Source organism: Arachis stenosperma, chromosome 6 (assembly GCF_014773155.1).
Source record: "Arachis stenosperma cultivar V10309 chromosome 6, arast.V10309.gnm1.PFL2, whole genome shotgun sequence".
NCBI classification, from domain to species: domain Eukaryota; kingdom Viridiplantae; phylum Streptophyta; class Magnoliopsida; order Fabales; family Fabaceae; genus Arachis; species Arachis stenosperma.
The window spans coordinates 6794703-6915862 of NC_080382.1; the positions used below are offsets into that span (position 1 = coordinate 6794703).

At 33.2% G+C, this 121160-nt stretch overlaps 15 protein-coding genes and 3 non-coding genes across 21 annotated transcripts; 15 read left to right on the forward strand and 3 right to left on the reverse strand.

Annotated features, from left to right (window-relative positions):
- Positions 1-1701: 1701 nt before the first annotated feature.
- LOC130935044 (respiratory burst oxidase homolog protein B) lies at positions 1702-8038 on the forward strand. The gene is made up of 9 exons (XM_057864591.1): positions 1702-2364; positions 2467-2626; positions 4389-4437; positions 4532-5074; positions 5490-5876; positions 5969-6064; positions 6146-6261; positions 6350-7041; positions 7631-8038. The coding sequence occupies exons 1-9, from the start codon at positions 1869-1871 to the stop codon at positions 7738-7740; spliced, it is 2649 nt and encodes an 882-aa protein (XP_057720574.1). The 5' UTR covers positions 1702-1868; the 3' UTR covers positions 7741-8038.
- A 1718-nt stretch (positions 8039-9756) lies between these two features.
- On the forward strand, positions 9757-11318 carry LOC130936222 (heavy metal-associated isoprenylated plant protein 35). The gene is made up of 3 exons (XM_057866259.1): positions 9757-9989; positions 10089-10164; positions 10282-11318. The coding sequence occupies exons 1-3, from the start codon at positions 9879-9881 to the stop codon at positions 11127-11129; spliced, it is 1035 nt and encodes a 344-aa protein (XP_057722242.1). The 5' UTR covers positions 9757-9878; the 3' UTR covers positions 11130-11318.
- Positions 11319-38945: 27627 nt separating this feature from the next.
- LOC130932539 (rapid alkalinization factor) lies at positions 38946-39617 on the forward strand. Its single transcript, XM_057861877.1, has one exon. The coding sequence runs from the start codon at positions 39049-39051 to the stop codon at positions 39439-39441; it is 393 nt and encodes a 130-aa protein (XP_057717860.1). The 5' UTR covers positions 38946-39048; the 3' UTR covers positions 39442-39617.
- Positions 39618-55231: 15614 nt separating this feature from the next.
- LOC130933558 (uncharacterized) lies at positions 55232-55708 on the reverse strand. The gene has a single exon (XM_057863189.1). It carries the CDS (start codon positions 55706-55708, stop codon positions 55232-55234), a length of 477 nt encoding a protein of 158 aa, XP_057719172.1.
- Positions 55709-57899: 2191 nt separating this feature from the next.
- On the forward strand, positions 57900-62385 carry LOC130935280 (ATP-dependent Clp protease proteolytic subunit-related protein 3, chloroplastic). The gene is made up of 10 exons (XM_057864966.1): positions 57900-58323; positions 58527-58628; positions 59139-59261; positions 59390-59449; positions 59868-59964; positions 60050-60123; positions 61230-61283; positions 61377-61460; positions 61555-61676; positions 62093-62385. The coding sequence occupies exons 1-9, from the start codon at positions 58015-58017 to the stop codon at positions 61648-61650; spliced, it is 999 nt and encodes a 332-aa protein (XP_057720949.1). The 5' UTR covers positions 57900-58014; the 3' UTR covers positions 61651-61676; positions 62093-62385.
- Positions 62386-62599: 214 nt separating this feature from the next.
- Positions 62600-65325, forward strand: LOC130935281 (uncharacterized). Its single transcript, XM_057864967.1, has 7 exons — positions 62600-63143; positions 63237-63314; positions 63415-63557; positions 63666-63736; positions 64067-64162; positions 64745-64837; positions 64954-65325. Exons 1-7 carry the CDS (start codon positions 62739-62741, stop codon positions 65034-65036), a joined length of 969 nt encoding a protein of 322 aa, XP_057720950.1. The 5' UTR covers positions 62600-62738; the 3' UTR covers positions 65037-65325.
- A 2191-nt stretch (positions 65326-67516) lies between these two features.
- On the forward strand, positions 67517-71394 carry LOC130935757 (uncharacterized). The gene is made up of 6 exons (XM_057865639.1): positions 67517-67958; positions 68067-68185; positions 68279-68542; positions 69044-69162; positions 70137-70242; positions 70592-71394. Exons 1-6 carry the CDS (start codon positions 67730-67732, stop codon positions 71144-71146), a joined length of 1392 nt encoding a protein of 463 aa, XP_057721622.1. The 5' UTR covers positions 67517-67729; the 3' UTR covers positions 71147-71394.
- Positions 71395-71719: 325 nt separating this feature from the next.
- Positions 71720-75059, forward strand: LOC130935759 (F-actin-capping protein subunit alpha). Its single transcript, XM_057865643.1, has 10 exons — positions 71720-72086; positions 72173-72288; positions 72405-72494; positions 72675-72739; positions 73284-73445; positions 73593-73671; positions 73755-73832; positions 74007-74081; positions 74209-74244; positions 74636-75059. Exons 1-10 carry the CDS (start codon positions 71978-71980, stop codon positions 74738-74740), a joined length of 915 nt encoding a protein of 304 aa, XP_057721626.1. The 5' UTR covers positions 71720-71977; the 3' UTR covers positions 74741-75059.
- Positions 75060-77057: 1998 nt separating this feature from the next.
- TRNAE-UUC (transfer RNA glutamic acid (anticodon UUC)) lies at positions 77058-77129 on the reverse strand. Its single transcript has one exon. It is a non-coding gene; the product is annotated as a tRNA-Glu (tRNA).
- A 56-nt stretch (positions 77130-77185) lies between these two features.
- On the forward strand, positions 77186-81423 carry LOC130935758 (uncharacterized). 2 transcript variants are annotated; one of them, XM_057865641.1, is made up of 12 exons: positions 77186-77353; positions 77734-77886; positions 77984-78103; positions 78176-78284; positions 78747-78998; positions 79077-79189; positions 79333-79397; positions 79768-80018; positions 80087-80243; positions 80675-80715; positions 80802-80981; positions 81078-81423. In XM_057865641.1, the coding sequence occupies exons 2-11, from the start codon at positions 77782-77784 to the stop codon at positions 80951-80953; spliced, it is 1365 nt and encodes a 454-aa protein (XP_057721624.1). In that variant the 5' UTR covers positions 77186-77353; positions 77734-77781; the 3' UTR covers positions 80954-80981; positions 81078-81423. The 2 variants fall into 2 exon arrangements, with proteins under 2 accessions (XP_057721624.1, XP_057721625.1); XM_057865642.1 differs by having other exon boundaries at positions 80802-80975.
- LOC130938697 (small nucleolar RNA snoR127) lies at positions 77518-77641 on the forward strand. Its single transcript, XR_009069852.1, has one exon. It is a non-coding gene; the product is annotated as a small nucleolar RNA snoR127 (small nucleolar RNA).
- A 187-nt stretch (positions 81424-81610) lies between the features above and the next one.
- TRNAE-UUC (transfer RNA glutamic acid (anticodon UUC)) lies at positions 81611-81682 on the reverse strand. The gene has a single exon. It is a non-coding gene; the product is annotated as a tRNA-Glu (tRNA).
- Positions 81683-90290: 8608 nt separating this feature from the next.
- Positions 90291-94057, forward strand: LOC130935658 (uncharacterized). 2 transcript variants are annotated; one of them, XM_057865505.1, is made up of 13 exons: positions 90291-90573; positions 90680-90817; positions 91748-91829; positions 92057-92133; positions 92219-92340; positions 92418-92535; positions 92621-92737; positions 92853-92944; positions 93019-93085; positions 93187-93268; positions 93356-93447; positions 93536-93679; positions 93760-94057. In XM_057865505.1, the coding sequence occupies exons 1-13, from the start codon at positions 90445-90447 to the stop codon at positions 93904-93906; spliced, it is 1407 nt and encodes a 468-aa protein (XP_057721488.1). In that variant the 5' UTR covers positions 90291-90444; the 3' UTR covers positions 93907-94057. The 2 variants fall into 2 exon arrangements, with proteins under 2 accessions (XP_057721488.1, XP_057721489.1); XM_057865506.1 differs by having other exon boundaries at positions 90293-90573; positions 90672-90817.
- A 761-nt stretch (positions 94058-94818) lies between these two features.
- LOC130932412 (26S proteasome regulatory subunit 6A homolog) lies at positions 94819-98509 on the forward strand. The gene is made up of 10 exons (XM_057861736.1): positions 94819-95087; positions 95168-95284; positions 95401-95508; positions 95673-95864; positions 95941-96132; positions 96350-96468; positions 96572-96659; positions 97136-97255; positions 97596-97736; positions 97921-98509. Exons 1-10 carry the CDS (start codon positions 94971-94973, stop codon positions 97996-97998), a joined length of 1272 nt encoding a protein of 423 aa, XP_057717719.1. The 5' UTR covers positions 94819-94970; the 3' UTR covers positions 97999-98509.
- A 1104-nt stretch (positions 98510-99613) lies between these two features.
- LOC130935412 (E3 ubiquitin-protein ligase RFI2-like) lies at positions 99614-104101 on the forward strand. 2 transcript variants are annotated; one of them, XM_057865150.1, is made up of 7 exons: positions 99896-100065; positions 100348-100512; positions 101166-101329; positions 101922-101980; positions 102476-102501; positions 102591-102975; positions 103154-104101. In XM_057865150.1, exons 3-7 carry the CDS (start codon positions 101201-101203, stop codon positions 103623-103625), a joined length of 1071 nt encoding a protein of 356 aa, XP_057721133.1. In that variant the 5' UTR covers positions 99896-100065; positions 100348-100512; positions 101166-101200; the 3' UTR covers positions 103626-104101. The 2 variants fall into 2 exon arrangements, with proteins under 2 accessions (XP_057721132.1, XP_057721133.1); XM_057865149.1 differs by lacking the exon at positions 100348-100512 and having other exon boundaries at positions 99614-100065.
- A 683-nt stretch (positions 104102-104784) lies between these two features.
- On the forward strand, positions 104785-109417 carry LOC130935350 (E3 ubiquitin-protein ligase RFI2-like). Its single transcript, XM_057865053.1, has 6 exons — positions 104785-105315; positions 106425-106588; positions 107422-107477; positions 107987-108012; positions 108098-108482; positions 108653-109417. The coding sequence occupies exons 1-6, from the start codon at positions 105162-105164 to the stop codon at positions 109122-109124; spliced, it is 1257 nt and encodes a 418-aa protein (XP_057721036.1). The 5' UTR covers positions 104785-105161; the 3' UTR covers positions 109125-109417.
- Positions 109418-111577: 2160 nt separating this feature from the next.
- LOC130933098 (60S ribosomal protein L22-2) lies at positions 111578-112988 on the forward strand. Its single transcript, XM_057862609.1, has 3 exons — positions 111578-111751; positions 111982-112236; positions 112686-112988. The coding sequence occupies exons 2-3, from the start codon at positions 112007-112009 to the stop codon at positions 112828-112830; spliced, it is 375 nt and encodes a 124-aa protein (XP_057718592.1). The 5' UTR covers positions 111578-111751; positions 111982-112006; the 3' UTR covers positions 112831-112988.
- Positions 112989-116533: 3545 nt separating this feature from the next.
- LOC130933559 (protein MAIN-LIKE 2-like) lies at positions 116534-117541 on the forward strand. Its single transcript, XM_057863190.1, has 4 exons — positions 116534-116605; positions 116671-116728; positions 116849-116862; positions 116945-117541. The coding sequence occupies exons 1-4, from the start codon at positions 116534-116536 to the stop codon at positions 117539-117541; spliced, it is 741 nt and encodes a 246-aa protein (XP_057719173.1).
- The last annotated feature ends 3619 nt before the right edge of the window (positions 117542-121160 follow it).

The following is a 121160-nucleotide window of genomic DNA, read 5'->3' on the forward strand; positions in this document are numbered from 1 at the left end:
TTTTTATGTAACATGTACCTTATCATGCTTAGCATATTAACAATTAGCAACAATACATTTAAAATTAACTTAAAGTAGTTAGTATTAATTAATTATAATTATTCGTCAAATATATATAACGATATTCCTTAGATATATAGTATGAACCCATACTCTCGTATTTTTCTTTTTCGGTGTCTAACTCACTCTCGTATGATCACAAGCAATTATTATTTTTCCATCATATAGTCATATTTGTGGAAGCACACCAATCACATGTAAGTTACATAAAAAACGGATATTCATGTAATAATGTAATGAGTACGTACAATTTTAATATTTCAATCATAAAACCAACTATGATCAGATAATATATATGAAGCCGGATATTTTGTTGAATTATCGTGTTTATATATTAGACATATTTTAGACACGATATTTACTGATATTTATTTAATATGTGTGTCTGTTGTGTCTAATAATCGTGTTTTAATAAAAAAATTTCTCCAGACACGCCTAAACATATCTAAATATCATTACGTGTTAGTGTGTTCAATCTTATTTTTAACATATATTTTTAAAATAAATTTAGATATAGTATATATTATTATTTATTAAAACAAAAAATATTTTAAATACTTAATATAATTAAAATAAGATATTAAAAATAATATAAAAATTCAATTTATATTTTAATATTAATAAAATATCAAAATATCATTACGATTTATCTAAAATATAATTTATATTTTATATATATGCGTGTTCCCGTATCATGTAAGATTTTAAAATTCGCGTGTTGGTATGTTACGTGTCGTGTCGTATCGTATCATGTGTCCGTGTCAATATTCATGCATCATAAAATATCATCCGACTTTTAAATCTTTTTTTAAATTTTAAATTATAAACTTTAAATCATGAATTCTAAATTCTAAATTATAATCTCAAACTCTCAATTTAAAAAAAACATATTAAAAGAATAATTTTATAACAAAAAAGATTGACTAATATTAATAAACAAAAAATACTAATATTAATAAACAAAAAATACTATATACATATAAAAAATCAATCTATATAAATAAATACATATATTAATATTTATATTATTTTTAATATGTATTTTATATTTTAATTTATATTTTTATGAGTGATTAATTTAATAGTTATTTTTTAATACACATACCATAACTGATTAGTTAGTTAAAAAATAGTTCTCTATACCTATCCAATTAGTTAATAAAGTTGTGGATAAATAAAAATAAAAAATTAGTTCTCATTTTTTTTTCGTTCTCTCTCCTCTTAAAATAAAATCAAGATAAGAAAAAGATGGTTTTATTCCCTTTGAGTTTTGCATGTGAACACAGAGGAGAGAGCAAAGGCAACTTCTTAGGGTGTTTCGTAACATGCCTAAGAAATAATAGAATGGTGCGATTGTTCTTAGAACGTGTGAGATATACACACACATAATAGAAGATGGATACTAGAAGGTTTTAATTTGAATCCCCTCTCAAGTCTCAACAACTCTGGCATATTGCCTATTGCCCTATTGCGTCAACGTACGCGCCATTAGCCGCAACATGGTCACATGCCTCTCTTTGAATGTAGTTACCCACTCACCCTCCCATTTTTGACTTCTCCACATACGTACATACAATCATACATACCTCCACCCACCACTCCCCTCCCTTATTTTCATTCTTTTTATATATACTCACAATTCCTAACACTACTACTACAAACCCCTCATCAACACTTCATTTCACTCTCTATATAATTACCCTTATCTTGCATTCCTTTTCTAAACGCTCCCAAAATATATTCTGACATAACCATCGTCCAAGTGTTTTTTACAAGTATTCATTCAGTCTTTTTAGAGACAAGAATCAATGGAGATTCAGCAAGAGGAACACGAGTCGTGGTCGGAGACGGAGAGCACGGGGAGCCGGAGCACACGTGTGGGCTTCAGTGGGCCGCTGAGCGGCCCATTGGTGTCCAACAACAGGAAGAAGTTGAGCGCCAGGTTCAAGGACGACGATGATGACTTGGTCGAGATCACCTTGGACGTTCGTGACGACACCGTTTCCGTCCAGAACATTCGAGGCGGAGACCCAGAGACGGCACTCCTCGCTAGCCGCCTCGAGAAGCGGCCGTCCTCGCTGGGTGTCCGCCTCAGACAGGTGTCACAGGAACTGAAACGCATGACTTCCTCTCAGAAGTTCGACAAAGTTGACAGGAGCAAGTCCGGTGCCGCACGTGCACTCAAAGGACTCAAGTTTATGACCAAAAATGTCGGAACTGATGGTTGGTCTAAGGTTGAGACCCGCTTCCTTGAGTTGGCCGTCGATGGAAAGCTCCCCAAAACCCGGTTTAGCCAGTGCATAGGTACCTCTTAATTTTTTAGTAACTGATTAATTATTAGTGGATCAATGTTACTGTTGTTGGTGAAGTAATTAATTAGCTAATGACGAAAACTAATTAAACTAGGTATGAACGACTCGAGGGAGTTTGCTGGAGAGTTATTTGATGCATTAGCTCGTCGTCGAGGCATAACATCGGCTTCCATTACCAAGGATGAGTTGCGTGAATTCTGGGAACAAATTACTGATCAGAGCTTTGATTCAAGGCTGCAGACCTTCTTTGACATGTAAGATAATTATTATGATAGCTTCATTAATTAGGACATGCATGCTATCAATCATCAAAGATAGTATGTATAATTATATTGCATGCACATTAAAAAAAATACATATTAAAATATAAAATATATTTTTAAAATGAATTAAATAAATATGTTCTTGTGACCAATTTGATGAGTAACACCTAACATCTTTTATAATCAAATGTGGTAGCTATAAGACCTCGGTGTTAATGGAGACTAATTAAGGTGCTCATTAATTTTTTAAAGACCATACAGATTAATTACAGATTATAGACAATAGAGAGATCGTCAGAGATCGTTTGACTTTGCTTTCTAGCTAATTATTTGTATTTATCTATCAGTGGTGGAAAAACTAACGCCGCACTTGATGCAACTTTCATGTGAAGAAATGATGATTGAGTTTATATAATATTATATATTATTGTCACCCACCCATAAGATACTAAGGAATTATTGTTCACAAATTTGTGGAGTTATGAAAGTTGTCATTAGGCAAATTAGAATATTAACAACCATCAATTAATAAATGATAATTCTAAAACAATCTTGTTACATATATATTTTCTTATATAGTGGATATCATTTTATGACATCAGGATTTTTAATAATTTATACATATTTTCTTATTTTATTAATTAAAAATAATTTAATTATACAATTAATTAATAATAATTATATTTTTATTCTGGTGTTATGAGTGTTTTAGTATACCAATATAGTATTATCAAATTTGAAATAGCTAGTTATTATTCCAAGTATAAGATTATGAAAGTATTCTCAATGTTTCTAGGTTTATGTAGTAGAACTAACCGAAGGGTACTTATCATTTTTGAAACCTAACTTAACTAAATCACGCAATCATAATAAGCTTATAATTTAATAATTTTTAAAACCTACATATTGTAACCTGTCAAATGGCACCCAATTAGTAGTTAAAAGATCAGATCACTATCTTTTGGTTGAATTGCTCTATACGAATTATTTTTCTATAAAAAATTGCGTAAAAAGATTTTGAAGAATTATTTTTCGATCTCCTGTGTACAACTATACATGACGCGGGATTTTAATCCATCATTCAAACCTTAGAAAATTTGTTGCAAGATTATTATTGTTATTATTATTAAGATAGTGGAACGGTCTAGGGGTTAAGCTGGAAAGTGAACCAAAAAGATAAATTGAACTTAAATAGGAAATTAATGGTTGGTCCCATTGAAGAGAAGAAAAAAAAGAATGAATCAGCGTTTGCTGCACCAAACCCAAAGGGCTTTAGGAACAAGATCCAGTCAACGCTGTGTTGGGTTGATAACTGAACAAAAAAAATATACATACACGGAATTTGTCTCTCTATTGACTATTGAGTATCATTTGGAAAACAACATATGTACGCATGAATGTCACATAAAGATATAATTATTTATAAGCTCTCTTCTTATCAGTTTACATTATTAAAATAAATAATATTTTAATATAATTTTAAAATTTTATATTCAAAAATCTTGAATCCAACTTTTAATAAATTTTAAAATTAAAAAAATAATAATATTAGATAAATAAAATATATAAAAAAAACAAAAATTCAAAAGAGTACTGTTGAAAATGAGTCCTATGATGACAATGTCATAGTCAAAATATGAAAACATATATATATATTATTGAGAATCAAATGTCAACGCTATATCTTAGATTAGATGATTTAGGTCCACACCGACATTTTTGCTGACTATTGATAAAATTGAATTCATGCCAGGGTGGACAAAAATGCTGACGGACGAATTACCGAAGAAGAAGTTAAAGAGGTAAGCAATAATATACAACTATACACACCGAAATTAATTTTTGTATGTGGAGATATGAACGTCGTTAAACTGTTGCATGATTATTGTTTTACAGATTATCGCTTTGAGCGCTTCCGCTAATAAGCTTTCAAAATTACAAGAGCGCGCGGAGGAATATGCAGCTCTTATCATGGAAGAGTTGGATCCAGACAACCTTGGATTCGTCGAGGTTTACAACTTGGAAATGCTGCTTCTGCAAGCACCAGCGCAATCAACACACATGAACACAGATAGCAGGGTGCTGAGCCAAATGCTGAGCCAGAAACTAGTCCCAACAAAAGAACACAACCCAATCAAGCGTGGGTTGCGGTCACTGTCCTACTTCATCGAGGACAATTGGAAGCGTCTCTGGATTATAGCACTCTGGCTCTGCATTTGCGCAGGCCTCTTCACTTGGAAGTTCATCCAGTACAAGAACCGCGCAGTCTTCCACGTCATGGGCTACTGTGTCACCACGGCCAAGGGCGCCGCCGAGACTCTCAAGTTCAACATGGCCTTAATCCTCTTACCTGTATGCAGAAACACCATCACCTGGCTCAGGAGCAGGACCAAGCTAGGCATGGCCGTTCCCTTTGATGACAACATCAACTTTCACAAGGTATCTATGTCCTTATTTTATTGTATTGTATAGATCTTAGAAAAAATAAAAATATAAAAATTAATGTTTTTATATTTTATTTAATAATAAATTAAAATAAATTATAAAAATTTAATTTATTTTTTTATTTAAAAAAAATTAAAAAAATATAATAATAAAAACTATAAAAATTAACAAAAAATAATTAGAAAAATAAAATATAAGTTATGTTTTTTTGTTAATATTTCTGTATCATTTTTATAAGATAAACACAAAATATATTAATTTAATATTTTTGAATACAACATCTTTATATATATTTTATAGTTAAATACAATTTTATATCTTTATATCTCAATATCCCATGCATGCAAAAAAAAAAACAGCCTTAATATCTTATTCATAACATAACTATAAGTGTGGTATCTTTGTTCAGGTGATTGCTTTTGGGGTTGCGATTGGGGTTGGGTTGCATGCAATTTCGCATCTAACGTGCGATTTCCCAAGGCTGTTACACGCGACGGACGCGGAATATGAGCCAATGAAGCCATTTTTTGGGCAGCAAAGGCCAAACAATTATTGGTGGTTTGTGAAGGGGACAGAGGGTTGGACAGGGATAGTGATTGTGGTGCTTATGGCAATAGCATACACATTGGCACAACCTTGGTTCCGAAGAAGCAGGTTGAATCTTCCTAAACCTCTCAAGAAACTCACTGGCTTCAACGCCTTTTGGTACTCTCATCACCTCTTCGTCATTGTCTATGCTCTTTTAATCGTTCATGGATACTTCCTTTACCTCTCCAAGCATTGGTATAAGAAAACGGTATGCATCAATTTATTACATGCATTCACATTATTTTCCTTTCCTTATTCATTCTTTTCTTCTTTTCTAAACTTATTGAACTATTGGCACAGACTTGGATGTATCTTGCTATTCCCATGCTCATATACGCATGTGAGCGCCTACTTCGTGCTTTTAGATCTGGCTACAAAAGTGTCAAGATTTTGAAGGTACATTGCCTTGTATGTCTACTACTGCTTTTGTTTAAGATAAATAATGCACTAAACTATATAAACTTGTCAATGTTCCAGGTTGCAGTATACCCAGGAAATGTCTTGGCCTTGCACATGTCAAAACCACAAGGGTTTAAGTACTATAGCGGACAGTATATTTTCGTTAACTGTTCAGATGTCTCCCCATTTCAATGGTAAAATTCATCTTCTTATTTATTAACGAGAAATGTATTGCTATTAGTTAGTTATAACTAACTGACATCTATATATGTATATGTATAGGCATCCTTTCTCGATTACATCAGCTCCGGGAGATGATTACGTAAGCGTCCATATTCGGACTTTGGGTGACTGGACATCACAGCTTAAGGCAGTTTTCGCGAAGGCGTGTCAACCGGCAAGTGGGGACCAAAGTGGTCTTCTAAGAGCAGATATGTTACAGGGCAACAACATACCAAGGATGCCGAAGCTCTTGATTGATGGGGCCTATGGAGCTCCAGCACAAGACTACAAGAACTACGAAGTGATCCTTCTCGTGGGGCTAGGAATTGGTGCAACACCATTGATTAGTATACTGAAAGATGTGTTAAACAACATAAAGCAACAGAAAGACATAGAAGAAGGGATGGTGGAAAGTGGTGTTAAGAACAACAAGAGAAAACCATTCGCCACAAACAGGGCTTATTTCTACTGGGTGACACGTGAGCAGGGGTCGTTCGAGTGGTTCAGGGGTGTGATGGATGAGGTTGCAGAGAATGACAAGGACGGAGTGATTGAGCTTCATAACTATTGTACAAGTGTGTATGAAGAAGGAGATGCTAGATCGGCTTTGATCACAATGCTTCAGTCCCTCCAACATGCTAAGAGTGGTGTGGATATTGTTTCAGGGACAAGGGTCAAGACCCACTTTGCTAGGCCTAATTGGCGTAAGGTCTTTAAGCAAGCTGCTCTCAAACACCCCAACAAAACAGTTGGTAAGTTCATTTTCTTAATATCTCTACTTATATGGAATTTAAATTATACTTTGTTAGGAAATATAAAAAAATGAGTTATGTTACGTGAATACTAGAATCAACTATCAAATTCAGCCACCAGTATAAAATATATGTTAGAATATAAATACACATTAAAAATAAATTAAATCACATATATATTTATACATAAATACATTAGCTGATTTTAATAATTGATTTTGGTTTACAAATAGTATTTTTTTTCAAAAATACTATATATACATAAAAAAATAGTTTTAATTAATTGTCATGTTTATTTAATTTATTTTATATATATAAAGGATGTTAGAAGATTATTAGAATATATTATTTTTAATTATAAATTAAGCATCAATATTTAAAAATATAAAATAAAATATGTTGTTAGATTATTAAATTAAAAAATTTTATTAAAAAAATTAAATTTATAATTAAATAATAATTAAAATTATTAAAGTTTGATAATTTTTAATATTTTTTTATAATTAATTTTTAATATACACTTAATAGTATTGAATATATGAGTCAATATGACTATTATGTTTACATTCTCTATTTACTCCTTTTTTAGGTGTATTTTACTGTGGAGCTCATGCATTGGTTGGAGAATTAAAGAGGCTTTCTCTGGACTTTTCTAGGAAAACCAACACTAAGTTCGATTTTCATAAAGAGAATTTTTAGATTCTTTTATCTCTTAGCTCTTCATTTTTAATTTATTTTATATTTTTCTCAACTGTAATATATATAAATAGTCAGGGCAGGGCCGGGGGAGACTAATTAGTAGTATAAAAGGTTGCTGCATGCACTTTTTGTTGCAGAAATAGATGAGCAGCTAAGCTAGCAGTGCATTAATTTGTGATTCGTATACATGTATAAAAAAATTGTATTCTCGTTGATGGGAATTAAATTATGACATTGTTGGTTTCACTTTTTCATATAATCAAATTAAATAAAAATTTACCAAATTTTATTTATTCAACATACGTGTAATGAACGTCTTAACTTACCGTACTTACGATTAACAACACATAATTCACACAAAAGTAAAATGATTATGAAGACACTTAAAGGAGTTATGGTAGTGCGGCGCATTTTATCTAATATATATATATGGTGTATTTCTTTGGTATATGAAAACAACAAAACAGTAGAACATTTTGTGTTACCATGTCTATTTACTATTTGTATTGATAAAGTTAATCTCGGGAATCTATTTTCATCCCTACTAAACATAGCACAAAGGTGATGATAGGAAAAAGGGAGAGAAAAATCTTATTATGTAATATATTCTATTCCCCCCCCCCCCCTACTTTGCCTTTATTCTCATTTTATTATCATGATGTAATATAACAAACATAATTATGCTAAACATAGATTACAACTAATAGTTAAAATCAGTTATTAATATAACATATATATTAAAATAAATTAAATATTTATATATGTATATAAATATATAATAATTAATTTTAATACTCACTTAACATTTTTGTTACCCATAATACTTTAATACTCATCAGAAATATATGATTCCAAAAAATTATGTACAAAGATGTATATTAAATTTGATACTTCACATATATAACTCTTAAAATTAAAGATAAAGAAAATAGAGATAAATAAGCATGGGTGCAAAATCAACTTATCAAAAACAATTTTTGAAGTGTATATCGTTTATTTAAAAAAAGATTATATACTTTAAAAATTATTTTTTCATCTTTTTCAATAATTAAATATATAAATGGTTACATTAAATAGAAAAAAAATGGTTACACCAAAAAAAATTCGGTGTTCTAAAGGAATCCGACACTGATTGTGATGGGCAAAAGATAAAAGGGTGAAGAGGCATCAAATGCTAAATTTGTTTTTTAAAATGCGAGAATTATTTAAAATTTTTCGCCATGTTTAAATCATTTTTTACAAAAATAATTTTATAAAAATAAATTACTAAATATCACTACTAACTTATTTAATCGGATAAAATATATTATACTAAACAAAAAAAATAAATACTAATATTTTTATTATGATATACTTTATTTGATCAAATCAGTTAGTAGACGTTTATATTTTAAGTCTTGAGTGTGTAAATAGAATCAACAAAAATAATATAAACTCGAAAAATAAACACTAAAATTTTGATTGTAAGCATTTTTTTTTACCATTATTTGAAGTAATTTTATAATTTTTAAAAATATTTATTATATTTATTTATTTTGTAATGAGTACAACTAAAATAATATATAACACTAAAATTTGTATAACTATTATAATTAAATATTTTATAAAGGTTAAAATTTTTATTGTAAATACTTTTTATAATTATTGTAAATATTTTTATAAGATTTTAAAATTCGTTACAAAAAGTTATGAGTACCATAAAAATTTGTAAAGTACTCTTATGATTTTCTTACATAATTAATTATTTTTACATATATTATTTAAAATTAATTATATTTTTTCTTTTTATTATGTATTTCATCTAAACCAAAAGAATGTATACATGTTTTGTTTATATGTCTTATTTACATTATAAATAAAATATATAATATGAATTTATAACTTCTAGTTTTTATTGTGAATAATAGAATGAACAGTGTAATTAATTCGCAAAACATATATATATGACAATAATTATTTTATTTATTTATTTAAAAAAAATCCATCAAACGTAGAATCTTACAAGTCAATGTTTTGTTTGCATGAAAAAAAATTAAGGAAGGCATTGTGGTTCATATTTGGACTAGCTCATTTTGTTATGCTTTTATAGACATCCCAGCATTTTATAGTCTTCTCTCTGGAAAACTCTAACACCTACAATGACTGCACCACCTCCAACAGAAATAGTAAAACCCGAAATTAATAAAGAACCACCACCATCGTCACCACAAGAAGAACCACAACCGGGTTTCGAATCTCTCATATGCAAGGTAAACATTTATATATATCAAAACAATTTCTTTGGATTCCTTTATATTAGCAATTTTGTTCAATAATCCTTTGTTACGTTTCTATGTGTTTATCATCAGACTGTTGTATTGAAAGTCTCAATTCACTGTCAAGGTTGTGCAAGAAAAGTTAAGAAAGTTCTACAGAACATAGATGGTAATAATTAACAACTTTTTTTTTAATTCTATTTCTACTCCTCTTCACATAATTTGTACACTCTGCTACTTGTAATATAGCCCATGGTTTTGTTGTTTATTGGTAAATATACCTCAGGTATTTATAACATAGACATCGATTTGAGGCAACAAAAGGTCACAGTAAAGGGGATAGTGGACAGCGAGATTATGATCAAACAATTGAACAAGACAGGAAAGCATGCAGAGTTGTGGCCAGATACTGTAGAACCGAAAAAGAAGAAGAAAAAGAAAAAGAAGAAAAAGAAGAAGGATCCTAATAGTTCTTCACAGCAGAACAAAGAGAAACACAGTGACCAAGAAAGCGGGGACGAAAGCAACCAGAGCGGCGAGGAAAATGATCAAAAAGAAACTGTTAAGCTCATTGTTCAAGACACAGCAAAAAATAACGTCCTCGAAGGTGGCGCCACCAACGGTAAAATCGGTGCGCATTATCCAGAACCAAAGCCGGAGATGAGGCAGACGGTGATGTTCCCAGCCGGTTATCCCCCACCGCCAATGACAGAGAAAAAGGTTACTATCGCCGTCCATGGAAATGACGAAAATGAGATTGGCGGTGGAGACAGAAAGTTGAGAATGAAAGGTGTAACAGTTCTTGATGATTCGAACCACCACCACCACATGGCACCCAACGAAAGTCCACGTCATCATCACACCTGTTATCAGCATCCACCACCACATTACTATGCACCCACACCTTCGATGTATAACGTGAGCTATCATACAGCATATCCTAATGCCAAGAGGCACGGTGCAGCTACTGCTTATTATACCTCCACACAACCGCATTCAGACGGTCACGTAACAGAGATGGATCCTTCACCATACGATTTAGAACCATATTATTATACTTATACATCCTTACCGTCATATAATTCCTTCGAGTTCTTAAGTGATGAAAATCCAAACGGATGTAACATCGTATGATTCATGTATGTACGAGTATGGAGTAATTTTTATATAGATCCGTATGTTAGTCTACTTTCCCATCTCTCACTTTAATTTAGTGGCAATAACGTATGTTGTTAGATTGCTAGATAGATGCTTATGGCATCTATGAAGAATAGATAAATTATTCGTTACAATTGGTTGAAAGTGGACCAAGGGGAACAAAACAGAACTACGTGTCTATATATGTGACTACGAAAAGTGTTTTTATTTTTGTGGATCAAACTTTTTTTCAAATATTTTTCATAAAGAGTTAGATTATATTTTCGAATGATTGCTCATTTATATTTGATTATTGATTCTATCGTCAAGTTGAAGTCTTGTTTTCATAATTTCCATATATATTATTTTATTCTAGCCAATCAAACTTTAATACTCCAGTACTCTGTACATATTTATTCTTATTCTTTGGTGAGAGGAGAATATAAGCGGTAATATTTGGGGAGAAAAGAACATTTATTCCTTGCTTAAGCATGCTTGCAAGTTGCAGCAACCCTTCTTTAGGAATAACCGAATAAATTTTCACTTGCACAGCAGAAATCCAAAAGATTAATTGAATTGAATATATAGTGTTCTCGTTTACCTCAACTTACTATATGTAACTCTATTGTACTAATTAGACACATCACTTATTTAATAACATTACTTAACAATTTAATTACTGCATATATGTTTTGTGATTTGTGTTTTCCGCTGATTGTATTCTAATAATATAATTTTATTGTGTGGGAAATAATAATTATATGTGACTTAAAATATGATAGGAAAAGAAAGAATAAATTTTTTGTAAAGATATTAAATTTAAAAAATGAAAATCCAAAAGTATACTTTAGGTTTAGAAAGTTGAGTGTATTGTTTACATGAAAACTAAATTGATAAAGATAGATTAATTAAATTTAAAGTGTAAAAAAATCTTTTAAATGGTATAATTTTCCGATACTCAAGGTTCGAGTCTCTCTATTTTTTATAAAAAAAAATAAGATGTATAAAAAAAAGTCATCTAAACTAAGAATGAAGCAAATTAAATTTCTCTTCAACTAATATTACATGTTATAAGTATTCGTTTTTTCTTTTACACTCTTTCAAAAGAATAGTCAAGCAATGTTAGAACTGTTACTTTAACGCGTGGAGATTAATTTCTCTTCTTTCACCACATTTGCTAAAAAAATTTAAAATAGAGAATACTCAAAAAGTTAATCTTCTTTGTGTTCAATTAGAATATCACTCTACTTAAATTTCTTTCAATTTAAAACATTTATCCATCATTTTGTCACATTAATAAATGTTTTAACACTTTTTATCCATCATCTCTTATATTTCTCCTTAAATTTTAAAATAATTTTATTTTATAGCAATATGAATGAGATTAATCCATTATACAACGCGGGATTTTTTTTAAACATATGTAATTACATTGCTTTGTAAAAAAAAAAATACACTGTTTATTCTAGAAACAGACAAAAAAAAGGATTTCCCATTTTAGTAAATACCAAATACTAGCAAAAGAAAAATTAATAGAAGATATTGGGAATTCACAAATAACAGTACTCTATAACTTGAGTCATTTTTTGTTGGAGTTTTCTTGCTATTTCCACAATTACTGCTCCCGCCAGCTTCTTACCTTCAAAAACCTCCAAATTTTCTCACTTTCCACAACGCTCAACACAGAGATATAAGAAGGGCGATAGAAGATTGTCCTCTTCCAATGTCTCTATTTATCGTTTGTCACCAGACTGTAAACTCCATGGTTCCATTTTACACTATAGCATTCACAAAAGGAGAGAAAGACTAAATCTCAAGAGTAGGACTACGTTACACCAAGGCGTGAAGGATTGCTTCGTTTCTATTTCTGCATTTTGGGCACATTGCTGAAGTATCTGAATATTTCTGGTTAATCAAATTGAGTACATGTAATTTTTTATGGGCTGATCTCCATAGAAATTTTTTTACTTTGGATGGTAATTTTAACTCCAAATTGATTTCCAAAGCATTGAATTCGTTATCACCGTTAGAAGGTGCTCAACTGGCACATGAAAAAAATTATAAGCCACCCAGTACCTCGAGACCACATCGTACTGCTTCCTCTTGTTCCAGGCCCATTCAAGCTTGTCCTCACCATCGTCGCTCAATAGCAGGGAGAGAATTCGCAAACTGAGCTCAGGAGAAAAAACTGCTTCAACTAACTCTTTATTCCATCTTCCATCCAATTAATGTTTGTTACTAGATTGTTGTTGTTACTAGATTGTTGTTGTTACTGAATCTAAAGTGGTAGGGTGGGGTAACCATGGGTCCTTTCATATACGAATATTTGTGTCAGATTCTATACTCCATCTCAAACCCTTTTCAACCACTTTCTTTTCCTCCAGTAGACTTTGCCAACCTCAGGAAGGTTGGTTTCTTTTATCTGCCAAAAGGGGGTTGGTGTATCTATAGTATTTTCCTTTGAGCATACGTGCAAGTAGCAGATTGGACTTAGTAGTAACTCGCCAAAACGGTTTACCCAACAAAGCTAGGTTCTAGGTTCTGAGATCTTTGAATCCCAATCCGCCTTTCTTTTTGGGTCTGGTCATACAATCCCAACTAACCCAGGCCATCTTTTTCTCTATTCCTTTCGAAACTCACTAAAACTGTCTTAGAATCCTGTGTATTTCTTCCACTAGAGAATTTGGAAGCTTGAAACATGAAAGCGTATATATTGGAAGAGCTTCTCCGACAACTCTGATTAAAACATATCTGTCACCTGTTGATAACAGATTCCTCTTCCAAGCCTAAACTCTTTTCTAAACGTTATCCTTTATTGCATAGAATGATGCCTTTTAGATCTCTGAATAATGGATGGAAGGCATTGACATTTATCTTGGGCTCTCACATGGTTTATGTTAAGTAACTCTGCTAGCTGAGTAGCTGTTGTCTTCTAGCAAGTGGGGTGTTTTGACTAAAAAAACTGCTGATTTGTGGAGGTTAACTTTTTGCCCACCAAGCATCTCATATTCGTTGAGTAGAAATAGGATATTGTTGCATGATTCCTTATTAGCCTTCCCAAAGAAGATAGAGTCATCAGTAAAGAGAAGATGATTGGCTGTTGGAGACCTTCTATGAATCTGAATTCCCTGAATGGATCTGTTTTACTCTGCCTTGTATAAGAGATAGGATAATTCTTCCACACAGAATAGAAATAGATAAGATGACAAGGGATCTCCTTGCCAGATACCCTTTGTTGGCTTAAAAAATCCAAAAAGTTGACCTTCTACAAGAACAAAGTAAAAAACAGTAGTGACTAGTTCTCTGATCCAAAAAATCTATCTGGTTCCAAAACTCATTTTCTCCATGATGAACCATAAAAAATTCTACTCAACTCTATCATATGCCTTACTCATATCCAATTTAATAATCTTTTCACATTCCAATCTGCACCTCTTAGTTTTGAGGTAGTGCATACATTCATGAGCTATTAGAATATTGTCAGAAATTAATCTACCCTTTAAAAATACACTTTGGTTTGAAATTATTAAATTATTCATAAACTCCTGAAATCTATGTACCAGAATTTTAGAAATAATCTTATAGAATGCTGAGGATAAACTAAAAAGTCTGACCTATGACATGTCTCTAGCATTCGGAATCTTAGGGATCAAATAAATCTGTGTATGGTTAAACGCCTTAAGTATTTTACCTTCACCAAAGAAGCTATGAACCGCCTTAAAAACATCACCACCCACAATGTCTCAATAAAATTGAAAAAATTGTGCTGTGAAGCCATCCTCACCTGGAGCACTTTTACCTCCACATGATCTTTTCATGTTAGAGTCATTCATTCTCCTGATGTTCCATTCGGGTCTACTAATGTGAAACTTTGATATCCACATGATCTGACTTTACGTTCCTCCATTCGAGATCGGTTTTTAGTTTCACAAAGAAAAACTACCTCGAGAGAGTGGGATTGACATATTCCTTCAAGATTATAGACTATTAGGGGTCTCCCCAAACCCCGATAATTCCACATTAGGACTCTTGATCCATATCTCCAATAACTCCTCCAGTTGATGATTCTAAAATTATCTCCACTTCATCTTCCGCCTTTCTTTTAGTCCCGGGCGGCATCTCCATCCATCCGTGGTTTGATCTACCCATCTGTTTCAACCTTTTATATTTGACGAAATATTCAGCAACAGGAGTACTTGGCATGTGGTTTTCAATTAGGACCCATGTGTCAGCATGCTTCATTTGGAAACTTCTTGTTCCTCCCAACTAAATCTAATTCGAGCTTATAACCATAGCATCTTTTATACTCCTATCATTCTCCTTTTCCTCATCACATCTTTCGTTCCTGGCAGGACTCTTGACTCCTTGATTATACTTTTTTTTGGCTTTGACTTTCAAGTTTAAAAACCCATTTATCAGGCAATTTGGGAGCGGTTTCTTTCTGCGAAGGGGTTAACCCGCTTGAAAGTTCTTTTCTTCCTTTCTCCCTTCATCCTCCTTAGTCTCCACCCTTATACCAATTTGTTCAGTTCTTATCCATTCTCCTATCTTATCCTTCCATAACTTATTTTTCTTTATATTCTCCAAAAATACAACACATGTTTTGTGATCATGGCCTATAGTTGGACAGTACGTATACACTGTTCCTATCATTTAATAATAAACCGCCAGTCAAATTGGAGATTTGTCAGGACCAGCGACCTCAAGAGAGTCTTTTACAACCCGATTTCTAACCACCCTAGCTTTGGTGATACGTGTTTCTCTCCCATTAACATCAAACAGTTCTACGTCCATCACCTTAACGTGACCTTCACCAAGCTTTTGAGCAACTTCTAGCGTCTTAAAGGTTTTAGGAACCCCGAAAATTAGGCCCACATTGGTATCTCATTGATTAGTTGTTCTCCAATGCATACCTCTTCTTTCCAACGTTGGACTTGGGAGCATAGTCCTTGAAAAGCCATGGGGAACCTCTCTCAATTCTCATAACATCCCACTCGTTATCGAAGAAGAATTGGAATTGATTGTGATAAATCTCCTTTACTCGAAACCCTACTAGTCTCTCCCAAATTATTTTAAGCGCCCCATCTATGGTTCTAGTTGAAAACGATTTATCAACAAAAAGTTTTTCAATCAGACTATTAATTCACTTGTGAATTGCCTCTTTTATATCCTCTTTTGACAATTGTAGTACGTCATCCCTCTCTTCATTACTCAAAGGAACAGAGCCAATTAAATTTCCTCCACTTTCTGTCATGATTCAGAGAGATAATGTCAAGAAAAAGGATAGAGAAGAACCTGCATATTGTATGATGGCTCTGAATTAGGAATAAAATTGTGAAATGTGTAGAAAGCGTTGACTTTGACAGCACAAAAACTCTGTTAAATTAAAAATTCTAGTAAAGCATAATGACCCTTGACGATACTTTAATTATAATGATTTTATACTTACTTGCTTATTTACATATGCATAATGCTACCACAATATTTCACATTGGGTAATTTATATAAATAAGAGTTAAATACGACATTAGTTACAGAATTGCAAAATATCATTTTACAGAAAATTGGTATATAAAAAAAGTAACTTAGTTATTGTAAAGAATTCTAATCGCAATAGAACAATGATTTGTAAGGTTTGATTATTTTGAATTATAGAATCACAATTAAATGCGAATATTATTTTATTATCGTGATAATTTTTTTAAAATTTGTACAACAAAATTGTATGCCAAATTTAAAGATATGGCGTTAGTCTTGGAGGATCTGCTCCTAATCCTCATTCTACAGAAAACTTTAAAAAACTGTATCGATAAAAGTATTATAATATATGCTCAATTATAAATCTTCATAATATCTTCATTTGCGTATGCAGTGACGGATCTAGAAAATTTTGATAGTGGGGCAAAATATATAATATAATAATAATTTTTATAATAAAAATATTATATGTACATAAAAATCAGCTGTTAAAATATTCATTAATCATTATATGTATTGTTTAATTTATTTTTAATGTATATTTTTTAGTTCAATATTATATAAGTGGTTATTTTTTATGTACATATAACATGATTAGTCTTTAAAATATCTAATTTACAAATTAAAACACTAAATAATAATTTAAATAATAACAAATAATTTAGAATTTTATTATTTGTTTTATATTTTTAAAAAATTAAGTAATCTTTTTCTTAACAATATAATCGAAATATCTCTTTTTATATAGAATAATGCTATACATTTAAGGTTTTTTTGTTAAATAAGCCCAACTAAATTCATCTAAAATAACAGAAATCAGTTATGACTAGCATTATTCTAAGCCTTATTATTTAACTTGGTTAGACTTAGTTCATAAAAAGACTTGAATGTGTAGTATTACTCTTATATATATATATATATATATATATATATATATATATATATAAGTAAATACTTATTTAAAAATTTATTTTTCATACAATTAGAAGTCAACTCTTATTGAGATTTATAGTTGAGAAAGTTCTTTCAATTAATGTAGTTGTTACGAAAAAAATTAAAACTAATAACAAAAAAAGATAAATAATACTCTTTCAAGTCGATTTCTAAAAAAAAACACAAATTTTATTTAAATTGAGAATTGATTATTCTAATGACATCTAATATAAAATTTTTAAATTGATTATAAAGTACCAAAAATTGAATAAAAAATTATTGTGGGGTCAAATTTAATAATTTAGTGGGGGCGAATAAATATTATTATCATATATTACTCAAAAAAATTTCAAATTGTAGTGGGGGCGCTTGCCCCCACAACTATGTATGTACATCCGTCCCTGTGCGTATGGTAGGAGCTTCGTTAGATTTTTTTAAAATTTAGAAATGAGTATTAGTGTACGTATTGATATCAAGGTTTTGAAAACCGGATCGGATCGGCCAGTTTGACTGAATTAACCGAGAATCGATCATCTAACTGGTTCGATTGATGTCTAAAATCGGCCTGTAAAAAATTAATAAAAACTGGTGATTAACCGATAAACCGAATGAATTGGGAGTACCAGAGCAAACACCCACTAGAAGTCCTAGCCACCACCTTCTCTATCATTGATCTCCTCTCCTTGGCCGCCGGTGGGACAGACCGTGGGTGTCGTCTTCAACTGCTATCTCTCTCTTTGTCTTTGTCCAAGCTCAAGGTCCCTCTTCGAGCTCTCGCGCTGTCGCTGCTTCTTCGCTCCTTGCTGTGGGTCGTCGTTGCTCCACTCCTCGCCGTGGGTCGTTGCTGCTCCTTCCTTGCCGTTTTGACTGTCGCCCCTTCTCTTCTCCTCTGATTATAGGTAACTTTGTCTCACACTCTTTGAGCTTATTCTATCTTCGCCATTCATCTTTTTTCCAACTAATTTTGAAGATTCTGAGCTGAGTCTCTATTCCGAGTTTGAAATTGGATTATTTATTTGATTTGTTGAATGTTAAATCAAACCTGCTAGAATTATTGAAGACAAGCTATTTGCGCTCTGTCACAGTAAACTATACTTATAATTCAATGGAATAGGGCTTATGGAATGCCAGCAATTTGGTGGAGTCAATGGAATTTGTTTCCGAAATTCCGTCCAAATCCGCCGCAACAGTGACACTACAGAAGGGATGGCATTTTCTTGTATATGGTTCTCACTCTTACCCTAAATTGATAACAATTATTTCGCAAATATTATTTCCTCAATCACTTACTTGAATGTTGAATTGATTCTGAATTTAATTTTAGGTAACTCTATGTCACACTCTCCAAACTCATTTTGTCATCGTCGTTCATCTTTTTTCCTACATTTGAAGTTTCTGAGTTGATTCTGTATTCTGAATTTGAAATTGGATTATTTAATTTGTTGAATGTTGATGTGATTCTGAGTATGAATTCTGAATTCAATTTGCTGAATGTTGAATTGATTCTAAATTTAATCTTAGGTAATTCTGTCTCACACTTTTCGAGTTCATTTAATTACTTTTGTTGTTGATGTGTTTTTAGATTAGTTTGGATTCTGAAATGAGAACATGTTGATTAAATTAATTGATTAGAATTCCAAAAAAATATGATTATATACTTTGGCGGTCTTATATTCGACGAATTTAGGAATTTGTAATTGAATTGAATTTTGTTGTGTTACGATTATATTTGAAATTTTGTCTTATATTTTGTAACTGAATAGAATTGAATTTTGGCTTATATTTAAAATTTGTAATTGAATTAAAATTAGTTTAAAAATATTGAATTTAAATATTTAATAATTTTAATATATATTTAATTAAATTGATTTGGCTCCGGTCCGACTCCAATTAGACCATTGAACTATTGAACCAGTCACTTGGCCGATTCATTGATCGGTTCGATTCTCGCAACCTTAGTTGATATACCTATCAAGAGGAAGCTCATCAAATAACTTCTGAAACTAAATTTTTGCTGGCTCTTCCAAGCATCAATCTAAAAGAAAGCGATTTCCAACCTCACTATTTTTTAGAATACTAAATTAGTGACTGTGCACTTTTTTAAACGACATGTGAAAAGTATGATCTCTAGAGGCCACCATTCAATGTAGCCATAAGAGTCTATTAAACTTGAACCAATACTCGTGAAGTCTAACGATATGGTATAATCTAGTCATGGAGCTTTTTTCGGTGGGGAAAGTATTTTCAAGACCTTTACATGGTCCAAGATTCTCTATAAATTATGGCCATTGAATTTTTTAATCAACGGCTCAGATTTAAAACTTTTATTAATGATATAATAATTATATATATGTTTAAATATTTTTATAAATACTTCTAATTTAAAATTACATTTTTGTCCTTTCTTTTTATCTTTTTTCCATCACTCCCTCTTCCCGATGACATCGCTGAAAGGAGAAGCACGACCGCCACGAAGAGCCGCCGTCGTCATCTTCTCAGACTGTCTCTACGTGCGCCATCCTCACCGTTGTTCATCCGCGTCTTGCCATTTATTGCAGGCATCATCGGTCGGGATCCGAACACCGATTCGAATTTGGATTTGTTACCACTATCCATCTAATCTGTGATATGTGATCTCTCTGATCTCTGATCTATTTTGTGATCTGTTTTCCATTACTTGATCTCTGTGTTGCTCTTGTTACTATTATGATTCTTATTATCCGCCAATAGGTACGTTCCTTCTTCATCTTTGATTCAAAGGCGAAGATCGATCGGTTTCTGTTCGGTTCTCGAATCTGTTAATTATCTTTGTTCTTACTCAGATCTTATGTGAATTCTCGTGGTTGTGTTCAGGTTATCAATGATTGCGAAACTGAGAGATCCAAAGGTTTCAGATTTGTGACCTTTGCTTCTGAGCAAGCCATGAGGGATGTGATTGATGGCATGAACGGCTCCAACCTTGATAGCCGTAACATCACTATCAACGAAGTTCAATCCCGTGGAGGTGGCGGAGGCGGCGGTGGATATGGTGGTGGCGGATTTAGTCGCGGCGGCGATGGTGGTAGATACGGAGGCGAGGCCGTCATGGAGGTGGATACAACAGAAATGATGGTGGCGGCAGTGATTACGAAGAAAAAAATGTGAGAAGAAGAAGAAGATGGAAAAAGAAGAAGAAGATGAAGATATTTTTGTAATTTACTATTTTATTTTATAATTTTTTTTAAGACCACCAAGAACTTGAATATACTTTTTCCACCTAAAATAAAGCCTCTAGGCATTTTTTTTTCCAAAGATAATAGGTTATATTTCATTAATTATCAAAAAATGAAATACAAAGATGTCCAAAAGCAGGACAGCATAATAAAAGGTGGGGATTTCCCAAAAACACTACACTGAAGGTATTCATCCAACGGTGCGTGGTCGAAAAACGAAGAAAAATCTTAAAGAAGAAATAATGATAAATCAAATTGAATGCACCTAAGAGCTTGTCTCATGGAGATGACGACCTAAACTGGGAGTTCTTTGGATTTCATGGAGCAACTTGACAGAGCTTGCTAGAATGGCAGACGGCATAGAAGTAGAACCTTCAAAAATCAACTGGTTGCGAGCTTTCCAGCAGTTCCAGCAAATGATGGTAAGCAATTGAGGATTACGATCAGCATTCTTCAACGGGTTAAGTATCTCTATTGATGCAGTCCACCATGTCCAAAAGTCGTTAGAACTCTGAGGGGGAAGACAGTCACGAAGATAACTCTGAGACCATACGTCTTTAATTCTAGAGCAATCGATCAAACAATGAGTGACTGTTTCCGTTGCTTCATGACAGCAAGGGCATATTGGTGATATAGATGGGATGCGGTGATGAATCTGATCAAGCACCGGAAGTCAGCCATGGAGAGCTTTCCAGATAAATAGCTTAATTTTGTGAGGCAAGTTCAACTTCCATAGATCAATCCACGGCTTTTTCTGTTGCATATAATTAGGGCAAAGCTCCAGAGGCGGATGGTAAAATAAATAGCCAATTTTGTAACCTGAAGCTGTATCATATTGCTTGGATTTGTTCAAATCCCATTGCAATTTGTCCCTACTCTACTGAATTTTAACTAACAAAATCATGTTTGCAACGTCTTGGGGAAATAGTTCTTGAATGAGATTCTGATTCCAATTTCTATCTTCAGTAATTAGATCTTTAACTCTTGGAAACAACTCAGAAATAGCCTGTCTATTTGGCATGTCAGAAATCATTAAAGGATACGGAGGAGGCAGCCAAGGATCCTCAAAGGTTCGGATATCCTCACCAGTACCCACAGCCCAATTAAGACCTTTTTCAATAATCTTTCAGCCTTCCAGTATGCTCCTCCATCCCCAAGAAGGTAAGACTCCAATTTCTGCCGTTATAGCATTACCATTGCTAAAGTATTTACCTCTTAAGATTTTAGATAATAAGGAAGTAGGCTGTGTTACAAGTCGCCAAAACTGTTTGCCTAAAAGCGCCAGATTTTGGATTCTGACATCTTTAAATCCAAGGCCTCCTTCTTTTCGTGGGCGAGTCATAGTGTCCCAGCTAATCCAAGCCATCCTCCTTTCAAAACCTTTTTGTCCCCACCAGAATTGAGAAAGTAGAGAGTGAATTTCCGAAATTAAACCATCAGGCAATTTGAAGCAAGACAATGTATAAATAGGAATAGCTTCTCCCACTGCCTTAAGCAATACGTGTCTACCACCTGACGAAAGAAGATTGCGCTTCCACCCTTGGATTCTTTTCCGAACCTTTTCTTTGATCATACTAAAAGAAGCCTTTTTCGATTTAGAGACTGTAGAAGGTAAACCAACGTATTTATCCTGAGCCCCAATATGATTAATATTCATAGAGTTAGCCAGTAGTGTACGAGTAGTGGATGGAGTGTTGTGGCTAAAGAATACAGCTGATTTATTAAGATTTACCCTCTGGCCACTGATGCTTTCATAAGAATTCAATAAATGCAAGATATTTGAACATGCTTCAGGATTAGCCTTACAGAATAAAATGGAATCATCAGCAAACAGGAGGTGGTTGACCTTGGGACATCGCCTATGTATCTGAAGACCCTGAATTAGTCTGTTTTGTTCTGCCTTGTGTAGCAAGAAGGAGAGACCTTCTGCACAAAAAAGAAAAAGATAGGGGGATAGAGGATCTCCTTGTCGAATACCTCTATTTGGTTTGAAGAAACCATAAGGTTGTCCTTCCACAATAACAGAATAAGAAACAGTTGTCACTAATTCTCGAATCCACATGATCCATCGAGAGTCAAAACCAAACTTCTCCAATATAAACCAAAGAAAGTGTCATTACACCCTATCATATGCCTTACTCATATCTAATTTTAGCGCCATTTCATTTTCGAGACCCCTTTTTTTGTTCTTCAAGTAATGCATACACTCGTGAGCAATTAGGATATTATCAGAGATTAATCTGCCTTTAATAAAAGTACTCTGCGTAGGGCTAATTAGTCTATTCATCATACTCTGAAGCCTATGTACAAATACTTTGGAGATAATCTTGTAAAAGACTGAAGATAAGCTTATTGGTCTTACCTGAGTCATATCTTTAGCATCAGAAATATTGGGAATAAGACAAATCTGAGTGTGGTTAAAACCCTTCAAGATTCTGCCCCCAGAAAAGAAGCTCTCAACTGCTCGAAACACATCACCACTAAGTATGTTCCAGAAGCTTTGAAAAAATTTTGCTGTCATACCATCATCTCCTGGAGCACTTTGAGGATGAATGCTAAATGTTGCGTGTTTCACTTCCTCCATAGTCACTGGTCTTTGAAGCCTACGGTTCATGTGAGCTGTAACCTTAGGTTCAAAATCAGTAAACAGAGGTTCAGGGTTCTCATGACAAGTGGAGGAAAAGATGTCCTTGAAATAAGATTCAGCCACAGAAGCAATACCAGCATTTGAAGTAGCCACTTCACCATCATTGCCAGTTAGTTGCCAAATTCTATTCCTTCGGGTTCGATTTCTAAATTTCTGATGGAAGAAAACTGTATTCTGATCACCAGATTTGAACCATTTGACTCTAGACTTATCTTTCTAATAAGATTCCTCATTTTGCAATGCTTTTTCAAGTTTGTCCTCTATTTCTGAAATGATGTCGCCTCCATGAATTCCTGATAAACGAAGTTCCTCTAATTCCGACTGTAGTTAATCAATCTCCACCTTCGAATTAGATCTGTGTTCTTGCTGCCATTTGACAATCTTATGCCGACAACGCTTTATTTTTTGAGCTAGGATATACATGGTTGAACCATCAATCTGTTCATGCCAAACCTCTCTAACAATCTGCCGTATTTCATCATTGGAACACCATCTTTCTTGGAATTTGAATCGGCGTTTAGATCTCTCAGTTCTCGGATTAGAGTCTAGGAGAAGAGGGGCATGATCCGAGCCTGATTCTGACAGTCTAAGAACCGTTGCATTGGGATAGAGTTGCTGCCAATCAACTCCTACCAGGAATCGGTCCAGTCTTTCCTGTATCAACTCATCACCCCTCCGTCTATTTGACCAAGTGAATGGTCTTCCGACCATACCAATATCAATCAGGGAATTATCATCAATAAAACTATTAAAGGTTTCAATAGAAGAAGGTGATTTAGCACCCCCACCTTCTTTCTCCAATTGATTAGAAATGGCATTAAAATCCCCCATTAACACAATCTTACCATCGAACTGTTGGGTGACTGAAGTTAATTCAGCAAATTGAGTCATTCTATGTTGATCATTTGAACTGAGATAAACACCTAGAACACCATAAGGATCATTAGAACCAGCTGTCAGAACTGATGCCGCAATGAAAAATCTACCATGCTGTAAAATCTGAACAGTGCAACCATCCCTCCATGCCATTGCCAAACCCCCTGATAATCCATCTGGATCTACAATAAACCATTTCTTGAAACAACAAGATCTTAGTTTTCCTTCAACTTGTCGAGATTGATTTTTTGTTTCACAGATAAAACCAACCTCGGGAGAGTATGATTTGCAAATCCCTTTAAGATTGTGGATTGTCAGGGATCTCCCCAAACCCCGACAATTCCACGAGAGCAGTTTCATATTTTTTTGGGTGCCACTTGAAGGCTGGCACCCTCCACCGTCATAGTAATTATATGAGGGTTCTGAGTCTCTGATTTGTTGCTCATGGTGTAGAGAAAATCAAAATTGGTATTAAATGATTCCAAAGAGACATACTCCCACTAATGTGTCCACCCTCTTGGCATTTATGAAATATATGAAATGAGTACGTACTCCCACTAATGTGTCCACCCTCTTGGCATTTAAAGGTATGGAATAATGCAACTATATAAAGGAATCTTTTACTAATTTCTCACTCCAGTGATACAACAAGTCAGCTAAAAAAAATATATTCACATTTACAATATGTACATCTATAAAATATTTAAATATTTTATTCAAATATTTTATAAAAAAAAATATACAACATTATTACAAAGCTAAGATATAATCTCAACCAATCATATATATTTTAATAAATATCTAATATAATATTCTTTCAGTATAAGTTATTATTAACATATTATAATCTAATAAAAATGATAAAAATAAAAATCACTTGATTAACTTGTTATTTATGAATCCAGTTACATGAGTAATATCATTTAACCAATACAACTAATTCACATAATTCATTATGCATGTCTTTTTAACAAAACTACACCAAATCGCACATTAAATCACCATAATTACGTATTTTCTTTTGTATCAGAGAAGATGTATATATAAGAAAGAAGGCGAGCTTGATGAATATGTATATAAATACTTAAATAGTATGTTAATTTTTTTTTTTTGGTATTTATTCTAAGTAGGCTTCTCATGGGTTTTTTGTTTGGGCTCAAGGATTTGATTTCTTCCCACTCTCATCAAACACCCCCAAAATTATTGCATAATGTCATAATGGCTGATGCATGTCAAATTTTTTTAGATCCTTTAAAAAATTAGTAAACAATAAAAAAAATTCAGTCATCATCAAATTTATAATTTTTATAATATATAAACTTCACCGCTTTTTCATATTCATTTAAAGATTTGCGAATTTTCTGATCATTCTAACCAAACGTTAATTTTTTTTTTGGTGATGCTATTTGTTTAGCTTCCTACCTAGCAGGTAGCAATATCTAATTAAAACAAAAATCAGATATAAAAATTTAATTAAAAGAAAATTCAAAACTTTTATCATAAACAATATCTCTATTGAGATAATATTCCAAATCAGTAGACAGTACACATAATTATAATTAAAAAATGCCAGTTAGAACTCTAGGTCTTATTCAGACAAGTAATAAGCTGAATAAATAAAATACTTTATAATTGATTACCACTGCATAACATGGTGGGGATGAAGCTATAAGACAAGCTCATGAATGTAAAATCTAGGAAAACAAAACGAAGAAACTAAGACAACAGAAAAAGTTGGCTTCAGTTTACTCAAATAATTCAAAAACAAAAGCTCGAACCCACTATCCAAACAACTCTTTAATTAGCAATTAATAACTTAATTAGCAAATTTTTCTAAAAATTTTGAACTCAAATATCATTATTTAAAACTATAATTTAATTTTAAAAATTATACTAAATATTAATATTATTATTTTTTATAAATCAAAAAGCTCGACAAAATTACTTTTTAAACTTCCCAAACGACCTTTTAACACTGTGACTTTGCCTATTTTTTGCACATCCAATGATGTTTCAAAAACAAGTCTTATCTCAATGGGTGATTGGCCGAAGTTCAATGCCGTGATGCGTATCCTTCTTATTATGGGATTATATTTTTGTTAATATATTGGAATTATAGATATGATTTATTTGCCAACTCTATCTCTGACCTCTGTGCTTCTCCATTTGCCAGCTAGATTGGTTGACCGTGTAGAGAGGAGAGGGGTTGGACCACTCAACTTAACCACCAAACTCGTCCACACTTAAGGATAAGGAAAGAAATGTAGTTATTTTTTAGTTTGTATTTATCTTTAAATTTTTTGCTAAATAATTTTCTTTTTCTAAATACTTACAAGAATATTCTCTCCATTTCAAACTACAGAAACATTTTGGAGAACAAAAGAAGAGAGTCTAAAATTACTACTTTTTATCTTTTTTAATTAAATTTTAATACAATTAAATGGACAATTAATTCTTGCTCACATGCGCTGCATCTTAAAATAATATAGAGATTAACGCTTTTTTAATTAACTTACCTTCAACGGTTTTTAATTCTTTTATTATAATTATAATTATAATACTAAACATTATGTTTCATATCGAAATAATAGTAACTCACCCATTAATAATTTGAATTGGTTTTAGTTTTATTTATCCTCAGATATCTTACTTTATTTTTAGTATTGTTTGGTTATATACTTAGTATTTTTATTTTTTTATTTATCCGTATTGAATTTGTTATTTATTGTTCTTTAATTTCTATTTATTTTTTAGATCACATGATTTTCTTGGAATATGTCCAATTTATAATATTGTATTATTTGATCATCTAAAATTGATGTTATATATTTAAATTTATAGATATTTTCTGTATGATATTATATACAATTATGAATATATATGTATAAAACTGTAGATGTTATATGAAATTAAAAATGTATATATTTATCAATGTTATATATATGTATGAAATTATGAATGTTAAATTATATATATATATATATATATATATATATATATATATAATTATGGATATTATATTTAATTAAATAAATAAGTAATTATAGATGTTATATATATAAAATTATATATGTTCAATTAAGATGTCATATGTACATAAAATTATAGATATTAAATTAAAAATATTTTAACTACTTCCATTATATTAAACAAGAAATGAAAAAACAAAAAAATTAAAAAAAATTATATGCATATTATTAGGATGGAACTTTCACATGAAAAATAATAAAAAATATCTCAAATCTAGTGAAATTACTATTAGTAAATAATATTTTCACCATAGTAATTAATAACATAATTTATATATTATTAATATGTTTTCTGTTATTACTATCCAAGGGATTAATGCATATCCTAATTCATTATTACTATCGAAATAATAAATGTTTGGGATGCAAATTAAAAAGATAATATTAGTGTGAGTGCACATTCTTAAAATGAGAGTAAAATATTATAGTAATTTGGTCATTAACTAAACTGATATATATGCTTTTATTTTTGCTAAATTAACACAGTTATATTAACTTTTTAATGAAGTGGGAAAGTAAATGGGACAATTAATTTGAAGCACTAATTAATGAAACCTTTAGTTTTAGATGTATGTTGGTGGGAAGAAGAGAAACAAATGCTAGATTAGTTATGAGGAGTTGGACTGAATGGTTCACACTTACTACACCAAATTCTAGAAGATTCAAGATTTGACGAAATAACGTGTTAGAAGGTTTTCAATAATTTACTTTAATGTTTATTTTACTACTAATACACCAACTTACGCAATACGCATAAACTAATACTTAAATGACATTGGTTGGATGATAGAGAAGCATTTTGATTTGGTCAGATGGCAGCTGGTGGGGGAAGTGGAAGGTGGCTTTGGTACGCGGAAACGCCGTCGTTTAGCGAGGAGAAGATGTATCTACTTTGAAAGTGGGTCCCTCTCATATTACTTTGTCTATTGCCACTTGGCACACTCCCCATGCTCATTATTTTTTAAAATAGATTCTCTCCATTTTTTTTATCGATAAGAATAAGATATGATCTCTATTTTTAATTCTATAAATAAGATAAAAAAATAAATAAAAAAAATAATAATAAATAGTTATATTAAACACTTAAAATTATCCAAATTTTTTTTCTACTTGCAAAAATCCACTCCCATCATTTTTCTCTGAGATATCATTATTGGATCTAAATATATAGTAACAAAACAAAACTCATGACGCCTCAATGGATGATTATATTAACATTTGAATCAAACATTTTTATGTGCGACAAGAATTAATGGTGTTTGGAGTGAGTTTCATATTCATAGGATTTAACAATCCACAAAGTGAACTTGAATAATTAAGAGAATATGGTAAAGAATAATACAAGTGTGGAACATTTTAGTGGGGGATTACCTTGTAGCTTTAGATGAAGCTGCATAATAGGACTAAATTTTCATTTTGTTTCTTGATATTCATGCCGTTACTTATTTTAATTTTTGAAATTTAAAATTATCTATACTAATCTTTTAGATTTAAGTTTGGACACCAATGTAATCTTTCAACTCTTTTTGACGATGACTAAACAAATAGAATGCTAAGATGACACTCTCCCGACCATGCTAGATGATGAGTACACGACGTCGATCATCTTTTAGCACTCAAACAAGTTAGAAATATCGTTGTTTTGTATATGAAGGGAAAAGAAATGATGAAGACCTAAAATAAAGTATTTTTCTTCTTCTCTACCTCCACTATTCTTTATTTTTGACTTGTTTGGGCGCCAAAAGTAAATGACGTCGTTTTCTCATCATCCAGTGTGGCAGAAAGGGTACTATCTCAACATTCCGTTTGCCTAGTCATCATTCAAAAGAGTCGAGAGACCATATTAATGCCCAAACTTGAATTTAGAGGATTAGTATAGATAATTTTAAATTTTGGAAACCAAATTGAATAATCGCGTGAATTTCAGAGACCAAAATGGAGATTTAGTCTACATAATAGACCTGCCAAAGATTTATTTAAATCTTTGCCCCGGATGATTATTTATGATTTTTTTTTATATAAAAAAATATTAGTGTTACTGTTGTTGGAAAAATAACTTTTGACTATTTATCTTCAAATGCTAAAATCTTTAATTTCATTTTTATTTTTTTAATATTTTATTTTAATTAAGTAGGCTTATCAAAATAATATAATGCGTCTTGTTTTTATTTGTGATAAAGACACTTTTAAAACTTAAAAGAATCAATTTTATGGCGTTGTTATTAGACAATACTAAATATGTATGAATAGGATAAACAATGATAATATAAGAGAAAAAATTGGATTAATATCTATTATTTTATAGAATTTCATCTTAAATAATATAAATATATGGGGTAAAAATGTTCAAAGTATTTAATTAAAATGACAATTCAAATGAAAGATAAGTAAGTAATAAAAAATAAAAAAATAAAAAACCTAAATGAATCATACAAAAAATAATAAAAAAAATTATATATAATATTATAAACAAATTTATTGTAAACATAATATATGATAAAATACAATAATGTTATCCAATTTATTTAACCGATCATATTTAATGGAATACAATTTTATTAATCGTTGTTGTTGTTGTTGTTCTCTTTTAATTATAATTAAGGTGCTATTTTCCAACTGATAGAGCTCTTCAAACAAAATATGGGTAAGAATGTTACTTGAACTATATAAGGGCTATAAATATTAAACTACTCTTCTATATTAGCCCATGACAATAATAAAGAAGTCTTGTGGCCCACAAATTCAGCCCAACAGAATACATAAATTTAGTTCTAATTTTAGTCTTTATTAGTTTATCTTATCTTAATGTTATCTTCTCTTCTTATCTTATCTTTACTTTTATCTTTTATAGGACAATGCTCTATATATATTTAGTTTTACCCTCATAGTTTACAACACATGTTCAATTCAATCAATCAATAATCAATAATCAATAAAAATTATTTCATTGCTTTCCCTATTCTTTCATAATTTTATCATGGTATCAGAGCCTTGGTATCCTCCTTGAAAAGGATACATAAGCTATCATCTTTCGGTGAGAAATCACTCTACATCTTTTTCAACCTCCTCTCACAATGAATAATCAATCTTCTAATTCAGTTCAAGATCCAACCAATCTTTGTTAAAGGCATCCAAGTGAAAATTCTACCCCAATTTTGGTTACCCTGGTTCTTTACCAGCAATTCCGTCTGCGCCTCCTTTCTTCCGACAATTTCGTCTGCATTCTGTTTCAGCAGTCATATCTGCATTTTGCTTCAGCAGTTTAATCTGCATATGTTTTAGCAGTTTCATCTGCACTCTTATTGCGCTCCACGCGCCCTCTTTTTTTTTATCGCGCTCTATGCGCCATTTGAAGTTATTGCGTCATACGTACGCATTTTTTTTTGAAGATCGCTGCTCAAGCACAGCATCTCCTTTTATATTTTTGCCGCCGGCAGCTCAAGCTCCGCTGCGCGCATTTTTTGAAGATCGCTGCTCAAGTACAGCATCTCCTTTTATATTTTTGCCGCCGGCAGCTCAAGCTCCGCTGCGCGCATTTTTTGAAGATCACTGCTCAAGTACAGCATCTCATTTTATATTTTTGCCGCCGGCAGTTCAAGCTCCGCCGCACGCATCTTCCTCCGCGTCACTACGTCAGACGCGTCTTCCTCAACAATTTCATTGAAACTTATCCAAGCTGTGGATTATTGACATCTTTCATCCACCAGCTTGCGGGGGTGTATTAAACTACTCTTCTATATTAGCCCATGACAACAATAAAGAAGTCTTGTGGCCCACAAATTCAGCCCAACAGAATACATAAATTCAGTTCTAATTTTAGTCTTTATTAGTTTATCTTATCTTAATGTTATCTTCTCTTCTTATCTTATCTTTACTTTTATCTTTTATAGGACAATGCTCTATATATATTTAGTTTTACCCTCATAGTTTACAACACATGTTCAATTCAATCAATCAATAATCAATAATCAATAAAAATTATTTCATTGCTTTCCCTATTCTTTCATAATTTTATCAATAAACAAAGGCAAAGTTCTTCACGCCAAGGAGAAACTATTGTAAGCTATGGTATTATAGTAAATGCACAAATCAGTTATGGTACATGTTTCTTAGAACAGGGCATTGTATTATACCTATAATATAATGAAGTTTCAGTTGCTATAGTACAAGCAGAGAGGAAAAAATTCAATAAAAATGTGTAGGCCATGGTTGCTTCTAATGCAAAAGACAGTTATGATGTCATTTTTCTGTTGATTTTTCTGATTAAAAGATTGTGTGTAACAACCACACTCTTTTTCTGGTGCATCCATCAACACTGATACCTAAAACAGCATCTTAAACTACCATGCACCTTCGCTCTTTTGACTCTTCTTCTACCTAATAAACGTATTCAACCGTGTCCAAGTTGTATTTTTAAATCAAAGAATAATAATTTGGTAAATACTTTTCAAACTTGACTATTTTGCACCCCGAGTAAAATTTATGTAACATCTCAAAATTCTTTAATTGAGATTAACAACTTCAAATAAAGTGGTGACTATTAAGCATTTCGTAATTCTTTTAACTTAATGAAAAGCAAAAAAAAAAGGAGGAAATTTCAATTAGGGTCCATTTAGAAAACTTTAAAAGTAATTTGTTTGAGCTTTTGACTTATGAAAAATAGTAGTATTAATGTTTGGTGTAATTTTTAAAATTAAATTGCAGCTTTTTAAGAAGCTATTTAGGAGTTTATAGAGAAGTTAAAAAAATGACTTCTATCATAATGCTACTATTTTTTATCACATTTTTATACAATAAATCTTTTAAAACTAAAAATTCAAATACAAAATAACTTATTTATAAATTATTTTTAATATAATTATTTCTTGTTTAAACTATTTTTTAAAAAATAACTTAATTAAGTTGTACCGTTTTGTTAAAATTGGCAATATTCAAGATTTATGGAAAGTGGGAACTCTTGCCTACCGGCCTACAAAAACGAATAGCATATAATGAACCGGAATCTGGATCATTTTTCTCCGACTAGGAATTCCTCAAAAACAAGCAAAAGACAATGACAAATATAAAGATATAATTAAAGTTATACATTAACTAATATAAATACAAAAGTAAAAGTTTGATGTGGTCCAAATTTTATTTTAATTGAATATAAAGTTGGCGCCGAAGAAGAAAGGAAAGAAAAAAAAGGCTTAATACCATTATATATTAAATAAAGAATCGACAATGTATATATATGTGAACTAACGGTTGCAACTTTGTTAAAAGTGGAGGAAGACAGCCTAACAGTGCAACTATGATTAACCGTATACATCATAATTTGATTTTAATATTCTATAAAATTTTGAAGAAAATGATCTAACAAGTACTACTTTAGTTAAGAATACTATATTTTTGAGGACAAGTTACTAAAATAAAATGTTTAGAAGTTAATATTATTGAAGTATAATTTTTAAACATTACACACATAAATATAACTTTTATAGATTTATGAAAATTACGAAAAGAGTATAGCGGTTTACGCATGTTAGTAAGACTGCTACACTCTGTAGCGATTTCTGAGAAAAGACAACAAAAAAAAATTCACGACACTCCGATTTCTTTACAAATGTCACACCTAAAAAATCGGGTGAGGTTACAGTGGTTTCTGTTTGGTTACAAATGTTTATAAATACTAAGCAGTAGAAAGTGGTGTAGTAGTAGATTGTCATTTTTACAAATTCACAAAAAGATAGTGAGGAGGGTTTTTTTATTCTAGTCCATTGTCATGAAAAAATTAAAAAGAAAAAAAAAAGTAAAAAGCACGGCGTTAAGTTAACTGATACAGAACTAATGAGCGTTTTTATCCGGTCAAAAAATACGTTGTCAGAGTTGAAAACAAATATATTGCAAAAGGCGGGGTTGCGTGGGACAAAGTAGGTGAATAAATTGTTCTACAAGATTTTAATTGCGGTTGTGTCAACTAGTGTGAAGTATGAAACATTTATGATAGGATCGGATGAAGATAAGCATGTTTTATTGTTGAAAGATGGCGTCGACATTTTTGGGGCATTGGCGCCCAATCCTCAATCAACTATCGTGGTGGGTGCTTCTATCTCGATGCTTGTCGTTACACTTGGTTGTCTGTTGGCTGATCCTCCATTTGTTGCAGTTAGAATAGTTAGGTCACCACGTATGATTTCGGGTATTTTAGGTAACGGTGAACCGGATCCGGTTAAAACTGCGATGCGAGAAGATGATTCGAACGCTCACATCGTGGGGGACAGTGATGAGGATCCGGATACTCTGAAGAACTCACCTTCACATCAGGGGCCATCTAGTTTCGGGACACAGCAATATTTCTATAGATCTATGAAAATTGCATTTGCGTCTACAATATTTAAAAATTATATTTCGATAATATTGATTTCTAAACATTTTATTTCAATATCTTATCCTATTTTTTATGCATTTAATACATTTTATTTTAGTTAAGAATTTAATACATTTTAAATTCTTAATAAATGCCTACCAAACCCAATTTTAAATAAAAATGACTGTGTATATTAAAATAGTTATTATTATTTTGAGCAAGTTACTAAAATAAATTATTTGCATATCAATATTATCGAATTACAACTTTTAAACATTATATACAAAAATATAATTTTTATAGATCTATAAGAACTACAAAAACAATACAGTAAATTAAGTATTACAGATAAATTGTTAGAGGATATAACAGTTTACGTTAAAACACACAAAATAAAAAACTACAACATCCCTCCTTTCTTCACGAACGCCAAACCGCATAAACCGAGAGGACTATAACGGTTTATACTTCTTAGAAATGCCTATAATACCTGCAAAATAAATTAAAGGCGGTTAGACCAAGACGAAGATGAAGATTATTTCTTTTTGTTACTTTGCGTTGATGATGATGGTGGGGTTTTTGTGCATTTCTTGTAAATTTTAATAAAGGATATTTTTTTACTAATTTTGCTATTTAATTTTATTTTTACTAAAAAATATTAAAAAATAATCATCAGAGTTTTTGAATTTTTTTTATAACTATAGTTTACAAATAAATATTTTTTTTAATATTATTGTTAGTATTCTTTGTTAAATTTTTATTTTTTTATTTATTTTTCTGGTTAATAGTATGGATTTTTTTTAGAGTTTTTTTATGTTCATTGATATATATCATTGTATGTTTTTAATAGAATTTTTAATATTCATTGTTCATATAAATTTTTTAATTATTTTTATTAATATATATTTTTTTATAGAATTTTTGTATTTTATACATTTTTTACTTATATTCTTAAATTAGTATATATTTTATTTATTATTGTTAATTTTTATAATATAAATTATATTAGAAAGATATAATTAAATACAAAAAGAGTACTAAAAAAATTATAACTAAAAGAGTATTAAATTTTAATACATAAATTTAAATTTTTTTAAAAGAAATTATAGTTAAAGAATATTAAAATAATATAATTTAAAATTATATAAATTTGTGTCTTTTTTAATATTTTTTGTCTAAATATATTTTTAAATAATATAATTTAAATAATATTTATTTTTTTATAATTCATTTTAAAACGTTTATCTTATTATTCTTCTTGCTCTATTCTATAATCACATAGATGCTATCTTCTTCAATGTTTATATCAACTATCTAGCTTCTTTATACTATAGTAGCATGTATCACGAGTTTTGTTGATTAATTAATATATAAATGTATCCAAATTTTGTTGAAGGAACTTGTAGATTAATTCATAGCGAAAAGACAAACAAATAATCATGAAAAATCATACCTTACGGAATTACTGCAACTGTATAATTGAACAAAAGTATGGCTTATATTCAGGACTATACCAAAATTGTATTTATAGGCAGACATTTTTAGACCATTATAAACTGCTGTACTCTTCTCGCAGTCGGAGTTTATGCGGTTTTGGCGTTCATGAAAAAACTACTAGAGTATTATGATTTCGTGTAATACTTAGTCTGCTCTACTCTTTTAACAATTTCTATAAATCTATATCAATTGTATTTTTGTATGTAATATTTAAAAGTTATAATTTAGTAATATTGGTTTGTAAATAATTTATTTTAGTAATTTATCTATTTATCTATGTATAAATATATATTGTTTAATTTATTTTTAATTTATATTTTATTTTAATATATATATATATATATATTTTATATTAGAGCAATGCTAGGGTGTCAGCAATTTTGGTATTTTATAACCATCAATTAGCCATTAATAGCATTTTTAATGGTGTGAGATTATATCCAATGGTGAGAAATCACTCACTTTCCCTTTATATTAATAGATGATTTTAGTAACTTCTCCGAATTAACGTTTCTAGATACGATATTCATTCGACACTTGTCCGACACACATATTTTGCGTGTCCAACATGGTTTAATAAAAAATAAATAAATAAATACTTTATTAAATATGTTTGAATATATCGAAATACTATCACATATCAGTATATATTAGTATGTCTAATCTTATTCTTAATTTATATTTTTAAAATAATATATATTATTATTTATTAAAATTAGAAATTATTTTAAATATTTTATATAACTAAAAAGATATTAAAAATTGTTAAAAAATTAATTTATTAAAATTAGTGTGTTTTTAAGTTATGTATGATGTATCCAGACTTTATAAGTGTACATGGAACGTAGTTGTTTTAACTTTTAAATTAGTTCCTTAATTTATAACAACGCACAAAAGTCAATCATTAATTACTTTTAATAAGTATTTAGAGGAAAGAAACGAAAACTACACACACAATAAAAGGCTTACATGGTTACATAAGATATTGGAAAAGACAACTAATAAATTGTAGGGCCATCAACTACTACTATAATTATGTACAATTCTATTATTAAATAAGAAATGTTATATATACATATTTTTATATATCTTTTATTTTTATATTAAAAGTAATTAATAAAAGATAGAAACAAAAAGTTTATTTTTCTATCATAAAAATACAAAAAAATGTGTATAAAAATTAATAAAACTATACAAGCATAATTTTTCTTATTTAATATACTATAAAAAATAATAATAGAAAACAAATCTCATAAAAATATGAGAAAGACACGTAAAGAAATCAAACACATACTAATATTGCATGAAAATTCTAAAATAAATAATGTTTTATATATATATATATATATATATATATATATATATATATATATATATCTATTTATATATAAATCAAATTTATAATATTTGATTTAGGTCTAATCAATATAATTCGAATTAATATTATTTGATTTAGTAGGTAAAATGTTAAATCGACTTATATAGCTTTGATCTACTTAGTTAGAAACGCTGTTTTAATTAGCATATGATAATTCGAATCAATGAACTTTGAATTGAAACCACAGTAGATCGAAACAAGTGGTTTCGATTTATGTTCCTACTAAATCGAATGTGATGGCTTCGATTTATAGTCGTAAATAAAATTGCTTATGTAAGCATCTATGAAAAGAAATTTAACGAAAAACATTGAAGAAAAAATTAAACTAAACAATCAGAAACCGCGCCGCGCACGAATCCAAAAGAATAGCGAGATAATGGAAAATAGAAGAGACAAGTTATATACATAGATAAAGAATTCCAACAAGATTTCATAACAAATTCTAGTCTGCGAAACAAAGGCCGGCTATATATATATATATATATACTTCGAAAAGCGGGCAACGACAATAGAACAGAACTTGCAAATTTTTGTTACTATCTATGACGAACGAATCATACTTCCTAATATCACGTAACACAAAAATCGAAATTCTATAAAATAACTTCTCTACCCGTTCTACGTCATGCAGTTCTAGTTTTTCGATTATAGTATTATGAAACTCGCTTAAACTTGTAGAAGATTTGAGAAAAACGCTCAATGGATTCTTATAAGTAAAATTTATTCCAGATCACTTTTTTTTTAATTGATCCTCTATAGTGGCCCATAACTAAAAAATTATCATCACTAGCCATTATGAGTCCCACTGAATTTACGTTATACTTCTATTTATATACCTTAGTATCCCAAAAAATCGAATTAGTTCAGGCCAATTTATACACATGGACATAACTACACATTAAATAAAATCTAATGGATTTGGTTTGTTACTAGGAACCATTACTTATAAATCGAATTCGTTATATTCGATTTACTAGTTGATTGTAAATCAAAATGATTCTATTCGATTTTTTAGGATTCATTGCAAATCGATATAAGTTAATTTGATTTAATACCGTATATAATGGCTAATTTGAATTTAATTATTTTGATTTATATAAATTTATGAAATATTACTAATTTGTATTATTTTTAATTTGATTTAATACTACAAAATTTGATTTGAATCTAATAAATTTAATTTATATATATATATATATATATATATATATATAATATTTTTTATTCTGATACTTTTATATAATACTGATATGTGTTTGATTTATGCAATATTGCAAGTACTTTACCCTCAATACATATAGTAAAACACGTTTTTTTTTCATTTGGACAAAAATTGAAATAAAAATACTAGTATAATCTATAACATAGCAGGTTGGATATTGAAGGTGTGTTTGGCAAATACGTTGGAAGAGAAGAAATATGTTTAGATATTTTAAAAGTTTCAATTTTTAGTTTGGCAAATTTTTTATTCATGAAAGCAGAAGTGATTTACATTCAAAATCACATTTACAAGAAGCAACAATTTTAAGCTTCTACATTTCACCAACAGAATTTTAGCCATCAATATTTAATCTTTATTTACCTTTTACCAGCTTTATCTTTTATGCATGCATGTTATTGAATTATGTATGAAATTCTTATCATTTGTATTCATATGAACTCTCTTTTTCTATTATTTATTATTTTTATTTTTTGTTAATTATTTGTTTGACATTATATATTTTTATAGTTATAATTTTTTTGTACTATTTTTTTATTATCTTTTTATAATATAATTTATTAATTCTATTAGGTAAAATAAATTAAACAAAATAATAATCGTAAATAATAATAATAGTAAAATATCATAGCATACTAAAAAAGAGTATTAAGAGAACTAAAAATATACTATATAAAAAATATCATAAAAAATTTTTTGATTTATTTCAATTACTACCAAAGTAAATATTTAATTTTTTTTATTATTCTTAGTACTCACTAAAATTTATATTTTGTTAATTTTAATTAAAAATATATTTTGTCAATTTTTATATGTTATTTTTATTTTAGTATATAAATATTAATTTTATTATAAAATTAATTAATAAATTCTATTTAAATATTTAAATTAAAATAATAAGATATACAAAAATTATTTAAATTGATGTCTATTTTAGTAATTTTATTTTTAAAATTAATTTTGAGTAATATAATCCAAACAATATTTATTTTACTATAATCTATTTTAATATAAAAATTGTCAAACATAAATCATTTTAACATAAACTTACTTTTAATTAAAATCAAATTTACAAAATCAATTTGATGAAAAATCAATACACACAGAGTATTTTAGTGTACGCGTTAGTGTGTGGCATATTGGTAATTTCAAGTTGTTAGAGTGTCGTTCTTTTATCCCATAATATAAGGTCTTTTTCATCTATAAACTTGTCCCTCGTTCTCCCTCTGCCTCTGCCTCCTCTCTCTCTCTCCCATTCAGCCACCGCCGCCAACAACAACATCATCACAGCAAGTTCAATGGCGAGATTCAATTTGTGTGTGGTCCTCGTGATTTGTGCGAGCATCTTGGTGGTGATGGCTTCGTCGCCGACAACAACGACAGCGGATGCAGGGGACCACTTCAACCCCATGGGAATGGTTGGAGGATGGGTAGCTTCCAAGAAAGGTTCAGGCTCCTCCTGCAAGGGCTCCATAGCAGAGTGCATGGAAGCAGGTGAAGAAGAGTTTGACTTGGACTCTGAGATCAACCGGCGCATCTTAGCCACAACCAAGTACATCAGCTACGGTGCGCTCCAGAGGAACACTATTCCCTGCTCTCGCCGTGGCGCTTCCTACTACAATTGTCGCCCTGGTGCTCAGGCCAACCCTTACAATCGTGGCTGCAGCGCCATCACAAGGTGCAGGAGCTAAATTAAAATTATTTAATTTCTCCATTTCATTTCATATATATAAAACTACATATATTTCATTGTTATATTTGGAGAGTTCAGAGATTTTATGTTAATTAATCAGATTTGCGAGCCACATCTGTGACACTTGATGAATATACTGTGTTCATTATTATTATATTAATATTACATTGTTTATTTGGTCGTGGTGATGTTGCGAGGATTTGGATGTTGATTTTTTGAGTTTTTGAACCTTTATGTAAAAAAATAAAATAAAATAAAAAAGAATAGTTTTGTTGTTGTGGAATTATCCTTTTAGAATTGAGACGTTGCGTTTCACCTTGGTTCTCTTATGGCCAGCTACGTGCTAGCCTGTCCGTTTATGTGTTGGAATGGTGACAAATAATTGAATGTCAGCTCTTTCACCATTTCAATATTCAATAATTTCTTTATTATCCTTTTATTTTTCTATATTGTTTTTGCGGTTCTATATCTCGAATGTTGCAAAATGGGAAATTCAAATAATTTTTGGTAACCTTTGGTTTGTGGTTAATGCTTTGCTGTACGCGCCTACTCGGTGGTATCACAGACCCCAGAGAGAGAGGAGAATGCTGAATGCTTTGCTTTCCTTGTGCTAATCTCTTATTCTTGGGAATTGAATTTTGCCAATGCCTGTGTTTTTCTGAGATTTTTGTTCGGTGTGGCCAATTGTTCAAAATTGAACGTTACTAAACGAATAAACGTTACCTAACTTGGGCTAAAAAATTTAGAAATGAAAGTAGGATGAGTGATATATTTTAATATGATAATTTTTTTGTGTTTTTTAAAATTATGAGAGGTACATAATTAAAAAATTTTAAAAATTTGGGGTATATAAATTGGACTCTTCGATTTGTATTTAAAAAATTAAAAAAATTTAGAGTACATAAATTGGATCGTCTGATTTATGTATTCTAAAATTTGTTTGATTTTTTAAATCTGATTTGTACTCTATAAATTAAATTATTCTATATTTTTAAAAAATAGTATAGTAGATCACAATTCAAAAAAAATCTATTGTTAGTTCAATATTAAAAATAAAAATTTGACCTAACTCGTATCTAGGGGATGAGTAGACAAAGGTAAGAACAAACTAAACGAGCTTAAAGTTTTTGGGAATTTTTAGTTCGATTTTTCTTTGGTGACTTTGGTTAAAATGGAATTTTTAAAGTGTTACTTTTTCCGGTATTCAGATAGAATTTAATAAAAAATTAAAATTTAAATGTACTGTTACAATAGATTTCAAATAGGGTTTAAAATGGAAGAATGAATGACTAGAGAGATGAATTCACGGGGTGAACAAGTTGACGGCAGAAGGATTTATTTATTTTATTTTCCCCTTCAAATTAATTAATAATTCCCCTCATCTTTTATCTTATGTTTTAGTGGTTGTGGTTGTTAACGATGGTCCCCCACCCAAGTAATAGTTTTACACATAATGGCCCCACAAATTAATCGGAATCTTTTTTCTAGAATTCGAAGCAGATGTTATGAATTAAGACCTAGATTGCCTTTCAACGCAGTTGCTTGTAAATAATTTCACAAAATGATGTGATTTTTATTGGGGGTTCTAATGTTCACCTAAAACCCTGAAATTCCCTAGTTTGGAAGGTCGATGATTTTAATTTGGTAGTAATATTCATTACTGACCCTTACTTACAACTTACCAACCATGTACAGTAATTCGTATAACCTAACACGGTTTGGAATCAAAGAGAATCTTTGTCATTTAGCAAACTCCACCGACAAGAACATTATCATTCTAGAGACACACGTTAACTTTTCGTGGATGCAAATCCATCAGCTTGAGGGCTCAAAATTGGACAAATTATCAAATTTATTTCTCAAAGATCACCTAATTTTTATTTTGGTTTTCTTTAAAAAAAATTAATCAAAATTATTCGTGAAAGATTTTAAATTAATCGTATTAATATTTTATTAATTCTGGATTTTATCAATTCTGAGTGTGTTTGATAAACATGTTGGAAGCACAAAAAATGCATTTAATCTTTTTGAACTGTTTTGTTAATTTTTTTCTTCTGAACGCGAACATGATTCTGGGTTTGAACTCGTATTCAGTAGAAGCAACAAATTGTACCAATTTTTTGTTTAGCTTCTGCTTTCATTTCATAAATTAAAAAATTAATTGACATTCTACCAATTTTGTCATTTAATCTCATCTATAATAAAAAATACTAAAAATAATCATCAGAGTTCTTGAATTTTTTTTCATAACTATACTTTACAAACAATATTTTTTAATATTATTATTAGTACTCTTTGTTAAATTTTAATTTTTATCAATTATTTTTTTATTTTTTTATTAATAGTATGAATTTTTTGTTCAGAATTTTTGTATGTTCACTTATATACATCATTGTATTTTTTTAATAGAATTTTTAGTATTCATTGTTCATGATTTTTTTTAATTATTTTTATTAATACGTATTTTTTATAGAACTTTATTTTTTATTTGACTTTATATATTTTTTACTATATATTCTTAAATTAGTATATATTTTATTTATTTATTATTAATTTTTATAATATAAATTTTATTAAAAAAATATAATTATATACAAAAAGAGTACTAAAGAAGAATATTAACAAATTATAACAAAAGAGTACTAATTTTTAATACATAAATTTAAATTTTTTTCGAAAGTAATTATAGTAAAAAGTGTTAAAATAATATAGATTTAAATGATATAAATTCATGTTCGAGAAGTGATGCGCATCTTTCCTATCTTTTCTTAGTGAATTTACATTCAAATTTGTGAATTTAATCAAGATTTAAATACTTATTAGCCACTATAAATGCTACTTTGAGTTTTGTACAATTCTATTTATTTCAGGTAACATTCGTATAGATTTGACGGAGTTTTATAGAAAAAGAGGAAGAAAGTGGATGATGCTGTCAATCCTGACCTCCTTGCGCTCAAACCGGAATAACTTAATAGAGATCCAACAATTAGAAAGCTAACTTACAGAACTTTTCAACAATATATAATAGTATATACTTCCTCTCCAAACTATACGGTCATATTAGCGCCTAACTTGGACAGAAGAAAGCTTACACTTACAAAAGCATGCCACGCCGAACTCCATGATTTCAAAGTTAGGCATCAATTCATTAATAAGGAATGGTATCCATTCATCCATCAAGCAGGGCATGAGTATTTATTATTTATTTTGATTAAATTTTTATTTTATTTATAAATAGGAAAAGCTATTATTTAATTTTAGAAAATATATTTTACATTAGTTAGGATTAGATATAAAAGAGAAAAGAATCAACTCTTCGGGCTAGAAGAAAATATCTTCTCTCTCTACTACTTCATTATGTAAATTACAGTGTTACCTTAATCCTAGTTTTTCTCTTTGAATTATGAGCAACTAAACCTCCATTGTTAAGGTTAGGAGCTCTGTCTATTGTATGGATTGATACTATTATTTTTCTATTTTAATTCATGTACTGATTTATATTTCAAGAATTGTTTTCGTTCTTTATTTTATGAATTTGAGTGGAACAGAAGTATGACCATTTTTCTAATTGAGTTCTTATATAACTTGGAAAAGCTATTTACTTGAACAATAACTTGAAAACAATTTCTCCTAAATTTTAATTATCTGGACTTAACGGGATGCATAACATATAATCCTCTTGTATTTGGGTAATTAGGATTTTTGTAACATATAAACTATAAGGTAGCGTTTGTTTTCAGGTACTGACAGACTGAGACTTAGTATTGTGTTTGTTAGTTGAGAGACTGGTACTAAAATTTCTGTTTCTGTCTCCAAAATTTCAGTATTTCAGTACCTCCAAAAAGTAGGGACACAGGAGACTGAAATTTTTAGAGATGAAGACCGAAACTTTAATAATATTTTATACCTAAAATACTTTCATTTCAATTAATTAATTTCAATTTTACCCTTTGTGCATATTAAATTAGAGTTTCATTCTTATTTCAATTCCTGTCACCCATTTTGCACCAAACAGAATACTGACATTTGTTTCAATCCCTGTCTCTTAGTCTCTGTCTCTCAGTCTCAGTCTTTCTGTCTCTGTCTCTCCACCAAACGCTACCTAATTGAACTTCACCCTCTAATTGGAATTAAGTGACCAAGGAATTGGCGGTTGATGAATTTTAGAGGAGACTAAAAAGGTCTAAGAAAGTAGGGTTTAGTCACATATAATTTGCCATGAATTAAATCTTGCATGATTAAAATAGTTAAGTAAGAAAAGTCAATTCGAATTTACTGTTTGATGCATTTAATTTACTGTTTGATACATATATTATTCACATTAATTTACTGTTTGCTTTCTGATATTTTGAATTTACTGTTTGATGCATTTAAACTCTTAACACTCTTTTGCTTGTCAAACTAAGTAAATTAATCAACCATTATTGCTTAATCCATCAATCGTCGTGGGATCGACCCTCATTCACTTGAGGTACTACTTGGTACGATCCGGTGCACTTGCCGGTTAGTTTGTGGTTGTAAATTCTGCACCAGGAAGCACTACTGTAAAGATTTTTTTGTACAGATTAAGTGTTTGTGGTTAAAAATAACTACACATGTATATCACCAGTAACATTAACATTATTAAATAATAATTTGTATGGCTTAAAATGAATATCTGTAAGTCTCTGTATGAATTTACATCTGTATGCTATAATTGACCTTCATGTCCTTTTTAGTAATTTTTGTCCAAACGTAATTTTGAATAATGTAATCCAAACAACATTCATTTTATTATAATCCATTTTAATATAAAATTACCAAACATAAATCACGTTAACACCAACTCACTTTTTATCAAAATCAAGTTTGTAAAATCAATTTTATACAAAATTTCGTTTGCAAACTCTAATCCAAACACACACTCTATCGTTAACGCTGGAAGCTGACCTGGAATGTTAGGGGTACACCTTAGCATATTAAACGACGGCGTTTTAAGTGTTTGAGAGTTGAAATGGTGGAAAAAGTCTAGACGATCTGCCAAGGGCTGTAGCCTGGCCTGTATTTGGCCTAACCTAGCCTGTTATAAAATAGGCATAAGCTCAAACTTTTATGAAAGCCTTATTATGTTAATAGGCTAGGCCCAAGTTCACTAATTAGCCTTATTGGCCTGTCAGGCCTGCCTGAGCCTGTTAATACATAATTACATATATAAATAATTTTTTTAATATTAACAAAATTACGAGATATTTTAAATTTATTATATTTAGTTATAAATAATTTTGTATATTTTAAATACTTTAACATTTAAATTTTTTTATAAATATTAAATATGACATATTAAATATAAATATGTTTATTAAAAAATAATTTATTTAAATAATATTTTTATTTTTGTAAAAAAAAAAATTATCAAGCCTTTTAACAGACTTCAGGCCAGGCCAGACTTAGTATTTTAAAAAAAAATCTATAGCAGACTACAAGACAGGCTCAAGCCAATTAACTACATGACAGGTCTGTTAAAAACAAAGTCTGGACTGACTTGGCTTGTTTTCGCCCACTAATTCTTAGTAAAAAAAAAAAAAACTGTTCTTTGGCTCTTTGAACACAGCAACAAGGCTCCGTGGAAAACGACCGAGGTTGGAATCAGACGTGCGATTATACGGCGGGTGTTGCGTGCGTCTTCTCCGGTGAAAATAGGTTCACAGTTCGCAGACAATATAGAAAGGAAGGCAACCTTTTTTACGTTATTTGAAGGTAAAAAAACTTTTTTCTTTTTTGTGTGTGTAATCTATATCTTATCATTAATTGCAAGAGAGAATGAGATTTTGATGATTGTTTTAAGTTAAACGGAATATTGTTCAATTTTGTTCCAGTGTTATTTGTGCCTTAGTGTTTCGGTTAGCAAAGTAGCATGTATCTCTGTTATATATATATATATAGTAATGTGTTTATTGTGGTGAGTGAACTCTTTTGAATATGTTCAGGGTCGATTTTGTAGGTGAATTATGGTTTATGCTTGTTATTTTTTGAATTTGGTTAAGATTTATGTACGGTCGTCGGTGGAGTTAAGCATGTATTAAGCTTAGGTTTTTAAAACATAGTTGTTTGTTTTTGCATTCTTCTCAAAGAATTTTGATGGAATGTATTGTTTTCCATCATCTCTTCATCCATTGACTATTTTTCTATTGTTCATATGCTTACTAGCTTTGCAAGATAGCATGATATGTCCCTGCATGACTCCATACTATCTTCTAAAAGCATAATAATAGTTTTTAATTTTTCTATAATCAATAACTAACATTTATTATTATTTATTAATAACACATAAATGCTAATATTTTTATTTTTTTATTTTATAGATGGAAGGATCTCTAATGATATTTGTGTTTCACTATGGTAAAAAGTTTAAAACTAATAAAAAAGAAAGAATGACTTATGAGCCAGATCACACAGAGATGTTAATGAATGTTGAAGCAGATACAATAGATGTTTTTTTTAAAGGAGTATTATAAGGAATTAGAGTATGCTAAGGTAAACAATTGTGTCTGGAAGATTCCATGGTTGTCTCTCAAGTTTGGGTTGAAGAAGTTAGATATTGATGCTAATTTGATTAAAATGATCAAGTCTTGAGGAAGAATCACAATGTTATTAATATATATTTCGAGCATGGGTTCAGAATCACAATTGGTGGAAGGTGTGTAAAGACATAGTTGTAGTTTCAAATAATGAAGGAAAGAGTGTCTCAAACACAAAAAAAATTCTCTCAACCCACAAAATCCAGAAATGAGTTAACACTTTTACTTTTACAACCCAGTCTAAGCTCATTTTGGCCCACAACAATATCACAATCCAAAAAACCTAACATGGAACCCCAAAAATTCATTTTACATCCCATTCCACAGTCCACTTCCAATTCAAAAAATAATTCCTCTCAATTCAAACTAAAACCTACTTTTCGGCCTATGCCAAAGCCTTGCAAAGATGTCCTAAAGCCCTCCAACATCCCAACTTGTGGAAAAAACAAAAAGAAGGTCAAGAAAAGCACTACAACAAGATCTGAAAAATATGTTAATGCAACCATGCTAGATATTGATAATGACTCTTATGACTCATATAAGAATGCTAAAGACAGTCTATACCAGTCTGAAAAAAGTATGGGAGACCAAGACAGTGACAGTGACAGTAGTGTAAAAATTGGCAAGCCTTCAAAGTCCAAATAGGATAATTTCACAGGAAAACAAAGATCTACTTCGTTGGGAGATCGGGATAAAGAAATTGACACCAATAACTCTAACTATGAGGACCTTAAATTTGATGAGAGCACTGATTCGAGTAAAGACTCCTGTTAACATTTGATGATTTGTTGTTTTTTAATATTATGAATTTGTTTAATAGTAGCACATATTTGTTAATTATAATGGTAGTTAATTATAATTAGTTCGCTTTACTGAATCTAAGTTTGTGTTGTTATTATACTTTGTTAATTTATTATACCTTGTTTAATTGTCAGAAGGTGAATATAAAGAGGACCATCAAGGTGGATCTAATGCTAACTCGTGGCACTCGAAAGAATCGGACAAGATGTTAGATTTTGACAACGAGAAGCCACGTGTGTTTCAAAGATACAATGACAAAACAAGATTTGGAGATTTGAAATTTAAGGTTAGTATGATTTTCAAGAGCAAACATAACTTTATGGCTACCATTAGGGACTATACAATACAATAGGGTAGGAGCATAGTTATCAGAACCGGACCGGACCGGCCGGTTCGACCGAAAAACTGGTAGTCTGGCCGGTTCGGTTGAAAGATTAGACCGCATCAGCATTCGAACCGGTCAACGGGGGTCAAACCCGTTGAAAACCGGCCGGTTCGCGTCTCAGATTACACTAAACCCGCCGCGGGTCCATGGTGCACACGCGGGCCGCAGAAGCATCGTAGGAGCTCCCTCCACTGCAACTCCAAAAATGCTGAGCGTGGGGTTCGAACTCATGATTGCGTGAGTGTGTAGCTTCTCCTTGCCACTGAGCCAAGCTTATTCTTCACTAATACTAATGATAAACAATATATATAACAAAAGGTGAATGATTTTTTATTTTTTTTATTCTTTTAAACATGGATTGACATGAATACCAAACAAGTTGTCACATAATATATAAATATATTGATATATTGATATTGATTGTATTATCTTTTATTTTTTCTTATTCATTTAAATTGACAAAATATTTTGTACTATTGATTAATGTATTATCTTTTTTGCAGTATAAATTATATCTAAGAATTAATATTTAATTGTTATTAATATATTTTTAAAAATATGTATTTAACTTTTAATTTTTTTATATTTTTATTTAATTATGACCGGATCAACCGGGTAAATCAGTGACTCACCGGTTGAACCAGTAACCCAGTGACCCAGTCATATAACCGGGTCAATTACCGGTTCGGTTCTGATAACTATGGGTAGGAGTATAATATTCATTAAGAATGACAAAGCTAGATGTATGGCCGTTTGTAAGAGTGAGGACTATTCTTGGTTAGTATATTATGCGGTCAACAAACAGGACAGATCATGGCAGATTAAGACTCTTGTTGACAACCATACATGTGGAAGAAAGCAAAAAAATAGGACTGTCACTTAAAAGTAGACTTTGAATAAGCTGTATCCTAAGCTTAGAATGCATCCTACAATGAAACATAGGGATGTGTAAGCTTGGTATGTTAAAAAGTGCAACATTAGACTGAACAATACATGTACCACAAGGGCTTTGAAAACAACTAAAAAAATTGTGCAGGGTGATGAGATAGCACAATATGAAAGAATTTGGGATTATGCACATGAGTTGCTCACAGCTAATCTTGGCTCTAGTGATAAGGTTGGTGTCATTTCTATGCCTGAGGACCCCACAGTTTAAGCGACTTTATGTTTGCCTCGATGCAAAAAGGGTTTAGGGCGGAATATAGACCACTAGTAGACTTAGGTGGTGCCTTTCTAAAGACTTTGCATGGAGGACAGATTCTCACTACATGTGGCCAAGATGTCAACAATCACATATTTGTGATTGCACATGCTATCATAGATGTGGAGAATAAAAACAACTAAAAATGCTTCTAGAAACATTTGCAATATAATTTTGGAGACTACTAAGAGTATAAATGGAATTTTATTTTGGACATACAAAAAGGTAAAGACCAATTTGATTATTGAAAAGTTTTTTAAGGAATTTTTTATTATTTGTGTTATCATTTGAGGACTGTTGTTTATTTTTGTAACTGAAATTGTTGCTAAATATTGAATAAAATTATTGCTAAGATTATGTAGGAAAGTGTTGAAAGGCCCCAAAAACTGAAAGTTATGAAGGGAAGAGCCAGAGAAAATGGCTCCCTCAAAGTTGTTGCAGCATCAACAGCTCCATTTCTGCTAAAATCATTAGGGGAACTAGCTCTGCCACGGTAAAAAAATTGTTGACTTTATAAGTTTTGTTCCTACTCCAGAATTCAAGCATCCTAGGAAGAAAGATAAAGTTACTTGATGTTGATTTTTGAACATTATATAATTAGGACTAGTAACATTTTTTTGTAAAGGACTCTTTTATTGTCGTTAAAAACATTGTGGTTGGTTTTATTATTAAGACTATTTTCTTGGTTTAGCCCTTTAATTAAGATATTGATAGTAATATACAGTGGCAGAGCCACGTTATAGAAAAGGGGGGCATTCCCCCCTCCTCCCAAAATAAATAATATGTATGTATAAGTCTCAATTTTTTAGTTTAGTTCCTTTTTAATTTTTAATTTTCTTTTCTTCTTAACTTATATTTTTCATGGTGGCCTCTCCCAAAAATTTTTTTAGCTCCGCCCCTGGTAATATAGACCAATATGGTTAACATTTTGGATATGGATCAAACAATTATGATCAAACAATGTTGTTGTTTCAATTTTACTATATGAAAATATGTAATTTATCTATTTATCATAGGAATCTTGTGCAATTTATTAGAGTTGTGTAATGTGTTAACTGATTTCATGCAGTGTTAATTTTAACACCTATTTTTAAGTTCAATTATGCAGCTTATAATATTTAAAGGATAATCTTACTAAAAGTAAATTTAATAAATGTTCGTTACCTGACGAACTCGGATACTCGTTGGGTCAGGTGGTGATGAAAAGGTGAATGGGTGAGACCCTGAGCTGACGTGGAGTGAAGACCAAGGCGTGAGTTGGAGACGTCGGAGGTGGTGTGACGCGGGGGGTGGCCACCTGCAAGGACACTCCGACGATCAAGTCAGTGTTCGTACGAATTGGCAGCTAAATTAAGTAAGATGATGTGTACCTTAGGAGGAGTGTTGACCTCTGCTTTTATATACTGTGCTGGATGGGCCCAAAGATGACCTAGCCAACTGGCCAGGGTGCTTGTGAGCTGCCCCCGTCCACGTGGGAGGATCAGGTCGTCTCGGACATCGGGTCGGGACTTCGGGCGTTGCCCTGAGGAGGCCGACCCGACCGGTTTGCTAGGCATGGCGCGTTGGGTTGGGTAGGTGGCGAAAGTCGGATGTCAACCGGGTCGGGTGCTAGGAACCGACCCGGATTTCCCTTGTGGGGGATTGTTTGGGGGCCTGGATCAGGGGTAGTGTCCCGACCCACCGGCTAGATGGGCTGGACTTGTGATGGTCTGTACCAATAAACAAGTTGCTTAATTCATTGCTAAATTGAATAGAATCAGACATATCTATTCGTTCTTGTACATAGCACATTACATACCTAATTAAAGTTAAATCTTTTATAGCATTATTACTTGAAAATACAAAATATACAAATTAATCCACAACTAAAATCACAATTATCAACCTCATGAACATAAAGGTTATTAGCATTCTTGTAAACTTGACTTCTATTTCCAAACTACCTGTTCTCCATACAATGTTCACTTTTCACTCATTATGATTGCTCTCAACTTTTGCATCAGTTTTTGCATCTCCATTTTCTCCATCATATACATCTTCATTAACCCGCTTCAGGAAGTTACAATGGTTGTCCTTCTGCAGAAATTTAAGGACTATTATAATTGAAAACCCCCCACAACTAGTAAGAATATTGAAGATGAAGGAATTCATAAAAACAACTCACTCGGTATCTTTGATGTGCATGAAAATTTATCTAGGTTCTCTAAAGTCATAGATTTCTTAATCAATGTCTTCTTCTTTCTTTCCATAAACGAGCTGAACCCATAATTACCAAGTGAGTGAGAAGACGCCCCACAACGACAACTTCCGTTTCCACCACCCATCATACCGGCAACCTCTAATATTAATATCTGAACCTCTGTAACTTCACTCCAACGTAAGGGGGTATATGTGCATTATGATGGGATTATGATTTATTAGATAGAGATTAGGGTTTATTAGATAGGGATTAATTTGACGAAATTTCATAAAGTTATCGTGTTGGCAGACAATTGGGATATATGAGGGTGTGTTGACATAGATCTTAATGTTCCACATCAGCTTCTGTTAACGGGTTAGCGATGGAATTGACGGAAGGACTAATGTGACTAGTTTAAAATCTTTCAGGAATGATTTTTATTCAAAAAAAAATTTGGGGAGCAAAATAGAGATCACGTGATCTTTCACAGACCAATTTGATTGTTTACTCCACGAAATTAATGGATGTAATTTTATTGAATTTAATACTTACCTCACAATTATAATTTGGAATTACTCTGTTGCAATTGCTACATCATGCAAAGAGCATTGTACATGTATATAGGTAAGCGTTCTAAGGTATTATCTGAAATCTGGAATGGTAGTTTTTTTGAATAGACAGTGGGAGTATCTGCAAGAAATTCTAATGACTAAGTCAGCAAAGTTTAAACAGGTTTAAAGTGAGAATGAATTGAAAAAAAAAATCTAAATGTTAGAATATTTTGTAAAGTAACAGTAAATTTTAATCATTTTTTAAAGACGACTTATGAAATCATGGGTGATTATTCCTTTAGTGGTGATAACCACAGTACTAAGGTTGCATTAATGTGTTCTCCAAGTTTGGTTGATATGGATTTGAGGACATGTATCTAAGTCAGTTCTTTTTTTTTTTTTTTGGGTCGGTGGATTGGACAATCCCCAATTCTAGGTACACAATACACACCCACACATTCCTCATATACTTACCAATTTTTTCTTCTCGATTGCAGCTGGTAGGACTCGAACCCGAGACCTTTGAGATGAGGAAGGGGCGGAATGCCGTGTGAGCTACGGCTCATTGGCATCTAAGTCAGTTCGACTTTGTGGATGAGGGCATGTAGGCTAGTTTTGTCATTGTTGGGCCGATTTTACATGGTCCATTTTTGAATATAACTTGTCCGCTAATAAAAATGCAGAGTGAATTTATATTCGATAAGTCTAGATATGAACAATAAACTATTAAAAAATGAAAAAAATAGACAAAAAAATTATTTTATATTTCAATGATATTTAAGATTAGAGACGGTACAATCTATTTTGACAAAAAAATTCGTTTTTTCCACATTTTAAAATTTCTGATAGAATGAAGTGGAACTTCATATTCATTTTATTGTATTTTTGTTTTTCTCACACTTTGACATATTAGAAATAATGCTTCGTCTTTTCAATTCTAAATAAAATAAGCAGAAAGAAGGAACTGATGACTAAATAAAATAAAGCAAATTATTTAGTGTTTATAAATTTGGTGTCGAATTTACCAAACTTACTTTTTATGATAAATTTTAAATATTTAAAAATTATTTATTTTTATATTTTTAAATTGATTATTAATATTTATTATTTTTTAATAAATTAAATAACTATATATAAGTACCATAACGAGCACCTTACAATAATTAGAGAAATTATTTTACTTTTGCACTGTTGTTTTTAATAATGACTTTTACACGGTTTATTCCAGATGTTTTTTTGTTTTTTTTGGTCAGGGGTTTGTTCCAGTTCATCTCATTTTTTTTTTATGTTCATGGCTTTTCCCTTTGGACTACGAATCAAATAGAAAGAAAGGTTTCTTTAGTTTTAGGGTCATGATACTGCCAGAGGCCTTACCCTCCTGCATTAATGGACATGCTGAAATGACTAACAAAAGCTTCTGTGGCCTATAGATATAGTCCGAAATAATGGGGTTTACATTTGCTCCTGCTGTGCTTTCTTATAAATTAAGGTCCCTTCCTGACCAAAAAAGAAAGAAAAAGAAAAGGTCCCTTTTAGTCCAAAAGAAAAAGAAAAAAAGAATAATCCCCCTACAATCGTGACTGGCTTACAATATCTAGTTGTTTCAGGTTTAAGTATTTGTCGACCAAAAAAAAGAAAGGTTTAAGTATTTAGAATGTTGAAAAAAAGGGGGAAAAAAATGTAAGTGTTGTTTATTTTGGATAGATTTTTAAGATAATTATGTTCATATTTATAATTTTTAAAAATTATTTTCGAGCAGTAATGTCTTAATGGTATAATAGCTGTTATTTAAAAGCTCTGCTATCAAGAGTTTTTGCACTCCTTATTATTAAATAAATTTTGGTCATATATTTATTAAGAATGATTTATTATTCTAATCGACAAAATGTTTATATAATATAATATTTATGATGATAAAAATTTAAATAATTTTGTTTATTAAAATTTAATATATAATTTAATATAAAAAATACAAAAAAATATATTAGAAGTATTATAATTTCCATTTTTTCAAAACTCATGCTATATTAGAGGAAGTAATAAATATAGATTTTTTTTAAATGAATTTATTCATAACAGTATTTTTTAAAAAGTATTTTTTTTTAAATGAAGGTGGATAGTTGCCCATTAGTCCAGCAAGATAGCATGGCAAAATCCTTAAAGTAAGGAGTGGTACTTATAAAAACATTTTAATATTCGAGTCAAAGAGTTAGAGAGATAACCGATAAGTGTATAGAGTAGAGTAGGTCATACCTGAAAAAGTGATGGGATACTCTCTTTTATAAACTCTGCTGGTTATCTTATTTTTGTGAGAGGGAGTCCCACTTTATATAATTTTGGAAGATAGTTAGGAGATAAAGATGGTCCCGAGCCATTAGGATGGTGGGAATGATTTTGGGCTAGTTGTATTGGGCCATAAGAATCTGAACGCCATGTTTAGAACGATTGTCCATGAAGTGTAAGGATAAGCTTGCTTAGTCTTCACACTAATTGAGTTTGATTTTCCGTGGTTCAGGAGATTGTGAATCTCGCATTGGAAAGCGAAACGTTATTTTTTGGCCTCTTAGTGGGCCGTTTTGATATTTTAGTTTTGTTAACTTTAGATATTCGTTTTATTGGCCTCGATGGTGATTAGTCTCCGGAGTAGCCGTTTTGTCGAGTTTTATTTAACGTTTTGGATTTACTCATAAAAAAATGAAAATTTTACTTAAATGAAAAAAAATGTTTACAAGGTGAGGGCCTTGTTAAAACCTCCCACTGCTTTGGGTAGAAAAGAGTGCCCTTTAAAAGTGTGAAAGGAAATCAAAGTATAAAAAAAGAAAAAAAATGCTAAAAGATACGTTACCAATTCCTGTTGATGTAAGTGACTTCCTCTCTGTATTGCCCTATTTGCATCTTCTCTAAGTCTCCCTTCGGTTCTAGTCTCGGCAGGTCATTTCGCCGTGCGTCTAGCTCGGCGAGAAAGATTCCTGCCGCATTGCGAAACCGTTTTTAGAGTGCTAGGCTTGTGTTGTTGTATTCGATTGCGACCTTTCTATCGTTGTGGATGGTTCCAATTGTTCTGTCGTTTGCTTGGAATTTCATGTCTAAGAACTTGGTAAATATGGCCATAGAGAGATCATTGATTGTCTTACTACCAAGGATAATATTGTAGGTTATGGAGTATTTGAGTACCACAAACTCAGAAAGCACGATCTTTTTCTGGTTGCTAGCCCAGATTGTGATTGCTAACATGACAGAACCGTCGGACTTGATGAAGTTATCTCCGATCTCGGTTACTCCATTGTGGTGATTCTGTAGGTCCTCGTTTCAAAAACCCAATTTGTCGAAGGATCCTCTAAAGAGGATGTTGGAATCGGCTCTTGTATCTATTAGTATGCATTTCACCATTCTGGTACCGACCCTGGCTGACATGATGAACTCGGGGTCTTCCTCCAACATGCCGTTTTGGCAATCTTCATAGGATAAGGTGATGTTCGGCATCTCAGGAGGGTTCTTCCTCATGGGGCCAACGACCAATATCCAGAGGTCCTTTTTCAGTGCAGATTTGAATTTTTCGTTAACGTTTTTACCCGTGATGACGTTCAGGACTATGGTCAGGTCGGCATCTAGGTTTTCGCAAAAGATGGTTTTTATTCCTCTGGGGTTTTGTCCCTTCTATTCAAGCGACCTATCTCTTTTTGTTCTTTTAGGTTCTCAAATGATTTTGGCAAACTTAGAGAGTTTGCCGTCTCGGATGTCTTTATTGAGGGCGTCCTTGAGATTGAAGCAATCTTGGGTTCTATGTCTGTACCCTCGTGATAGTCGCAGTATAAGATTTTGTTGCCCTCCGTGCGCTCCTTTAGCTGTCTAGGTTTTGGGAGAACGACTTTTTCTGCAATTTGTTGGTATACCTCAGTGATCAGGGTTGGTAGGGGGTATGGTTTGTACATTTTCCCACCTGTAGGGGTCAATTTTGAGTGTTTGGCTTAAATTGTTCCTCGTTCGTGTCTTTGGGTAGGGGGTTGTTTCGAGGTGTTGTATTGTCGTCGTGCCATTTATTGGCGGCCACGACCTGGCTCACTTCTTCGTCATTTATGTATTCCCTCGCTATGCTCTGAATCTCATGCATCGATCAAACAAGCTTCGTTGTGAGGTGCTTCCGAAAGTCCTCATTTATCAGGCCATTAGTTAGGCACAGGCTAGCCACCGAACTGGTTAGTCTGTTTAGGCATTCGTCGTTGAATCTATCAAGATATTTTTTTGTAGACTCATCCGGGTGTTGAGTGATGCCTAGGAGGCTGATCGGGTACTTTGCTTTGGCTATTCGGGTGGTGAATTGTGCCAGAAATTTCTTAGAGATATCGTCAAAGCAAGAAATCGAGCCGTTCGAAAGCATGTTGAACCACTTGATGGCCGTGCCAGCTGGAGTTATCGAGAAAGCCTGGCATCGGACAACGTTGACGATGCCTTCCAAGTTCATCGTTGCCTCAAAAGTCATTATGTGTTCCTGGGGGTTCTCAATGCTATTGTACTTCATGTCGGTTGATTTATCGAATCCTTTTGGTAACCTGAATCGCAAGACCTTTTTGGTGAATGGGGTGGCTCCCATTACCACATATTTGTGCCTCCTTCGCTTGGGGTCCCTTTGGCATTGTTCTCCGTGATCATTTCGGTAAGGATCGGATTCTCGGGAGCGGCTATGGTTCCTGCGCCTTCCGTGATGAAGATCTGGAGTCCTTGCTCTGTGTTCCTTCCGGGAGGCAATCTGAGAGATCACCTCACTAGTGTGCTCAGGTTGATAACGTTCATTGGTGGTGACTCTCCCTTCCAGGCTTTACACTCGATGGCAAAGTTCCTGAATTATACGATTTGTGTCTTCACCTAGACTGCCAAATGACCTGCTTCTATTAGACCGACAGTCTTCTTCTCGCGATTGTTGTCTCGGTTGATTGCGTATTACGTGGTTGTGCACCATATTGGTCACTTTTCCATAGGTTGGGTAGCCATGGTCTTGGGGCTCAGATTGTTCTAGCTAGTGGTGGTGATTGGATTTTGGGTGGTCAAGAGGTTGCTACTCAGGAACATCTGCCATGTCGCCAGAATCTCACGGTTCCCACAGATGGCGCCGATGCTCAGGACGGTACTTGAAGGTTCAAAGAGTGTTTTTGAGGGAGTTAAGTCTCAAAGTGGTCCATGAAATTGCACTCGAGTCTGAAAGTGGTCCTTGAAGATAATAGTTACCTAATTTCATCATCGAACTTGCACTCAAGGACTCATACTAGTCCCTAAGAAATTTTTCGTCCATCGGAACACTGAAACGACGTCGTTTTGTATTTATAAAAAAAAGAAAGCCAGAGGCTCCCTTTCCCCTTCCCCAACCTGAGCCCCTTCCTCTTTCCATTCCTCTCTGTCGTCGCTTTTTTCCGGCCTCCGTCACAGCGCTACACCTCACGCCCCCCTTCCCCAACCTCCCTCTCTCTCTCTCTCTCTCTCTCTCTCTCTCTCTCTCTCTCTCTCTCTCTCTCTCTCTCTCTCTCTCTCTCTCTCTCTCTCTCTCTCTCTCTCTCTCTCTCTCTCTCTCTCTCCAAAATTAATTCCTCCAATACTTTATTTTGGTTTTTTTCATACACAACCAATCATCACTTTTTACAGACACATTAAGTAAACAATCCCAGTACTCATTTTTAATAAACTCAATACACACATTTTTAATAAACTCAACTCAAAGTCATCTTCCATCTAAATTACAAAATTCATTTATTGAGTTCAAAATTTTATGCAACCAGTGACAAAACAAACTCTATTGCAGTTAAAAAAATCGAAAAAAACCTAAAGCGAAGCGAACTGACCTTGGTGCCAACTTTGGTATCAAAATCATACTTTTTCAAGGGCCCAGTGAAACACTTTTCATGGGAGCAGCGCGACACTTCTCATAGGCTTGCTCGAATATCTCTTTCAACTTACACAAGAAATGCAGTGACGAATTAATTTTGAGATTAAGGAATATAAAAGGGATCTGGGAGGTAGAGGGAGACAGAGAGGAGACAAGAGTACGAGAGACTATGTTGGGAAGGAAGGCGAGCGGCGTGGCGCCATGATGGAAGACGGCGAGAGGAGACGACAGAGGCCTCGAGTTGGGGAAGGAAAAGGGCCTCGGGTTGGGGAAGGGGAAGGGAAGGCTCATGTTTTCTTTTCGTTCTTCCTTTTTTTTATAAATACAAAACGACGTCGTTTTAGTATTCCGATGGATGAAAAATGCTTTAGGAACTAGTATGAGTCTCCGAGTGCAAGTTCGAAGATAAAAATTTGTAATTATTAAGTATTAACTTCAAGGACCACTTTGAGACTTGAGTGTAACTTCACGGACTACTTTGAGACTTAACTCGTTTTTTGAGGTGTAGGTGGATCGGGTGTCCATCGGTTTGGCAAGATGGCAAGGCAGAATCCTCAAAGCGAAAATGGTACCTGCAAAGATATTCCGTATCTAAGTCAAAAAATAGGGGATAAATGTATAGGTTTGTGGGAAAGATCCCACTTCATATAATTTTGGAAGGTGGTTAAAAAGTAAAGATAGTTTCAGCTCGAGCCATTAAAATAGCGTGATACTTTTAGGCTCGTTGTATCAGACCTATTAAAAATTCAGATTTTCAGTTCGGAACAGAATTTCACTAAGAATAAATATTATAATTAAAATTAAAAAAGCTCATAATACCTTTATTTTTTATTTATTATAAAAAATAATCGTCGTTATTTATTAAAAAAAAGTGGTTATCATTTATTAATATTGATTATTGAAAAACATTTGAATGCAGCAAACACTGTTGAGATTGGCTCAGCCGTTCGGTTGCACACTTGCGTGTTTCGCTGAGTTGCTAGTGTTGAGGTGAGGCTGAGGGAGAATTGTAGCCGGAAAAAATGATGGCTACGTGTTTGCGTGTACCCATGGTTTCTTCCATTCCCACTTCGTCTTCGTCGTCGTCTTCTTCTTCTTCCTTACAGCCCCAACAATCTCTTCGCCGGAGATGCTGCTCTCTTTCGGTGAACGCCACAAGCAAATCCAAAATTCCAATACCCCCTTTCAACCCTAATGACCCCTTTCTCTCCAAGCTTGCTTCCGTAGCTGCCACTTCCCCTGAAACCTTGCTCAACCGTCCTCTCAACTCCGATACCCCTCCTTACTTGGACGTCTTCGACTCCCCCAATCTCATGGCCACTCCCGCCCAAGTAACTTCTCTTTTTCATTTTCCTTTATTTTCATGCTAGCGTAAACATGCTATCTGCTATTGGAAATTCAGAATTTGAAAATTATATTTCCGCTGTGAAAGGGATTGGGAGATATATGGATTTGTGTTAAATTTTGTTAATTTGGATGAAAAATTTACTTGATGCTTTGCTAGATATTAGTTTTGTGTTTCTGCTTGGATTAGGTGGAAAGGTCTGTTTCGTACAATGAACACCGGCCGAGAAGGCCGCCGCCTGACTTGCCTTCGCTGCTTCTCCATGGCAGAATTATTTACATTGGCATGCCTGTAAGTTTTCAGTTATGCGTTGGTCTTTGTATTCTCTCACTTGTCCAATTGTGCTGCTTGTAACACTGTTTATTGATAAGAACAATGCCTCCCAGCTAGAATGGTTGTGTTGCCTGAATGCTACTTCCAGAGTCTGGAATTATGTGGTATGATGGTGGGGAAATGGATCCTTTCCAGTTTTTTTAACACTTGAGGAAATGAAGTGTGATCTCTCATCATTAATTTTATAAGTGTGGCCAAAAATAAATATGAGAGAGAGAGCAATGAAGGGTGAGAGATCACAATTGACACCATCTAGTTTTTTCTTCGCTGGAGAGGATCCATTCCCTAAATGTGGGGGAGAAGTGTCATGTATTTTATCCCATTTTGACGCATCATTTTCACGACTATGCTGTCTGTGTGGCATTGTTGAGGCCGAGATGTTGCGAGTAGTGCATCCTATTGATTCTGTTGGTTTTTATACTTTATAGTAGCAATTTGTGTGACCTGTTCTGAATGCTTCTGTCTCAGTTGGTGCCAGCTGTCACAGAGCTTATTGTTGCAGAGTTGATGTACCTGCAATGGATGGATCCTAAAGAACCAATATTCATTTACATAAACTCCACTGGTACTACACGAGATGATGGTGAGACGGTAAGCTTTAGATTGTCTTCCAGCTTGCAGTTTAATGGATATGAACATGTTCCATTTCTCTTTCTGATTTCTGTAGTTTTGGTATTGAGTACTTCTCTATCTCATGCATTTTGAGTTGTTGCATTCAGGTAGGGATGGAGACAGAAGGTTTTGCCATTTATGATGCAATGATGCAGTTACAAAACGAGGTCTGTTTCTTTTCATCATGAATACACTTGCATGGTGATTTACTTGTATACTCTCGTATTTTATCATATTGGTGGTTCATACTTGCCAATAACATGTTGAAACAAGATTCTGAGATTCTTTAGATTTTGCAAAATGTGAAGAGTGATGTAATTATGTAATGGAGAGTGTCAACTGTTGGATATTTGTATTGATGATCCATGCTACTGGTAGCTTGGTTAGAGAACCTTGTGTGCTCTATTATAATGCACACATATTATGTACAACAGTTCATATTATAGTTACATATTACTTACATATTATTGTTGATTTATTTGTCAAATAATGTTTAAATTTTTCACCCTTTGGGCTGTGGATTTTTCACTTCACTAAGATTTGAATTTATCTTTCACCTTGTTTTGGCTTTTGTGTCATGATCAGATTCACACCGTGGCTGTTGGAGCTGCTATAGGTCAAGCCTGTCTGCTACTTTCTGCAGGGTCTCCTGGTAAACGCTTCATGATGCCACATGCCAAAGGTATGTTGTGGATCATGTTGTTTTTAAGTTTGTGGCTGCCATTCATCAATTCTTCACAGGTTTAAATTTGTTCTATTGATTACAGCCATGATTCAGCAACCTCGTATTCCATCATCTGGTTTGATGCCTGCTAGTGATGTTCTTATACGAGCTAAGGAGGTTAGTCCATTTTGTTTGTTTGCTGCATTGATTTTTTTTTCATCATAAGTGAGTACAAACTTAGTGCTGCCATATATATTTTCCATTGCTATTGGAATTTAATACTGCCACACAATACAGCTGATTCTCTGGGATTGATTTTCTTGTTCAAAAAGAGTTTTTTGCACACACACTGCTCATGTTGAGGCTTATAGTCATTTCAATTGGAGCTCAAGAGATTGAATGTCTTTTAAATTATATAATTGATACGCGCTTCAAATGTTCGTAATATGAAGAATTCAAGTATTATTTAGAAGTTGAGTTTATATTTTTAGAATGTTCAATTTAATTTGATGTATTTTGATTTTGTTTATTCATTTATTAAATTTGGCTTTATGTTTATGGGATTAAGAATTTCTTTATTTTTAACCTAATAAGAGGTTATAAATACCTCCTAAACTATTGTAGTTGTCATATAGAGCGATCAGAGGAGTGCCAAAGCACTTTTTGGTTTCATAATAAAACCATGGTGTGATTAAGTGAGGTTAAATGAGTCCCTCTCTTGTTGTATCGGGAAATTGGTATAGAAGGTTGAGTGATTACCTACGATTCAATTCTCAAACTATGGTTTAGGCAAGTTAGGTTGAGGAGTCATTTTCTTGTTGCATCAAGAAATTGGATAAAAAAGTTGAGTGATTCTCGTTGTATTCAATTTCAAGCTATTCTTTTGTTTTCTATTTTCTATTTTCAATTTCAATTCTTATCTTCTTGTTTATCATTAGTTCTTTTTCTTTATCAATAATTTAAAATGTAATCTCTTTATGGAATTCTCTTGTTGCATATTTTCCCCAACATTTGGGAAAAATTTTCATTTTTGGTTTTTCTAATTAGATTTTAAGTGTGAATTTGAGTACCTTTCCACTTTGATAGTTTCTAGTTAATTGTCACTCACCTGTGTAAATGCGAACTCTTGGTGCAATTCCTTATCCCAGATTTCCCCAAATATGTGGCAGCAATTATTCCATTCATTTTTCTTGTTCTTGTATACTATACATAGCTGCTAAATGTGAAACTTATGTGAACCCTAAATTATGTTTTGAAAACTGTTTCTGCAACCTTTTCTACAGGTCATAGTAAACAGGGACACTCTGATTAAACTACTGGCCAAACACACTGGAAATGTGAGTACCATGCATGGGTGCTGTTGTTGAATTTATTCAGTGTTTAGGCTGAATCTAATGTTTCTGTCATTTTCTCATTTTCTAAATTACTAGTCAGAGGAAACAGTTGCTAATGTGATGAAGAGACCATATTATATGGATGCAACAAAGGCTAAGGAATTTGGGGTCATTGACAGAGTAAGTGCTTTACTTGCATTGGTTTGTTGTCTTACTGCGTCTATGCTCTTGAGCATGTGTTGCTGACAAAACCAATGTTGGATACTGTATCCAGATTCTTTGGCGTGGCCAGGAGAAGATTATGTCCGATGTATCTGCTCCAGAGGATTGGGACAAGGGAGCTGGTATTAAAATTGTAGATGGGTTTTAGTTCCCCTTTTGTGACTGTATTACCATGTAAGTGAATTCATTTCTGGTTCACCTTTTATTGATTTCAAATTTCTTCACTTATTTGCATGGTTAAGAGTTACTGACAGAAAGCAATTGTTTTAATTACTGAAAAAAAATGTTCTGAAGTTTATCTTTGGGTAAAAAGAGGGGGATAAGGTGCTAAAAAAAGGGGCAATAATTTGTTTTTAATTATTTAAAGACAGCCGTGCTATTTTTGGCGCGTTTTTGTTATAAATGTCTACGCAAAATTAAAAAGTATACCCCGTTTTAAGAGCTGTAGACTGAACAATTTGACTGTAATTCTTCTTGAATTTCAAAGCCATAGCTTGGTGTCCTTTTCTACTTGGCAAATGATTCTCTTTAATTTAGTTCATTTATCTGATGTAGGATCTGATCCGAAGTTTTATGATGCTCCCTTGCAGGTTTCACAATAGATAGTTGTCTATGGGTCCTTTGTCAAGGAAATGTTCTACAGCTATTCACAGAGAACCAATTATGATGGAGATATCATTCAGAATGTCCCAAAAAACAAAGGAAAAGACAAAAAAAAGACTCAGATTGTTCATCTCTATAGGCCATAGTGATTGGTTCTGAGCGGATATTATTGATTGCCTACCCTCAGTTGTGCACTGTTACATAGGGATTGACACTCTTTAGTAAACAATGTAATACATGCAAATTTTGTAATGTTTGTTTTCATAAATCGTTTCAGATATGAACTGGTGAGATTATCCCTATAAATCATGTGCTGCTTCACTTCCATTTCAATTGAATAGTGATATTTGCACACTAGTTGTGTCGCATACTTTTTGCTAATAGTAAAACTGGCAAAGACGTTTTTTCAACACTTGTTTAATTTGTTTCATGTGTCAAAAAACAGTTTAAAAATAACGTGTGTAATGCTACTACCAATTCCGTATACTATACTCCATAGACTAAACACTATGTTGTCCATACAGTAATGAAAAGAGGTAATGTCCGAAACATTAGTTGAAGCCTTGAAGGGGAGTATGAGCTGTTACTTACTGTTGGTGTTGGCGATTCAAATTGTTCGTTGGGAGGACGAACATGAATAATCCCTCCCTCGCGTTGCGATTTACACTCTTCGTCTCCTTCTCACTAACGGCTTCTTCCTTCCCACAATTACCATTCTTTTCTAAGCCTGCTTCCACCCCCAAAGCCAAACCCTCTGACTTATTGTCTCTTCTTTCTTCCAAATCTCAATCCTTAACAGTCGATCCTCTCGTTGCACGTGACCTCAATTCATGCTTCAAATTCCTCGTTCCTTTCTCCCCGGAGCCTCGTCACCGAAAGCTCGCCTCCGCCACTCTCATCGGTTCCAACCGCAGAGAGAAAGATGACCGCCTCATCTGGTGGCCGCCGCAGCCCGTCTTGGACCTCGCACGCCTTGCCGTTGATTCCGGCGGTGACCCCTCAGCCATTCATCGCCTCCTCGATCCAAGCGCCATTCTAGTCAGTTTTCTTTCGTTTAGCAACGGTTTCATTTCACACTGTCACGGTTGTTTATTTCAAATTAATTAATGACTGGTTTTTGCTATAGCATAGGTTCCTGACGTTGAAGGATCAAATCAAGATCGCTGTCAGCTCACTAGAACTCCCTATGGCAGGGTTTTCATTAATGAGGTTTGCTCAACACAATGATTATACTTATATTACGTATATAGACAAGAGAATTACCAGAATAGTATTATCATTCATGTTCAGTTTCTATAATAAATTGTAGGAATTGAATATGTACATGAAGTTCTTGTTCGAGCTCATTGCTGCTCGAGCTCCATCTATTGGCTTAGATGTTGCTTTGAACCGCTTTGATCTCTTCCATGGTCACATGTTTCTGGCCCTTGACTCTGGTAGACTTGGTATCTTGTATGTTAATACCTTTCTCTCATATTGTCCTCTTTTATATTCTTTGTTTGTGTTGGATATGATTTATGTTTTCCCGAGTTAACGATGCAGCAATTTCATATTTTGCAGATTCCATGCGAGGGAATACCCTGCTTATGATAAACTAGACTTTCCTTACAATTTAGGTTACTGTCAGAGAGGTACATACTAGTTACTACATACTTCCCCCACATGTATAATTTGTTGTGACTTGTGAGTGTTGCTCAAGTTACATTTTTCCCTGTTAATCTTATCTTCAAATTTGTTGTATGCCTACATTATGTTTTTAAGTTCTTGTGTTATATTTTCTGGTTCTGGGGGAGTGCTTTGTTATTTTTGTGCTCACTTGTGTGCGAGGGAGAGGACATGATTTGGGTAGAGTGGTCTGTGTACCTTTTTGTTGCTCACTGTGAAATGAGTGACATATATTTTAGATGGCCAATTGTCTTACTCTTTTCTTTATTGTTAATACTGTGATCCTTTTGTTTCAGGGTCCAATGTGACATATGGTGATTCAATGAACATGAGGAATATTCTTTGGCTGGCTCCTTTACCCGGCAATTCTCCGAAGTCTTGGGCAGCACCAGGTAAAGTTATCATATCCACACAATTCACATTTTTTTATTTGTTTCCTAGCTCCCTTTTGGTCTTGGAATTTATTAGACGTTATTGGCACTATATAGCTTACTGTGTTAAATTGAACAAATTGTTGGCCTATGTAGCCTAAATTTTAAGGGTTTTGCTAACTTGTGCCCTAAGAACATAGGTTAAAAACACCATAAAGAGAAATGTTTTATAAAAGTTATTGGAAATATATATATATATTTTTTACATTTCTAATGCAATGAATACTTCAAAAACTCTAAAAAATTTCTGTTAATTGTATATTTAAAATATGTCTTTATGGCACAAGTTAGCTAAATCCAAATTTTAAAGGGAAAAGTGAAATGGAATACAGGTCATTCACTCATTACCACATTAGACAGTCTTCTGTACCTTTCTGTTGTTACTTGAAGATATTCCTCTTTTAAGTTTTACTGCATTGCACAAATGAAGTTATGAGACCCCTACATTGAGTAATTGTGATTTACTGATTTACTCAGAATCCCCATGCTTTATATCCTTTCTAGGATAATTAATAATTTATAGCCTCAACTTCATTTGAACAGGTGTACTGGTAGTGTTGGATGCTCGTCCAGATGGAATCATATACAGAGATCTAATACCAGATTATGTAAAATTCGCAAGGACTATATATGAAGGTTTTTGTTCCATTTCATTTGGATGCTGCTGATTTTCTAAGAGTGAAATTTGTTAGCTCAAAATTTTGTTAAGGATGAATTACTAATTATGTTATGTCCATTTTCTTCCTTTCTAGATGATCTCGGGGAAGTTGCTGTGGATGTGAACTACTTGAATGTAGGGTCTGAATCTCCAAACTATCAAATATTCATATGTTGAAGATGATGTATTGGGGATAACTATGACATAGAACTGACTTCACAACGTACACCATCCTCGATATAAATGAAGATTGCCAAAGCTTACACGTAGAATTGAAGTGCATTACGAACCAATTTGATGGGTCAATTGATTTTATAGCTTTGTTCAAAACTTCAAATACTACTTTTTATGCGCAGCAATTTGTTTTCCCTTGGCATCCAAGTCTCTGCTCTTCAAAACGCTATTATTATACTACAAATGTTACATGAGTTCTACTCGAATTCTTCCCCTATAATTGATTTTGCGTCGTAGTTCTCTTGTTTTTTGGACGGGGTAGTTCTCTTCTTTTTTTTTTTTTTTTTGGTCATTTGGTAGTTCTCTTCAATTCTCAGTAATTTAGGCTAAGATTAGGTGAAAAGTGAGATCCCTACATAACTACGGGCCATATTAAACGAATGGACTAAGTATGTGTACAAAAGATTCAAAAGCCCAAAACGAGTCTAGGCGTAGCTAGTTTAGTAAAGTTTTTACTTTTTAAAATAATTTATAAAATCTAATTTTTAAAAGATGATTTTTTAAAAGTTATAATATTTATATTTACTAAATCAAATTAAAAATAATTTTCAATAAACACAAGTAAATAACAAGCAATAATAATTATGATTGGTAAAATAGTTTTTAAAATTTAAAAGTATTATAATAGACATAAATACAAGTATTAAATTTAAAAATTAGTTAACATATGAGGTTATGTTAAATTTTTAAATTTTAAAAAGCACAAATTAATTTTAAAAAACTTTATCTTAGGTATTTTCAAAAGTACCACAATCTTTTAAAAATTACAAGCACAAATATATGATTTTTTTGATTTACCAAACACAAAATAAGAAGTTTAAGCTTTTAAAAAGCATAAGCATAAGTATCTTTTTAAAAATTTTTACCAAACCAAACCTAAATTGCTAACTTCTTCTAAGCATCCGTTGAGTCTTCAGTTCAATTGTAGTTGGAGGCTTGGTTGAGTGGCATATCATATACTTCTTTAACAACCATACCTAGATTTAAGTTCCACAGAAAGAAAAATAAACCTAAAAATGAACCAATATAATGTATGTGAGTTTGTTGTGTGGATGTGTTGTGCATGAGTAATGCCTATGATTAGAGATTGTCTAATTCACCTGACAAAAAAAAGATTTTAGTTCAATTGATAAATCTTATTTTTCTCACTTTTAGTCTTGGTTTGGTAAATTTTTTTGAAGAGGTGCTTGTGCTTTTTAAAATTTAAAAGTCTAATATAATTTCTTAGGCTTTTTTAAAAGTACAAGCTCCTCATTTGTGTTTGGTAAATCATAAAGATAATGTGCTTGTACTTGTAGCTTTTAAAAGATTGAAATACTTTTGAAAGTAACTAAGGTCTTTTTTTTTAAAGTTGATTTGTACTTTTCAAAATTTAAAAATCTAATATAATTTTATATATTAATTAATTTTTAAATTTAATGCTTAAATTGATGTCTTTTATAGTATTTTAAATTTTAATTTTTTTTATCAAACATAATTATTATTTCTTGTATTTATTAAAAATTATTTTAATTTGATTTACTAAACAAAAATATTATATTTTTAAAAAATGATCTTTTAAAAATTAATTTTTATAAATTATTTTTAAAAAATAAAAATTTTATCAAACGAAATCTTAATATACTGCATTTAGATTCGAATCTTGTCAAATGTTAAGTAGTGAATATAAACCCTTAATTAAGTATTATATTGGTGTGTATATCAATTGTGATGTTGTGGTGTTATAATATTTAAATTTAAAATTCAAAGTCGTCTAATTTATCTAACAAAATAACAACAAAGAAAACTACTTCAAAGCAGAGTAGAGATTCTTCTAGAATTTACAAGCTAATTAGATTCTTGTTTCTTGATGACAATTAAGGAAGATATCGCAATGGCTGACGAAATACAATCATAAATATTTTAATATCTCTCGTTTCAGGTCCCACCCCTAAATGGGAGATTAAGATGTGCGACGTGTCATGTTTTTGTTGGAGAGGGTTATCCTATCCACATGGATCATTTCATTATCCAAAGACTTTAAAAAAGCGGGCTCCATCCATGTAAGAAGTACACATGGCAGGCACAGTAACAGAAAAATAATTATTTATATATTAAAATTAATTATTAAAATCAAATTTTTTTATCAAAATTAAAATCAGTTATTATATAATTTAATTTATTTTTAATATATATTTTATATTTTAATATATAAATTTAATTTTAATATATTAACAATATAAAATATTTTATACAATTATATAATTATATTTATTTTTAAATAATTATTTAATATAAAAAATAATTATTCAATACATAATTAAATATACTTATAAAATTATTTTATACATTGTCATTAAAATTATATTTTTTAATATATATTGGAATACGGAAAACTTAAAATAGTAAACAAATATTGAACGCCAGCGGCTTAACGGCGTACCCTAATTAAAAAGGAGCAGTGGTGGAACTCGCTGCAGTTTGATCAAAACCCCCTTCGTTCTACACTCGCGCTTTCGCTACTAGTGCCTCTGCAACTGCTCGCACGATTCCTAACCACTTCTTGATTCTTTTTAATTTTTTTTTTTTTAATTTTGTTCTCTTCGCTCTGAGATTTTCTGTATCTCTCTCTCTCTTGCTCCGTCACCGACTTACCGATGCACCGTCTCGATCGCGGTGATGTTTGGAAAGGCAAGGCCCGTTCCCTACAGCTGCAGCTAAGGGACCGCTTCCGAGTCGCCGTCGATCGCCATTGGCGCCGCCGCCATGCCTTCATCCCCCACGCCCAGGGTTACTTCTCCTCCACCTTTCAGCGTTGGCTCAACCGATTTCGCGATTTCCGCAGGGACTCCTTGCCTTCTTCCTCTTCTTTCTACCGCAAACGAGGTCTGTCTTCAATTACCATTCTGCTCTCTCCCGTTCAATTATTGTGTAGGAATTGGCTCGATTTTTGACACTGAAAGGGTGAATGATTCGTTTCTTATTATTGTACAGTGAGTAAGGATTTCCTTTCTGAAGAAGAATCCACTCTTGTTCGTATGATGCAAGCTGTTGCTGTTCCTGTTGTTGGAAATGTCTGTCATGTCTTCATGAATGGATTGAACCGTGTTCAGGTATGCCTTGCCAGCTTCTGTTCTGTGGCATTGAAAATTTTCGCGTGCTTTTTGGTGCTTTGATCTGACTTAATTGTGGTTGTGGAAGAACAGGTTTATGGCTTAGAGAAACTCCATGATGCTTTGCTGCATAGACCTAAGGGTAAACCTCTTCTCACGGTCAGCAACCACGTTGCTTCCATGGACGACCCGCTTGTTATTGCTTCGCTGCTTCCTCCTAGTGTTCTATTGGACGCTAAGAACGTCAGATGGACACTCTGTGCAACTGATAGATGTTTCAAAAACCCTGTAACTTCGGCATTCTTTCGATCTGTAAAAGTATTGCCAGTTTCTCGTGGTGATGGTATTTATCAGAAGGTATACCCAACACATGATAATATCTTTTAACATTATTTGTTGAGTGGTTCTATAGAATGGATAATTCTATGATGTAGAGGTGTTTGTGTGAAGAGAATGAAGAGTAGTGTGTATAATTTATTTTAAAAAATTAATAAAAATAAAATGGCACATTCTCCTAAAAAGGTCTCTAACTATCTATGGAGGTGAATCTTCATCTCTTCACCATTTTCCCTCTTCACCGTAGCATGCATCCTATAGTATTATGTCTTTGATTTGATGTTTTGAGTATCATAGGGAACTTATGCTAAAATGTGCGGATGTGTTAGTTAAAATCTCATTGTTGTTTTCATCTGTAGTGAATTTTTGTCTTCTTATTTTGTCCTGAAAACTGAAAACTAATTTATTGATTTTGAAGTGTAATTGACAAAGCATCATACTCTCTGTCATTTATAGTTTGTCCTTTTGCGGTCTTTTTATTTTGGCTCTCCAGTCTGAACTTGAAGTTCTTATCCTATGTAGGGAATGGACATGGCCATTTCAAAGTTGAACCATGGTGGTTGGGTTCACATATTCCCTGAAGGAAGCCGCTCCCGGGATGGTGGAAAAACCTTGGGATCTTCAAAAAGAGGTGTTGGGAGGTAACAATCTTCCATATTATTATGCAGTAGAATACTAACTTAAAAGTTGCTAATACTGGTTCCTACTTTGTTTGTTTCTTGACTACATTACTTTCTTTATATGGTATATAGTATCATGGTTGAAATTATTGATGGAGCTAATAATTTGTGTGGGAGAGAATATTGAAATTGTTTGTTGGTAGGAGAATGACAAAGTGAGAAATATTGCACTTAGATTTTGATTTGAATGCCAGCCTTGGTCTTCTATTCTGATTTAGAGACTTGAAGTATCTATAAGAGTTTTTAAAATTGTCTGTCTGATTTATTTTGTTATCCATTGCCTACCTATATTCAAATGGGAGCATATCTTCTTAATGTTTAAGTATGTTGTGAATACGTTGTTCTTTTCTGTTGTGTTATTTACTTGAGATTGGCAATAAATTTAAGGGTGAAGATCATTAGAACTGGACCTGTTCCAGTGTTTAGGTCTGTTATTGTGTATTGACAACTCATAAGTATATTTAAGGATCAATATTTATAGTTTTTCTCCTTTAAGATTTTAATATTGGTTTGCGGAAATATGATTTATTTTATATGCACGATCATTATAATTTGGAGTTTTCTATATCCTTCAAGAATACATCCGTGTGTTCATATATCATATTTTAAAGAAACATGTTTAAATCAATGTTTATATATTGGATTGGATAAATATATATTTGTCTTTTTGGGTGCTAGCTTGCTTAAATGTGGAAGTAATTTACAGATAGTTGATCACGTATTATGTAGTAATATATATGAATAAATGGTTCTTCTATCTTACTTTTGTCATTCATTACCTCTGGGCTTCAGGACTTGTATTTCTGTTCATCTTCTAGAAGTTTGTTGTTTCCAAACTACGGGTTCAACATTGAATGTTTGTTTTGTATTCATTGCTTTACTATGCCTGTGTGTCTACTTTAAACATGTATCATGACATAAACTTTGTCCATCAGGTTGGTCCTGGATGGAGATAGCCTGCCTATTGTTGTCCCATTTGTACATACAGGGATGCAAGATATCATGCCAATAGGTGCTAACTTTCCCAAAATTGGCAAAATGGTATGCACTATTGCAGTCTTTTTTTTTATATCTGAAATTTTGCCATGCAGATTGTGAATGGAATTTATCTTTATACCCGAAAAAGAGGTACGAAGATTTGATTAATTTTTAAAAATTGAAAAAGGCCAAATTGCTCTCTGCTGCCTGCTACTAATGCACTCATTGTCACCTAGGCTTTGGCTGTGTTTCTCACCACAGAAAAATGATCAAGATATTAAACTACAAAAAGTTTCTTCATGGCATGCCAATTCATTCTTTATTGTTGAAGTGTTTACTTCGAAAGTGTTTATATTTTATATATTCAGTAGAAAACCTCCCAACATAGTCTTGGCATGTTTTTTTTCTGTAGGTTACAGTTCTAATTGGTGATCCAATCAATTTCAATGATATACTAAACGCGGAAAAAGTTTCTGACATGCCACGAAAAGAATTATATGATGCAGTAGCATCAAGAATTGGTGACCAATTACACAAACTGAAGGTCCAAGTTGACACACTAGCAGTGGAGCAAGAAATGCAGTTCCAAGCTCGCTCTTCACACAGCTCTATGCGTGCATCTGGAATCTTGCAGCAGGTTGATTGGGAATTATTTGGAATGGGTAACTTCATGTCTGCAGACGACGATGATTCTAAACAGAGAGAAGAAACCATTATTGGCCCAAATAAAAGTGTCCCTCAACCTCAGGAATCTCATAGTGATCAGCGTTGGGGAGTAGGTTTTTCAAACAGGATGCGAGGTTACATGGATCAGATGGAGCTAATGTCTTTCGCTGCTAGAGGCATATTTATGACTAATGAAACCAAAAACTCTACCGGTCGTAATAGAGAGATAGGACCCTTGAAGGCATGGAAACAGTATTTGGAAGCTAACCTGTTACGGCCGTGGAATTACGTTCACTGCTAAAATATTTATAGATGTAACTTGGAATGTAATGTTATGGATTAAAATTAATTTTGTGTAGCCTAATATAGTTGCGGATAAATTGTAACTTAGCCAATTTGTGCCTTTGGCTGATCGGTTACTATCAGCTTATCGCAGGGTGTATTCAAATGGTGACTCGGTCATAATGAGGTGAACTTAGTTTTTCCAAAGATGAAAAGAAAGCAAACTAATAAAAAATTAGTGTCTCGCAAGAGGTCTTGTGCCTAGTATCATCGTGTGTAGGATTTAACATTTGACTGCGTAACCTTTTTGTTTTTATTAGTAATTAAAAATGTAGGTAATAGCATCTTATTTTAATTGATTGATTAAAGACATTAAACAAGGAAATATTTTCGAGAAATGATTGTATTTTTGAGAGTTAGCAAGTTGTGTAACACTGTAACATTTGGAAGTTCAAGTTTGATTGTGGCGTGAGCGAGGTCAAAGGTAATTATTGACCTGTATGAGTGAAAGATGGTAGGTTGAGCGTGATTGTCGAGCAAAATGCAACATCATTTCAAGTTTCAGGCTGCCATGGCAGTCAGATAGACTTTCCAGATCACATAGACTAACACTACACAACGATTTGTTAAGTAAAACTATTCCTATGAGGAGGGGCCCACTTGTGCAACTGCAAGGGTCATGATTAGGATGGTGGAGCCCGCCTCGTGGACGGTCCTGAATGTCGTGGAAGCATTTTTCGATTTTAATATCTGAACAGCCTCCCTCGAACTCGATCCATCTTCCCTCAAACTCGCATTTGGGATTTTCGAATTCGTTTCTTGCCTTGTGTGTTACTGTGTGAGAGATACAATGGCGGATGAAGAAGAAGAATCAGAGCTTAGTGACAAGCAGAAGGTGGAAATAGCCAAATGGTTCCTTCTCAATTCTCCCCCTGGTGAAATCCAATACGTCGCTAAAGGTTCTTTCTCTTCTTCCTCCCTCCCTCCCTCTCTCTCTCTCTCTCTCTAATATGCAATTATGTTCATTCTTAAATGGCTTGCGCAGATGTGAAATCGATTCTAAACGACGACGTTTTGTTCGATGAGGCGGCGTCAGAGGCATTCCCCGTTTACAACAAATCCCACTTGATTTGCCTCGCATTGCCCAACCGAAGTGGTGACGTAAGTCCAATCCTAATCTTAGGGTTTTCCTTTTTTCTTTTATTATTATGAATCTTCTTTCACTGTGAATCTATTGATCATTTAACCCTCACTTGAGAGTTGAGAGGTGCATGCAGGTACTTGTTACTTCCTTCAGTGAGCTTGAAGGGAATGCGTTTCTTGATCCCAGGACTACTCAAGTGGCTACTGTCGATCACGTTAAACAAGTAAGCATCTTCTCTGTCTTAGAGTGACTGTGTCTGGAGCTGTATACACCAAATGTGGGAGAAAACTTCGTTGCAAGTTAGGGTGTAGAGCAAATAGTGAGAATTTGTTATTGCATGAGTTTCATTTGTTCTGTAATTTGTATAATGTGTTTTCTCATGATAGCCTGTTGAATGTCTCAGGTTTGTACAGGCGTGAGGCCTGCAGCGGATGAAGAACTTCCATCTCCATACATTGAAGAATATCGGTAATGCTCCGCAATTTCCATGGTTGAGACATTTTATGCTGATCATAAAAAATTCCTGAACTATGGGGATAAATAATGTTGAATGAGACACCGTCCCTGTTAGGTTTTAATGAATTTGTTCATTTGTCAAAGGTCTGAATAGTTCTATGTTCCTTTTGTAATGTTTTATTCTCTTAGCTCTGTCAACTCAGAAAGTGTTAATTGTTTGCTGTAGATTGACTCTGGAAGTTTCTTCTTCATTTTTGATTTATAATCCTTTTAATTGTTGTGCTTACTACTGGTTGTGATAAAGATTCATGGTGACATGCAACTGTTCTATGGAGATTTTGCATAGTATTATTAAGGAGCCCGCCGAAAGGGATAGATCATAATTATCTGGCTATTTGTTCTGCTTTTCAATTAATAATATGTTGATCAGCATTTGGAGACAGGAGGTTGGAACGGACCATCCAACCTCTTGAATAAAACAAATTGAGTATATAACTTCTGAATCTTATACTTTCCTTTCTCTTTTTGCACAACACAATGTTGTTTGGTAGTGCAGGTGCAGTCTGGATGCTGAAATACTTAAATATGTTGAAGAAGCTTATCCAAAAGGTGTTTGCTCTGTCTATTGTGCAAATGGGAAAGATGTAGAGGGCCCAGGTGCTGATTTTGAGCTTGCTGTGGTGATTTCTGCTGCTAGGCATAGCCCACAAAATTTCTGGTGGGTGAAATTAGTTGAATGGAATCCAAACTCTGCTTTTCAATTTCGATGATTGATCTCTACATTACTAGTAAAAAAAAAAGGAAGAGAATTCTGTAGACTTAATGATTTTGATACATTTTATATTTCATTTTTTCTTGTGTATAGCAATGGAAGTTGGTGTTCAATATGGAATGTTGAGTTCAAAGATGAACAACAAACAGTGGAAATTAAGGGTAAAATACAGGTATGTGCTGATATTTGATGTATTGGGTTGAATGAGATGGTACACTTGTTGCAATACATGATTATCTTTGTCCTATTTTTCAGGTGGGTGCACACTATTTTGAGGAAGGAAATGTGCAGCTAGATGCGAAACATGAATGCAAAGATGCAACTCTTTTTCAGGTTACCATAAATGAAATTGCTTCCTTTTTACTAGTTGTGAGTTATAACTTCATGTCATACATATGTATATTTTCAATCCCCAGGGTACTTGTATCATGATTCATGGCCATTGGCCTGGTTTCTTTGTGTATTCATATTTGTGCCAGGTTCATCTGTTTATATTTTTTTTTTCAGGCCTCTGACGATTGTGCAGTTGCCATATCAGGCATTATTCGTCACCATGAAACGGAGTATATGGCTTCTCTCGAGGTTCTGATTTTGTTTTATTGTAGTTGGGGTCTCTCTTTATTTTTATCTTTTTATATAAAAATATTTTTAATTTTTGTATTTTAATTTGAATCTAGAGATGATGTACTAAATTACTTTAACTTGCCAGGCATCATATCTAAGCCTGCCTGATTCTACTTTCAAGGTACTCTTTGTGGCTTCCTAGATAATTTGTTTTTTAATCTTAGTCTCAGATGGGGCTCTTTCTGCCAAATCTATGATAATTATTGTTGTTTCCAATTAAAGCAATCCCATGTAGGAGACCTTTTCTTTGCATTCTATTACCGTCTGCATGTTTACCGAACTTTAACTGAACTTTGTTACAAAAACACTCTACATTCTTGCTACCCTTCCTTCCAATTTGATTGCCCTGGTTAGTTTCTGGTCTGGTGGGTCCTCTTTATTAGTCAATTGTACCAATTCATTTTGATCTACAATGTTGGGTGACATTCATGGTCTCACTTTAAATTTCCAACTGTTGCAACAATGTGTCAATCACTCAATCTTTAAACTCTTTCAATTACAATAATTTGCAGGATCTTCGGAGGAAGCTACCAGTCACCCGCACCTTATTTCCGTGGCATAATACTTTGCAATTCAGTTTGACGAGAGAGGTCTCAAAGGAACTTGGCATTAAGTAAATATTGCTCAACAAATGAAAGTTGTGTTTACTCGAAGTCAGTGGTGACAAGTTTCTTATGTATTCACTCACTTTAATGTAATTTGGTAAGGTCAATCATTCTTCGGGTTGGCTTTCTTTACTTTACCACAATTGCCGCACCCTGCTACTGTCGTAGTCTATTCCCTAGGTGTATTGTACTGTAATTCCTTTTTTGATAGCATTTGTATAGCAGTAAAAAAGATTTGACGCTTGATTCCAGCTATTAATTGTTCCCCACAATCAGATGTAAGAACTTTCCGTCACCGACAATTCGAAATTACAAGAAGCTGGCTATATAACCTTCTGCAGTTCTGCTATTTTAGAGAGTTATGGTACAATCTCTGGTTATGTGATCCTGCGATAAAGAGAAAAAAAATTCCTAATAATGAATTAAGTTCTGAAAAAAGTAAGATATACTAGAGCTTCAGCTTTTAGTGTTTTTCTTAAGCAGAACATTGAAGAATTTAATTACGACTATTTGGAGCATAAAGACTAAATATTTAAAGGGTTTAGTTAACACTTGTTCTAGGAGTATATGATAAGTTTACCATTAATTGAAAGCTTTAAATATTTTTATTTAATGGATGCAAAATAAATATATTGAAATTTTAAATTTTTTATATTTTTAATGAAAATTTTTTTTATTTGTAAATTTAATATGTGCCCTAGATAGAAAAATCCATATTTAAATTAGTCTCAATTAATATTTGATTAAATGGTATTATGGATTTTGGTTGTATTATTTGCAACTCGGATGGGAATTGGTTGAAAGTTTGTGCGGAGAAAGTTAGAGAAAGTCAATGTTCTGCATGCGGGGCTTCATGCTATTTGGAAGGGATTATGGTTTTCGTGAGGTACTCTGTAGAACGGATTATTTGGAGATTTCTTCAATGGTGCATAGAAGACAAAGTGATAATACTATTATAGAAAGTGGCTCATGCATCTAAATCAAGAACTATGAATTGGAATCGGAAAGCAAACATTAGTTTGATTGGCAAACTATGTTGCTGATCATATGGCTAGAATAGCTACCTCGAAGACAGTGCAAATTATATGAGTTTTTTTTTTTTGGTTTTCCACGGTATCTCCCAACCTGACAGGTCAAGGACTAATCCGTCGCGATACTGAGTTCCATTTAAGGGTTTGCCACTGGCCAATGAGTTGCTGCATGGACAAGACACAAAATTTAAAAAACTTGGTGTTATACGAAGTTATTGGCTTATTGTGTGTTATCTTGGGGTGTGAAATTTAAAAAACGGTCCGAAACAAATCAGACTAATCTGATTTAGGGAAGACACAAAATTGACCCACCTAATTGGGTTTTTTAATTTTTTTTTATTTTTTAAAACCTTAAAACGGACTCACCGATTTTTTAACCTTCAAAAAAAAAAAAAAAAAAAAAAAAACTTCAAATCGGATGCTCCTATTTGCAACCCTCCAAATTTAAATTTGTCACTCTATAAATCGAAACTTCGGTTTTTCATACCTTCCAAAACCTGTCTCCCATTTATATTTTTAAATTAAAAAAAATCATTTCCATATTATTTAAAAACACTCCATCATCCATATTTATGCATAACACGTTCTCTAAAACAATAAAAAAAAATGAGCCATATTATCTTATTAGTTTAGAGTTTAGACACGTCTGACACGAAATCAATCAATTAATTTGTTTTTTTTCTTTTCTTTTTTGTTTCTTTTTTTCATTTTCAGTCACCAAAAAATATTAATCTTAATAATATTTTAGATTTGATCTTTTAATTTCTAATAATTTTTATTATTTTAAAATTTTTGAGAATTATTTTTTTAAATAGATTAATTTTGTTATTTTTAATAAATTTTATTATCAGATAATTAAATTTTAAATTTGATAAATTATTTTTTTAATAGAATATCAGTTCTTTATAAAGATTTCTAGAATAATAAAAAAGTTGTTAAAGGCAAAAGTGAAGTATAAATGTATTTGCATATTTTTATTTAATATAGTAATATTTTGGAGGAGATTTTAATTAAATAAATTTTTTTTATTTATCAGTTTAAATCGGAATACAGAAATTTATCAATTTGTGTATTTAGTTTTATTTTCGCGGTGAAAGTTTGTAAAAATCATATTTTTATGGTTTTGGTGATTGTGCTAGAAAATATAAAAAGATTTAATTTTTTATTTTCGCATATACTGTTAGCGAAAATGGGCCTTCAAATGAGCTTCATTATGTTATTAGTTTAGACATGAAATCAGTCAATTAACTTTTCATTTTTAATTACTTTTGTTGTTTTCAATAAATTTTATTAAAAATTTCCGTTGCCGGGAATCGAACCCGGGTCTCCTGGGTGAAAGCCAGATATCCTAACCGCTGGACGACAACGGATTTACTGACATTATATTGTGGTTTTATTAACTTATGCGTGTATGAAATCGCGTTCAGTCCATTCCAGGGTTTACTGGTGGTCTAGGGTTTATAGTACCACTTTCGCTGTTACTCGTAGTCGTTTCATCTGGCTTTGTTTGGGATGAAGGCATGTTTGCTGGTTGCTTTGCCTAGTCAATGTTGAATGTCATATCTACATAGTCAACGCTGGTTATGTTCCACAAGTAAGCAAACATTCATGTCTATTTATCTGTTGCAGTATCCTTTCATTTTTGCTTTCCTACCTGAATTTTCGGTAATCAGTAACCGTATTGATTATTGAATTTAAGTCTGAAATTAATAGAAAAATGCTGAGCGTTGTCTCGTCTGGTGTGGTGTGTGGTGGTTACTGGAATGATGCGAATTAGCCAAATCAGACGTTGATGTGCTCCATAATTCTGTTTTATGTTGAAGCGCATAATCAATGTGTGATGATCATCAACGGAGATTGGTGTATCTGTTTCCTGACTAGAACCACCACACCACAGTATCGAAGGTTTTGAATTTGATTTCTTCTTTATTATCAATCCAACGCATACATAATTTGTTATTATCACTGTTATAGATTCCCAGCGTTCCTCCCTCATTCTGCTTTGTGAGATCAAAGACGAAAATGGAGTTCACTTTGGGCGATAACAGTCTCAAAACCTTTTCGCGATGCATCACTTGTCTCTCTCGGATTGGAAATGAGCTCGCAATTCAAGCCTCTTCCTCTCAGGTAACACAACCTTTACCAAAGCTCCCTGTATTTTAGTCTTTTAGGGCTTTCCAGCCACATTTGGTACTCAGATTTCGCTGCTAATTTGTTGTTGCAGCTTCTTTTCCACACTATTAATTCATCGCGTTCTGCGTATCAATCCATCACGTTCAGACCTGGCTTCTTTGACGTCTATACGGTTTCTAGTAACCCCGTGCAATGTAGTGTGCTTTTGAAGGTGAGGATTCATTTTTGGTTGTTTTGAATGGGCTTTGCAAACAGAGAATCATCACTCACATAGTTTGATTAGGCTGTTTGTTCTGTGCTTAGGACACCTATTTCGAATATTGATCGTTTGACCGTGAAACTACCTGATCCGGATGCTCCCAAGGTGCAATGGATATTGGATTGCTACAGTGGTAAACTTGCTCGATTAATATTGCGCCATATTTGGATTTCAGCCACTGATTGCTATAGAATTTAGTTTGGGTTATCACGGGAGACTAGTCATTTACTTGTCTTTTGTAAAAAGCTTGATACTGTAGTCTTAGGTCTCTAAATTGATGTTGCCCACAGTTTCCAGTTGATATTTTAATTGTTATGGAATTGACTCTCTGCTTTAAGATAATTTTTCTGTGGCTTATTTAATATATCAACAAAATCAAATAATAATATGGCATTTTAAAAAATTTAAAATTGTATAGCAGCAACTTCTTTGAAAACAATGAACTCAAGGGCGTCCTATTATATATGTCCTTCTATGGAATCGAGTGATAACCATTTGGGGTACTGTACATTCTGATAGGTATATCCATCTCTCATTCAACAAGTCACATATATTTGACCCTTTGAACATTTTTAAAGTTATCTATAAACTGCAGGTATGAGGAAAACCTATTGGATTACTTGCAATGTTGAACCTGACATACAGCACTTATCCCTTGATCGGCAAAAGTTTCCAAGCAACTTTATCGTGAGACCACGAGATCTGAACAGGTTACTAGGTAATTTTCAATCATCTCTTCAAGAGATCACCATCATAGCAACAGAACCTGCTTCTCTACCTCCAGATGCTGCAAATGAAATTGGAGGGAAGGCTGTTGAATTGCGAAGTTATAATGACCCTACAAAAGGTAACGAAGATTTACATTTTGTAATTTCTAGCTAGCTTTTAAAAACCTATATGTTTATTTATGACGATTTTGTGGCAGACAATGACGCGTCGCTCCATACCCAACTGTGGATAGATCCTAAGGAGGAATTTGTGCAGTATTTTCATACTGGAGACCCAATTGATGTAACTTTCAGTGTAAAAGAACTGAAGGTTAGCAAGTTACCTGCAATCTGGATTGTTGTCCTGTAATGACAGAGGACCCCCCCCCCCCCTTTTTTCTTTCTCTTCTAAGGGCTGATTTTAGTACTTTTTTTCCCTTTTAATGCATTGTGTTGCTCCTCGTCACACTGCAGGCATTTCTTTCATTTTGCGAGGGTTGTGAACTTGACATCCACTTACATTTTGAGAAAGCTGGCGAGTAAGATGTTTTAGTATATGACACAAGTTATCCTTGTCATTTTCTTCACATAAGGAATAAGTTGTCTGATTTGTGCCAAAAACGTTCCTAAGAATGAGATGGAATGCCTCTTCATTCAAAGTTATGTGTATTGCTTCGTAGTCATTATTCATGCCAGTCTGTTATTGGGCTGCAAATACATGCACGTTGGTAAATGCACAGAAACAAACTTCTCTAGATCTTTAAATAGGAGTAACATGTTAGTGGTTTTGATGTAAAAACGGGACAAAAAAATATTCTTCTTGCTTTCCATATTTTGTTCAAGGACTAATTAGTTATGGTTATGGTGTGTTATTAATCTCTGTTCTCGAATGGTAATGTCTTTGAGCAGGCCTATTCTTATGGCACCATACTTTGGTTTGGAAGATGGGTCCCACTCAAATTTTGATGGTACCCTTGTACTGGCAACAATGTTAACATCCCAGCTTCATGAAGGTGCTGCCGCAGAACCTCCACAAGTGGCCACCAGAACAAATGCTCAAAATGAAGAAAGAAATGAATCTCACATGCAGCAAGAGAACTGCAGATCAAATGCGTCTGAGCTTCCATCTGACCACACCCGTATATGGTCCGACCTCTCAGGTAACCTAAATACTGAGATGGATTGTATGTGTTTGATATAAATTCTCATTGGCATGTCCATTTTTCAGGAAGCGCCATGAAGAACATAGGTGCTTCGGAGGAAAGGCAAGCACAGGCAGAAACAGTTTTGAATGATAACGAACAAAGAGAAATTCAAAGAATCAGTAGAATGCAAATTTCAAGAGAACCATTACCTGCTGGAAATAATCCCATTGAATCTAATTCGTATCCTTGATGTTGATACTTTTCTAAATATATTAGCATCACAATTTATTGTCTTTGCATTTTTTTTGTCACTGATGTTAAAAGTGCCGCATTTCATACCATCTGCTATCTGGTAGGATCTATTATACGGAAGTTACAAGTTTTGGACTGAACCAGAAAGTGAATGAAGTTTTCTGTTTTCTTTTGTTTCTTTTTCTTGGTTTACCGTCTGGTGAAGCTTTTATTTTTATAATTGTTTAGTTGCATGTCGAGTACTTTCACTTTGTGTTTGAGTTGTGGTTTTGGAGAAGGGTTTGAATCCATTTTACTATTTCAATACTTTCATCTCTTCAAAGCCTCAACTCAACCACTCACTGAAGCGCTTGTAGCGGTTATGTGTAGTGTACTTATCAGTTATCACTTGTCGGTCTTTACCCTGACTGATGAATTAGCTGCCTACCAACTAAAATGGATCATGCACACGGGCCACAAGGTTGGTTCATTGGAGTGGCTAATAACAAAAACTAATAAAATTATTGTCCTCCAGTAACTAAGATATTAATTAATACATTTATCCAGATGTGGCACAGAATAATGATCGAGGGTTTTCACAGCATCACCAAAGTAATTGGGTAGGGGCTGAAGAGGATGATGAAGATGATGGGGATGGGGATGGGGATGAGAATGAGCAGTACATCCAAGCAACACCACCATATTATGAAGAAGTTTAGAATAGTAACCTCTCAGATAAGAGTAAAGGTCCACCATTATCTTGGTTATTGCTCATGCTTTATTTTGTAACATGCTTTATCTCTTGAAGTTTTTCAATTTGAGCCAGTTACACTTCATTTGCAGGATCTTTGGTGGAAGCTTCCACTCAGCCGAACGCCAGAACCTTATTTTCGTGACATGATACTTTAAAGTTCATCTTGGCGAGAGAAGTATCAAAAGAACTAGGATTTGGGAAGTAAATATACTCACAAGTCAGTGTTGACAGCGACATGTTCCTTTTGTATCGAATGATTCTTAGGGTTGGTTTTCTTTACCATGCTGCACCCTGCTTCTCTGAGTATCTTAGGAGGGTTGTATTTTATTTTATTTTTGACATTATTTGTGTATAGCAGCAAAGAGTTAACGTTTGTTTGTAGCTATTACTCCCAAAAAACTTAACTACAATTCAAAGAAACATCACTATCTTCAACTTTCGTGCTTTCTCACACTTGATAAAAATTATATTATGCATCGACTAATGCATTCGATGGCGCATTTCCGAATTTATTTCATTAAAAGGATAAACCACACAAGTATTTCATTTCCCAAAGGTCAAGGTATAAGATAAAAATAAAAATCAGATTGACAAACAAGTTTTAGAAAAGACAAAAAGCAATTTCCGTTGCCGGGAATCGAACCCGGGTCTCCTGGGTGAAAGCCAGACATCCTAACCGCTGGACGACAACGGAATTATTGATTTTTAAAGCCAATAGTATAAAGTTTTCTTGTCAAAAATGAAAGCATCTTGGCTTCCTCCGACAAAGATAAGTGTGTTCTCCGTAGGCATATATAGTTTTGAATGCCAAATTCCTGTTAACCTTATGTAAGGTTTAGATTCGTCTATATGAAAAGAGAACTTGAGATTTTTTTTTTTCTGGGATTGTTTTCCTTTGTTATTACTGCTCTTCAATGCTTACTATAAACAAAAAAGAATGTATTAACATCAAACTAAATAGCTTTAACAGAAAGAAGCTGAACAATAATAAAATGATATTAAATTACAATTTTAATCTCTATTTAAACCTTCGTATAGAAGTTGAGTTGAGTTAATTTTGTAAAACATGAAATGAAGCATGTCATTAATAGACATTTATCGCTATAATTCAATTCAATTAAGGATAACGATCTGATTATTGTATTGTAAAGTAGTGCATTTTTTGGTTGTTGGATCTTCAAGTGATCATATGGAACAAGTGAAAAATTGTAAGTTATTTTATTAAAATAATAATATAGTTCATATAAATAATAAAACTAATTCTAATTATGGTGAGTTAAGTATGATGGTTGTTATTCGATAAAAAAAAATAAAATAGTAGAATTTTAAATAATAAGTAAAAGGTATCTCTTCCTTCTCTTTTTAGAACAAAAATAATAGAGGTTATATTTTCATAGAAAATAATATAATAAAAAAATACTTTTAGACTCAGTTTGGGTAAATAACTTAAATAAGTTCTTTTGAAAAATGAGCTTAAAACATAAAGACTTTTATTAATAGTAGCTTATAAATAAGTTATTTTGTATTTGGATTTTTAGTTATAAAAGTACTTATTTTAAAGTTGTAGCGTTTGGATAAATAACTCAAAAGATAATTTTTTTTTTTACAAAAGAGAATAAATATTAAAATAACGATGATAACAAATACTTTTCAATGTTGAATGTTGATTTTACATAACCTAATCACTAATATTGTGTATGATATGGTAGGTGAAAATAAAAAATAAATATAAAATGTGTGTCAATGTATATTTTATTGCTGTTTTTATTTTTTATTTTTATTCCTATTAGAACTCTCTTCTCCTTTACTGAAGTCAAGAACTTGTTATAATTAACTATAAAAATAATAATAAGCTATAAAATTATATATGAAAAAAATAAAATTAAAACTGAAATTTCATACCACACTTGAATACAAATTTAATAATAAAAAATAGTGATAAAATGATAAAAAAATATTTAGAAGGAATATATGCAGTAAGTTGTTCAGATGTAATATTGTCTGAAAATATGGTGGAGGATCAATACTTCCATCAGATGTTTCATTACGTAAAGATAGTGAGACTTGGAACATTGCGTGAGAATGATGTGGAATGCCAGTGCTTCTAGCAGACCTTATGTGAAAATGGTGATGAAGAGTCAGTATTTTTCATAGAATCAAGAAGGAAAGTAAATTTTTTTGTTTTAAAATTAATTTTTTTAAGTAAGTGGTAGAATGACTTATCGAGAAGTAAGAAGTCATATATTTCTACTTCTTCAAAAAGTTGCAAATTAACTTTTTGGGAAGTTAAAAAAATTTTTTAAAATAGTGCCAAACACATAGATTATGACTTTTCATAATCTAAAAGTTAAAAAAAAAGTAACTTCTACTACTTCCCAAACGGACTCTTACTCAATACAACAATTAATTCTCTATGTCATCAATGAAAAAAAAAAAAAACTAAGAGCAGTGGAAGTACGGTGTGTCCATGACTCAAAAATCACTAGAAACAATAAAAGTGTAGTGTGTCCATAATCCACAAGTCACAAGGGTCAAAATTAGGTTCTGTCATCAAAGAATAACTACAAGCTAAGAACAACATCTCAAAAGTCAATGACATAGATCTGGATATGTTTTTGAGTTATACTCTTATGACGTAATAATTATAAATTTTAAGATATTTTATTGATGTTAGAAATAATTTTTGAATTAATGGTAGAAATAAAAATTAACATAAATTATTTATGTAACAACTTATATTTCTAGTAATGGACTTTTTGAGTTTCATATTTTAGGAATTTGCAAAATCTAAGTGATACGTTAGATTCTATTTGACGAATTGATTTCGAATAAGCAAAAAAATAAATAATAATATTTTATTATAATAATATTTTAAGATAAAAATATTTTAACATATTAATATTTTATTATAGTGATATTTTATAATAATAACATAATAATCGAGTCTAAAAATTTACGGACACAAATTAATACTAACACTCTTGTTATTAGTATCATTTATACTAATAGTTCATATATTTACTTTAGGAATATAATTATTAGTGATATGCTTTATCTAACTTTAGTAATTAACTCTTTAATAATATTTTATTATTAAAATTTTGAATCACTTCTCGAAACCCATGCCCCCATGCTTCAGCCACCTCTTGCTTCTTTTAACTTTTTGGTACGATATCTTGAGAAATCACTTGCTTCTTCCAATCTCTTCTAGTTTCCAGAGCTTCCAAAGAAAGAAAAAGAGAGCAAAATTCAAGTAAACTCCCGTAGTCTCCTTAAGCTTCCATATTTGATCATTTGGTTCTAAAATTTTAACAAAAATTTTAAATTAGATTAAAATGTTTAACTCTTTTTCCTCTTCACAACTGTACCCGATTTTTTAAGATGAGTTAAAATATCGTGTTGTACGCTTTTATTGAAGGTTCGACCATAACTAAATCATGGAAGAATTTAACATTGTTGACGTTCTTACTTAGAAACTCTTGTTTAGACATTTCTAAGAGCAAGAATCTCTTAATCCCAGCTTGAGAAAGGTGAGAAATCTCTTCCTGAATTTATAATGAAGATTTGGTCATCATGAGTTATATGTTTAAAAGTTACTTTGATTTAACATTAGGAAGGAAGCGAGCTAAAAATCGTTCGGAGAAAACCAGTTCTTGGAAGTTAAAACGAAGAAGTAAGGTTCCGTAAATTAATAATGATTTGAATGTGTTCTTGATGCCTGAATGATGGTTGATTGTTAGATGCTTGAAACTAAGTATTTACATAATGTTTTAACGTATATTTCGTGGCTGGAATATTGAATGCTAGGTACCGTCCCCTAAAATCTCATGGAATTGAAATTTATGGGCGCTGAGCACCCAATCCATTTACACAGCAGGGCGCCGAGCGCCCTCCCTTGACAAATACATGGGCGTTGGGCGCCCACTCCTTAAAATACCATGGGTGCTGAGTGCCCCACAATATGTAGTCCTGGGTGCCCAGTGTTGAGCGCTAGGCGCCTGTGTCTTGTGACAAAATTTCACGCTTCTAAGGTACTGAGTGTCAATTTGGATGCTAAACACCAAACATTGTGACTTGAAGCGCTGAGTGCCCATCATTGTCGCTAATCACCTTAGCACAAATTAATGAAATTTCATAAATAACTAAAAAAATATATAATTTAGTGAAAAATTCAAAGATAAAAAGGTAATGAGTTAAAGGGTTAAAATATAATTAATCAAAGTTTAGGGATTAGAATACAAATAATTAAATTCTTGAGGTTAAAGATTAATAGTTAAAAGTTAAAGAATATAAAATGAATTAAAGTAAAAAATGAAGACATAAAAGTAATTAAAGTAAAAGACGTAAAAAGATCATTCAAAGTCTAGAACCTAGAGGTTCTCTTCATAAAAGACCTAAAGTGAGACAAGAAGAAAAAATAAATATTAGTTAAGACATTAAAAGAGAGCAAAAAGAAGAAAAGACAAAGCCATGAATAAACAAAAACAGATTGAGAATTGACAACCAAAAGGAAAGACTAAGAAAGAAAAACAGAAGAAATAGAAAAAAGGGTTACAAAAAAGGACAAAGGAAAGGTGAATGTCGATTTTGGGCTTTGAAGTCAAACGTATAGTAGGGACGCCTACAACTAAGAACTGTTTTTCAGGGGTATGCATATTTATATTAAAGTCAACTGATGTGGTTTACGCCATACAACTTAAAGTCAATTGATGTGGCTTCAGCCATACGACTTAAATGCAACTGATGCAACGAAAAAGTCATATCTGGGACTTGTTCTCAGATAATGTTGAGTTGCAGGGTGTAAACTGATACATGAGCTCATGACTTGCACAGGACAAATCGATACGTGGTGTTGTTTTGTATTCTTTGATTGTATAATATTTCTCTGTATTCTACTATTTGTTTGTTAAACCTCAAAGAATAAAAGAAATCTACTAACAACCCCAACCTTACTAAGAACTCCCAAGTTCTTACCCTTTTTTCCCTTTGATATGGAGCACCGACGATCCAGAGATGATGTATGCTCGTGCAGAGGAGTAGTGGGCAATATTTTGCTTTTGATGACATTCAGCTTGTCCCAAGTTTTAAAGACCTAGAATGTCTTTTCATTGCTTTTGTAGTGTAGAGAGATTAGGTGAGTATAGAGGTTCGGCTAGCTTGGGTGCCAACTTAAGGATTTCTTGGATAGGTCAGAGTCCGTGATGTTGTATGTATATGTATATAGTTATTATCTAGCTACTTCTAGGAGTATCATAACGAAGAGCTGGATAACTGAGTGTCGTTAATTGCTTTGAGATGTATATATGTCTAGTTGTTTATAACTGTTTCATTTATTATTACCTGTGATTTTATCTTTAAATATTTTTGCGTATAAAACTAGACATTTTCAAAAAACAACCTCGCAACATAACTACATTTTTATAACGAATCAGGCTCATATAATAAATACTAGCTAAAGTTAAGAAAAACAAGTTAGTAACGCTTAGTTTTTAGTGTGATTATGATATGCTAGAAGTTGGATCGTTATAATTTACAAACTCATCATTTTAATGGTTGAATAGTTATTATATATTTTTTGAGCATCCTAACAAGATTTTTGTGCATGAAAAAATATTAGGATCAATAGCATTCATTATTAGAATTATTTAGTATATTTGAATATTTATTGTAAGATATTACGTTTTTATTATTTTGATTCTCTTAACACTTATAAATATCTTTGTATATTGTATCATTCTCATACAACTTGATTACACACAAATTTTTTTTCTACAGCTCTCTCTTACCTTTCTAATATGGTATCAGAGTCATGGTATCTTCCTTTAAAATGATAAGTTGTTTTTCTTCTAGTAAAATCACCGTATTTTTTACAATTTTTCTCCGTCATTTTTTGTCACTACTTTCATACTTTCTCACCTCATCGATTAATCCATCCTCCATGTCTTATCTTTATAAGTCTAATGAGCCAAACACCACTGTCATTCGCTGTCGCACACGCCTCCACGTAGCATTAGAAGCTCCATGTCCACCTCTAATACGCGGGTAGTAAATTAGTCATACTAAATTTATTAACCAAGATTGACGTCTAGCAACATTCCTTAACGACCCGATAGTATGAAGTAATATATTTTTACTAAGAATTCGAGAAGAATAAAATATAATTCCTTCCATCTTTTTAACTATTGGTTAACCCTTAGAGTATGGTTTAATTTTCAAACTCTAACTTGTTACCATTATTATAATGAACCGTGAATGACTTAAGAAACTCATTTCTTCATTCATTCAATCCTCTTGACCAAGATTTTATTCATCCCAGTCATTATAATCATAGAGCTTAAATTCTTTACCGAGAGTTGACAGATTCTTTATTGACTAATCATTAATTCTACAAGTATTTAAATTATACTCAATGTCTATTCAACTAGCATCCTAGAGTATTAGGTATCCGGAATCAAAGTATAATAAATATATATATTGTCAATTATTACTATGATAGCCGCAAGTCAAATGAACTCTATTACTATATTCATTTTGAGAATATCTTATTGACAAATATGCGGTAATTATAATCATTAGGAATTCTCAAAGTGAGTCAGTTCAATGGTGATATATCTATATGTACAATCTATATATATAATCTATTAACTTCATCCAATAAAGACCATTATACATATATTGATCTTTTCGGATTATAATATTTTTTTTAATAATCCTATGACCAAGAATAATTTAGATTGAATTATAAAATATTTATCTCTCAATATTATGATCACTATTACAATGATAAATTTTTAAATTTCAAGAACCTTATTATATTAACAATTTAATATAATAACAATAACAAATTATTTGACACATGATTAATTAGATTGTGGTCATATTATTTATTCTCAACACCGCATCTGTTGATGTCACCTAAGGCTGAGGCAGTATGCTAATGTGATATTCTCTTCCAATTCAATAATGTCACGTGTTAGCATACTACTGACGTGGTACTTCTGTGTGGACCCCAACTAAGATATTTTAGTGTCCTATTTTTTATTTTGCCCTTTGTTTTTACTATTTTTTATTTGATCTTGTTGTTTTTTCATTTTTGTGGGATATTTACTATTTTCATGGAAAAATTATATATTTTTCGTCACCTTTCGACAGTTTGTCATCCTTTAGCAATTTGCCATCTCTCAACAACTCACCACCTATTCAGTAGTTTTTTGATAGTTTATCATCTTTTCAATAATTTGTCACTTTTTTGGCAGTTCTGCAATTTGCCATATTTATGATAGTTCACCATCTTTTTGACAGTTCGCCACTTTTCTGTCAATTCCGTCTGTGCTCGCTTCCGATAGTTCCATCTAAGCTTTCTTTCGATAATTTTACATGAGCTTTCTTCTAATAATTCTGTTTGCACTTTTTTTTGATAAATTTGTTTGCACTTTCTTTTAACAGTTTCATCTACATTTTGTTCTAACAATTTTTGTCTGTGATCATTCCATCAATTTTTATAATTTTTTTATTTTATTATTTTAAATAAATTTGAAACATCTATTGTTAATTGAGTTTGAGAAAATATATTAAAATAAATTAAAATTAATTATATTTATTAAAATTATTTTATACTAGTATTTTTACCCGTAATATCATTATGGGAATATAAATTTTTTAAAATTGTGGTCCACTTTGTTCTGACGGTATAGATTATGCATGACACAAAATTTATAAAAAATAAGTTGTAAATTAATAAAAGTCTCTGATTAAGAAGACCAAAGTATCTATAGATAAAAAATTAAATAATAAAATTTTTAATTATTATTTTTATTTAAAAAAAATCTAATTTTTTATTAATAATTGGAGGAAAACATTCTCGTAAGAATGTTTCACCTCAATTCAAATAAAGCAGTGCCAGAAATTGTACCTTTTATTAACATGCTTTTGTATTTAGCTTTGGTTGTTGGTTATACTTTGGATTTTCTTTGGTTATTGTATTTGTATCCACTTCAAACACCTTTCTTTTGGTTATCTCTTTATATATTGTATCACTCTAATGTCATTTCAAGATAACAATAGACTTTAACAGTGAAATTAATCATTGTATATAATACTTATGTTACTGATGTAAGGTTAAAAACAAACAAAAAGAAGCACATGATATATTTATTTCACTTTTTTTTTTTTGTTTAGAAAGCTAAAACAAGATTTAGAGCTGATATTATTTATTAGAAACTCATGCACTAAAAGTTGACATTTGCTTTTAACTAAACTTAAGTGTCTCAAATTCGCATAATAAAACTAAAAAAAAAAAGTGTTTGCTAGAAGACCTAATGCCGGTTTTAGGATCACTAGTTAACGAATTAAATTAATCATGTTTTTGGTAATAAACTAATAATGTTTGCTGACTATTTGTGTAGGTGGGTAAGTGATTTTATCAAGAGGACTTGAGGTTGAGGGTTGTTTTCCTTCCTTTATCATGCTAACTTTTGTTGTTACTAATCAACGTTTGACCCACTATCATAGCATGCTTATGTTGCATGCTTTTTTGTTTCTGTTTGTTTGATTGAAGAGCTTTACTTATGTGTTCTTAGGATTGAGTGGACTTATATTAAGACAACTTGAAACGTTTGTTTGATTTAATGCAAAGTATGTGTTTTTTTTTAATAATGTGTTGAATATGTGGGCTAAAAGAGGCCTTTTAATGCAAGATTTCAGTTTGTATATTAGCATTGTTCAACTCTTTGGTTATTTTGTGTATATATCTTGAATGGAGTTTTTTTTTTCAATAAATCAGGTTGTATAATTTTTAAGAGAATGCAAATAATGAATTTAGTCATCAATAACATTTTGTTGAAAAGTAAGGAAAAGTCTAGGGCCAATAATTTTAATGAATTTTAGTCAGTATGTAACCAGTAGAGAAAGGTGAACTATTAGATAAAATCTCACACCATTAAATCATTATTGATGGTTATTTGATGACTACTAATCACAAAAATTACTGTCCCTAACATTGCTCATTATAACGATATTTTAATGTTTTTATTTATATTTTATTATAAAATAATTTTTTCAAACTGTCGAACCAATTAAATTTATAAATGAATGAATTAATAACTAAAATCGTTCAATACTCGATTCGGTTTTCAAAACCTTGGATTGAATACACAATTTTTTTCCGCAGTGCTCTCTCTTATTAAATTCTTTGACATTTGTATTTTACTACCATGTGCTGAATTATCTATTATTTAGAAAGGACAAGAACAAACATAAGTACAAAGTGGCTTGGACTGACATGGACTTTTCTCTATTCACAAAGATCAGGATAGATATTCCAAGCGAATAAGCAACTCACAATAATCTTATTATAATCAAATAATAAAACCAATCATTCATTCAGGCTTTACTCTATTACCTGGGAGTTCAATTATTTCAGTGTAGCGAGAGTACAAGAATCTCAGCTACTCTATAATGGCGGAAATCAAAGGCGACCATAGACTCGATGTTTCGGAAGCAGTACCGTCTGATGATTCCGACAAGAAACCGCCAAAGACAAAGCGCGTTGCGTCGCTAGACATCTTCCGAGGTCTCACTGTTGCGGTAACTAACTTGTTTCTTCTCTCTCTCCGTTAATTAGCTAAGTTCACAATAGAGAAATACGATTTGATTAGCTCATTAATGTTACCGTAATTAATAAGTGATGCAGTTAATGGTGTTAGTTGATGATGCTGGAGGACAATGGCCGATGATTGGTCACGCGCCATGGAATGGTTGCAATCTTGCCGATTTTGTCATGCCTTTCTTTTTGTTCATTGTTGGCATGGCCATTCCACTTGCCCTCAAGGTTAGACAAATCTGATGGCTAACAAGTACTTTACATCAAGGACGGACCTAGAGGGGACGAGTAGTGGCCTCGGCCCCCTCCAAAATTTTTAGAAATTATATTTATATATGAGATATGTATTTAAAAAAATAAAAATATTATATAATTTAATATTTTTATATGTATTATTTTTTATTATGTGATAAATTTATGTCTTAATTGTTTAATTCACTAGTATTTTTTACTTAACTAATTTAATATCATACCCTCAAGTCTTTTGTAACTTTTAAATTAGTTTTATATAATAATCTTTATATATATTTAAATAAAATCATTTGTTTATTTTATATTAACATATTTAAAATTTATATTATTATATTAATAATAACTTACGTAGTTATATTTTGATAATCACATTATGAACTTTAGATATTTTTTTCTTATAAAAAATATTTATTTTTCTTTTAAATTTAGGTTGTTGAAAGAAAATTTTTTATAAAAATATCTTATATCTTGTATTTTATAAAGGTATTGTATCTTTCAAATAATTAACAATTTATCATTCATTTTCAAATTTTCAAAAATTTTTGAAAGAATTAATTTTAATTAATAAGACATGTGATCATTTTTAACTAAACATGCTATAAATTATTGATACTTTATAATTTTATAATGTACAATTGATATTGTTATATTTTTTTTATGTAACTATTATATTAAAAATAAAATTGTGAAAAAAAATTTATAATTATATATATATATATATATATATATATATATATTTGATAAATTTTTTAAAAAATTAACTCTAATAACTATATGTTAATTATTTTTATGGAATGAAAAAAATTTTATCTAAAATTCGGCCCCTCTATATTAAACTTTCTGGATCCGTCCCTATTTACATCTATGCCTTCTTTAATTGTCAATGCTTCATTTTTTTATGTTCAGAGAATACAAAATAAACTTGTAGCTGTGAAAAAGGTCATAGTTAGAACAATCAAACTCATATTCTGGGGTTTCCTCTTACAAGGTTAGATTTTCTCTTGACACAATGAACATGCAATACTCTTTTTGTCTATGTCTGATAAAAACATGATTGAAAAATTTCATAAGCTTCACTCATCAATATTGACAATGTGAAAGTTATTTTGTTAACTTGTGCTGTAATTAATGAATCTAAATTTCATATGAGCAAGTCCTCTCTTAGATAAGACACATCTTAATGGTTTATTTTGATGATGGACCTCTATGATGAAGGTGGTTTCTCACATGCTCCCGACGAACTAACATATGGAGTTGACATGAAACGAATAAGGTGGTGTGGCATTCTTCAGGTGAGTGTAATAATTTTTCTGCTTTTCATAGAGCATACTATATAATTTAGATAATACAATTGAGTATAGTTAATACTTTTATTAGAGAATTGCACTAGCATATTTGGTTGTAGCAATGGTGGAGATATTTTCAAGAAGTGCACAAGCTAGAGATCCAGAACTGGCACCCACCCACCTTTCAATATTCAAATCATACTATTGGCATTGGTTAGTCTTTGACATTATGGTTATGGTTGATTACCAATATGAAATGCTTTTGAACATTTTATTTATTAAAATTTCAGGGTGGTGGCTGCATGTATACTTACCATTTATTTGGCTTTACTTTATGGAATTTATGTTCCAGATTGGATTTTCACTGTCCATAATCCAGATAGCATATATAATGGAACAACTTTTACTGTAAGCTTCCAATTGCATGCCTCTGATTCGATGATACTCCAATCTTTAATAAACATTTTTTGCTCACTTGCTATTTCAAATTTAGGTGAAATGTGGAGTCAGAGGGAAATTAGATCCCCCTTGTAATGCTGTGGGATACATAGACAGAGAGGTGCTTGGAATCAACCACATGTATAAGCATCCAGCTTGGAAGAGATCACAAGTGTGTTGCAACTCTAATTTTTAAACCAGGCACTTCTTGTTTCTACTACAAATTTGAAAACAAACTTTGCAAATGAGAGTTTCAAACTTTCAATGACTTACTGCCTTTTCCTCAGGCTTGCACCGAGAAATCACCTTTCGAAGGGCCATTTAGGAAAAACGCTCCCTCATGGTGTTATGCTCCTTTTGAGCCAGAAGGAATCCTAAGGTCTGTAATTAAAAATGTCTTTACATAGTTTGAGTTTTGATGACATGTAATATAATTATGATATGCAATTGCAGCTCAATATCAGCTGTTCTGTCCACAATCATTGGATTGCATTTTGGATATGTACTCATACACATGCAGGTGATGAAGCCTTTGAATCAAAGCAATTATCTAATAATCTTTGATTTTTCACATCTCTTCAACTTGTGCTTACTCTTTCAGTTATGTAATTTTTACCATAGGATCATCTTTCAAGACTGAAGCACTGGATTCTCTTGGGTTTATCTCTTCTTACTTCAGGACTTATTCTTCACTTCACTCATGGTGAACTCTAATTAACCAAGTGTTCAGCTGGAATGTCTTTACTACGTATTGTAAACCACTCACATGTTACTTCTTCGTGCGCCGCAGCCATTCCTCTGAATAAGCAATTGTATACACTAAGCTATGTTTGTGTAACATCTGGAGCAGCAGCATTAGCATTTTCAGCCTTCTATACAATGGTATTATTATATACTATGAAAGTTCTAGTTGCCATTGTATCATGAGAGTGATAGATATTATCTTGTACAATGGATTGTTGCATTGCAGGTTGATATTTGGGGCTTGAAACTCTGGTTCATGCCTTTAAAATGGATTGGCATGAATGCCATGTTTGTGTATGTTATGGCAGCTGAGGGCATCTTTGCAGGATTCATCAATGGATGGTATTATGATCACCCTCATAATACACTGGTATTGTTCTTTCTTGTTTGAGTTCAATTATGAATAGATACACTATGTCTCTGTGTTTGATTTGGTTTTTGTGGAGACAGGTATATTGGATCCAAAAGCATGTGTTCATCAAGGTGTGGCATTCAACCAAAGTTGGGATTCTGCTTTATGTAATATTTGCTGAGATCCTATTCTGGGCCGTCGTCGCAGGCATCTTGCACCTATTCGGCATATATTGGAAGCTTTAATTAATTTGAATTGTAATTAGAGTAATAACCATCTCTTGTGACTCTATATACCATCATCTTGTTTGTTATTAAGTTCAATGTTGGAATCCTTTAGTAAAAAAAAAATAATCAATGGTATTCCTAAAAAGGAACCAACTATTTATAACTAATATCAACTAACTTTTTCGCATTCATTTTTTGACTTATATTATTCGAACATCTAAAATCATATAAAAAAAGAACCAGAATCTCAATAAGAAAATACATTTGAAAGTAAAATAAAATATTCAAAGCAAATGATGATTTTATTGGAAGCCATCAGATAGATGAGTGAGGTGTTTGAAAATTGAAGTCAAATTTTAATAAATGTGCGGAGAAAACACTCATTTAAAAGAAAAAGGAACAACATTAATTAAAATTAGGGCACATGTTAGCAACTATAAATTTTATTTTTTTTATAAAAACCTTTTTAATTAGTAGCTCTAAGTTGTACCTTTAGAATACGTATTAACTTTTTTATTTTTTACAGCACTTCTTAGTTTGGTAATTTAAATACTAATTTGGTATAGATTCGAATTTTGTCTAAGAGTTTGTCATTGGCTAATGGATATACAATATACACAAGACGAAATTTGAACTCTCAGTATTTGTTTAAGCGAACCAATAAATTAACCATTAAACGAATCCAAATTGATTAGAAGTGTGCTAAGTAGATACTATGAAAATTAACATCCTATACCTTTTTGGTTTTGGACAGTAACATCCTATACCTTCTCTATTTGAGCCAACCTCAAAGGGCTAATTTTAGGGTTTTCTTTTTTTTGGACCTGGGCTAATTTTTTATTTTGAAAAGATTACGATTCGGCCCAGTGATCGTCTTAAGTACCGAGAGAGTTGACCCATAAAAATGGAGAGCAAGAGAGTGGAGAAGGAAAGTGAAAAACTGTGGCTGAGGCATGTGTTAGTGTGTGTGAGTGTGTTGTATGGCCAAATAAAAAGGAAAGTGAAAAGCTGAAAATTGAGCTTGCCTCTTGAACAAGGAATCCTGAATTGTGAGAGCGTAGTAGCATTCTTGGTTGATAGGGATGGCGAGCGCCATGGTAGAGGATACCAACTTGGAAGATGATCAGCTGGCCAACATGACCACCGACGACGTCGTCAGAGCTTCTCGTCTTCTCGACAATGAAATTCGCATTCTCAAGGTTTTTTTTCCCCTTCAATCATTCATTCATCTTAGCGCTACGCACTCTAGGGTTTCATTCAATTCAAATCAATCCTGCAGGAAGAGCTGCAGAGGACGAATCTCGAATTGGAATCTTATAAGGAGAAGATCAAAGAAAACCAGGAGAAGATTAAGCTCAATAAACAGTTGCCCTACCTCGTTGGCAACATTGTCGAGGTTTCTCAACTATTCTCACCTTCAATTTCGTTGCAAACATTTGTAACTATAATGTTCCACACTATACACTTTTCTGACTTGATTTTCTATTTTTTTTTTTTATTTTTACTTTCCAGATACTTGAAATGAACCCAGAAGATGAGGCAGAAGAAGATGGTGCCAATATTGATCTTGACTCCCAAAGGAAAGGAAAATGTGTTGTGCTAAAGACGTCTACTCGACAGGTTAAAAACCTTATAATTTCACTTCTTGTAGAGAGCAAGTTATGTTTCTATATAAAGATTTCCATCTGCTTCTGGTGTTCAAATATGGAAAGCCTTTGGTGTAACTCTTATATGGAAAGCCTTTGGTGTAACTCTTATTCAGTTATGTTTTCTTTTCACTACAGACTATCTTTCTACCTGTTGTTGGTCTTGTTGACCCTGAAAAGCTAAAACCTGGTGATCTCGTTGGTGTTAACAAAGATAGTTACTTAATTTTGGATACCCTGCCTTCTGAGTATGATTCTCGAGTTAAGGCTATGGAAGTTGATGAAAAGCCAACAGAGGACTACAATGACATTGGTGGATTGGAGAAGCAGGTAAGCTTTAGTTACTAACAATTTATCGGGGCCTTCAAAAAATCCCTCTGTTAAATAACTTGGTCTTTGGCTACAGATCCAAGAACTAGTTGAAGCCATTGTTTTGCCAATGACCCACAAGGAGCGGTTCCAGAAATTGGGAGTTCGTCCACCAAAGGGAGTTCTCTTATATGGACCTCCAGGAACTGGGAAAACTTTAATGGCCCGTGCTTGTGCAGCACAAACAAATGCCACTTTCCTGAAGTTGGCAGGTCCACAACTTGTGCAAGTATGATTCTTCCTTTTACTATGCTTGATAATTTGGCTGTTTATTACCTTTTTATTCCCTTCTTTTTATAAATGAATAGTACAATTTTTTATTGATTGTTTGTTATTACATGATATTAGTTATTCTTATACTTCCTGTACAACTGCATTACTTCCTTCTGTTTCTATTTCATCTTCTTGGGTGGATTGGAAGAATGATTTTAGCTAGAATTTTATAGATGTTCATAGGAGATGGAGCAAAACTTGTCCGTGATGCCTTTCAGCTTGCAAAAGAGAAGTCTCCATGCATTATATTCATAGATGAAATTGATGCAATTGGAACCAAGCGTTTTGATAGGTATGAGTAGGCAGGGATTTAATTCAGTGTATGTAGTTCCTGTTTCAATTATAATGGTTTAGCAATGTTATGAGCTTATGGTGTACTGGGTGGCCAAATGCAGTGAAGTAAGTGGAGACAGGGAGGTACAACGAACAATGTTAGAGTTGCTGAATCAGCTGGATGGTTTTAGTAGTGATGACCGGATTAAGGTACCTCTTCTATTATTGTTGTCTATGGGTCTTCTTTTTTCTGATTGAATTGATAAACAGAAATCTCGAAAGATGTTCGCTGTCTTTGGGTAAGAATACTTTAAGGGTTTAGCTAATATGTACCCAAAAGGATAAGGTTACCGATAGTAGAAGTTTTTAATTTTTTTTTGTTCGAATAAATGCATAACGAATGCATTGGAAACTTAAATGTTGTATATTTTATTTTCCATAAAAGCTTTCTCAATCCCTTATTCTAATATATCTCCTTAAAACCCTTCTGGGGATTTTAGCCACATTACTTATTTATAATTTTGAAGTGTAACAACTAACAATTAACAACACAAATAGCGGTTACTTAGAAGTTGGCACAATACTCTCTGAAGGGTAACATTTCAAATATATTTCATTTTTTGTCCAGTTAGGAGTTAGGACTTAGGCATTTGAAATGACATATTCATTTATTCTCGTCAATGCAGGTCATTGCGGCAACAAACCGTGCAGATATTCTTGATCCTGCTCTTATGCGTTCTGGTAGATTGGACCGAAAAATTGAGTTCCCACACCCAACTGAAGAAGCAAGAGCCCGAATTCTGCAGGTTAGGTATCTTTAAGCTACATGCTGTCTTTATCTTGTTCTCTTTTACCCTGACTTACTGCTGATGCTGAGATTGTGGGTTTTAGGTAGGTAAGGAAGAAGAGAAAATAGAAATACAGTGAATAATATGAAAAAACTGATGATTATGTTATGGTGTCACACAAGAGAGGACAAATAGCCTCTATTTATAATAATAGTGAAACCCTATTTGTAGATAAGGAAAGAATCATGTACAATCACTAATGCCAAAACTAATCGTATGAGACATTGTTTGATATATTAAGATAGATAAAGATATTATAAAATACTCTCTTTATTTCTAACACACGTTAACATGATAGATCCATTCTCGGAAGATGAATGTTCACCCAGATGTCAACTTTGAAGAATTAGCTAGGTCTACAGATGATTTCAATGGAGCACAACTTAAAGCTGTCTGTGTTGAGGCTGGCATGTTGGCCCTTCGACGGGATGCAACTGAGGTATGCATAACTTGAAAAATCACATCATGACCTCGCTTTCTTTGACTACTTATGCAACAGTTTTTAGCTAGCCCTAGATTGTTGTTTTAGCAATGATGTTTGTAATTTTTTCGTTTAATTCAATGCAAAACCCCAAGTTATAATTTGAAATATAAATATAAATCTGCATTTTGTACAACTGCAGGTGAACCATGAGGACTTTAACGAAGGTATCATTCAGGTTCAAGCAAAGAAGAAAGCCAGCTTAAATTATTATGCTTAAGCTGGATTTAGGTGTCAAGTGCAGAAATCTGAGAGGTACTCAAGGCAATGGAAAGTCAATACTTTTGCTATTGTCTGTTTTTTTCTCGGATTTATGTAACATATAGCTTGCTGAGATTCCTGCATGTAAGGATAAACATTTCATCTGCTTGCTATTTGGTAAATTATTCAGTATTCACGTTACAAGGCTGCCAGGTTCTGTACGATCATTAATTATTGTCGTCAGACTGGTTTATGTTTGGTGTATGTGGGTTGATCTATGACGATTGATGAGGCTGAGAACAAAATCTGAACATAATAACCTAACCTCTGTTTACTTGTACAATTAATTTAGTTAGTTTTGGTTAGGTCAAGACTAGGAGCACAAAGTAGTTTATAATCTACAGACGCAAAGCCAGCATGAAATCATCGCATAAAAGTTGGGACTTGTAAAGGGTCATAACAATTGTTCACACACAATTTTCACTCGCAATTACTTGTAATATTTCATGATCCTATCTCTCTTCCTTTTACAAACTAACTACGTAATGTAGCTCTTACTGTATCAAAAGCTACAATGTGAGATTTCCCCTCTTTCGTTTCATAGAATGTGTTTTGGGGTTTGAAAATATTAGTTATTCTTTCGACACATTACACTTATTTTATACATTATAGATTTGTTTTTATTAAAGGAACATATGTTAACCAATAAGCTATAGTTTAAATGACATAATCTTCTTATACTCATCTAAAAATTGTGAGTTCGAATATTTCAATCTTTGGAAAAAAAAAAGAACATATGTTAATTGAAATATTGAACATACACTTTTAGAACACGTTTTAAGAGATCATAAAAAATATTTCAATAAAATTTTTTGAAAAAGATAATTATTTACATTTTTAATGTATTGAATATATACAAAAAATTAAAAGTTTTATTATTATATTATTAGAAATTTTTTTTGGAGGTTTCGTTAATAATAAAATTTTTTATTAGAAATTGTTAGAGTGTCAGGATACATAATTTAGGGATTAATATTTTTTCGTCAAAATGACCAGTATCAAAAGTGTGTATGATCATGTAGAAAAGGAAGGACTTTCAAACTAATTTGGTTGGAAAAAAATCCAACTACAATAATAATAGTAGTTTAATATAAAAAACGAATTTAGTTAAGAAATCACCTATATTTCAACAGTATTAATCAATTTTTTAAAATAATGTTTTTATTTTAAATTTTAACATTAAATCCTAAATTTTTAAAATAAAATAAATGTTAAAAATTATTTTATAAATAAATAAACAAATATGTTACATACATACTAAAATTAACTATCAACGTCAACTATCGATATAAAATACATATTAAAATATAAATATACATTAAAAATAAATTAAATTACACATATTTATGTATAAATATATTAATAATTAATTTTAGTAATTGATTTTAATATATAAATAATATTTTTAATAAACAAATTAATATTAATTAACCACACATATCCTTTCTAAACGAGAATGGAAAAATTATATCATTCCAGGTCGTTCACCATCTACCTATTTATTTACATTTTAGTTATCATTTATTTTTTATAAAAACATCTAAATAAAATAAAATAATAAGCTAGCAGATTTTGGTGTGATGGCAAGGCCAATCTCTCAATCCCAACCTGCTAAACTGAAACCATCTTGGTCCTCTCCTATTCTTTCTCTCTCTATCTCTAATCTAATCTCTTCACTGAAGACAGGAAGAATAATAACACAAAAGAGAAACAGTTGAGAAATTAGATCTCATATCTCATATCACCTGCACCACCGTAGCTTTCTCTTCCCTGTCTTAATTTCAATCCGAACTCATACACAAAAACACATACATCTACGGCGCAATTTTTAAACCAATTAAAAATTTACGATGCCATTTTAGGGTTTTGAATGATTCAATGGGTCTCGGCACCGACAACGACAACGATGACGACGGAGTCACCAACCCTTCTCCCTCCGTCTCTTGCTCCATTTGTCTCGAGGCCGTTGCCCGCAGCGGCGATAGATCCTGGGCCAACCTTCAATGCGGCCATCAATTTCACCTCGGTAAGTCAATGCTACCTTTCGCCTCCGTTTACCGATGCATCCAATTTGGTCCCGTACAACTTGCTATCTGCCTTTGGAATTCCGCCACCAATTTTCCACCCTACTTGACTTGAACCTGCATTTGAGATCTGAATTTTCATTACGCATATCTTTTTATTGTTGAACTAAAACTAGTACCGCCTGAGAGGATCGAGGGACGTTTCATTTATTTTACTTGAGTTTTGGAAATGTTGTGATGCTATTTGCTGGAGTGGTATTTTCATTCGATGAGCTTGTTTGTAGAAGTTGGTGGTGCTAATTGAGTTAGCTGCGGTGAATTCAATGTGGACACGGGTTTCTTCGTTGATGCAGGAGGCTCTGTCGGAGGAGGGGTGGTGCGTTGTATAGAGAGTGCATTTCAATTTGATATTTTTTCCCCCTTATATGATTTTATAAGAGAGCTCTAAGGTAGATCTCTCGTCTTATTGTTCTCACTTCTAAGGTTACTTTGTATTGTGCTCCTGCTAGTTAGGGTATAGGAGATTATAGTGTGACTCTCTGAATTTCTGCACGCAGTATGTGTTATGTACTATGGTTAATAGTCCGTCTTGTTTAAAACTGGCAGAAACTGAGTCTTTTTGAGATATATTTAATGGCTCTCAAATGAGCTAAATTAAATTAAATGTAGGCAAATAATCTACTTTTATACTTTTTTCGGAGTTAGGACCGTAAAGGCTGGCTATATATAAGTTAGAAGTTTCTAGTTCTGATCCTAACAGAAAATTATAAGTGATGAACTGGTGTTGATGAGCTGGGAAACATTTTGTATTTTTGCTATAACTTGAACCTACAACATGCACGGAAAACCTACGACACAGTGATGACATACTGACCCGTGGAAAACGGTGAAACAGAAAACGACAGGCTTAAACTAGTACTTGTTATTCATTGATTATAATGCCCCCAATAATATGTGCACAGACACCTCCCTGTTTTAAGGAAATATTGGTTGGTTTCACATTTTACTAGTATCAAACTATGACTTTTTAGCAAGATGATAATAGCATCTTCAGGGTATTACCTAATATTGTTTTGTTTATTAACTTTTTTATGTCATTTAGATTGCATTGGCTCAGCCTTCAATATAAAAGGGGCAATGCAATGCCCTAATTGCCGGAAGATCGAGAAAGGCCAGTGGCTTTATGGTTCCCGGTCATATCCAGAGTTCAGCTCAGATGATTGGACACATGATGAGGATCTATACGATCTTAGCTACTCTGAAATGGTAATAGAAACCACATGCGTCTTTATAATTTCTGACATTCTATTTATTATTATGCCATAAGCATATTCCTGCATTTTCATTCTCAAGCAGCTGCCTTTCGTGAACACTGAATGTTCGGTTGTTTTTTGTTGTTTTAGAGTATGTAGCTTTTTTATGTACTGTTATTATTTCAGAAAAGTATATGTGCGTTGAAAAAGAATAATCTCTTTCTGGAATGAACAAAGAAATGGTTGTTGAGTTCATTTAGCTATGCAAAATAATATAACATAATATTTGACTTGCTACCAACTGAAGTTTAACTCTATCTTGAAGTCTTCCAAGTGTATGGTGTACCACTACTCTCTGTCTTTGCATTTCTTATCTCCGTTACCAATTTAATTTTAGTATGTAAATTTAGACAAAGTCCTTTTTAAAATTCATTTGAGGTTCCAAGTCTAGACAAAATCCATTTTTTCTTAATCTACTAGTAGTTTGACTTTCAAGTTTGGCACTGCCTGGTCTAGTTGGATCCCCCCCCCCCCCCCCCAAAACAAAACAACCAATATGTTTATTTGTACCTGGATAGATAATAGTTTGCTAATTCTTTCTGCAGTCCTTTGGAGTTCACTGGTGCCCTTTTGGTAACTTGACCCGACTTCCGTCTGCCTTCGAGTAAGCCTAATTAACATACCAGAATATGCATGCAAACTAAATACTTTTTCAAATTCTGTAACACTAGATCTGTGATTTGGGATAATCTGTTGTTTAAAGTGTCTGGCCTGAGTGAACATACATAGTAATTTAAAGTAGCATGTTATTAACACTGTTTAGGACTTTAATCACACTTCAGTTAACCAAATCTGGCTTTATCTCAACCCTATATTATGATGGTATTTATACTCTCAAGTGCTGAGTCTTTGTGGTATTTCAGAATAAACTTTTTTAGAAGAGAAAATCTAAAAAATTAATGAATATCTTGAGAAAATCATGAAGATCTAGAGAATGTAAAAATCATTATAATTTCCTCTCTGGTTAAAATGATACAAGTCCGTTTCTTTTGTGCTAAATAAAGTCTGATTCAATGTATTCATTTATTTACAATTGATCTGAGGAAAACGTAACTCATTGTCTCTTTTCTTTCTTTTTATTTTCTTTTTCTCTCTCCAGAGAAGGGGAATTTTCATCGACTGCATGTAAGACCCTTCTTCCTGAAAATCAGCCTCCTTTTATGAACTTGTGTTCAACTATAGATGCTTATCTTGACTTGAATGTTGTGATGCAGATCCTGATATACTCGGACACCATGCTATATTTGCGGAACATACAGCAGTGTCATCTGGTAGTCATCCTTGTCCGTATATAGCTTATTTTGGACCTATACATCCCTCCACCTCCAACTCTGGCGGAAATGGCTCGGAAGCGTCTAACTTCAACCACTGGAGTGGCCCTCCTATACCTAGCGATTTGCCAACCTCCTATGCGTTTCCAGCCTTGGATCTCCATTATCCCAGTTGGGAACACCATTCATCTCATTTTTCTTCTGCGAACAGCCGTCTAGGCACTGCAGATCAGCCCTCAGTATCGCCTGGTAATCAAAGGCCAGGCCGGGGTAGTTTGGAGATCCCAAGATCGGGATCTTTTATGCATCCCTTCATTGTTGGTCACAGGTACCATTTTACAATTTATGTATTGCTATGTGATTTTATGTGAGCTAAATCATATCATATGCTCATATTTAGTGGGTGTCAAATCCATATTAAATTTTTGTTAATCGCAACAAATAACACAATTGAGCTAGGTATCTTGTCCATTACTGGTTGACCGTTGCTGCATGTCTTTCTGCAGTTCTGGTGCTAGAGCTGGGGCATCAGTTGCATCTTCAATGATACCTCCATATCCAGGTAGCAATGCCCGGGCCCGAGACAGAGTCCAGGCTCTTCAGGCATACTATCAACCTCCACAACCTCCTAATTCTACCTCAATGCGGACTCCTAATGCCTCTGACACTAGAAGGTCCAGCAGCCATAATGGGTCAGCTCAATTAGCACAAGTGGCCTCATCACCAGACCAAAGTGGTGGCTTCTTATTGATTCCATCAAGTTCATTGGGACGCAATTTTCCGGAAGAAGCCCATCTGCCAAGTCGCTTCCAAGCTTGGGAAAGAGATCACTTGCCTTCATTATCATTCAATCATGTGGATAGAGAATCAAGTTGGAGAGCATACCACCAGGCTGCCAGCGGATCAGAGCCAAGTTTCAGGTCCAGCAGCTTTCAGTTGAGGCACGGATCAGAAAGAATGCCTTCACAAACTCGATGATACACTTGTTTTATGTCCTGTTCCCTCTGAACTCTGAAGCAATCGGCTGTTCATGGAAAATCCTATTTTATGTTTGCTTTGAGAAATGTTATTTAATGCTTTGGCCTGGCTGGCATGTTATGTTAGACTTATATACTCTGGCTGGCCCTGGAATTGATCTTTCTGGCAGCCACGAGGCAGTGTGATGGACATTGCTTCTAGTTTCTTTGTTTTGGTGGGCATCAAATAAGATGTTATCTACTAGTTGGAGAGATCAGGCTTTTGAAGGAATGTTGGGGATTGTCACGTCTTAAGTGAAAGATTAAGTGCATGAGAATTGAGAGCAGTTGTGGACTTGTGGTTGGACCTTTAGCTGGTAAACAATGTTTGTGTTTGATTGGCTCATGAAAATACTATGTATTGTCAAATGTGATTGTAATCTGTTAATATCAGACGCATGGTATAGATCTCGCCTGAAAACTAGTCGACACTTTCAAGGTTGATTTGCACAAATTAATGTGGTTAAAATTTTAGTTAGTATTTTATATATATATTCATGGGTATTAGGCTATTACACTTATTTTATCCGTTATAGATTTGCCTCGTTAAATGAACGTATGCTAGTTGTTTTTCACACATTTTATCCCTTTTCATAATATTAATTACCAGTTAATATAAAATGAATGAAAAATTCAGTTTTTTCTATGTTGCACATAAACATAAATATTGTATAAAATACATTTGGATAACATTCTTTTTTATTTTTTTTTTACCTTGAAATCGTTAATATTATCTTTCCAGCCCACTAGAATGAGCAATTACTCGATTTTTTATTAGAAATGGCGGAAATAGTTTGTGGATAATTAGATGATAAAAAATTGACAAGCTTTTTCAAGAAAGAAAATTATGCGATTCTAAGGTTTTTTTAAATAAATAAGTTATTTTAAAAATATATATAAAAAAATTTAGAAAACTAACACTGTTATTAAAATTTAGTCAGTGTCTAATTAACAAAAAAAATAAATAATTACATACTATTAAATATAATCTCACACAATTAAAATACTAATAACAACTAATTGATTATTACAAATCACTAAACTTCCTTGGTTCTAGCACTCCTCTTAAAAAAATGTCAATTGTCAAACGCGTGAGTGATCGTGTAGAAATGGAAAGACGGATTCACCCAAAACTAGAGAGTAGAAATTAATCTGTTTGGATAGCAGTCCAACTAGAATAAAACTTGAGATTAGAGATTTCGCCATTTCGGTGTCATAGCAAGGCAGACGCTCCACTAAACTTAAAATGAAACGATGTTGGTCCTTTCCAATTCTCTCTTACTCTCTCTCTATCTCTAACTAATCTCTCCGCTGAAGAAAGGAAGAAGAATAACACGCGTCTTCTTCTTCTCATCCGTAGCTTTCTCACCTCTGTCTTAATCTCTTCTAACTCACACACACATTTACGGCGCGATTTTTAAACCAATTAAAAAAAATTGACGACATCCTTCTCCCTCTGCTCCCACTGTGATGCCATTCTAGGGTTTTGGATGAAACAATGGGTCTCGGCACCGACAAGGACGACCACGTCGTCCACGACGGAGACTCCAACCCTTTCCCATCCGTCTCTTGCTCCATTTGCCTCGACCCTGTTGCCCGCACCGGCGATAGATCCTGGGCCAACCTTCAATGCGGCCATCAATTTCACCTCGGTAAGTCAATGCTTTCTTTCGCCGATGTTTTCCGATGCATCCAATTTGATCGCCATACAATTTCTGCAATCAATTTTGACTTGAACCGACATTGAGATCTGAATTGTCGTTTTGCTTATCTTTCGTGTTGAACTAAAACTAGTACCGTGCGAGAGGATCGAGGAACGCTTCTTTATGTTATCTGATTTTTGGAAATGTTGTTATGCAATCTGGTAGAGTAGAATTTTCATTCGATGAGCTTGTTTGTAGAGGTTGGTGGTTCTAATTTTGTTAGCTGCGGTGATTCCAGTGTCTAGAAACGGGTTTCTTTTATCCAGAAAACTCTATCGGAGGAGATGGTGGAGCGTTTTATATAAGATGGAGAGAGAGATGCATTTTGTTTTTATCACTTTTTTTTTTCCTTCTTCCTAATATCTTTTTATACGAGAGCTCAAAGGTAGATATCTCCTCTTGTTGTTCTTAGGTTGCTTGTTATATACTCCTGCTAGTTGGGTATAGGAGGTTATAGTGTGAATTTATGTAGAGTGGATTTCTTATGCTGTACGGTCGAATCCCCATGACTGTTGTAACTGGCAGAAGCTGACTTATTTTGAGATACTTAGTGGCTCTCAAATTGGTTGATAAATTATCTGAAACTGAAATGAGCTCAGTTAAATTAAATGTTTGTACTCATCTACTACTGCATTTTCTTTAGGAGTTAGGACTATAAATGTCGGCTACATAAAATTTATAAGTTTCTAGTTCTCAACCAAAAGGAAATCAAAGTGACTGATTTCGATGAGCTGTGCAACATTTTTGTACATTTTGTATTTTTGGTGTATCTTGAACCTACAACCAACACAGAAAACCTACAATACAGTGATGATATACCGACATGTACGGAAAATTGGAAAAATGGGAAAATTGCAGGCCTCAATGAGTACTTGTTATTCATCATGCATTAATTATAAACCAAACCCCATATGTGTATGTAGACATCTCCTTTTTAAGGCAATATTTCTAGGTTTTGTGCTCTACTAGTATCAAACTATCGGTTTCTGCAAGATGATAGCTGCATCTTTATGGTATCACATCATATTGTTATGCTTAATAATTTATATGTCATTCAGATTGCATTGGCTCAGCCTTCAATATAAAAGGGGCAATGCAATGCCCTAATTGCCGGAAGATTGAGAAAGGTCAGTGGCTTTATGGCTCCCGGTCATATCCAGAATTCAGCACAGATGATTGGGCACACGATGAGGATCTATATGATCTTAGCTACTCTGAAATGGTAATAGAAACCACGCCATCTTTGTAATTTCCAACATTTTAATTTTTATTTCCATAAACATGCTCCTGCACTTTCATTCTCAGGAAACAGCCTTACATGAACAATGAATGTTTGTTTTGTTGCTTGCCATTTTGGATTATATAGCTTTACTTTCTGTACTGTTATTGTTTCAGAATCTCTAAGAACAGATCTTTATTTTTTTATTACAAAAAAAAAATCTTACTTTTAACAGTTTCCCATCCTTCCTTCAAGCCACCTATATTGGTTGTATGTCATCTGCATTTATAAAATGTTTGCTCCTCCTTTCTCGTTAGTCCGATAGAAATGTTGTAAACAAGGATTTTTATTTGGATAAGAAAAGAAAATATAATTAGAACAATATGGTGGAATTTGATCCATATAGCAAATACACAAACACTCATTTTTTATAGATAGCCATCAGAAGAGCAATAAATTGAGGTCAAAGCAATTAAACATGATTTTATTCCTTAACAAAGGGTAAAGATATACAAAGATAGGCCATTTTTCTTCTTTATCCCCAAAATCATTGGCCTCAGCCTCCCCCTTGGAGGCAAATCACATGAAACTTCTTTACCGCAAAAGACAACTGATTATCCCCATATATGTTTAATTACAAAATCCTTATATGGCAATTGCAAACCATCTCAAATAAACAAGTAGTTCATATATGTAGTAGCACAATTTTTTGCGGGGTGGGGGGAATGGCCTCCCGTTGTCTTAAACTAGGTCTGTCAATGGGATTTACTCTTCTTTTTTTTCTTTTTTTGGTTGTTGTATCTGGATAGATAACAGTTTGCTAATTCTTTATGCAGTCCTTTGGAGTTCACTGGTGTCCTTTTGGTAACCTGACCCGACTTCCTTCTTTTGAGTAAGCCTATTTAACATACCACAATATGCATGAAACTAAATATGTGTTCAAATTCCTTAACGCTTGATCTGTGCTTTGGGATAATCTGTTGTCTGGCCCGAGTAAAAACATGCATGGTTATTTAAAGTCAAAGTGTTACTGACGCTGCTTGTGGCTATCATCACACATGACTTCTGTTAACACTGTTGGCTGTACATCAACCTCATAATGAGTTTAATTTGGTACGTTTGAGTTGAACCAAATTAGGGTAGTTGACATCAAATATTGCTGAAGTTAATGGTAGTATTTATACTGTCCAAGGTTCTTAATCTTTGTGGTTTTTCAAAACAAACATTTAGGAAAGAGCAAATCTGAGAAAAATAATGGATATCTTGAGAAAATCATTAAGAATATGGAGGATGTAACATCGTTATTTTTTCTAGTGTGCTATATAAATTCTGTTTCAGTGGATTCATTCTCTTCCAATTGAGTTGAGGAAATGATAACTCATTGTCTTCTTTTCTTTTCAGAGAAGGGGAATTTTCATCAACTGCATGTAAGACCTTTCCCAAAATTAGCCTCCTTATATGAACTTGCTTTCAACTGAAGATGTATATCTTGACTTGAATGTTGTGGTGCAGATCATGATATACTGGGACAACATGCTATATTTGCTGAACATACGGCCGTATCATCTGGTAGTCATCCCTGTCCGTATATAGCATACTTTGGACCATTACATCCTTCCCCCTCGAACTCTGGCAGAACTGGTTCAGAAACATCTAACTTCAGCCACTGGAGTAACCCACCTATACCTAGTGACATGCCAACGTCCTATGCATTTCCTGCCATGGATCTCCATTATCACAGTTGGGAACATCATTCGCCTCATTTTTCATCTGCAAGCAGTCACCTAGGAACTGCAGATCATCCTGCAGTATCACCTGGTAGTCAAAGGCCAGCCAGGGGTAGTTCAGAGGTTCCAAGACCAGGATCTTTTATGCATCCCTTCATTGTTGGTCATAGGTATCACTATACGGTTTATGCATTGCTATGTGATTTTATGTGAGCTAAATCATAGTATATGCTTATATACAGGATCTTATATGTGATTTTGGGTTAAATGCAACAAATAACACGATTGAACTAGGCATCTTGTGCTTTTATGCTTGACACTTGATGCATGTCTTCTGCAGTTCTGGTGCTAGGGCTGGGACATCAGTTGCATCTTCAATGATACCTCCGTATCCAGGTAGCAATGCCCGGGCCCAGGACAGAGTCCAGGCTCTTCAGGCATACTATCAACCTCCACAACCTCCTAACTCTACCTCAATGCGAACACCTAATGCTTCTGGCACTAGAAGATCCAACAGCCATAGTGGGTCAGTTCAATTAGCACAAGTTTCCCCATCATCGGACCCAAGTGGTGGCTTCTTGTTGATTCCATCAGGTTCATCAGGACGCAATTTTCCGGAAGAAGTCCATATGCCACGTCGCTTCCAAGCATGGGAAAGAGATCATTTGCCTTCATTATCTTTGAACCACGCAGATAGAGAATCAAGTTGGAGAGCGTACCACCAGGCTGCCAGCGGATCAGAACCAAGTATTAGGTCCAACAGCTTTCGATTAAGGCACGGATCAGAAAGAATGCCTTCACAAAATCGATGATACACTTGTTTTATGTCCTGTTCCCTCTGAAGCAAACGGCTGTTTATGGAAAATCAAAATTTATGTATGCTTTGAGAATTGTTATATAATGCTTTGGCCTGGCTGGCATGTTATGTCAGACTTATATATACTCTGGCTGGCCCTGGAATTGATCTTTCTGGCAGCCACGAGGCAGTGTGATGGACATTGGCTTCTAGTTTCTTTGCCTTTTGGTGGGCATCAAATAAGACGTTATCTACTAGTTGGAGAGTATCAGGTTTTTGAAAGGAATGTTGGGTATTCTCATCTCTAAAGTGAAAGATCAAGTGCATGAGAGCAGTTGTGGTTGGACTTTTAGCCGGTAAATTGTTTGTGTTTGATATGGAAAGCTCATGAAAATACTTTGCATTGGCTTATGTGATTATAATCTGTTCATCTATTGTGCTACAACAGACGCAGGGTACAGAACTTGCTTGAAAACTAATCAACACGTTCAACGTTGATTTACAAAAATTGTCTTTGGTCTGATACTCAGATTATGGTATGTTATTATCATTTCTCATGAATAAGTACAAAACTATGGCAATGGTTGCCATGCTTTGACAAAATGAAGTTTAACTAGTAATAATCAATATATTTCACTTGATTCAAGGGAATACTAAACTTAGTTTCAAGAAGAAAAAAACAAAGGAAAATGAAACTACTCTTTATCTTCCATAGTTGATTGGTAAATAAGGTCATAAGAAAGACAAAATCGAAAGTTGGGTCGATTCGGTAAACTTGGTTCCTGATAAGAAATAGATTGGTTTTCAAGAACATTTTGGCGAGTACAAAGCCAAGGAGGAAAAGTGGAGACTAAGGTTGGTTTGGGAAAATATTATGAGAAGGTATTTGTGTTTTTAGAAACATTTTTTTGTGTTTGTTAAATAAAAAGAATATGTGGTTGTGGTCAGTTCACTCGTCCGCTTAAGCAAGTGTCGGGAGTTCGAACCCTGCCTTGTACATGCAGCAACTCATTGGCCAGCGGCATACCCTTAAATAGAGCTTAGATCTGCGACGGATTAGTTTGATATAGCAGCATACTACAAGTGATCGAAAGCTATATTTCAAAAGTCAACTTTAATGAATTATTTTTAAAAAGTTAATTTTATCAAACTAGCTCAAAAACTGTATGTTGATTAATGATGGCAACATGCATCTTATCTGTCGGTATCCAATTTGGACCGCGGGTTAGGTAGAGTGCGAGTTGAGTCTTCAATCCTATTCGACCAATCCATTGTATATGTAATATGTTATAGGTAACATGTTATAGGTAGGTGTTGAACCAAAAACCTTTCATAATACAAAAGATCTTTGTCATTGAACCAAGATCATCAATTAATAATTTTACATTTTTATTTATATAAAAACCAATTCTATATTAGTGATATATAAATACAACATTATATCATAATATTTTATGTCTGTGTTATTAAATTCAATAAAGATTTTATGTATAATTGAACATTTGAGGGCTATGTTGTTTATGGGACGATTATGTTTGTGGGATGATTGTGTTGTTTGTTTTGAATTTTTAATTTGCATGTTCATTAGGTTATATAATAATATTGCATATTTGTAAAAATTCGCAGGTAGAGTCAGATACTCACAAATTAACTACAGATAGAATTAGGATTGGATTATTCTCAACTTACGGATAAAATAATAAATTTAACCCGTAGATAGAATTAGGATTGAGTTCAAACCCTATCCTATCCATTGTCACCTCTAATTGGTAAAGTACTTGTATAATTATGAAAAGTGAGAAATATCCAAAATAGCTTGGTGCTACTGCTATTTGAAGTATAAGTATCCATATTTTTTAAGTTGGTAGAAATATTTTTTAACGAAATAAGAATCATTTGCATAAGATTACACTGGAAACTTCAATTTGCAAGAAAATAACTCTGCCAATGATCTATAGGCAGGAGTTGATCCACTGAATGAAATGCTTGGCAATTGGCATCACTTTTTTGTTTTTCTTGTGGAATTAATTGTTGGTGTACCACATTAATCTCAAACTAATATACGGACACGAAATACAATATAATATAGGATATGTCAATATGCGAATTTTAAAATTTTATAAGATATAGGAATACGTATACATATAAAATATAAAATATTTTTTAGATAAATTGTATTGATATTTTATTGATATTAAAATATAAATTAATTTTTTTAATTATTTTTAATATCTTATTTTAATTATATCTAATATTCTTAAAATATATTTTTTTAATAAATAATATATACTATTTCTAAATTTATTTTAAAAATATATGTTAAAAATAAGATTAAATATGCTGACACGTAATAATATTTAGGTGTATCCAAAACGTGTCCAAGATATGTTCGGGGCATAGACAAGTGAGCAAATTGTCGTGCTTAAGTGAAAATAACTAAATAAGTTTCAAAAAGAAAAAAGGTGTGAAAATATTTTGTCAAATTCGTTAATGAGTTGGGCCCAATTTATGATCTAAAATCAAGAGTAAGCAGGCCCATTGATATTTGAAGAACTAAGATATAAAATAGCCGAATCCAAACCCTAAATCTGCAGCGCCGTTGTCATCCCTGTCCTCTCATTCGCACCTGCTTTGTTTCCATCGGTAATACCCTACTCTTTTCCTTCTGTTTCCTTCTCAACTACAATTACGCCAAAGTATTGTTTTCACCATTTTTTATTTTCAATTTTCTTGAGCTATATTTGTAGCTGCTGGTTTCATTTCACTGTAATTGTAGAAATTTGATTGGGTCCCCCTTTGATCCCATGAAAAAATATTACTTTTTTAACAAAGAATGCACGTTTTTTTTATTTGGGTGTGTTAATGCGTTTTAGGGTTGTGTAAAAGAAGAAGGGAAAAATGAGTCGAGGGGGTGCAGTTGGAGCTAAGGGAAAAAAGAAGGGTGCAACATTCACCATTGACTGCACAAAACCAGTGGAGGACAAGATTATGGACATTGCTTCTCTTGAGAAGTTCCTTCAAGAGAGGATTAAGGTTGGTGGCAAAGCTGGTGCTCTTGGTGATTCTGTCACTGTCTCCCGTGAGAAGAACAAGATCACTGTCACCTCTGACAGTAACTTCTCCAAGCGGTAATTACCCTTTTATTTATTTATTCTGTTTTTTTATATTGTCAGCTCTACATTCTTAATATGCTGTGAAATGATTGTGCTATTAGATCTTGGCAACTGAATATTCTGAATTTTTGTTCGAGTGTATCTTGCTTTAGTTGAATAATGATTTGCCTTGTTATTGTTTTGGTAGGACATTGGATTTTACAGTTTATTTTCAGTACTCTTATCTTATTTTTATTTTTGAGTGAATTGCCTTGCATACTGTTTAGGCCGTTTAGTTGGCATTGTGTGAAAAATGAAGCAGAGAATTTGTGGCTATAGATCCTAGGTTACTTATAAGAACCATTGGATCAAATTGAAATTGTCTCTGTTTATCTTTTGCCATGGGATTTGTCTTCTTTTAAACTTGCTTGAGCTTCCATTCAAATGGGTTTACCTAAACTAAGATTGCATGTACTTGGTTATAGGTACTTGAAGTATTTGACAAAGAAGTACTTGAAGAAACACAATGTGCGTGATTGGCTCCGGGTGATTGCTTCTAACAAAGATAGGAATGTCTATGAACTGAGGTACTTCAACATTGCTGAGAATGAAGGAGAGGAAGAAGATTAAATGTCTGATCGATTTTTATTCTGTTAAGAACTTGTTTTAGCATTTTTCTTAGATCTAGCTTCCCTTTTTGCCAGTGTTGCTTGAGATATGATGGTTTGTCTACATCGGTTGCAATTAAACAATTTTGATTATCTAAGTGTTGTGCCATTGTTATTGAATTTGGAATAGTTAAATACAAATTTGCAAGCATTATCTATTCACAAATCAAGAATAACTTTTCCCAACGATCTGAAATTGCTCCTACATGTACATTTCATTAAACCGGTTATGTATCCATTAATCACTTTCACTGATCCGGTTTGCCTAAAGCTTCTACAAAAAGAATATCAATCTATCCCATATTCCCATTGTAGCGATGATTATCTTAATAAGAACGACCATGCTCTTGTGATATACTTAAACACAATTCATCTTTTGTGTCTCTTTAATTTTCATAATTTTCTTGACAAGGATCTTAAATATGATGGTGAAGACTTATGAGTAGGGTGCGTACAGTTAATATATCAAACGTGTATAAAAGATTAAAATGTCTTGAGAGTCAAAGGCAATAATCAACCCATTTCCCAAAGTGAATAGGGGGAAAAAGAAGAGTGCAGAAAGGTAGAAAGGAAATCCTTACGTAGAGCTTATGTAATATGTTTAATTAATTTACCATGGGGGATAGCTAGGTCCACAATTTATTATTCCTGTGTTTTACTATTATGATATACATATGCAAGTAATGTTGCGAAGGAGTGGGGGGTAGCTGTCTCTTGGTAAGTGTTGCAAGCAATGAGCCAAGGCCCAAGACTACCACTGCCTAGTGCCGTGCATTCATGATACTGCAAATACCATTAAGGACAGGAGACATAATAACATGATGGACTAAGACTTTTGTGCTTTACCTGAAGGAAATGAGCCCATGTAGACTATAACAAACCGGAGAAAATGAATAGTATAGCAATTGAGTCAGAAATTAATTTAATAATGGAGTAAAAAATAGAGTAATTCAAATATATTAGTAGATGGATTTGGATCCTTTAAAGTTTGAATTTCACTTTAGAGAGTAAAGTATGATCTTCTACCCTTGAATAGTCTCTTTCATATTTATTTTTGGTCCCACCCATGAAATCAATAGTGAGAGATTACACTTTACTCTCTAAAATGAAATTCAAACTTTAGAGGATCCAAATCCGCGCATAGTGTATTATGCATAGATGTGGATTTGCAGGTATACAGACCTGCAAAATGCAGTTTACGATTGGCATGGAAGTTTAAAAAAAAAAAAGAAAATGGTTGCTGCAAAACGCAGATCGTATTTTGCAAAAAGGGATAACCAAATGTTGAAACGTATCCCCTATCATCCTACATGCAGACTAGACTTGCAGGTTGATCACATTGGGAGACATCAAACGTGACCTGCGTTTGGCAGATTCTTGTAGCAAAGTGTGACCTATATTTGGCAGGAAGATAACCTGCATGCAGAACACGTGTATGTGAAAGGATGATATGGGATCTTTATAATTCATTCTGCGTTATGCTTGGAAGGCAACATCAACTCATTTTTGCGTTTTGCTTCCAAGGAAGAAAAAGATCAGGAAGAAGGTTGTGTGTTGAATGAGTGAAGTAAAAAAAGAGGTAAATACCAAATCAGTATCCAAAATATTCTGACGCTGACAAAATGGATCCTAAATGATTTCAAAATTTGACAAGCGTGTCTCCGAACTCGCCGGAGCAAATCTTCGGCAAACACAATGCTGACATGGCCACTACGTTTTGATGACATGGCAAAAACCCTCTCTAACCCTAATCCTTCCCCTCTAACGCACTTCCCCTTCCCCTTCCTCAATGCACTCTTCCCTTCCCTTTCATGAATCCCTCCCTCCTCTCCCTAATCCTAATCCCTCCCACTCCAATGCACTTCTCCCCTCCCCAATCCAAAATCCCCCCTTCTGAACCTTAATTCCCTTCCCTTACCCCTTTGAACCCTAATCTCCCCTTCTCAACGCACTGTCTCACACTCTCAACTCACTCTCCCTCAAAACGGTAATGGAGCTCAACCTTCTCAGTCTTACAGAGCCACTGTCACGGACACCATATGATCGTCATCTCGTCATCAGGTCTAGCATCGTTTGTCTCCTCCGTCGACATTGCGTTGTCTGTGCACCTTCACTGTTGTGCTTCGCGGTGTCTTGCTTCCCTCCTTGTGGTCGAACATAAAAATAGACATACATAGCAGCAGTATCTCACTCATCGGCCTCGTCTCCGTCACCTCTGCTCGCTGCTCACCGCCAGTTGTCGCTTGTTTCTGCTTGCTGCTCGCCCCCAGTCACTGCCCTGCCTCCTCTGTCTGTGTTCCATCGTGCCATGCCTCTTCTGTCTCTGGTGTTCTTCTTCTGGTCTAGCCTAAATCTACTTCTTGCTTCGCTGGTGTCTATATTAAGCTTTATTTTATTTTATTTTGATTATTGTATATGAATTTGTTTTTGTTCTCTAAGTTTTATTGTTATTAATTTTTTTGAATTGTATATTAATCTAAAAATTTGGGACAATTCATGATTGAAAGAGTGAGAGAGTGTGATGGAGAAGAGAGATCTTTTGCTGAATTAGGGTTCAGGAAGATTTTCAGGTTTAGGGCAACTTATGAGTGAGAGGGTATGCTGGGGAAGGGGGGATTAGGGTTTAGAGGGAGAAGGGAGGGGGATTATGGTTGGGGGATTTTGGATTTTTCAGGTTGGACTTGGTAATTAATTAAAAATTCCACCTTGGATTTTTCGGTGGCCACTTCAGCATCTTTTTCATTAGAAATGTGCGCTGGCAAACTCAGGGATACGCTTGTCAAATTTTAAAATTATTTAGGGTCTATTTTGTCAATAACAAAAGTCAAATACCATTTTGTCAGCGACAGAATCTTTCGCATACCGATTTAGTATTTACCTCGATAAAAAAATACACCACAAAAAATAGTTCGTAAGTTTATATTACCTCAAGAACATATTGTTAAATATTTGGATTATTTTTAATGGATAAATATTTTTAAAATTTTAATTATAAATAAGTTTATTTATTTATGTTGTTATTAGTAGATTTTTGGTATATAAGTTATCTGTTAAGTTTTATTGTTGTTATTATTATTAGTAGTAGTATTAAGATTAATGAGTAGAATGTTATTATTATTGACTTACTGTAAGTAACCGGAACAAACATTTATTTTATTACCGTTTATTATTATTATTATTACAATTATTATTATCATTATTCATTATTATTGTTATTGTTAGTGTATTACACGGTTTCTGTGAATAATATGTTAATAATAATAAAATATTATTAATAGGGTAAAAAACATAAATACACCATGGGAGAAAACTTGTTACATGAATAAGTCAAATGGAGAAGTGTCTCACGAATCAGCCAAAGCCTATTTTTATATAATTCGAACCTAATTGGTTCGAACTCTATTTGATCATAAATCGAACCTAATTGGTTCGAATTACTCTTTATTTCGTGACTCAAATAATTCGATCCTAATTGGTTCGAATTATTCTTGATTACGTGCCTCCAATAATTCGAACCTAATTGGTTCGAGTTATGAACAATTTGGCTATATAAGGAGTTCGAATCAAGCAAATTCGAACCACTTATCATTTTCCATACCCCACCAAATCCCAGAGAAAACGACCTAGATTCGATCCGAGAAAAAGTAAAACCGAAGACTCAGCTGATGGGGGACGATCCTGCAAGGCTGTACCAGTTGGACGGGGTTGCTCATATAGCCGGAGTCATCAACGAGGAGGTTAGTAGATAGAAAACTTTGTGCACACGGTTTATTTGAGTTAGTGGTTTTGCATGTGGTTTTAGTGGCAGTTTATGTTAGTTGTTTATCGTGGTGGTATTGTTAATGGTATTGTTGTTAGTGGTTTGTTGTAGTGGTATTTCAAATGGTTTATTTTAGTGGTTTTGCATGCGGTTTAGTTGGTGGTTTAGCGTAAGTGGTTTTTTGTATGTGGTTTTATATGCGGTTGTGTTGATGATTTAGGGTTTGTGGTTTATGTAATTGGTTTACTGTGTTAGTTTATTTTTTGGTTAGCAGTATTGTATGTGGTTGTAATAATGCGGTCCGTTTAATGCACAGCCACAGCGATGCATCAGGAGCATGCGGCGGCAACAAGGCATGCCACTCGATGAGCGTTATGTTCCGTACTTGCAGATGGCCGGGTTATACCATCTGGCTAGACTGAACGATAGATGGTTCCGGTTAGATGAGCCCCTTGTCAGCGCCTTCGTCGAGAGGTGGCGTCCTGAGACGCACACCTTCCATATGCCCTTCAGAGAGTGCACGATCACGCTTCAGGACGTGGCGTACCAGTTGGGGTTGGCAGTGGACGGGCGTTATGTCAGCGGTTGCCTTACAGACTTCCATCTGTATATTGAGGGTGGACGTCCAGCTTGGGTGTGGTTCGAGGAGTTGCTTAGAGTGATTCCTCCTCCGAGCCAGGTTCAGAAGTTCGCAGTAAACTGCACCTGGTTCCAGGAGACTTTCAGAGAGTTCCCCGAGGGAACCGATGAGGAGACTGTGTGGCGCTTTGCTCGTGCCTATATCATGATGTTGTTGGACACTCAGCTGTTTTCCGACAAGTCCGGCAACCGCATTCATATCAGATGGCTTCCCTACGTAGCTAGGCTTGAGGAGATGGGTTCCTACAGTTGGGGGTCTGCAGCATTGGCATAGTTGTATCGGTGCATGTGCCGAGTGGCAAACAGACATGTGGTGAAGTTAGCAGGCCCACTTCAGCTACTTCAGTCCTGGATCTTCTGGCGCTTTTCCAGGTTCAGGCCTACTGGGTATGATACGTGCAGTTGGCCTTTGGCATCGAGGTACGCTACTCAGGCTTTTCTATTTCAAGTTGAGACAGCTGATGTGAGTGTACAAATGTACCATATTACAAATCTGTCATACTTCTTATTAAACATAACACCCATGTGCCCTGCAGGTGGTCAGGTTACAGCCCTTCCTACAGCTAGAAGGGTCCTCGACTGCAGAGCACGAGACTGTAGATAGACATGTTTCAGGCCAGGGATGTGAGTATTGTTCCGGTTACTTTTATTTAAATAAGTAGACATCAGATGTTTCTGTAGAGGGAGTTGGCGTGACAACATCGGTATTTTTTTGTGCAGTTTATCTGGATGCCGTATAGCTCCCCCGAGGTATTTCAGGTTGTGCATCTGGAGGTGTTGGAGCCTCGACACATGGCGGTGTGGCTGTCTGTCACGTCGCTGATATACTTTGCCGTCGTAGAGTGACATCAGGTAGATAGGGTGCTACCGCAGTTCGGTGGTGTGCAGTCCCTCCCGCGTTCCGCCCTGAACATCGACTTTCTGATGTCGAAGGACGGGAGAGGCGGTGATCGTTGGTTCCCGTCCGCTTTACCGGATTGGCATATACTTTGGGAGACCCGTGCGGACCACGTCCTCCAGTTCGATGTTGTTGCCGATCCTGGACCTTCGCACACCTACCTAGACTGGTGGAGTCAGCATGGAAAGAGGTTCTTGTCACCCGAGTTTTATCTTGGGGATCCGAGGGGCATTCCTATTCCTGTCGAGGCATCACAAAGGGGTTTTGGGCGAGTTCCTGACATGGATCGAGTCGACGACGTCCCTGATAGGCGTAGGGTTGTGAGGAGAGCTCGTGTCGGGACACGACGGAGCCAGCGTGAGTGGAGGTGACTAGAGCAGGCTATCGACGAGGCTGATGAGGCAGGTAGTGGTGGTCGTCGAGGACGAGGGCGTGGAGGCAGACGGAGGGCACCCGTTGCGGGCCAGGACGATGGTGAGGCTGGTGGCCTTGGTGGACAGGGGCACGCCACCGGAGATCCCGTTGCCCATGCTGAGGCTGGACTTGGGGAGGGGCCGCTGGGAGATTACTTCGTTGGAGTTCCCCCTTACGACCACACACCTCAGGAGAGTAGGCCATGGGTGAGTCCAGACAGCACGTTTTCAGACTTACTTGCCGGTGTTGGGTTTGATGGGGATCTTGGATCCCCCTTCTTTGATGACATCAGTGCCATGATGCATGATGATGAGGCTGTCCCTGGGCGGAGTCAGACGACGGGGACACAGGCACCGTTAGATATCGATCTGAATGAGCCGCCCTCCGTGCCTCCTCCTGAGTATTTCGCTTTGGGTGGTACCCCAGCGTCGGCACATACTGCTGGGTCACATTCAGTTGCCGGGCCGTTTTCATCCCGACCGGTACATGTCCAGCCTAGGACGCCTGCACAGCCAGCCCCGCAGGACGAGGACGAGGATGAGGAGATCGAGGATCAGGAGCCGCTTATCCGGAGAGGTCAGAGGACACGGGTTCCACATCGTTGCTTCACGGGGTCGCACCTTTTTAGATGATTTATGTGCCGAGTTGTATGTTACCCATATTCGTCTATGTATTTTGTTACCAGTGTTACTTCGTATCCACCTTTACATGTATGTATGTGTTACTCTGAAAACATCTATACTTAGTATTTTGATGTTATTTAATTGCCGCATCATGTCTTGATTAATGTAACTCGTACACTAATTTATTTCCATGCACGTAACATATTCAGCTATGTTCCTTACTAATTCGAACCATCTTGATTCAATTTGCATTTAAAGTAATTCGAACCAATTAGGTTCGAATTATTTGAGTCACGAAATAAAGAGTAATTCGAACCAATTAGATTCGAATTATAACTATGAAGTTCGAACCAATTAGATTCGATTTATGATCAAATAGAGTTCGAATCAATTAGGTTCGAATTATATAAAAATAGGCTTTGCCTGATTCGTGAGACACTTTTCCATTTAGTTTATTCATGTAACAAGTTTTCTCCCATGGTTTATTTGTGTTTTTTACCCTTATTAATATGCTGTTAATATTCTTAATCATGAGTTAATGTTATTAATATTTTTATATTATTATTAATTATTAATATATTCATAAACATGAGTTATTATTCTTAACATATTATTATTAATCTTAGCATATTATAAATAATATATAATTAATATATTTTTTATTATTATTAACTACTACTACTACTACTACTACTATTATTATTATTATTATTATTATTATTATTATTATTATTATTATTATTATTATTATAAGTAATATATTATGTTATGATTATTATGATTTTTTATTTGTTATTAATTATTAGTATTATTACTATTACTGTTATTGTTAGCATAATAGCAATGTAAATATTGTACAAACATCTATTTCATTGTGTAATACCCCTTTTTTTATATGTAAAAAAATGAGTCCAATTAGTTATGTATGTATGTACGGATATGTATATATTAATGGTAAAGTAGACAACTTAAAAAGAGTGCTTTAGAAAGCTTTTAAAATGAGAAAATAATTTTAATTTTATTAAAAAATAATACTAATTTTATTTCAAATTTAAATTCATATTTTAAAATAATTAATTGCATTAATAAAATAAATTATATATTTTTTACTATTTTATACTTGCAGTTCTTTTATTTGTCTTTTTTTTATTTTAGAGTAAGAATTTGTTTGATAAAAATAATTTTTAGTAGTAATGAAATTACAAATCAGACCTATTTTAGTCTGTTTTAATTTAAATTTTAATGTGAAAATTAAAATTCTCTTGAGAATTAAAAAATTATATTTTATTATATACTAAATGAAAAAAGAATTTTTTTTTTCCTGTAACAATTCTATTGTGAAGAAGTGAATTTATGATGTGAGCACACATAATGATAAAATAGTTTTGTTGAGAAATGGTTTAATCACTTTTGGGTTACTACATTTGTATCCTAACAAGTATTTATATTTAGTATAGCCCAAGTCTAACTCTAACAAATTGTGATACCATAATGATAAGGGGTGAAGAAATTGTTTGAGACATGGTCCCATGGATATGTGTGCATTGCGTGTTGAGATGAGTCTGAATTAGTCCATCAAATCTGGCTCTTTCATTCATACCATTGCTTGCCTTTGAAGGTGGTTGTGTTGTTGAACTTACACTTCAATTTCCAAGGTAGCTCCAATAGCAATAGCAACTTTGCCTTACATGCACAACTAAATTAAGCCAGCAACTTCAACAGAGAGCAGAGTCCCCCACTTTCTTAGGCAAATACTTCTTCTTCCTTTTCTTTGCTTTGACAACTTTCCTTCTTCACTGTCACCACTGACGCCATCTTTTTGTCATTTCCATAACTCCACTCCCATCTCTCTTTTCTTCTTCACACACACCTCCCTCCCTCTTTGTATTTTACATGGGACAAAATACAAATCAAATAAATACATTATCCTGTTTCTATATATTTTATAAAATCAATAT

Bases quoted from the DNA above. Each gene is read 5' to 3' on its own strand.
- LOC130932539 (XM_057861877.1), top strand. From the start codon at position 39,049: ATGGCGAGATTCAATTTGTGTGTGGTCCTCGTGATTTGTGCGAGCATC.
- LOC130935759 (XM_057865643.1), top strand. From the start codon at position 71,978: ATGGCGGATGAAGAAGAAGAATCAGAGCTTAGTGACAAGCAGAAGGTG. The intron at 73,672-73,754 runs GTATGTGCTGAT...CCTATTTTTCAG, and splicing joins AAATTAAGGGTAAAATACAG to GTGGGTGCACACTATTTTGA. The intron at 73,833-74,006 runs GTTACCATAAAT...TTTTTTTTTCAG, and splicing joins AAGATGCAACTCTTTTTCAG to GCCTCTGACGATTGTGCAGT.
- LOC130935412 (XM_057865149.1), top strand. From the start codon at position 99,918: ATGGGTCTCGGCACCGACAACGACAACGATGACGACGGAGTCACCAAC. The intron at 101,330-101,921 runs GTAATAGAAACC...TTCTTTCTGCAG, and splicing joins ATCTTAGCTACTCTGAAATG to TCCTTTGGAGTTCACTGGTG. The intron at 102,502-102,590 runs GTAAGACCCTTC...GTTGTGATGCAG, and splicing joins GGAATTTTCATCGACTGCAT to ATCCTGATATACTCGGACAC.
- LOC130935757 (XM_057865639.1), top strand. From the start codon at position 67,730: ATGCACCGTCTCGATCGCGGTGATGTTTGGAAAGGCAAGGCCCGTTCC. The intron at 68,543-69,043 runs GTATACCCAACA...TATCCTATGTAG, and splicing joins GTGATGGTATTTATCAGAAG to GGAATGGACATGGCCATTTC. The intron at 70,243-70,591 runs GTATGCACTATT...TTTTTTCTGTAG, and splicing joins TTCCCAAAATTGGCAAAATG to GTTACAGTTCTAATTGGTGA.
- LOC130936222 (XM_057866259.1), top strand. From the start codon at position 9,879: ATGACTGCACCACCTCCAACAGAAATAGTAAAACCCGAAATTAATAAA. The intron at 9,990-10,088 runs GTAAACATTTAT...GTTTATCATCAG, and splicing joins TCGAATCTCTCATATGCAAG to ACTGTTGTATTGAAAGTCTC. The intron at 10,165-10,281 runs GTAATAATTAAC...AATATACCTCAG, and splicing joins AGTTCTACAGAACATAGATG to GTATTTATAACATAGACATC.
- LOC130935281 (XM_057864967.1), top strand. From the start codon at position 62,739: ATGAATAATCCCTCCCTCGCGTTGCGATTTACACTCTTCGTCTCCTTC. The intron at 63,144-63,236 runs GTCAGTTTTCTT...GCTATAGCATAG, and splicing joins TCGATCCAAGCGCCATTCTA to GTTCCTGACGTTGAAGGATC. The intron at 63,315-63,414 runs GTTTGCTCAACA...AATAAATTGTAG, and splicing joins GCAGGGTTTTCATTAATGAG to GAATTGAATATGTACATGAA.
- LOC130932412 (XM_057861736.1), top strand. From the start codon at position 94,971: ATGGCGAGCGCCATGGTAGAGGATACCAACTTGGAAGATGATCAGCTG. The intron at 96,660-97,135 runs GTACCTCTTCTA...TCGTCAATGCAG, and splicing joins GTAGTGATGACCGGATTAAG to GTCATTGCGGCAACAAACCG. The intron at 97,737-97,920 runs GTATGCATAACT...GTACAACTGCAG, and splicing joins TTCGACGGGATGCAACTGAG to GTGAACCATGAGGACTTTAA.
- LOC130935280 (XM_057864966.1), top strand. From the start codon at position 58,015: ATGATGGCTACGTGTTTGCGTGTACCCATGGTTTCTTCCATTCCCACT. The intron at 59,262-59,389 runs GTAAGCTTTAGA...TGTTGCATTCAG, and splicing joins CACGAGATGATGGTGAGACG to GTAGGGATGGAGACAGAAGG. The intron at 59,450-59,867 runs GTCTGTTTCTTT...TGTCATGATCAG, and splicing joins TGATGCAGTTACAAAACGAG to ATTCACACCGTGGCTGTTGG.
- LOC130935658 (XM_057865505.1), top strand. From the start codon at position 90,445: ATGGCGGAAATCAAAGGCGACCATAGACTCGATGTTTCGGAAGCAGTA. The intron at 90,818-91,747 runs GTTAGACAAATC...TTTTATGTTCAG, and splicing joins CCATTCCACTTGCCCTCAAG to AGAATACAAAATAAACTTGT. The intron at 93,086-93,186 runs GTGATGAAGCCT...TTTTTACCATAG, and splicing joins ATGTACTCATACACATGCAG to GATCATCTTTCAAGACTGAA.
- LOC130933559 (XM_057863190.1), top strand. From the start codon at position 116,534: ATGGGGGACGATCCTGCAAGGCTGTACCAGTTGGACGGGGTTGCTCAT. The intron at 116,606-116,670 runs GTTAGTAGATAG...ATGTGGTTTTAG, and splicing joins CCGGAGTCATCAACGAGGAG to TGGCAGTTTATGTTAGTTGT.
- LOC130933098 (XM_057862609.1), top strand. From the start codon at position 112,007: ATGAGTCGAGGGGGTGCAGTTGGAGCTAAGGGAAAAAAGAAGGGTGCA. The intron at 112,237-112,685 runs GTAATTACCCTT...ACTTGGTTATAG, and splicing joins GACAGTAACTTCTCCAAGCG to GTACTTGAAGTATTTGACAA.
- LOC130935350 (XM_057865053.1), top strand. From the start codon at position 105,162: ATGGGTCTCGGCACCGACAAGGACGACCACGTCGTCCACGACGGAGAC. The intron at 107,478-107,986 runs GTAAGCCTATTT...TTTTCTTTTCAG, and splicing joins ACCCGACTTCCTTCTTTTGA to AGAAGGGGAATTTTCATCAA. The intron at 108,013-108,097 runs GTAAGACCTTTC...GTTGTGGTGCAG, and splicing joins GGAATTTTCATCAACTGCAT to ATCATGATATACTGGGACAA.
- LOC130935044 (XM_057864591.1), top strand. From the start codon at position 1,869: ATGGAGATTCAGCAAGAGGAACACGAGTCGTGGTCGGAGACGGAGAGC. The intron at 2,365-2,466 runs GTACCTCTTAAT...TAATTAAACTAG, and splicing joins CCGGTTTAGCCAGTGCATAG to GTATGAACGACTCGAGGGAG. The intron at 5,877-5,968 runs GTATGCATCAAT...CTATTGGCACAG, and splicing joins AGCATTGGTATAAGAAAACG to ACTTGGATGTATCTTGCTAT.
- LOC130933558 (XM_057863189.1), bottom strand. From the start codon at position 55,708: ATGGGAGCCACCCCATTCACCAAAAAGGTCTTGCGATTCAGGTTACCA.
- LOC130935758 (XM_057865641.1), top strand. From the start codon at position 77,782: ATGGAGTTCACTTTGGGCGATAACAGTCTCAAAACCTTTTCGCGATGC. The intron at 78,999-79,076 runs GTAACGAAGATT...ATTTTGTGGCAG, and splicing joins TTATAATGACCCTACAAAAG to ACAATGACGCGTCGCTCCAT. The intron at 80,244-80,674 runs GTATCCTTGATG...CTGATGAATTAG, and splicing joins AATCCCATTGAATCTAATTC to CTGCCTACCAACTAAAATGG.